This window comes from Drosophila sulfurigaster, chromosome X (assembly GCF_023558435.1).
Source record: "Drosophila sulfurigaster albostrigata strain 15112-1811.04 chromosome X, ASM2355843v2, whole genome shotgun sequence".
Lineage (NCBI taxonomy): Eukaryota > Metazoa > Arthropoda > Insecta > Diptera > Drosophilidae > Drosophila > Drosophila sulfurigaster.
The window spans coordinates 4,626,555-4,770,733 of record NC_084885.1 but is presented as its reverse complement, the minus strand read 5'-3'; the positions used below and the strand labels follow the sequence as shown (position 1 = coordinate 4,770,733).

At 36.9% G+C, this 144,179-nt stretch overlaps 1 protein-coding gene across 3 annotated transcripts; it reads left to right on the top strand.

Moving 5' to 3' along the window:
• Positions 1–33,729: 33,729 nt before the first annotated feature.
• Positions 33,730–105,065, top strand: LOC133849271 (LIM/homeobox protein Lhx5). Of its 3 annotated transcripts, XM_062285219.1 has the most exons (7): positions 33,772–35,373; positions 57,325–57,520; positions 58,999–59,225; positions 86,650–86,840; positions 87,130–87,348; positions 101,747–102,008; positions 103,132–105,065. In XM_062285219.1, the coding sequence occupies exons 1-7, from the start codon at positions 35,331–35,333 to the stop codon at positions 103,506–103,508; spliced, it is 1,515 nt and encodes a 504-aa protein (XP_062141203.1). In that variant the 5' UTR covers positions 33,772–35,330; the 3' UTR covers positions 103,509–105,065. The 3 variants fall into 3 exon arrangements, with proteins under 3 accessions (XP_062141205.1, XP_062141204.1, XP_062141203.1); XM_062285220.1 differs by lacking the exons at positions 101,747–102,008; positions 103,132–105,065 and adding an exon at positions 100,313–101,289 and having other exon boundaries at positions 33,764–35,373; XM_062285221.1 differs by lacking the exons at positions 86,650–86,840; positions 87,130–87,348; positions 101,747–102,008; positions 103,132–105,065 and adding an exon at positions 64,476–64,783 and having other exon boundaries at positions 33,730–35,373.
• Positions 105,066–144,179: the final 39,114 nt, after the last annotated feature.

Sequence of the window (144,179 nt, the reverse complement as noted above, 5' to 3'; positions counted from 1 at the left end):
CAGCCTAGTATTAATTCATATAATTATTCAATTAATTCATATTTAATTCGATTTATTTTAGCATAATCAGATTTAGTTTAATTATTGTTAAACTTCTAATTTACTGCAAATAATCCACACTTAGTGCATTCTTCATTCTTCATTGATAAAAGCTTTAAACAATATTTTAATTACTCGCCAGCTAAAATTCTTCAAAATTCTTTCCGATTCTCAAATATAATATTTGTAATATATCTTGTAAAGATTTATGTTATTAATGAAGGTCAAAGGACATTAAAACTTTGTGCCTGCTGGAAATGTATGAAACAGGCCAAAAAAAAGCCATCTTCGACTCCATAGAGTATATATATTCTTGATATAGCTTGTTTATCTTATATAGCTATGTATGTTGGTCTGTCCATCTATCTGTCTGTTGTAGAAGGTTTTTAAAAAATACTTTTGTATTGGAAAAAGTGATTTTTATTACGAGTCTTAGTTGCTTTGGTTGACAATCTGATATATTTTTCACTCTATGGTATATTTTTAGTATAGTACTATATTAATATACCAAATATAGCCTTCTGTATATTTTGGTATTTTTGTGGTATTTTCATTAGGTATGTTTTAATTTATTTTAGTCGAGCAAACTCGATATGAACTTTCTAACTTTTCTTATATTTATTGTATCTTTTACTGCTATTGATAGCAAGCCCGCATTTTTCCATTGGCACGAATCATTCGCATTATTTTATTGTATGTTATTGTGTGTTTGATGTTTGACATTTTGTAAGTTGTGGCAACCTGAAAAAGATGTGTGTTCTGTGTTCCCTCTCGCACTCAGCTGCGCAGCTGAATTACGCTGATCTCGACGATTGGCGTTGCGTAATTTGAGACGTCGCCGTTTGCCGTCGCTTGCTGTTTTGCCTTATTTCACATTTCGTATCGTCGCTTTGTTGTGTGTATGTGTGTGTGTGCTGGCTGGCCATGTGACTTAATTACAGGGTGCCGCAGCAGAGGCAGAGACGGAGGCACAGACGGAGACGAAGGCAGTGGCAGTGGCCTTGCTGCTGGCAGTAGCGCAATTGTAGCCTGAACACTGGTGTTGAGTGCATATGAGGGCATCTGGACGGGCATCTGAACGGTCATCGTCATCGGTATCGCAATTGGTATCGAAACTGGCACCGGTAGCCGTTGTACTTGTAGCCACCTCAGTTGGCAACACCCTCCTCCTGTAAGCAGCCCCTCGATCCACAGTTTCGGTGCCATTTGTTGTTGTCCTCATCGTCGTCATCGTCGTCGTCGTGCGCCTGCGATTAGATTGTGGTCGTAAGATAGGCGCACGTTTATTAGATTCCATTAACTGATTGTGGCATGTATATATACTATATATATGTGTATATGTGTGTGTAGCTACGCTTCGCCACGCCCCTTTGCAATGGCGCATGAAAAGTCAAGGCACATGAAACCGGACTATCGAAATCTATTCAATTAAAATGCAAAGCTCATAAATCTCGTAAAATATTGCATTTTAATTTCTTCACTTTGTTTTTTCATTTTAATTTATTTAATTAGTTATATCTATTTATATATAGTAGTATATAGCGGCTTGTCAGTTGTCTAATTTGTCGCACTTAGCGCTAGATTGCAATCAAAATAGTCTATCGCTTGGCTGTCATCCAATTATCGAGCTTTTTCGAGTTACTTTTCTGAAGTATGCGCATAATTTAAATATTGCACGCAATTTAATAATTTATTTATGTGCTTTGCAGTAAAAATCAAATGGGAATTCCAGTAAAAAAGAGTGAATCAAACACACACAGAATAAAAAAATTGCTTAATAACTTCAGCGGCATGAATGGTTTTGTTATTAAGTAATAAAGTAATTACAATTTAATCCCATGCAAGCCTACACACACACACATACACACATTTGCATTATGTATATAGATATGACACATACACATATGTATTCGGCTGCTTTATATGCCACATAAAAGAAAACTGTATCTGTGCGTAAACACAACATGCCACATTTACATGCCATATGTAATGCGAGCACATGAAGCATACTCGAATTGCTCGAATGCCGCAACTGATGGATGCAATGGGCTAATAATACCCTGTAATTTTTAGTCAAAGATGACAACAAGGCAACAGCATCTTCAGTTAATTGTGATGTTAATACTAACCTTATTTTTTTGTATAATTTTTCGTGATTAACAATCAATAAAGTTCGTTTGATGAAATAGATTAAAGCTTAAAAAATAAATTATAATTCATTTTGATTGTTTATATATATTTGTTGTATAATGTTTAGCCCATTTTCGTAGGAGCATAAATTATCAATTGTCAAAGAGAACTTTGCACAAACCTAATTGGAACTGTTTTCTGTGTTCTAACTTTTATCTCCAATTAATAAAAGGTTCTTTTCGAAATTAATGATGCTTGTAGTAAATTAGAATAAATAAATAATAATAATAATAATAAATTAGAAATGAATATATTTTTGTATACTGTTTTGCTCATTTCCTTTGGAAAATTAATTAATTATCTTATATAAAAATTAACGAAAACTTGTAGTAAATTATTTTACACATTTTCTTTGCAACATCAAGTGTTATTTATATTTATTTTTTTTTATTAAACGAAAACTCGTAGTACGCTTTTGCTATTTGTAAGAAATTTTACTTTTATTTTTTTTTACTATTTTATTACAATAATTTTGTAAATAAAACTTGTTCTAGATTAATATGAATATCTTTGAATATTTCACATTTCCATAGATGCATGAGGGAGTAAAATTATTAAAAAATCACGAAACTTTCTATTTTTTTTATATTATTTTATCAAAATTATATTAAGAATAATATGAACATATTTTTTCTCATTTGCTTAGCTTCTTAGATGAGTAAAATTATTAGAAAAATAACAAAAACTTGTGGTAAATTAAATCAATTTTAATTGTGGGAAATCCATTTATTTTGATTACAACAATTTTTATATATTATTATATTATATTATTATTATATTATATAAAATATATTATATTATATTATTTATATTATTATTTAATATTAAAAATAATTAAGTATTTTTCGCCAATTTCCGGAGCTTTAAAAATATATAATAATAATAATAATAATAATAATAATAATAATAATAATAATAATAATAATAATAATAATAATAATAATAATAATAATAATAATAATAATAATAATAATAATAATAATAATAATAATAATAATAATAATAATAATAATAATAATAATAATAATAATAATAATAATAATAATAATAATAATAATAATAATAATAATAATAATAATAACAACAACTATTGTGCGCAAGAAATGCAAAATTAGCTTATCCAACCTGGAAATAATTCTTATAATATATAATAATTTTGAGTGATGTATTTACAATGTCAATAGTTTAATAACTTTATCAATTCTGTTGCGATTGGATTTTAAAAAGAATATTTTAAGTTTGTTGTTGTTTTAGATTTAACATGAAAAAAATAAATTGTTGTGATTACTTTCCTTAAAAAAACGATGATTAATCCCTTCGTTAGACAGTGTAAAAATGCAGACAAAATGTATAGCTTTAGTGGAATGCATGGCCCAGGTGATAAACGCAACTGACTGAACATTAATAACAATATCAACAGGACAACAGCATTTAAACAATAATGAAAGACGGCAAATGCATCGATTCTCTATGTAAGCATAAAACAAGTACGACAACAGCGATGATGATGATGGTGGTGATGATGATGATGACGATGAATAAAGTAAGCAATTTAAAAATAAATAATATTGACTGACTGTTTACATTGAGTGCAGTACAATGGCAAAGCAAACAAATGCGCCCCGAACTCGGAATGCGGCAAAAACACGCAAAAATGAAAAACACAAAACGACGAGCAAAAAAAAAAAAGTAAAATAAGCGAAATAAAACCCAATGAAGTTGATGCGCATATGCTTAAAAATTCAAATATTTACCGAGCCAGCAGGGGCGTAAAATTATTATTATTATTATTATTGTAAAATGGACCAGCGACAGCAATAAAAAACAAAATTGCAACAAGACAAAAAAAAAGGAGGAAACAAAAATAATTGCGACAACAACACAAAAAAAAAAAAAAAAAAATGGGAGACAAAAACCATGTTGCATAAATATGTGTATACACATATGCGTTGTGTGTGTGTATGTGTGTTTGATTGGGTATGTATTGCATGTATTCCCATAGTTGTTGGCTTTGTTATTATTAAATTTGTTGTTGTTGTTGCTGCTGTTATTGTCATCAGCATCAACGAGTTGCCATTGTCGCCAGTTCTCGTTAATTCAAATATTTATTTATGGCAATAATGACAAAATACATTTTGCCCATCAACACGCTGCAATAAAAAACAATTGAATTGTCCACAGTTGAGCGTGATAAACTAATGAACACTCTGCATCAATTTCTAAATATGCAGAGAATTATTTTAAATAGATATCTATATACTTTTAGACTTTCTTATGAAGTATCTATTCTTCTGTCGAATTGGAAGATTTCATATAAAAATATAGATATTATTGGATCGATTCTTAAATATAACTGAGATCGATTCATTACCTGAGTACTTTATTTTTGTTTATTTTAATTAGATTCACATCTATCTAACTTTTAACATTTATATTAAAGTGTTGAGTCTGCTGTCTAATTTTGGAATTTCATATGATAATTTTAATATTAAGAAGTAAGAAACCAACTGTGTGATACCAGCACCCTATTTTTTAAAAAAAGCATATTCTACTGATCTACCAAAAATGTACCGCAAAAATACTAAAACATACCGAATGTTATATTTGGTATACATATATTGCTTAAAATGTAAGCTTTTTTCCCATACAAAAGTATTTCTGAAATAGCTTTTACATTTTGTATCTGAAATTTTCAGGAATCTTAAATACTATAGTTTTTATTGTATGTATATCGGCTCTAGCTTTAACATTTCACTTGCTATTCAAATTTCATCATGACAAATTTCATGTGACAAAAAATTGAAAACAACCTTAACAAGTGCTTACGAACAATTGTAGCCGTAATCTTATAGTCTCTGCGATCCAGTGTTTCATACGGACAGATATGGCTATATCGTCTCAGCTGTTGATGCTGATCAAGAATATATATATTATACTTTATGAAGTCGGAGATGACTCCTTCTGTCTGTTGCCCTTCTACCTTATGAGTAGCGGATTTAAAAATACATTTTATAAAAATATTATTGCTACTGCCGTCGCTAAGAAGTGTCGTGCTTTAGACTTAACATTAAAACTAAAATGTTTATACCCGCTACCCGTAGGGTAGAAGGGTATTATAACTTTGTGCCGGCAGGAAATGTATGTAAAAGGTAGAAGGATTCATCTCCGACCCTATAAAGTATATATATTCTTGATCAGCGTCAACAGCCGAGACGATACAGCCATGTCCGTCTGTTCGTCTGTCCGTCTGTCCGTATGAAACACTGGATCTCAGAGACTATAAGAGATAGAGCTCTAATGTTTTTTCGACAGCATTTGTTATGTTTGCACGCAGATCAAGTTTGTTTCAAATTTTTGCCACGCCCACTTCCGCCCCTACAAATCAAAAAAATCGAATAACAAGCGTAATTTTAAAGCTAAAGCTACGAATTTTGGTATATACAATAATTATAGTACTGTAGTAGTTGACAATTGGTTGCGATCAGATAAAAATTGTGGAAGTTATTAAAGAAATACTTTTGTATGGGCAAAACGCCTACTTACTAGGGCTTTTAGTTGCGTTGACTGACAGTCTGGTATATTGTACAGTCTATGGTATATTTTGAATGCGGTACTATATCGATATACCAAATATATTATTTGGTATATTCGGTATTTTTCTCAAAAAATACCGCAAAATACATTTCTTTTATTCAAAATGGGTAGCGGGTATCTCACAGTAGAGTACACTCGACTGTAGCTTTCTTACGTGTTTAAATTCTTATCTTAATGTCTGCTAACAATATCAATAACTGAATTTTATCAGCATTATAGACTTGTCTGATAATGTATGATAATTTATTGATTTCAAATAAGTCGAATGCCTGATCTGTTAGTTATTAAAAATAAATGTATTCATATTTAATATATTTAATTTAATATAGGAAATCCAAATAATGTTCCTTAAAATGAAGTTAAAAGTATAGTTGATATCTATGTAAAAGTAAATTCTAAAACGATGACAATAAATGGAGTTTGTAGTGAATTATAAATCCTTAATTTATTAAATCCTTATATTCTATTATTATCTTATAAGAAATTAATATATTTTTGTATAATGTTTTGCTCATTTTCATAGGAACATCATGTGATATTTATATTTGAAAATTAACGAAAGCTTGTAGTAAATTATTTTACTCATTTTTTAAATTAAAATTATATAATAATAATAATAATAACAACAAATATTGTGCACAAGAAATGCAAAATTAGCTTATCCGACTTAGAAGTAATTCTTATAATATAATATATAATAATTTTGAATGATGTATTTACAATGTCAATAATTTAAAAAATTTATCAATTCTATTGTGATTGGACTTTCAAAATGATATGGAATATATTTAATTTAATATAGAAATTACAAATAATATTTCTTAAGATGAAGTTAAAAGTATAGTTGGTATCTATGTAAAAGTAAGTTCTAAAACGATGATAATAAAACAGAGAATTTTGCAGCGGAAGTATGGCCTGACCTGGCCATTGTCTGTTGAGGTCTGTCGAGGTCTGCTTTGAGGTCTTGCGATGGTCTGAAGACCAGTGGCCAAAATGTGCGACACGCTCGTCGCGCAGTTCAATGGACGAAAACGGAACGAAACCGAAGCGAACTGAGACAAAAGCTGCGACTATTACAGACAATGCAAGAAGATAAGAGGAAGGAGCAGGAGGAGGAGGAGGAGAGAGGGAGCAGAGGAGAGCAGAGCATAATGCATATTAGTGCAAGTTGTATGAATGAGTCGAGTTAAACGTTGAGATTGCCAGCTGAAGGAGTTGCAGCAATGGTTGTTGTTGTTGTTGTTACCTGGTTGCTGCTGCTGCTGTTGATGCTGCTGTTGTTGCAAGCAACATCAAAGAGGAGGCAACACACGACTGACATAATCGAGACAACAACATTGCTGGCCAACTGAGCTGCTGTTGCTGCTGCACCAATGCAATTTCATTTTAAAAGAAAAATTAACGCGAATTATAAAAAATAACCAGAAAGTGCGCAGAGAGCAAAAGGAAAGAGAGATGTGGCCGCAGCAAGTGAAAGACAACGGAGTGATGCAGAGAAGGAAGGAAGCGAAGGGAGTGAGGAAGGGAAGGCGAAACAGGAGTGCGCATAGTGCAAGCAGCAAGCAGCAACAACAAATAATTGGTAATCTTGCAGATATAATGATAATCACAACAACAGCAACAGCAACAACTTCAGAAGCAACCCAAAAGCCATAGCCAAAGAGACTCGCAAGTCAGAGTCAGAGTCAGAGTCCGACTTCCACTTCCACTTCGAAAGAGCCACAGTCAGTTCGAAAAGTTAACGTGCGCTGAATGTCCTCATTGGAAGTGAAGGTAAAAATGGCAACAGCAGCCGCCAAAGTCGCGACGTGCTCGCCCGGCTTCAGCTTCAGCTTCAACGTTCAGCATCAGCTTCGACTCGACCGTTGTGGATTGCGGATTGGGCATTCGACGATTGCCTCATTGGAGGATTGCACAGTATTTGAGGGATAACTGAGGGGTGGAGGAGGGTGAGGAGGGTGAGGCAGCACTCGACCTGCTACGTGAGCAGCACGCGGCGTGATTACGGGCGGTTGCGGTTGCCAGTTCGAGCTGCTCTTCGACTTCGACTCGCAACAACGCAAGCAATTTTCAATGCGCCAGCGACAACACACAACAACAACAACAACAACGCAGCAACAGCAACAACAACAGCAACAACAACAGCAACAGCAACAAGAATTACTTCTGGATACCCTTTGTAGACACACAATTTTTTCTAAATACAAAAAATATTATGCTACTCAAATGTTTTCATTACACATTTTGATTTGTTTTTGTAAATATTCTCTACTAACTTAAAACTTATTTCGTAGTATTCGTTTCTCTTCAGATGTAACAAACTTTTGTATTATACACAGTAATTTTAATCATATATAATATTTATCTGTAAATTAACCATATACTAATAATTTATCTATGCTTTATTTAAAGCAATCAAACTCTTGACTTTTGAGTAGTATTCTTTTCTGCTCCTAACTACGGACTTGTTTCACGCCCACTTCCGCTACCAAAAATCGAAAAAAAATCGAAATCGCACTTAAGTTTTTAGTGCATGCAATAATAACAACAATATTTAGGATTCTCGAAAGTTATTAAAGAAATTCTTTTGTATGACAAAAAACGCAAACTCCAATTGGGTCTTAGTTGCGTAACAATATGGTATATTATGTAATCTATGGTATATTTTGAATTTAGTACTATTTCAATACACCAAATATAGCATTTGTTATTTTTGTTGAAAATGGTTTCATTGAGAATGAATAGCAGGCATATTTCTAACTTTCTTTTTTCTTACATTATTCATTTTTAATGTTCTATTCCTTTCAAGTTTTTTATGCTACGACACAAACTAAATAATGCAAAATGTAACTGACAAACTTCTTACACTTCATATTTTTAAATATTTTCTATGTTATTTGTTTAACATATTATTAACATAAATTATAAAAATATATAAATTGTTAAATAAACTCATTTATTGTGCAAACATTTATTTATATAACTTAATTTATAATTTATATAACTCGATTTACTAATTTCTTCTCGCTATAAAACTTTATACTAACTCTTTTATATGCGAATCTGTTGCTTTAATATTAAAAAAAAAAATGCGAATAGCTTTTTGTAAGCTATACAAGTAATAATACGTATATGATATGATACAATTGTAATTGCAATTGTAAAGAAATGTTTGAATTATTTAAAATATATAAACACAACAGAACACAGAATACAGAAATAGAATTCATAGACTAACGGAAATAAAATTTATGTATTACACAAAAATACTTAAGACCCGAACTTCAAATATTCAGACTGTCAATTTTTGTATATAATTTTTAAAGTATAATATTAAATTGAGTTCTTTTTATCTATAGCTGTTGTACTTATATAAAAGTAATTTAAAAACTAATTTAAGCCGTAGACCTTTGCAGCCAAGGCTTTTGAATTACATTAATGTTAATTGCAATTATATCAAACTTTTTAAATAAATAAATAAAAACTGATTTTGTTTAATTTGTTGTATACCATGTAAATTTCTTATTTCTTATTTGTATTGCAATTATTGAGTAATGCAGTTAAGCAAAAGCAACGAATGCAACAGTCGAGCATACCCCAATCAAACTCTGCTGCAGGGTACAACAAACTGCAATGGCAAAAGCAGCAGCAGCAGTACTTGCAACTTGTGGATAGAAGAAGTGCAATTCAAATGGAGAGAGAGAGAGAGAGAGAGAGAGGGAGAGAGAGAGAGAGAGAAAGAGAGGCAGAGAGGTGAAGCATGCAGCGAGACTTTGTGCAACTGCGTGTGGACTGCGGTTCGGTTGCGGCAGCCATAAACATAATTTCATATCTGAAAACGCAGCAGAATATAAACTATACTCTACACACACACAAACACACACATTTGCCATGAGAAGAGATGGCGAAGAAGAGGCAGCTGGTGGGGTTGGGTGCGAAATCAAAATAAAACGATGGGCGTTTATCGTTATGCGAACTGAATAACTTCTGGAAGTTTGTTTTCTCTGCTGCTGCTGCTGCTGCTGCTGGCTGGATGGCTGCGATGCAATGCGATGGGACCTCAACCTAAACCTGAACCTGGTTGGCCCTTTGCATTGAGGATAACCGATTCAGTAACTGCCACAAACTGTTGCCCGCCCCTCTCCAACCCGCCTCCATCGATGCGCATTGCAGTTTGCAATTCAAACGTGCCACCGAAACGTAAAGTTTCCACAATGCTTCTTTGGCTTTAGCTTTTTCCTTTTTCCTTTTTGCTTTTTTTTTTGTCTGCTTGGTCTTAGCTTTGGTTTAGTTTTGGTTTTGGTTTTTTGGTTTTTGGTTTGGCTTCGTTTGTCTTCATCTTTTCCTGTGCCGTCCTTTCCTTTCTTCTCGTTTGCTTTACTTGGCTGGCTGCGCTTCAAAATTATTTCCTGTGTGCTGTGTGTTTGCCTCATCGTCTTTGCCTCAATTCCCTCCCTCAAGTTTTTCTCCCGAAACAAAAACGTTTTTTATGTTAAATCTGATTTTTTTTTGCCATAATACTCTGTTCGATGCTTATCGATACATATCGCTTTAGTTCGCGATTTGTGTTCTCCGTCGCTCTTTGTCAACTTTACACACATAAAAAAAACGCAGCTGATTAGTTTGGCGAGATTTCTCATTAGGCGTAGATCCGTGTTTCCGATTTGCCAGCTAAATAGGCAAATGCAGGCGAAAGCTGTTTTTGTACTCGCCGTAAAATATTAACGGCTATTTTCGTAGAGTCATTAAAGGCCAAGTGCATAACGAGGTTCCGGGTTCAGCTGTTTAGCTGCTGTTTTGACTTTAACTTCAGCATCGACTTCGAATACACAGAAAAAAAAACAAACGTGGTAAAATCAAGAAAAACATCATGAATCAAGATTCTACGAATCAACATTGTTTGTATGTCAAAATTCAACCAAGAAGGTTTGTTCTTAAATCTAAATCAGAATTCTTTAAAAGTGTTAGATTGCCCAATCTTGAAAACCAAGATTATTATCTTGTGTCAGGAATAAAACAATTTCAAAACAAACATGAAAAAATTTTAAAAACACAAAAATCGGTTGTGTGTTTCTTTTATATATTTTTTGGCACATTTATTATTATTTTGTTTCAAGCATGAAAAAAGTATTCAAATTGAACGAAGAAGGAAAAATCTTAAATCAATATCAAACGTTCTAAAATTTAGATTGTTTAAAATAAAACAAAAATATGCATAGATTCATTTACGAATATGTGTGTGTTTTTTATATATAAATTGTTGTGTCTAATTTTTGTAATATTGATTGCAATTGTAAGACTTTTATTTTTGAACCATCTACAGTTTGAAGGCATCTCTACTGAGCTAACATCAACAACACAAGAAATAAGGTTTCAATTTTGAAGAACAAAAACATCATTCTTGAATTTTCGATATTTTGGATCTTAAATGAAGATTTTTAATTCCAAAATGATGATTGAAGAACAACATCTTGTTTTAATATTTGTTTTGAAGATCGATTTTAAAAGATTTGCATTCTTTTTTTTCTCTCCGTGTATTCATCTGCTATTTTGTAGACTTAAGTCGCAAGGCGTTGTGCACAGTAGTAAGTAGTTGTAGCTACTTAATAATCGGGCGTGCTCAGCTGGCGGACACCCTGTAGAGAGAGAGAGAGAGAGCAAGAAAGAAGAGAATGAAAAGATATGAGACAAATGTTAGTTCAAAGTGCGTGGCAATAAATAAGAAACTATTAGACAAAGTTGGCTATTTAAAATCCACTTAAATTTGATAGCTTCGAACAACAAGCTATGCTTAGGAATTTATTAAAAAGTAGGTGCAACTGTCTGTGTTGCATGTGTGGCACTCTGTTCACTATACAATGTGTGTGCTGAGAGTGTTATTAAGTTTTGTGAAGGGGAGGGAGAGGGGGAACTTTTATGCAGCCAGGTCATTAGCTGGAACCTTTTCATAGCTCTTTCGTCAGCCGTTAACGTTTTGGCTAATTAGCTTTTGGTCTTTTTGTGCGTGCACTGTTCCAAAGTATTTATGGTTTTTTTTTTGTTGTTGCTATTTGGCTGTTCTTGTTATTGTCGATTCCCGTTTTGCCAGCTTTTGCCAGTTGGCAGTTGGCAGTTGCTTTGCCGTTTGTCGTTTGTCGTCGCCTCTAATGAATTTTCAATTGTTAGTGCCGTTTTATGAGGTGTCCCGCCGCGCACTTTGTTGCGCAACAACATCGGGAATGCTTTTGCTTTGGCGTTGGCTTTTGCTATCGCTTCTGGTTCCCACTTTATGTCGACTGCAAATCTAATTACAAATCACAAATGGTCAAAACGCCCAGAATGGCCCATAAAAACGGAGGCCAGTCGAGCGCATTACGCAAAACGTTGTTTCAAATGCGACATGCAATATCAAATGCCACACACAAACCCACACTCACACACACTCACACACACACACACACACACTCACACACACACTCTCAGTGTGCGTTACATTGGCGGAAAATTGAAAACCCACGGGCGATTGACGGTCTCATAAACTTAATCTAAAAGAAAACTTTGTACATTTGTAAACCGATTTTACACTCACGCTACTTTTTAATTGTTGCCACTCTTCGTTACTTTAAGAAAAACAATATTTCAAATTTTGTTTTTGATAAGAAAATGTAAAGGAATGTTTGTAAACGAAAGTGTTGAGGTACAGAACAATTAATCAGATTAAATTATTGGAAAAAGGAAAAAACATAATTATCATAACAATTTTCAATCGCAAAAAATATTTACGATATCGACTTAAAAGAATATATTTCAAATGTAATACAAAACAAGTGCAATTAATGTTCAAAAAATGCTAAAAATGAACATATGAAAGTTGAATTAACATTCAAATAATCGTACTATTTATTCATTCTTAAACTAAGCTCAACAACTAAAAAATGTAGAAATTTAAAACATAGCAAATGTGTTTTCTAAAATGTGTAAAATATATTAAGCATACACAAAATGAAATTTTTGTTTAAAAAAAATCTTTTAAAATAAGCGTACAAAATATGTTAATGAAATGTTATTTCGCACATTTTATTTTATTTGATTTAACACTTTTTTACAAAATAAATGTGAGATTTATATTACTTTCCCATATAGATATTATTACTTCAACAAATTATAAAAAAACAATCTTATTTTAAGTATAAAAAATCTTACTAAACCTAAAAAAAATATATTCGACTTTTATTGTTTGATTTAATAACTTTTTATAACACATTTTAATAAAAACATAATATATATATAATTTTCATTAGGGTTTCTGGTAAATTGTTCTTAAATTTTGCGTATATTTATATTATGCAAATATCAACTAAAATCATTAGTTATTTATTAATATTTTCTCTATTAAAATGTTAGATTTATTTTAATTAATATTTTCGCTTAATATTTGTTATTTAATTGTTCAAATTTTATTGCTTGCTTTGATGAACTATTGAAGCACTTTTTAGTTAAAATGTTAGTCAGGGTTTCTAGAAAATTGTTTGATAAATTTTGCAACTTTTAATTTGCTTTTTTTGTTATGGAAATGTCATGCTAATTATTAGTCATTTCATTTCTTAAATTTTGTATTTATTTTTACTTGTATTTTTCTTTAAAATTTGTTATTTAATTAAGTTAAGTGAATTGCTGTTTTATTTAGATAACGAATTTCGATTTGATTTGCTTTGCTGGCTGCCTCATCAAGTCAATATTCCCCCATTTTGGTGGCAGCGATGCGATGCGGCTGCTTGCTGCGGTTTATTAAGCATACGCCGCGTTTTCCGCTCGATGGCAGCAAATCAGCAAATGGCGCCAGTCGCCGAGAGTCTGGAACGTGACCGTCGCGACAGGTCGCTCACTGACTACACAGATCTGGTCAAGTTGCAAATGCAAATTGCAACTTCCGTTAAATTGATGCAGTTGCAGTTGCTGTTGCTGTTGCAGCTGCAGCAACTAGAAATGTTGCTGCCGCTGGCCGATTTCTCATGACGAGTAGCAACGGCGATGGGCAATCGGCAATCAACATGTGCAGATCACTCTTTTGCTGAAATGTCTACAACGGATATTGATGGTTGCTCTTGCTGCTGGTGTCGATGTTGCAGCTCTGTGTGTCTGTGTGATGCATCTTCAACCTTTGGCATTTGTGGCCGCTGCTCTGTCAGTCGCTCAGTCAGTCAATCACACGTAGCCAGACGTTGCAGCTTCCAGTTGCAGCAAACGTTGCCAACGGCTGATGAATTATGAGCTCGTCTCTGTCTCCGTCTCTTCGACAAATGACCTGAAACCGAAACCGAAACCCAAACCGAAACCGATGAGAGAACTCAGGTTGAGGTTGAAGCTAAGGCCGGACTTACTTCGTGTGATGTTTTTGGGGTTTCCAAATTGATTTATGTGTTGGCTGAGATTCTTTTTTTTTGTACGCTTTTAATGCCTTTTAATGTTAGTTTTTTTTCTCTGCTCTTATTTCCCTCTTTTTTTTTGTGAGTGGTTCTTTTTTCTAAAGTTGAACAACTTTTTGCATGCGCGTTGTTCACTTGATTTATGAAAAAAGTTGCAGCTAATAAATGTCACATAAATGTGTGTGTGTGTGATGCAACCAAAAACCAAAAGTGGCCTCGATCTCTGCTCCCCCCTCACTTCTCTTGGCTTGGCTATCGTTTTAGTTGTCGTCTCACATGCTGGCAGCTCCTTATCACATTCGCTAGCTGGTTAGAAAATTTTCTAATTACAAAACTAACATTTACAATGTAACTTAGAGACAAGCACAGTAACAACAACGACGACGACGACGAGACAACTGTGTGTGTGTGTGTGTGTGTGTGCATGCAAACAAAGCAGTTGATGGCTGTGCTGGGAATGAAAATGGACTGCAGTCTGCTACCGAGAGAAAGACAGAGAGAGAGAGAGAGAGAGCGTCAAAAACAGAAGCAGCACAACGATGCAACAAGTTGCATACACAATTAGCACACACACACACACACACACATACACGTACTCATTCACATTTTGCTTCTCATGCTCGTCCTTGTGCTCGTCCTTCGTCCTTCGCTCGCTGAGGCTGCGATTGTGGTCGTCGCCGCCACACAGGAAGCGTCTGTTTAACTTTCAAGTGCTGCTCTACGATACTCATAAAATTTCCTCCAGGTAATTTAAGTGTGTACGCACACACACACACATGCCCTCTCTCTCTCTGTCTATATGCACACACACACATGTATATATGCATATGTGTATATATATTGTTATTGTGGCACTGGACCTCAAACTGAGCCTGGGCATGCATAACAGCATGAAGTTGTGTCCTCCCGTTGTCGTCGTCGTCGTCGATGCTGTTGTTGTCCTCGTCCCTCTCTTGCCCCCGCATCGTGTTGCACTTTTGGCCACTTAAAAGACCTGCTCTTACCTTCATTTGGGGCATATGCAAAATAGCAAAGCAGTTAATCGTTTCACTTTGAGAATAGTTTATTAAAGCTGCAAGTTATAAGCTTAACAAATAAATCAGTCAAGAGTTTATATTATTTATATGTAAAGATTATATACAATTAAAATTAACTTTAACCTATTTTTAATGCTCTGAGTGCACAGGTTTTCGTTTTGATACTATTTCTAATGCAATAAAACCTTGTAAATCGATTATCAACTAAATAAGTTGGTAATTTTAAAAAGTATTTCGAATTTTCTTATATTTCATAATAGGCAACGGAATCAAATAGTTTACAAATAATAATCTTTATTAAATTAATAAGACAGCAAGGAACACAAACCAAAAGTTGTTATTAAGAATATATTGTGTTATTAAAATATAAATACAACAAAATCGGAATGAAGACAATGCAAGCAATGTTACTTAAGATCAACTTATTTAATATTTAATATCTCAACAAAGTTTTATTAAAATAATGCCTGTATTCCTTAGTCGCTCTGTCTCATCTCATTACAATAAGGAATTGTATTCTTTATTAAAATAAAAATAATAACAATAATTAAAGTTAGGTTAATATTAAATTTCCAATTAGTTGAACCCAAAATTAGTAAAAAACCGAGAGTGTGCTCGACTGTGACTTACCTACTACCCATTTTGAATAAAAGTAAAACAGTGGAATATTATTCTTAAAATATACCGCACGTTATACCGAAATTAAAAACTAAAATATACCAAGGGCCATAGTTGGTATCTTTATGAGGTCAAAATATAGAAATGGCTAAATTGAAATATAGTAAGTAAGTACAATTGAAATTTAATAAACTTAAAAACTATATATTTGATTTACATTTATTTTTAAATGTAATAGAACTACCTAAGTAAATTTCTATTTATTAGAACATAATATGTACAAAAAAGTAAACGTTTTAAAAAAAGAACTGATTTCATAGGTGAATATTAAAATAAGTACAAGTTAGTACAATTAAATAGCATAAGATCAAATAACATAAATAAGTATACGCAATGTTACTTTAGTTTTTGATTTATTTAAAAATGTGATAAATTCCAGTTAATCAATGGAACATAGAAAACTATTGCAAAATATAAATAATTTAATAGATAATTGTTAAATATAGCTTCGAGTAAATAAAATGTGCATTTAGAATCCAAAATGTATTATGTATACGCAATGTGAGCACATTTGCCATTCGGTGTGGCAGAGACGAGGCGATTGTTTTTAGTGCTCTGGCAGCCGTAGAGAACATTGTTGTCATGCTCATTGTTGTTTCTGTTGCTGATGTTGTGGCTGCTCTTGTTGTAGCTCTAGTTGATGTTGTTGTTGTTGGCGTTGTCGTTAACGTTGACGTTGCTTTGATTTGCTGCATTTAATGAGCGTTGCCGTTGCGCCTGCAAGTATGCAGCTAAATTTTGTCAAACGCATTAAAACGTTATTAAGCGCTGCCCCAGAGCAACAACACACACATGTAGATGTGTGCGCATGTGTGTGTGTGTGTGTGTGTGTTTTAAATATTTAATTATATTTAGCTGCCTTAAGTACTTACAGTTTTGCGCTCTTAGTGACAGTGCCACAGACACCATCACTTGAGCAAATACAAATGTGTGCGTGTGTTCGTGTCTAGCTGTGGACAACGTTGCGTATGATTAACATTTGCGCTTGGACAGTTCGAAACTGGCCGACGGCAAATGCTTTGCCGCAATGTGTTCGAGCTCTTCTCCTTCCATTTTCTTTATCCGCTTGTGGTTGCTTTTCTTCTCCGCCTTCGCCTTCGTCTTCGTCTTCTTCATCTTCGTATCTTATCTAATCTCTTACGCAAGACTACTTTTAATATGCCCAGACGAATTGCAAATTAACTAAACCCATCGAACCATCATCATCAACCACACTCGATACTCGTACATAAGAAAGAACGAGGAGAGACTTCGCGGCGCATTTCCATAAATAATTTTCATAAAAACTTGTTAAAGTTCAAGACAACCGAGTAAATAAATAAATGCCAGCAATAACGAAAAGAAATCTGCATGTGTGTGTGTGTTTGTGTGTGTGTTGCAACTACATGTGGTAAGGCGAGGATACGAGTATGCGTCCATGGCCAAGCAGGCTTTTATGCCCCGCAGCACACAAAGTAAACACACTGCGTTGGTTTCTTTTTTTTTTTCCTTTTGCTTTAGTATTTTCATTATTTTGCATCTTCATCGCGCTCAGTCAGCTACAAAAGCAAAGGTCGGCATATCGATAAGGTCAACTGAAATGGATGCAAAAAAGCAATTCAGCTGGCGACTTGAGCGTGTCAAAATGTCTGGACATTGAGTTGCTAGTTATGCGATGGCACTTTGAATAAACTAAATACATAAAAACAAGAAACATTTAATGCAAAAATCATTCGCAGAAATGCGAAAATTATAATTAAATGCCTGTCAAAAGTATAAAGTTTGTGCTTAAACAATTCACCAAGAAATCAACGATATTTGTGTACTATAAGAATCATTTCAAAAATTAAACAAGACTAAAAGTTGATTGCATACGCTCAATAAAAATAGTTATGTTAAATAGTAACCACCTCAGACTTGACTTATTCGATATAAATGGTCGAAATCACTTTTTAATATTCAAAAATATTTTATAAAGTGTTCGAAATGTAAATACCAATAAATTATTAGAAGTATTGTAATTACAGTAGTATTTTAATTAAGCTATGTTTTATTTATTTGCAGTTAAATTATAGATAAAACTACGAAATCTTAGTTACTTTTTACAATCAGGTATATTTTCTACTCTATGATGGTATATTTTGAATGTATTCATATATCAATATACCAAATATAGCATTCAGTATATTTTAGTATAATACCACACTATTATGCTTTTATTAAAAGTGGGTATTTCACAGTCGAACACACTTGACTGTAGCTTTTAGCTTTCGTTTATTTTAGCAGTATATTTTTATCTTTTTATTTGCCTTTTGACATATATTTTGTAACTTGTTCCAAAGTAATGATTATTTCAATAAAGAACCTATTTGATGCTTAATATTTAAAGATTATTCTCTTATTTTATCTCAACTATAATTTTGTTTAAAAGTTCTTTTTTATAAATTCTAATATAATTTTGTAATATGAAATGTTTTGCTATCAACTAAGGGACAAACTAAGTAAACAACTTAAATATTATTTTTTTTTTTTAATTATGTAAATTATAAAATTATAAAATATTCTTAAAATAAGATGCTTTTAATCGTAAAAAGCCAATTAGCAAAAAAATCTTGACTTAAAATTTTTCAAACTAAAACTTTTTTTTATGATCAATAAAATCTTCAATTAAAATGTGCAACTTGCTATTCAATCTAAATCGTTTTCTCTTTTTTCTCTCGTTGAATTTAGGCATTCGAGCATCTATAAGAATGCATTATCCAAGACAATATGATATGATATTCATTTATTTATTGAGTGAAGCAAGGTATGATAAGATATTCTTAATGTTCGATCAGTTTCTTATATGTGTTCGTTATTTTCATTTGTAAGATTATCTTGTCGTATTCTTCTTCACTTAATAAATACATTATTAACTTTTCAGATTAATATCATTATGTATTTCCATATGTTAGATTATCTTATTATGGTTATGTCATATCATTCAATATATATTCTGTAAGCTGAGTTATTTTTGCATGCATTTCGCATGCAGTTGTGAGCAATTGTAAGTGGTTATTTTAAAGGGTTCTTCGGCATTTTATTGGAATGACAGCGCATTGTCGCTTCGAGCTGCTTGTTTGCTTCCCTTTTTGGGCGCTGTGTTTTCCTTCATTCTCGACCTGCTCATTTGCGGACTGCTGCTGCTGCATCCCGTCGTCTGAGACTGAGTCTGAGTCTGAGTGCCCGTATTCACACACTCGCTTATACTATATGGAGTGGAGTGGAGTATTCACATTCGCATTCACAATCGCATTCGCAGTCGCATTTCGACTTCCTTTCGCATTCCGTTTGGTTTGTTTGCAACGCTGCGCACATTTTTCTTCTGATTTCAGTATTTTGTTGTTGTTGTTGTTGTTGCAGTTGCTTGTGTCGTTTTGTTCGGCAACTTTTCGTGGCCATAAACACGTACGCGTTGCCATCCAGTACGGGCAGCTGCTTTTATCTCTTCGACTCCCCAAAAAAAAAAAAAATTTCTGCCTCGCCTCGACTCGCCTGCCATTTGAGATCGTTGTTGTTGGAAAAACTCAATTTAGCTTTTTGCAACCTTACCAAAAGAAAGAGAGAAACGAGACAGTGGGCAGCACACACAGAGCGAAAGAGAGAGATAGAGCAACAGAGTGAGAGGGAAGGAAAGGAAAGAAGAAAAAATGAAGCGAAAAGCTGAAATGTTTTTTGCGTCTTTTTGCTCGTGTCATTTTTCTGAGTTGCTCTGCGCAACGAAAAATCCACTTGCCACACACAGACATGTACACACACACACACACACACGCATACGTACATGAGCAGCACAGTAACAACAGCTACAAAATGGCTGTCAACGTTGGCAACGTAACCAAAAAAGAAGAAAAAAAAATGAAAAGGCACCAAAAAAAAAAAAATAAAGTGCCGAGTAACCGAGCAATGTTGAAATGGCTCTTTGCTCTGGCTGCTGCTGCTGCTGCTGCTGCTGTGGCTGCTGTTAGATGCTGGACGTGCCTCGCTTGCCGCTTATTAGAAATCAAATCCCATAAAAGCCACACTGAGTCCACGAGCAAACCAACAGCAACAGCAAAAGCAACAGCAACAGCAACGGCAACGGGAAAGGCAACGGCAGCCATGGAACGTTTAATGGGACAGAAAAACTAACCCAACCAAAAACTGAGGCCCAGTCCACACACAAACAGACACACACACACACACACACACACACACACAGTGTCAGTTTGTCAGTCTGTGCATCTGTCAGTTAGTCAGTTGTCTGTGGGCTTTCACAGCGCACCCAAAACACACACCTCGCATTTTCCCTTCGTTCTCTCTCTCTCTCACTCTCTCTCTCTTAATGCTTATTTTGTTTGTTTCTGCGTTGGCTTTTTGCAGGTGCAAAAAAAGCAAAAAATCATAACGAAAAAAACTAATAAACTCTATATCCTCTCCCCTTGCTTCGCCTCCTTTCTACCATTTATTAACAAGGCCAACGAAAGTTCGAGTATTGTTAGCAGCGCGCCCAAAAGTAGGCAACGTTTTTGGCCCTTCTAATTGCTCGCGTTAAAATCAAAACTCATTCGAATATCCCTTGCATATGTATGTGTGTGTGTATGTGTATGTGTATGTGCTTGTGTATATGGATGTGTACGTAATCTGCACACTGCAGTTTCAAGGACATGTCTGGCACATCACGGCCAAAGTGCTTTTGTGTTATTGTCTCGAAGTGTGAAAAGGCCTTCGCCGTGGCATTTGAAGAGCGAAGGACACAATTGTCTCGCTTCTATAAACATGTGTGTATAATATATTCATGACAAACTTGACGATTGACGCTGCTTTGCGATACTTGCACTTAACGGTCACTTTGTGTTTACCTCCACAATAGTCTCACCTTAAAGTCAAACCCTCTCGTAAACCCATAATAAAACTAAAAATAAAAAGTTGGTTTGCTTAATTCAATGTGTTTGCAGTTAAGGACAATGTTCTATATTTTATATTCTATATTTATGCTTACTAATTTTTTAGTTTAATTACTTCCAACTAACCAATAAAACGTAGAAATCATAGACAACAACTTAGTTTAATTTAGCTCAATAATGAATTTTCATTGGTAACGGTAACATTGCATTTACTAAAACTTGCACTTAACGGTCACTTTGTGTTTAGCAGCTGAACTTGTTTGTCAAACAATTCTCTCACTTAAATAAACCTTAAATAAAAGCATAAAAAAACCTACAAAATTTAGCTTAATTTAATGTGTTTGCCGTTAACAGTAACGTTCTGTATAGAAGCAACTTTCACTTAACGAATTACTTTTCTTACTTACTTACTTTTTAACTTAGTTCAAAATAACTCACAAACTAAGCCAATCAAACGAAGAATGCCTAGAAAACAATTTAGCTTCATTGAATGAATTGTAAGTTTTATAATTAACTTAACATCAATCCCAGAAACAAATAAGGAAAACATAATGCAAGTTATGCTCCCATTAATGTGATTGCACTTTCCGGCCACTTTCTACTTAATAAAAAAGTTATATAAACAAAATAATTTTGACACCTAATACGAACTCGAAAATGAAGTTCTAGACAAAATGTTGCTATCTTTAATGTGTTTGCACTTAACAGTCAAATTGTACTTAGTAGCACAACTCACTTAGTGGCATAGCGATTGAACTTAATGCGCCATAAAACAAAGCACAAAAACATAGCAAAAAATATGGCTTTATAAAATATTTTTGCACTTAACAGCCTGTTTTTGTTTGGCCGCTAAGCGTGATAATAGATGTTTGTTGATATTGCGGCAAATCTTAGTAGACAAGAGACACAAGTATTGGTGGCAGAAGTGGCAAGCTGGCAACCGTCACCGTCGAGCATTTGAAAAGTGCTTACTGTAATTTGTTGATTCGCATTTTTGCTTTAGGGGCATATTTAATATAGCTGCAATTGCAATTGCTTCGCGCCAATGCGAAAGCTTGTAAATCTGAAATATTGTCTTTGACAGCGTGCCACGAATCACTGAGCAAAATGTCCTGGCTCGATAGATGCTTGGGTGGCTTCTGCTCGCATGGAGCTTGAGTGGACAATGAGCTGACACTGCACACAGTTGCCACATAAAACCGAAGCGGACACAAGCAGCAAACAGACAGACGAACGCGGAGGAAGAGGAGGTGGAGGAGATAGGCTGAAAGTTGCCTGTGCTGTGTGGGTCGCAAATCTGCCCCCGGGGCGGCATTCAAGCAGAGCAACAACAGCAGCAGCAGCAAGCACTGTTTCCATAGCCACAGCCGAAGCCATGGACAGACACACACACTTACATAGGAGGCAGGACATGCAGGACTTGCAGGACATGCAGGACGACTTCAGCTGATATTTTGTCATTTGTGTCACGTTCGCCATTCATGATGATTTCGTTCATGTTGCTCTCGTTCCCGTTCCCGTTCCCGTTCTCGTTCTCGTTCTCCTCTTCATTTGTTGTCTGTCGCAGTTGTGCGCACAGCTTCACAGCTGACGCCATCTCGCTCGGCTTTTGTGTAACTCTCTGCTGTATCTGTCTGTCGCTGTGTGTGGCATGTGCCATGTGCCATGTGGCATGTGGCATTTGTGCGCCATTTTGCCATTTTTATTTATGGAATGCAGCTACTCGACGCCTCTGTCTCTGACTCCAACTTCAGCAACAGCAACAGCAACAGCTCCAATTCAAGTCGTGTCTCCTGACTGCTGTCTGTCTCTCAGCTCGCTGGACAGCTTCAGTTACGAGTGTTATCCTTTGCTCGCCTTTACATTCCTTTTACCCATTCCGAATGCCACAATAATTCTCACGTAGCTAAAGCTCCAACTACCATCTCTCCATCGCCATCGCCATCGCCATCACCATCTTCATTTCTGTTTGCCATTCCCAATGTATCCACTTTCAGCATTTTTCTTTCGTTTCGTTTTTTTTTTGTTCTTTGTGCAAGCATAAATTTCTAGCATTTTTCCTTGTTGCCGAAAGAGATACCCACACAGAAAAAAACGACAAAAAAAAAAAAAAAAAAGAAAAAAATACAGAAAAAACTGTACGAAATACAGAAAGAATAATAACAAAATCCATAGAACAAAACTTACCAACATAGATGCGATGAGATGGGAAGCGATGTGAAGCGATGAGGGGGGATAAGCACAGCTATAGCGTACAGCAATTTTCTGTGGCATGGCTAGTCAGCGAGGGTCAATCGAACAGTTTACCAAACCATAATCTACCAAAATGATTATCTTTATTTTAATAAAAAGAAGTACATAGGAAAACTTCAGTTGAGTAAGAAATCCGCTACATCTTCTCAATAAAACCATATTCTAGAAATATACCGAAATATACCGAAATATACCGTCAAAATACTTAAATATATATATATCTATATAGTACTACATTCAAATTATACTATAGAAAAAATATAGTACAAAAATACTAAAAATATACCAAAGACTATATTCGGTATATCGATATAGTACTATATTCAAATTATACTATAGCAAACATTCTAAAAATATACCAAAGTCTATATTCGATATTTTGATTCAAATAAAATACTAAAAATATACCAAAGATTTTATTGGTTCTATCTAATTAGTAATATATTCAAATTATACTATAGTGGAAATATACCGCAAAAATATGAAAATATACCAAATGCTTTTCTTGGTATATTGATTACATTTCATATATACTATAGAGTGCAAAATATACTAGATTGTCAGCCAAAGGAAATAAGATGCAATTGCAGGAGGCGTCTTTGCCCATACAAAAGTATTTCTTTAATAACTTCGAGAATTTTTATTTCAGCGCAAGCTAATTTTCAGGAATAATAAATTCTTTAGGTATTATTATGCATACCAAATATGATTTTTATTTAATGATAACAAAAATTGTAAAGGAATGATGCATCCAATACTTTTAATGACACTGTATAGAATTTTTATAACTATAACAAAACAAATATGAAAAATAATTAACTAGAATGTATAATTTTATATAGAACTGTGAATCTTTGTCAATCTATTCTTTCCATTAGAAGAAGAAATTTAATAGAATTTATTTTGATTAGCATACAAAATTAATTGGAATTGTTAGAATTGTTCTGTTAGTTAGGAATCAAAACTGAATTTTTATATGGCTGTTAGAATCTATTTGATTTTATCAATCATCTATAGATCATCTTAATTACTTATACAAGTATAAATGGAACAATATTTAGAATATATGTTAATTCATCATTTCTGTTAATAATTGCATTTAAAGTATTAACAATTTTATTCTGGCCACCTGAACTTTTGAAAGTATTATGTCGAGCCTCGTCGTTGGTTAGTTTTTGCGGTTTTCAGGCATCGTTTGATTGTGCCCCAGCACAGCATAGCATACTCGGATAGGTAAGCTCAGTTTTTAACTGGCAACGTTGTCAAGTCTGTGAGGGATTTCCATTTTATTTGCACACCAAAACTCATGAAACAAGCAAAGGACGACAACGACAGGAGCAGTTCACTACCTCTTCCTGCCTCCTCCTCCTGCCTCCTCCTCCTCATCGTCCTGCAAAACTCCTGCTATAATCCTTTTGGTTGGCAACCAAATGCAGTGCAGCACGGGAAATGTATTTGACAAAATATTTCAGTTATTTACTTTTGTTCAACATAACGGGAGGCAACTTTTAGGCTAACAAGCAGACAGCCGGAAAACCAAACATAAATCTTGTCACATTTATGTGGCTGTAACACCTTTTTTGCCTTCTCTCTATAGATTCTGCCTCTCTCTTTCTCTCTCACTGTTTCGCTCTCTCTCTCTCTCTCTCTCTCTCTCTGTTGTCTCGTTTTTTATATTCTAGTAATCGCTACTGTTTTAGTTGCTTTTTGTTGTTGTCGTTGTCGTTGTTGGCTCAGAGTTTTCGACAAAAGTGAAAAACACGGCGACGGAGGCAACTCAGTTTTGAGTTCGAGTTCGAGTTCCAGCTACAGCTACAGCTCGAGTTGGAGTCCGACGGGGCTTGCGGCGCTGCCAAAAACCAAATGAAACTTTATGCATATTCAACTTTTTACATTATTCTTTGTGGCCAGTGAAAAGTTACAGCAATAACAATAACAACAACAACAGCAACGGCATCAGCGGCAAAAAACAACGTCAACAACAGCGTAACTGGCCACAAGAACAAAGCACAAAACGAGATACGCCACTGAAAGGATATATATACATGTATACTTATATATACAGATATATATCTTACTTATGTTATGTATGTAGGTAGCGAATAAATAAAGATACCTTTAGCAGCTGCTTTGGCTTTCCATGCATTTTTGAAAAGTCTTAATGCAAATGCTAATGATGATGTTGCGGAAAAGAATGCTCAGAATTATGTTAGGAAGTGTGTCAATTTTTGAGCTTACATAAATGAAACAATAAGAATTGAAACAGATAGTTATAATACATTTAATTAAACACTTTGCTTTTTTAGTTTTATACGTTTTCTTTATTGATCACAACACTAACTATTTTTAGAGAGAAGCGACTCTTTTAACCTTAAAGTCCATTGTAACAATAGTAAAATAAAAGCAATTATATTGCAATTCTTTTAAATACTACATACATACAATATAATGCAGATAAGTGCACACACATTTGACACACTAAAGGTGTTGCAGTTATCTGTGATTTGCATTTAAATAAAAATTAGACCTTTCGTTTATAGTAATTTAAAATCATTGCAAAAATATAAGCAGAATATAATATAATGATACAATTCACATTTTCTACGCTTAAAATTGTATCATTTTTTATTCGAAATGATGTTGCATTTATCTGTGATTTGAATTTAAATGAAAAACCTTTCGTTTATAATAATTTGAAATTATTGCAAAATATAATGATGTAATTTACATTCTCTACAATCAAAAGTGTATCACTTATCATTCCCCTAAAAGTTAAGCAATTGTCTCCAATTGGAGTAAACCATATTTTTACTATTTGTACATTATAACGATAATAAATATGTGTTAATAATATACAAATATAAAATCCTTGGTTTTACACTTCAAAATTAAGAAATTCACATTTTTTAAACAAATTATTATGCAACTATCGCAATGTTCAATTAAAATAAAAAGTATTTTTTTAGCTAATTTTTATTTTTGTATTAGATACACATTAAAAAAAAAAACAGATTTTCTTTGATCTTTGTTGAGGGAATAAGCGATACAACTTAACAGCAATTGTGCACTTAACTGCAACTTTTTTGTAAAATATAAACATTTTAATTAAACCATATATGAATCTATTTAACAGTTGTTATGGAAACACTTTTCATAAAATATAAAATTAATGCGACTTAGCAGCACTTTTGCACTTAACTGCATATATGCACTTAACAGCCACTTTTTCTTAAAACATAAAAACAAAATAAAAATATTAACATATGTCATTATATTTAACAGCTGAAATGTTAACATTTTTTACAAAATATAAAATAAATATAAACAAAATATATATACAAATATAAATCATTGGAAATTTGCAATTATGTGCACTGCAGTTAAGTTTAAAGATTTATATAAAATAAACTGCTTTTGTGACTAAGAAAACAAGTTATGAAATTAGTTTGGTTGAGTAATTTTTTGACGTTGTTATTGTTGTACTTACATTTAGAAGATTAAAATATTATAATAATTTTTGGTGCTTAAAAGAAATAAAAATACATACAACAATATATTAAAGTAAATGAATAACAGTAGCAAAAGCTGCATTCGTTAATCTGTTTGACCACCTCGTAGACACTTTGTTGTAAATGCAATCAGGTGTGCACGTATTTAGACAGCACTGTGAAGTGATAGATAAGCGAGGATCAAAAGGAGTAAAGCACAGCACAAAATGCAATGGAAGAAACGCATGTTGCAAGACATCGCAAAGTTGTTGCATGGACAATTGCGAACATGGTCGCAATTTATGCGCAATATGTTTATGGTTTAATTTAAGAGAGATGCACAGATAGAAGTGCACTTTACAGATGCACGGATACAAAAAGCTGCAGATACAGATAGAAATGCAGATACAGATACGGAAAGCGACACACAACTTGCTGTAAACTGCAGAAATTGCAAAATTGCAGACGCGATAAGAAGCTAAAACTGAAGACGAAACTCAAAACAGAAACACTTGAATCAAAACCCAAAAACTGGACCATAAATAACACACACACACACACATACAGCATGTGTGTATATGTGAGGCAAGGACATGACTGCAAGCTAGGAAATTTAAATTTGAATTGTTGACGCAACTAAATAAATGCGAGGTTGCCATGATTCACAAATGTCACACTGACACACACACACACACATACAAGCTTTGTCTGTGAAACAATGAGACGAAGGGAGAGGAGGAATGGGGAAGGGAGAAGAAAGCAACTCAAATCAAAAATCTGAAGCTAAAAACTCTCAAAATCAAAATCCAAATACGAAATCTAAACTGGGAATAAGCCTAGCCTAGAATACTAAGGATGACATAAGGATGGAGCTGGGAGGGGAACTGGCAAGGGTAGGGGAATAAATGATGTAGGGGAAGGGAGGGGGAGAGGTGGGGAGGTGGGGAGGGAGGCCATGCATGTCAGAAAACTTGGAATGAATGACGTTACGTGAAGTTGACAACATGTCAAAATGGAGAAAAGATACCGTAAATGGACAGACAGGATGAGGCCAAGCGGGAGGTGGGGGAGAGACGCAGGGGGTGGTGCAAAAGTTAGCTTATGTCGAGGAGGAGCAAGTTGCAAACAAGTGACATTTATGTTGCCAAAACAAATAACAAAGCGTTGCGACAGGCAACGTCAAGAGAGTGTGTGTCAGTGTGTGTGTGTGTGTGGGGGTGTGGTGTGTGCATGAGGGGAAAGGAAGAGGGAGAGGGAGAGGGAGAGCGCACTCTGCTCTGGCTAAATCAGAAATCGCAAATATTAGAATAAAGACTGTGGCATGTGCAAGCGAGACGCAAACAGAGACAAGACACATGTGCAGCTGTTGCAGCCATAGAAATGCAATGCACACACACACTCGCACACACACACACACACACACAGAGAAGTGAGCTGAGCTGAACTCAACTCAGGAAAAAGTATTTTTCCGCAACAAACAAGCAAAAGTGACACACAACAGCAGCTTATGTTGCTGCTTCTTGCTTGCTTGCTTGCAACTCTGCAACTCTTCTCTCTATATGTGTGTGTGTGTGTGTGTGTGGCGCCAAGCATTCAACGCTCAACAAGGCGTGGCACTTGCGCACCGCCCACACACACACAGCGACAACAACAACAACAACAACTACAACTACAACATCGAGCGCACTCGCAAATTTTTGCTTGGCTTTGATTTGGACTCAATACCCTCACAGCAAATGCATCAAATGGGGTAGTTTGGTTACTGAGTACAGAGTACAAACTTTCACTGCATTCATTTATCTATCATGCATTATTATTGGAGCTTACAACTTCTTCTATATTATCATATTCATGTATTTTTATAATATGTGTATAATGCCAGTAAAAAATTAAGTTAATTTAAAGTTGCGAATATTCAAATATATTTTTTCTTTTTAGAGAATTATCGTTTTATTGTCCATAAGTTATTAAAAGCTGAAGACCACGACTTTAATTTAAATCAATTAACTTTAATTAAAACTAAAATTTCATTTAAAAATCTTAATAATTAAGTCTAATACATTATAATATATGTTTAAAGTGTACCAAAAGTTGTATATGTAAATATAAGGAAAATAAAGGAAAAAAAGTATATAGTAAACTATTAATTAGAATTTCATCGTAAGCCTTAAGACCTCAGTCATATCATTGCAATAGGGAATTGTATTCTTTATTTCATAAAAATAATAATTACAACTTTATTCATAGCCCAATTGATGAATTTCTCTCACATTTCTGAGCATCTAACTTTGATAAGAACAGATTAAATGCAATTGAACAATTTATAAATCGTATTGTCATATTGAAATTTAAGTAAATAATAAGCTTGTAAGTCTGAAATTTTTGGTTGTTATCACTTTAGTTGTAAAAATGCATAAGATGCTTAAAAACAATATAAATAAATTCTCCATAGAATTATTTTGAAAATTTTTATTATTATATACATATAATACATTTTACTTTTTTATTGGATTGCTATTAAGAGATTTGGTAGAAAAAGTGCAAATATATCTTATGTTTTCCTAGTGAAATTTAATTATTTAAAAATGCATGTAGCTAAAAGTGAATAACTTAAATTTTTTCAGTTTCTTTTTTATAAAAACAAGGGAGATTTGCTATGGAAATGTTATGCAAATTTTGACATTTCTTTATGAAATTATTCATTCATTATTCATTAGGTTATTTGAAGTTTTTGGTTTTTAGTACTTAAGTTCTTTAAGTGCATAATATGTTTAAATGCATCAAAATCAAATTTTATATAAAATTTTCTAGCGCATTTTTATTACTATATGTATGTGCTATATACAAAAAAAAGGCTATATTTTAATAATTATGTTATAAGTTTTAGAATTGTGTAACTTCGAAACTAACGCAAAACTTGTCATCTTAAAAGAAAAGATTATTTCAAATTATAGCAAATTTGTTCATTTAAGTTCTCTGATTATTTTATGAATTATTTAAATTATTGAGTTTATATTTGTTTCTTAAGTCTTTTCTCTTCTTGTTGTCAATATTTGAGTTGCATTAAGTACAGGGTATTTTCACGTCGCATATTTGTTGCACTTATTTTCTCGTTTTCGCATTGTTGTTGCTCGTTTCGCGTCGCATCGTTCGCTGTTTGTCGTTTCCGCCTCAATGCAGAGCAACGTTGTAGGGTAAGGTAAAAGGGGAAGTGAGAGGGGATAGGGGATAGGGGGCTGAACGTGGAGCTGAGCGAGCGCGTGTGTTTGCATATCTGAGCACTGCGGTCGCCAAGTGTCCTCGTCGTTGTTGTTGTCGTTGTCCTGACTCCTGTCCCGAGACTGCCACCGGGGCTGACATGGCGCGTCCGTTGGCTGTTTTGTGCTGTTTGCTCGCGTTGCGCGTTGCACGTTGCGAGTTGTTCGCTGTTCGTTGTCCGCTGTTCGTGACTGGAGGGCGGCGCCAGGCACTTGACTCCTGGTCGCCAGCCAGGACACGCCGGCTACACGGCTTTGGCTCTGGCTCTGACTCTGACTCTGGCTCTGGCTCAACATGGCCATAAGGCAATGTGGCAACGTGGCAAACGTGCCACATGCCACATGGCAGTGCCACACGGCCACATTCACATCCTTTGTGTGTGTGTGTGTTTTTGTGTTGTTTTTGCCTCGTTTCGTTTCGCGTTTCACGTTTCGCGTTTCGCGTAGCGTCGCCAAAGCCAAAAGTTTATGGCGCGTCGCGTCTTTTGCTGTTGCCCCATCGAATGTCAAGCCAGCGAACCTCCGCCCCCCACCCGCTTCTCCGTGGGCGTGGTGTGCTGGCCTTATCATGCATTTTGGCCAACATTTTCTTGGCTACTTGTTTGTTTGCTTTTGCGATTTTTGATAACTGACATTTCGCCTCAGCTATAACAAATGGAGCTGAAACACTGAACACACAGGAGTTGGTGGCGAGGGGGGAGGTGGAAGTTCAGGGAAGCTACAAGGGGCCAAAGGTAATTTCCCTCTGGCCAAAATGATATGAATGTGCGGCACACACAGATTAACACAGTTGATATGAGCAATTGGAGCACAGTTGGAAGACGAATACGAAAAGAAAGCAAAATAGAGAAAATACTTTTGCACAGATTGGAGCTCAGGGCATAACAATTTGACTATGTCCGATTGCAAAGTTCACTTCAGAGCAAATAAAACCAAAGCGAAAAATTCACGGTTAAAGTTCATCCATAGCAAACTACTTAAAAGTTGCTTTTCATAGTAAGTTACAAACTTACAATTACTGAAAATATATTATAATAAAAAAAATATAAAAAAATCGAAGCGAACTGTTCTTAAGATCACATTATAACATTATTCTAGGGAAAAACAATGTCAACAAAATATGTTAAAATACATGTTGACAAATAAATGAAATAAAAGAATATTTAAACATTATTCAAGTGTTTATAATAAGAAAAATATTTAAGAAACTTATTTTAATACTTTGATAACATTTGCAGATCTCAAAACCAAACTAAATATATAATATAATAAGTAAAACCTACTTTAAGATTCTCAAAACACAACTAATTAATTCATAAGATGATATTCATTTGTAAACAAGCAAAAAAAAATAAAATACAAGCCAAAAGATTGAAAATGTTTTATTATAGCGTTATTTTAGATTCCAAGAAATTTAAGTGGTAAATAAAAATAAAATATTTTGTTGATTGCTAAACCAAATTTAAAATGATTACTTAAAAATAATCTTACTTATTGAACTTTGAAGCAGTGAATACGATCTTACAGCGATAACATATTCGATAACAGTGAAATGTTGATAAACAACAAAGTTATCGCGATGCTCGTGAGTTGATGGGTCAAGAATCGTGACACGTGTCACACGAGTCGTGAGTCGTGAGTTGTGAAGGGCCAAAGACATTGACAAGTGAAACATCAGACAAATGAGCGCACACAGCCCAAAGCGCCAATGCCCATGGCCACACACAAACACACACACACACAAACACACACATACGCATAGCCAGTGAGGCAGACAGACGTGCTCAATGTAGCGCAGGACGAACGCAGGACCAAGACAGGCGGAGGCAGTCAAGCACTTCACAGCTTAACACCCTAATGTGCAATATTTTTGACTCCCACACACACACACACATACAGACACACGCACAAACGAATTGTATAAAAAGGAAATTCAGAAGGCTGCTGCCTTCTCCCTCTCCCCCACCCACGCAGCGAAGTCGAAGGCGCGACTGCGTTGCTACCAGCAGCAGCATCAGCAGCAGCATCAGCATTCAGCATTGGCATCAGCATCAGCATCAGTCGCAGCCGCCAAGCGCCATTCACTCAGAAAGCATCGCCACCCAAATATTCCTACTCTCCACCCTCCACTCTCCACCCCCTCCATTCTTTGCTCTCTCTACTCACTCACTCTCACCGAAACGACAGCAGCAGCAACAGCGACAGCGGCAAACGACAATGGCGCTCACGCAACGCACACAAAGACAACAGCAACAACAACAACAACAACAACAAAAACACAACGACAGCTGCGGGCGCCACCCACTGCCCCAACAACAAAACTTACTCACACTCGCTCTCACGCTATTGCGCTCTCGTTCTCGCCCACAGTTGCTGTAAGCTCAGGGTGTAGCGCTTGCTCGCTCACACACTCACTCTCGCTCTCAGAGTGTCAAAGCAGCTGCTGTTGCTGTTGCTGCTTCTTCTTCCCTATTTGAAGTTTGGCATTTTTTGCAGCTTTTCGTGTTGTTCTCTCTGCACGTGTGTGTGTGTGTGTGTGTTTGAGTATTTTTTTGGTGTTTTTTTTTACTCATTTTTATTGCGCTTGATCTTTGGCTTATTACCATGTCACGTTGAATGCGAAATGCGAACGCTGCCGGAATACAAAATGTACACACACACATATACACTCTCTCACACACACAAATACACGTTAGAAGCTGTCTTGTTTTTTTTTTTTTTTTTTTTTTTGTTGCCTCTTCACTTCTTATTTTTTTTTTCTTTGCTCGAATGCGTTAAAACGCCAAAGGGGCGTTGAATTTTTTTGCCGTTGCTACTGCTGCCTTTGACAACGCTAACGACAAGACGCTGGCAGCGGCAGCAATTGTTATTGTAATAGTTGTTGTTCTTGTCGTTGTAGTTGTTGTCATGCTTTGCTTAAACTTGCGCTTTAAAAAGCTTCGAACACAAAAGGAAAAAAAAAACAGTACCAAAATACAACAACAACAACAACGACAACGACAAGAGGCTGAGAAAACAAAAAGAAAAGTTGCGACCAACAGTTGACAGTGCAAAAGCATTTGACATTTTACCTTGGCAAGGCAACGCACACACACAAACACACACACACACACAGAGAGACGCACACATGCTACACACATACAGGCAGACAGAGAGACAGGGCTGTGAACGTGACTGTAACAACAAGAGCAAAAGCGCCAAATGTCACTTTGAAAAATGCCATTGGTTCGACAAACTTTCTGCCCCAACCAGCAGCGACAGCGACAGCAACGGCGGCAGCAATAACAACAACAACAACAGCAGCAACAACAACAAGAACAGTATAAAACTACAGCTGCTGCTGCGCATCCTCTCTGCAGCAGCAACAGCAGCAATATGCGAACGCCTCTGCCATGAAACCGAAACCGAAACCAGTTGCTTAGCAACGCCCCCTTCTAACCGCAAACGACGACGACTACGACGACGTCGACGCCAGCAGCGGCAATAGCAACAACAATAGCAACAGCAACACCAACAACGACAGCAACACCAACAACGACAACGGCAACTGTCGCCGCAACCGATGACTGCGACAAATGTCAGCAACAGACTCCATTGCTATTTTTGCAGCACAACACACAAAACAACGGCCGTCAGCTAGTTGTCTCGCTCTGACGCACGCCATGTGCATGCGAAGGGGAAATTTTTGTGTTTGCCATTGAGCAGCGCAACGCTGCGACGCTGTATGGATGTGAGTGCGAGTGTGTGAGTGAGCGCGCATGCGATTCGTACAATGCTAAGGGGTAGGCCAGACGCCAGCAGCAACCTCAGCAGCAGCAGCAGCCGTAGCAGCAGCAGCAGTGAGCGAGGCGACAGCAGGCAGCATCAGGTATCGGGAACTCGTGTCTCTCGTATTTCGTGTGTACCGGTTCAGTTTGTGCTTGGCTGTGTGTTTCGCCTTTGCCTTGCCATTCGTTCGCGCTCGCTCTGCCCGTCGCAGTCGCTGTCGTCGCAGTCGCTGTCGCCGTCGTCGCTGTCGTCGTCGTCGTCGTGTGTGTGCCTGGTCGCTTCGTTGATATTGCTGCTGCCGTCGCCGTTTTCAGTTTTTGTTTGACGTTCGCGTGGTGCGCTCGCATGTTGCGGCCCGTTATCGTTATCAACAACACAGACATCGATACGATATTTTGCCGTTCACGTTCACGTTGACGTTACCGTTACCGTTACTGTTACTCTGTTACACTGTTTCATCGTCGTCATTCCGAAAGACGTTGTCAATAACAAAAATCCGTAAGCGTTAGCGTAACGAAACCAAAATAAAGCGCTTAATAAAACGCATTAACAAAACGTTTCCTTTGAGAACACGAACCGAACAGCTGATAAAACCGCTAACCCGTTGCTACCCGTTGCCACCCGCTAACCCGTTCACCCGTTTCACCGATCGACCGCCGTCGCGTTGCGCGTCCTCCGCCATCTTCCTCCATTCTCTATTGCAAATTTGGAGTGTGTGTGGGGAATAATTCCTGAATTTGTTTGTCGCGTTTCGCGTTTCGAATTTTTTTGGGAGCACACAACGAATTTGTTGCCAAAGTTTTTTTCAAGTGAGTTTTGCTCTAGCCGAGGAATACGACATGCAATACTAAAAAAATAAAAGAAAAGAAAGCAAAGTAAATCAATGCAAAAGCCAAAGCAAAAGAAAAGCAATGAAATAAAGCTCTCTTCGAGTGGATTAAACGCAAACGAAGTATAGTAGTTGAAGTAGAAGAAGAAGCAGTACAAGTTAACAACAAATGCACAAAAAAGTTCACACACCTGTCAAACAAATAATAACAACAACAACAACAACAAACGACAAATTCAAATCAAATACAAAGTAAAGTTGAAGCAGACAAAGCAGTTGAAGAACCAGAAGGAGAAGGAGAAGCAGAAACAGAAACAGAAACAGAAGCGAAAGCACAAGCACAAGCAAAAGAAGAAGACGAAGCTGTCGCGTGTTTTGCCGCCGGCAAACGACACAGCAACAACAACAACAACACACGTGCTCCACATCTCTTCATATCCATCTCATTCTCTGCCCTTCTTTCCCCCACCCCGTTGCACCCAAAAAAAAAAACGAAACACATCTCTTTAGCTCCTGCTGCCTCTGTCTCGCTCACACTGTTTTACTTGCCTGTGCTTTGCGTGTGTGAGTGTGTGTTTGTGTGTGAGAGCACGTGAGTGCGTAAGTGTGCGTGTGTGTGTGTGCGAATTATCATCGCCATCGCCATCGTCATCGTTATCGATATCGCCATCATAATCATCGTCATCGCCAAGGCAGGACAACAACGTCATCAGCAGCTGCGTTATCATCATCGCCGCGACGATTATCATCTCGCCCCCCAGCTACGAAATATTCGACAACAAAATTCTCACCGAGGCATCCAAAGCGCCCCTCAGGGCTGTCGCGCTGGCGTCATTTCTGGGCGACGGTTTTGCCGCCCTCGGTAGCCGAGCACCTCCCGTCAAGGATCTAATGGCATTCGGCGCTGTCCTGCACACAAATCAGCACAATATAGGTGAGTCCCTCCCTCTTCTTCCCCCTTTTAAGCTGCGATCAGCAATCACAGTTCACAAATCTACTCTGAACTTGTCAAGTATTTTTGATGAGCGGATTTATCCAGATCGGTGTCGATCTTTTTTAAGAAAATGCTTTTTTTATCAAGCTGAATTTGCAAAGTCTAAAAGAAATTATCTTAGTCGATCCTCTCAAATCTAGAAAGAAGTTTTCGTTGTCAGATATTGAAGTCAAATTCTAAAAACAAAACTCTTTAGTTACATATGTTACTTGTAAAGAATTTCTGATGAGCGGATTTCTCCAGATCTGTGTCGATCTTTTTTATGAAAATGCTTTTTTTATCAAGCTGAATTTTCAAACACTCTAAGGAGAAATTATCTTAGTCGATCCTTTCAAATCTAGAAAGAAGTTTTCGTTGTCAGATATTGAATTCAAATACTAAAAAAAATCTCTTTTTTTTGCTGTTTTTAGCAAGCTGAATTTTTAAATTATACAAAAGAAATTATCTTAGTCGATCCTCTCAAATCAAGAAAGAAGTTTTCGTTATCAGATATTGAATTCAAATTCTAAAATAAAACTCTTTAGTTACATATGTTGCTAAAATAATCAATTATTTTACGGTTTTTTTATAAAGCTGAATTTTCAAATTCCAAAAAGAATTTCTCGTTGTCGATCCTCTCAAATCAACAAAAAGAAATGAAAGTTTCTGCAGATCCTAAAAAATCTTCTTAGGTATGCTGCTAAAATGATAAAATTGAATATATTGTTTTTTGTCAAGCTACGTTTTTAAATTTGAAAAGAAATTTTCTTTGACGCTCGTCTCAAATCTAAAAAGAAACTTTTGTCTTGAATTCAAATCCTAAAAAAAACTTCTTAGCTATGTGGCTAAAATGTTGAATTCATTTTGTTGTGTACAGAAAATTATTATTTTAAAAAATAATATGTATTAGCTACTTAACATTGGTGGCAATCATTTTAAATGAAAGGAATAAGGTTAACGTAATTTATAATAGCAAATTTATGATATAAATACTTCCATCTCTTCTGTATCCTTTAATAAAGTGGAAGAGCTTAATGTTTTCTTTATTTCATTTTATTGAATACAGTTGAAGACTTAAGATATTAAAGTATTTAACATGTTAAACCAAATGTTCTACAGTGAACAATAAAAAAATAAACCTAACTAGGAATGAGATCTTTTTCCAAAATTAATTTTGTTTTATAGTGACATGTCACTATTCATTTTATTTTATCTAAGCGATAGATGTATTTGTGGTATACATTTTTCCATTAAATTTGTAAACTTCAAAAATTACTAAATATCTGTTCAATTTTTGTATAATACAAAATTAATTAAAAGTAGACATTTCATGGACAAAATAATAATAATAATCATAATATTCCATGTAGTTACTTATTGCTTTAAATCAAAGATCTGTTTCGAATAGTTTTCCCATAAAGATATCCATCAAAAACTTGTGATTTAAATTCACGCTTAAAGTTTTCTGTATCGCTCTGAAGAGAAATATATTTTAAATACTTTTTTCAGTTGACTTTAGGCCTAGTCCAGTAGAATATGCGTTGAACTGCATTTGTGCAAATGCTTGCAAATTGTTGCTTCAGTCGAACAGCAGATGGAATAGAATGAGGAGAAGGAGGAGACGGGAGGAATGGGGGAGGCATGGGTTAAGTCCAGAGCGGACAAAATTTTGCGCAAAGTTTGTCTACTTTGGGCTAAAGCATGAAGTAAAGTTTTGCACTTTTGAACTTGCTGCAGGGTCGCAGCAGTCACCCTGCCACGCCCCCTCATCCTCCTTTTTACCTCCCACCAACCCTAACAGAGTTCACTCTACTCTACTCTCTCTCTCTCTCTCTCTCTCTCTCTTTCTCTCTCTGTCTCTCATTCTTCTGCTGGCTTTCTGTCTTTTTCCTTTTGCGCCCATTTTGTGCGCTTTGCAAGTTTTTGTGTTCGCCTGGCAAAAAGTTTGCTTCGACTTGTCAAAACTTTTCTTGTTGTTCTCTGTTGTTGTTGTTGTTGTTGCTGTTGTTGTTGCAGTTTGTTTGACTGCTTTGCTTTTGTTTTATTTCATTTGCTCTCATGTCAAATTTTCACTTTTGCTGACTGTTTAATGTCAGCCAAAAAAACAAAACACAACAACAGCAAAAAAAACGCAGCCAAAAACTTTTGATTTTGTTGCCCAGTTGACGGCAGCTCCCTTTTCTCTCCCCTCTCTCTCTCTCTCTCTCTACCCTTCTCTCTCACGCTCTGCTCCAATTTCTACAACCCTTTTGGCTGCGTCTCCTTGACGGGATCTGCTTTTGGCCAAATGGCCAACAAATTGCGTCAACAAATTTGTTAACCTGCTGATTTGTGCATGCACTTCAGCAAATGGGACTCAAAGCGGCCCATAAAACTGCCGACTTGCAACTTGCAACTTGCCAGTTGCCAGTTGCCAGTTGCCCGTTGCACGCTGTCCGTTGCAAGTTGCAGCAGCAAGAGCAGCAGCAGCCTGGACAGCTTGCAACTGCCGACTTGCAAGTTGGCAACTTGGCAGCTGACGACTCATAAATTTCGAGCTCAGCTCGGACAGGCGTTGCAGCAATGTGTAGGCTGTTGAAGGGGGCGTGCCACCGGGGTCCCAGAAGTCAAAAGTCAAAGCTGTCAACGGCATGGGCTCGCCCAGCACTGTGCGGGGCATGTGGCATGCAAGGGGCATCAGGAGGTGGCACATAGAACAAAGCGCAGCCAAAAGTCATAAAACATTTGCAGCCTGTATTTCTCGTCAATTTTTGTATAGTACTTTTTGTTGTTGTATCTTGCGGTTGCATCTTTTCAATTTTGTTGTTGCCGTTGCACAGCAGCAGCAGCAACAGCAGCAGCAACAGCAGCAGCAGCAACAAAAGCGCAGCAACGCCTTTAACAAAGTTCGCCTGCTGTTCATCAACATTTATGACTGTCCTGAGCTCTGCTCAAAGTGCTGATGATGATCACGACAACGATGATGATGACCATGATGATGATGATGATGATGAGAGTGGCGAGTGTGCAACTGCAACTGCAACTGCCTGGAAGCTTCAAAAGCTGCCACAAGGCACATGCAACAATATTTGCGGCCTCAAGTCAATGCGCTTCCAAGTACGTCAACATTTTTTATGCGCCATTTTCTTCATCATTTTTACGGTCAACAGTTGCTCAAGTCGCTTTACGAGCAACATCAGCAACAGCAACAGCAGCAGCAACATGAACAGCAGCAACTATTGCTTGTAGAATAGACAAAAAGCGAATGCTGAAAGTCAGTTCTATGGCTTTTTTTTTTTTTGTTTTGCTTTTTTGCGCTCAGCTCCATTGATTTATTGAGCAAAAAGCGTAGCCGGCAGCCGCTGCCGCGTTTAGCCTGAAGAATTACTAAATACGCCCGAGGGTCCAACGTTTGTTAGATGGCCACAATGGGCGTGGCTCCAACTATAAATTAGCCAGCATAATGAGCCGTTGAGATGCAAAACTCCAACATTACAGCAGCAAAACAAAAGATCTCCTCTTTTCTCTCCCTTTTGACCCCTCCCCCACCCTCAAACTGCAATTCCCAACAAACCAAAAACTCTTACCTCTGGGTGGCCAAATAAAAAATTACAACTGAACAATAGAGGAATTACAGCTGTGGGAAAGATTTAGAAAGTTTCCAACGAGGATCGCAATTTAAAGTGTAATTAAGCAAATCCTTAGCATTAGTGAGAAAAGTAATTGGCAATAAAAAAGTATCTACAACTATGAATTCTTAATGTTGGTTTCCTTGATGGAAGACAAATAGTTCTTATAGTTCAGTATATCTACAAAATTTGGAAATTTACAATTTTACAACTTTTGCGCACAAATTCTTATGAAAAATAGTTTTTATTTTATTTATTCGTGTTATAAAAAAATATCAAGTAAGAAATCTAAGATACCTGCTACACATTTTCAATAAAAACGCATTCTAAAAATATGCCAAATATACTAACAATATACCAACATCTACATTTGATATATTGATATAGTATTGCGTACCAAGTAAGAAATCTAAGATTCCTGCTTCTCATTTTCTATAAAAACACACTCTAAAAATATACCAAAAATACTAAAAATATACCATTATCTATATTTGATATATTGGTATAGTATTGCGTTCAAAATATACCATGGGCTGCAAAATATACATAAATATACCATAAATTTCTTATGATTAATTATTATTTAATTTACTCATGTTATAAAAAATACCAAGTAAGAAATCTAAGAAATCTACCTTTCAATAAAAACACATTCTAAAAATATACCAAAATTGTGTGAAAAATACTAAAAATATACCATTATTTATATTTGGTATATTGGTATAGTATTACGTTAAAAACATACTATACAGTGCAAAATATACAAAAAAATATATCACAAAGTTCTTATGAAAAATAATTATTCATTTTTTGTATAAATTTTTTAAATATGTTTATAATAAAGCTAATAACTCAATATGATATCGAACAGAGATTTGCAGTAAAAATAATAACAACTTAATTCATACAGAATTCAAAATCCATTTTGAGAACAATCTTGCACTTTACTTTCTAAATACATTTGAAATTCGAAACAAAATTTCGATGAAATTCCCAAAAATGTTTGTTTACTATTTGCTTGCCATATTCTTTATGCAAACAAATACGAGCTCTTTGAACCAAATGCAAAAAATTGAAATCGATTTGTTTTACAAATATTTTGTCACTAAACAAAATCTTTATGATGATTGATTCAGTTCGATTTGTGTTTTTTTGTCTCGTAACTTGATTCGATTCGATTCGAAAACTGTTTATTTTATGAAACTTGTTTGATTGATCAACGCTCTCGGTGGAGTAAGTAAATAAGTGAATAAATCATTGACGAGTTATTATTGGGTAGCCAAAAGCTACCGATCTGTGTCTTTGAGTGAAAACTATTGAGAAGCTTCAAGCTTTTGGGCCACGAAATGTTATTTGTGGCCCGTTTGTCAGGAATTGAATATATCTTTTGACCTGTCTCGCTGTCTCGCAGCCCTGATATGCAAGTTATGGGGCCCCCAACTGTTGGGAACTTTTCCAACTTTGTGCAGGCGGCATTCAGAGTTGATGAGTAGCGAGGGGGCATAGGGGGGACCCTTAGTTGGCCTGGCCTATGCCACGACTTTGGCCACATAGGACGACGCTTTGGGGCCGACGTCGTCGCCTGTCTTTTTTTTCGCTTTTTTTTAGTTTTAGTTTTGTGTTGCTTTTTGCTTAGCAGTTTAGCTTGAAGCTGAAATAGTAATTCACATTGAATGGCTGTTGTTGGTGTTGTTGTTGTTGTTGTTGTGTTCTGGTTTCAGTGCTCTGTTGGCTCTTTTATGATTTCTTTGCCGTTTTACGATTATTTTAAAGCTGTCAATAGTCAACGTGTGAGATAATTTATACGCCATAAATTTCAGTGCAAGCAACTCGAGCTCTCGAGCTCTCGACTTTGACTTCGACAGCGACTTTTGCAGCAAAGCAAAGCAACGCAAAAAAAAAAAAAACTACTCTAAACTGAAACTGAAACAGAAACAGAAATGAAATAAAAGCGCAGACAGTTTTCAGCGGAAAGTCCACGAAATGGATTCACTAGGCAACAATTCTCACTCGCTCCGCGGGGTTTATTTTACTTTTTTTTTTTTTTTATTTTGTTTTTAGGCGGGGGCTTTCAACATCATCAACAGGTTCTATTGCGCTTTTTTTGTTGTTGCTTTTATTTTAGTTTTATTTTTACTTTTGTTGTTGTTGTTGTTGTCTGTGACCATTTCGGTTTGGCCCACAATTCATTTGTGTAGCTTATCGCCTTTTTGGCTTGATTTACTGCCCCGGCAGCAACAACAATAACAACAACAACAACAGGCAACAGGTTGTTGTACACTTGTCCAATGAAAAACTAAAAAATAGTATAGAAATTAGTTGAGCTGAAATAAAAATAATTGTTTAATTAGAACTTACTAGTGAGCATTTATTTCCAGCATTATTTATTTTTATTTGTATTTATTTACAATTGTTGTTGCTGCTGTTGCTGTTGCTGCTGGTTGTGAAACTCTTCCGCCTCAAAACGGTAGCTGAAGCCTCAGGAATTGATTTATAACCAAAAGAGATTCGCAAAGCAGAGAACAACAGACAACAACAAGTCATAAAACACAAAAAAACACAACACAACGAAACAGAAACAGAAAAAAAACACAACCAATAAAAACGAGCAACAATTTGTAGCGAGTTTCCAATTGAGCCACTTGACGTGCTCTCACGCAGCAGCTTAGCTCAGCTCAGTCGAGAGGAGTTTTGGGGTCTGAGGGTTGGGGAGTTGTGGTAATGACCTTTAACCCAATGTCCAAGTCGAAGTCAGGACCGCGCTCAAAAAAAAAAAAAACAGGCAAAGAGATGTCTTTTCGGGCTCTGCTCGTTCGGCTGGAACCAACGCGGCGCAAGAAAAACGATCGCGCCGCAGATGACCGCAGCTAAATGCGATTAGTTCCGAGTGCTCCGACTGCTCTGACAGCAGCCACAACCACAGATACATTTACAGATACAGATACAGTCACACACACACACACACACACACATACAAACTCGCAGTCGCAGTCACAGCAATAACAGCAACCATCAACAGCAGCAGCCACCTCACAAATTTGTCGATTGCCACATATGCAATCTATAATCGTTGACCAAAGATAATTACAGTTCTCTTTCCCATAAATTGAAATTCTTATCTTGTAATATCGAATGTTAATTACATTTTTATTTGTGCTTTAATTGTTCTACATTCAAGTAGAAGGATCTTCATTCAATCTTCTGTGTGTATCCCAAAAAAAAATCTTTTCAAAATATATTTCTTCTTTAGAATCAGATTTCTTTCCTATACAAAAATCCAAAATTGAAATTCTTATCTTGCAATGATTCTCTTTTATAAAAAAATGAATGTAAAATGTTTTTTTTTTTTCTTTGATTGCTCTACATTCAAGTAGAAGGATCTTCATTCAATCTTCTGTGTGTCTTTCTATAAAATTGTATAAAAATATATTAATCTGCAGACGAAATTCTTCTATAAGAATTAGCTGCAATTTGAAAATTGAAGTTTTTATAATTTTTAAATTGAATCATTATGTTTTTTTACTATTCAATAAAGTAAAATTAAAAAGAGGACTTCAACCAATTCAAACTGATTTTTATGTACTACGGGGTCTTAGTTGCTTTGGCTGACAATCTAGTATATTTTGCACTTTATGGTATATTTTGAATACAGTAACTATCCAAATATACCAAATATAAATGTTGGCGTATATTTAGTATTTTTCTGGTATGTTATTTTGGTATATTTTAAAATTAATACTGCTACCCATTTTAAATAAAAGCAAAACAGTTTTATTTAAAATGGGTAGCGAGTATCTTTCAGTCGAGCACACTCAACTGTAGAGTTAGAAAACTTGTTTATTTTGCTGTTCTTCTAAAATTGTTAAATCGCTTTAATGCTCTATGCGTTAATTACTTTTTTAAAGCAAATGCTCAGTACCCAGTAAGGTTTCATATTTAAAATTTGAAATTGATAATTTGTATTACATTTCAAAGAAATTGATATTTCTAGTTTGCTCAATTTCAAAAATGAAACACAAATTATAGCGTAACTTTATAATATAATAAAAATAATATAATAATGAAGTTTCATATTTAAAATTTGACATTTCATAAAATGATATATCTAGTTTGCTCACTTTAAAAAAATGAAACATAAATTATTGCGTAACTTTTTGTCGCCTGCACCGAGTTCAATACGAATGTCTTTCTTTCTCCTTTGCTCCCACACACGCATCAACTGAGTGTATGTGTGTGTGTGTGTGTGCGTGTGTTTGGGCAATCCGCTGTTGCAAGTGAAGCGTTGCAGACGGTGCGGGCGTCTCTGTGAACCGCGGGCTCATGGCTCATATCATCAATAACCGAAAAACGCTCAACATAATGATGCGTGTAATGTTGCTGCTGTCGCTGCGATCGCTGTTGCTGTTGTTGTTGTTGTCGATCGCAACGTGCAGCGGCAACACCTTCACCCTAGTTCGCTCTCTCTCTCTCGCTCTTACTCTGTCTGCATCTCTTTTTGTTGCCGTGAAGAGAAGTTGCCTTTTGTTTGCCGCTTCGATCTCAATGAGCGGCAATTTGTTATGCGTTTTTATTGTGCGTTTATTAATTTGATTATGGCTGCATTATAAACTCACCGGCAAATGGTATTTATAGCTATTGCCCTCTGTTCGCCCAAACGACAACGACAGCGACAACGAGAACAACGACGACAACAAACGACAACGACAACGACAACATGTTGCCGGCGTGTCAGCAGCAACATGTTGCCTGGCCGGCGCCTTCACATCATCAGCACCATCAGCAGCAAACAACTTAAGGCACGTTTTTACTTTTTAATGCTCATATGCAAATTAATTAATCAAAATCGCGCGCATACACGTGTCTTGCTGTTGTTGTTGCTGTTGTTGTTGTTGGCAAACCATTTGCGGCAAAACATCAAAACGCAGCGCAAACAACAACAAAATACATGAATGTAGATGTATATGAAAATAAAGAAGAAGCAGCGGGCGGCAATCGCCGCCGCCGTCACTTTAAGAGGAGCGAATATGTGAAATTTGTTTGGCAACGAACCGAATCGAATTGCAGCGCAACGAATCGTTACTATCGCTCTCTCTCTCTCTCTCTCTCTCTCGCTCTCGCTCTGTCTCTTTCTTTGCGAACCAATCGGAACGGAATGGAACGAAACGAAACGGAACCGATCCAATCCGAACCGCACTCAAAGCTAAATGCCAAGGTAGCAAAGCTTTACCGCAACCGAACCGAACCAAACGACAGTGAAAGCTTTTGGTTAGAGCTTTTTGCTTCAAGGCGATCATAATTGGGCAAGCTATTCAGAACTGTTCCGAGTTGGGTTCCAAAATCAATTTTTCAATATATATGTATATAATAATTGTTCAAAATATTATAAAATTTGGTTAAATTTGAAAATATTTCAAAATTTTTAATTAACATTAATTATATCATTGAGTTCCATAGTGAATTTTATAATGTTGTGTTTCTATGGAATATGAAATATTCATTAAGAAAATAGTTATTATAAAAAAAGATATGTAAAATCTTCATTCAATGCTATTATTCTAAATATATCGAAATACATGTGAATGTTGTACAAAATAATAATAATAGTAAGTGTAGTTTAAAAATAATTTCTAGAACAACATAATATTATGGTTAGAAGCAACTTAAGTTTTTAGACAATTGATATTACAAAATCGAGAATCGCTTTTCGAATATTTCCAGCTTCAATTTAAAATACCTCACAGTTTCCTTTGGAATTATTTCGTAAACCATAATTCAAATTAAAAAGAAAATACTTCAGATCTTAGATACATAAATTTTAATTTTTTGTAAATAAAATTTTTAATATTATATTCAACAATTCGAGTACACTCGACTAAGTGAGATACTCGCTTCCCATTTTGAATAAAACTAAATCACTGCGGTATTAATTTTCAATTATGCCAAATACCAACGGCTATATTTGGTATATTGATAAGTACTATATCAAAACATACCAAATTTTTTAGGTTATTTCATTACCTATATAAATTTGAATTATTCTAAACAATATTTGTTATATTATAGTCAACAATTCAGAAGAGAATAAACTGTAAAATTTGTTTGCTACATCTGACATTTGTAATAAGGGCGACTTCACAAGTTCGTAGTCTATATTCAAAGCATTTGATAAGAATAGATTCTGCCTCGGAAAAGCAGTAAACGAGCAAAGGGCAGAAAAGAGAAAGAGAGTCAACAACAATAAACCTCGAACAGTTTTGCAGCATAATGAAGAGTGCTTATGCAACATAGACTGTATATAGAGGGATAGAGGGGGGCGCAAATGTTTCGAATAGATTGGCTAATCGGAAATCTGCAAATCGGTAAATCTGTAAATCAGAATTGTGAAATCCGAGACCTCTCGCCTGGGACCAGTTAACGGATGCACAACATTTTGCGGGCTTTATCGCTGCCAGGGGAAGATTTACAGAGCGAGTTGCTGTCGCTGATGTTGCTATTGCTGTTGCTGCTGTTGCTGTTGCTGTTGCTGATGCTGATGCTGTTGTCGCGATAAGCGTGCGCTTCAGTTGACTTTGCCACCCCAAAAAAGAATGTGCCCCTGTTTGGGTTCAGTTCGGGTTTTCTTTTTTGAGCTACGTGCAGTCGCATTCAAGGTTAATGCTTTGTCACAAAATCGCTCGACTGAACCCAGGCGATGGGCGATAAGAAATTTGGTGCTCTTTTACAGTATTTCCCCAACATTTCCACAACATTCTTTTTCCTGTTTAACTTTGGGCGAAAGTCAGCAAAGCGAATGCTGAAATCGGAGCAGCGCATAAATTGCGCTTATCACTGACTATGCGGCAGCTTATGAAGCTAATGGTCCGCCTCCTTCTGCTTCTGCTTCTGCTTGTGATAAAACTTGGCCAAAGTTTTGAGGTCAACCAGAGGGGAGAAATACTTGGTATATGTGTACATATATATATCTCATATATGTATATTTGTAGAGTGAAGTGGAGAGCATTTTCATTTGAAATATCATTTGCTGTCAAAATCACATAACAAATTTCCACATGTTGTTTATTATTAATTGCATTGCAAACGGTGCAACACACACAGCTCTGTGGTGCAATGATTGTGCGAGTGGTAGGGGGAGGGTTTAAGGGCAGCAGGACACACGGACAGATGGTCTGAAGGGGGGTAGGGGGTAGGTTAAAGCAATAAATTTGCAAAATTAATGTGAAAACCAATTAAAAGACATTGATAGTCAAAGCGCAGATGACAAAGACAAACCAAGAGAACGATAGAGAGAGACGGAGAGAGAGAGAGAGAGAGAGAGAGGAAGAGGAGGAAGTGAAAACTTTGCATAATAATTAGAATATATGCATAATATTATGTTACCAAGAAAATCAACTGCAAACAGTTAACAAATCAAAGTAAATTACAAGCACATGTGGCAAGTGCGGCAGCATGTGTGTGTGTGTGCGTGTGTGTGTGTGTGTGTGGCATTTGTGGCATGTTGCAATTGCAGTTGCCATCCCCCTCCATCCCCCTCGAACCAAACGAAAAATAACTGCTCTCGAGCATACGCTTTATTTGGCACACAACTTTAAACCTTTAATCGCATTAAACGCTGCCAAAGTCACTGAGCAAAGCAGCGCGCGACGTGCGTGGAAAGCGGGGTGGTGAAGTGGGGAGGTGGTGTAGGGAGGGGGTGTGTGGGTGGGCATCTGCAGTGTCTGCCACATTAAATATTGAAAAATGCAAATTTACAAATACATAAATTTTAAATGAATCGCCAACACCAAAAGCATTTAAAATCAATCAATGAAGCTGCCACAGCAACAGCACAATACAAAGGCCTAGCCATATATAGTATATATATATATATATATATATATATATATGTTATATATATATATCTGCACATCAATACACACATAAATGTACATATATAGATTGAGCCGCTGGGCAATGTCAAAGCGACCACATCAAATGTTGGCCTCAGTTAACTGCTGCACAGCAGCCTCAGAGTTGAGAGAGTGTGCGAGTGTGTACACGTGTGTGTGTGTGTGCGTGTGTGTGTGTGTGTATTTTCTGATAAAAGGGTATAGGCTGTTCTCCATTGATATTAACAAAATAAACAAGCAACGTCAGCGAACGTCAGTCGCACCACAAAAATACCCTGCAACAGGCAGCTGGCAAAAGGGGATGACAGACATCTCTCTCTCTCTCTCTCTCTCTCTGTGTGCGTGTGTGTTGAGGAGGGTATGGGGGACAGGTGGGGAGACACGGTCATGTTGTGCGCGCGTTTCACATGTTTCACACGTCAGCCGTCGGTTGGCGTCTGCGGCTGTGGCTTTTCTCCTCTGCTCTGCTCTGCTCTGCTTTTTATTCTGCGTATTTTCATTTTTTTGTTTGGCACAGACATTGCACAAATATTGCGAATTGTTTCAACTGGATTTTGAGTGCGAATCAACTGCCAAATCATTGGCAATGGCTCAAGAAAAACGCGACACACGCAATTGCCTATGAAGAACATTAAGTATACGTAATTGTTGAATGCTAAATTTACGCCAATGATTATTAACTTACTTAATATATTTCTAAAATTACTTTTGCAAGAATTTAAACTTAGAAAAATACTTAGAATTGTTTAGTCACTAAAATAATTCCCTTCAAATTATTCAACAAATTTACACTAAAGCAAAGAATTTAGGATTAACGAATTTAAATCTAGTCTAAGCAAGTTTTTTGGTGATTTCACAACAAATTTTGGTAATTTTCTAAAATGACTTTTGCATTAATTTGCCTACTTTAAGGTTAAAATATTTTCTTTAAAATTATTAAAGTAATCAACATTATTTTACTAATGTTTAGGTTTTAATAATTCGTTAATCAAGTTAAGTAAATTTAAGCAAGTTTTTATTTTATTCCTTTAAAATTTTGCCTAATTTTCTAAAATGACTTTCGCATTAATTTGCGTTTAGAAAAATGTCAAGTTTGTGGGTCAAATATAACCCTTATTAAATTTAAAGTTTTTTTCTATATTTTTACTTAATCTAAAATCTAGTTTAAGCAGGATTTGTTTTACAAATTTCTTTAAATTTTTTTCCAATTTTAAAAATTACTTTTATGGGAATTTGTTATGCAAATATTAAACTTTTCGTAGATCAAACAATTCTCGAATAAATTATCAAATTTCTTAATAAAAGTTGTGTAAAATTGAGGCTTTGGTTAATGAATTCAAGTTTAGTCTAAGCTAGTTTTATTTTATACACTTTTTTTTTTAAATTTGTGTAATATTCTGAAATTACTTTGATGAATAGTGAATGGATTAAATAGTTCTTTTTTATAGTAAACAAGTGCTTCGAATATTTTAACACAGTTCCTAGGTTAAATATTTTCCGAATAGTTCTTGAATGAAACAAGATTTTCTACAGAATTTATTTAACAACTTTGTAAGAAATTCATTACTTAGAATATCACAACAATTATATGGAAATTTCTAAAAGAAATCTTGCTTCATTAGGCTACGCTTTACTTAAGTAAATCTTGCTTCGACTTGCACTAAATGCTGAAAATAAACTTTACTTTCGTCAGTGGCATGTGAGAGGTCGCTTGGTCTCAGCTCTGTGGCTATTTGGGCATATCTTGAGCAGCAGCCATAAAAAGAATACACACATACAATACAATATATCAAACTTTTGCTGCAAAGAATGAAAGAAACAATGAAAGCTTGAGTTTGAGTGGGCGTTTGCTTTTGGGGGTGGTTGACATAAAAACAGGGTGGATGGTGGCAAACACACACAGTTCAGAGTGGAGTGGAGTTCAGTTCAGTTCAGTTCAGTTGAGTTCAGTTCGGTTTGGTTCGGTTGACTACAGGATAGGACAGGAGCACATCACTCATACGCTAAGGCTTATCATTGGCTATCTGTCTGCTGACAAACACAACACAGAGAAGGAGGAGGAGAAGGAGGAGGAATGTGACACGAACTGTGGCGAGACACGAGTATTGTCAGCCGAGTATTGTGCACCACCCAAAACAACAACAGCAAAAAAAACAGTAGAGAAAAAAGCCAGGAGTTGGAGGTCGAATGTTCGCGCTCGCTCGCACTTTGTCAGTGGCTGTGTGTTTGATATGGAAAAACCTCTGGAGCCTATAAAAAGAAAAGACAGAAAGAAAAATAAAAATCTGTGCGTCCTGACGACAATGTTGATGACGATGGCTGCCAGACTGATGACTATGAAGATGAGAATGAGAATGAGGAATCAGCATGTGAATGCGAATGCGAATGCGAATGAGAAACTCGACTGTGGATGGCAATGGAAATGAAAATGGAAATGTTAATGACCATGTTGACTGGCTGATCAGGCAGCACACAAGCAATAAGCAGCTTTTGACGCAACATTTTCGCAAAAAAGGAAAACTTGCAACCTGCTGAGCTGAGCCTCTCTAGAGAGAAAATGATATCCAGCAGGCAGGCAGGCAGGCAGGCAGGCAAAAAGAAAAGCGAAAGAAAAACGACAGAAAAACAAAAGCGTCTTCAATGCCAAATAAAGAATTTGCAACTGTGTGAGAGAGAGAGAGTGAGCGAGACTCCTTCTCCCCTCTCTTGGTGTCTCTTTCTATCTCCTTGTGTTCCCATCTCGCTTGCTCTTCTGCTTGCTATCTCTCCGTCTCCATGCGCTTCTCTTTCTCTGTCGCTTTTGTTAGCCGGCCTTTCCCTTGTGCTGTCTCACATTCGCATTTTGCAACGCAACATGAATTTTAATACAAAGCAACAACAACAGCAACGATGGGAGGAAGAAAACAAACTTGTTCGTGCATTGAGCTGCCCACAAGGGGGGTGTGGCAAGCGGCAAGTGGCAAGTGGCAGTGGCAAGACGGTTGGATGGGCATGGCCAGATATAAGGCAACTGATAGGCAAACAGCGATAGCTGCAGATACTTTTATTTTATTTCATTTTACTTTACTTTACTTTTTTTCTCTCTCTCGTTTATTTTTTTTTTTTTGGTTTTGCTGTGCTTGGCACAGGACTCAATGTGGTATAAGGAGTGGCAGCAGGGTGAAGGGAGAGGTAAGGGAGGGGGAAGTGGGGTAGCCGCCTCTGGTTTTGGTTTTGGAAATATAATGGCAAAGTAAACAGTTTCGCGATGGGGACGACGATGGCGATGGCTTCTGTGTATCCAGCCTGGCACACACACACACACACACACACATACACACTGCAGTCCACCTACCCCTCCTGCTGCTCCCCCTCCACTCGGCTGCCTTCACACATCAACAAAGCAGAGCCACTTTCATGTCGTTCTGTGCGCTTGTGTATCTAGCAGATACTTTATATGCATGAGTTACAGAAAAAGAGGCGTATTTTGTATCTTGTGTGCGCATAAAATAAAAGCACCAACAGCAACACCAGCAACAACAACAAGCAGATTGTGTGTGTTGCAAAATATAAATATAAAATTTACATGGCCAAAATGGCTGAAGCGCATTTAAAGTTGCGCCAACGACAACGACAACGACCAAAGGGGGAGACGATCAAAAAATGCTGCCAACGAATTTGCAGAGGAAATCTGTCAGAGCAATTCATTAAATGGCCCAAAATATTGACGAACTATTAGCCAACGAAATACTTACGAAAAACTTTATTGATTTTACCATTTATTCGGAGCAGACGAAGTAAAAAATAAAGAAATATTTAAATTCAAGAATAAGAGCAAAACATTTTATTTGATTTTTTTAAATATACTAAACATACCGCAAAATACTAAAAATATACTAAATGTTATATTTGGTAATACTGCTTATTTTTAATGAAAGTAAAACTGTGCGGTATTGATTTCAAAATATACCAAATTAATATACCGATAAAATACTAAAAATATACCGAATGTTATATTTAATGTACTACTATACTACTACATTAAAAATATACCAAATTTTGTATATTGATATAGTAATACATTAAAAATATACCATAGAACGCAAAATATACCAGATTGTCAGCCAAATAAGTTTCACATCTTTAATCCGATCGCAACCAACATTTCGGCTGGTAACACTGATAAAGAATATATACATATACCTTATAGGCTCTGTGATGCTATAATTTCATAATATTTAGAACTACATAAAATTATATTAAATTACTCAAAGTAAAAATATTATCATTAGGCAATCGATTGATGTAAAAGTGACTTGGCAAAAAGATGTCTGGTAATCAGCTGGTAATTAAATAAATTGCAAAACATATTCAAAAATGTAGCCCCGTATATGCGACTCAAACTGGCAAAAAGAAAATGAAAGTCCAGTGTTGAGTGTTGAGTGTCGAGAGTTTAATGCCAAATATTGTGGCAACGCTGTGAAGCGTTGACAGTTCATTAATATTCCATATTTTGCGCTAATATCGCAACTAATTATGTAATTAAAATGTTAACAAGTTCGAGAGCGAGCAAAACTGATGAACTGAACTGATGAAGAAAAAGCACAGAGCGAGAATGACTAGAGCAAGGGTGTTAAGTTCATACCGTATTGTGTATTAATATTTCAAGCGTATTAAATTCCAAAAAAAAAAAACTTGTCGACAATGACGAACTTTGGCCTCAGCCTGCGCCTGAGCACGTAACGCAACATTTAATATATTTTATGGATTTTTCTACTACATTTATGTGTGTTCCGATTTACATATTTAGCTCCCTTTTGCTTTAGCGGTTGAAAGTCAGCCTGGTGAATGTAATCAAAATGTCAAATCAGGCGCAGCGAATCGCAATAAAAATAGCTGCAAACTGTGGGCCGATTATTAACGTATTGTAGTATATAAAATTGGGAAAGTCGCTGCTGCTGACAGGCAGAAAAGAATTGTTGTGCAAGAGGTGTCAGCAGCCCGTGAAATGCACAAAAAAAGTGAAAGAAAAGTGTTGAGAGCTGCTCGGCAATCCTTTCGCCTCTGTTTGCTGCTCTTCTTTTCGCTTCTCAAAACTGAAGGTTTTGATCTCTTGGCCCCATTTTCATGCAAATCGAAAAAAGTATTGCGGCTTCAGCTAATCCTTCTTCTTCTTCGCATTGAGTCTCATTAGCATTCCGTAAAAACAAGAAACGAAAAAGGAAAAAACAAAACGAAATATGTGCGGCTGGGAAATGACATTACGCATACGCCGCATCTAACCGTAGATTTGTTTTTCGCTTTTTGTTCTTCGTGCTGGTGTTTTGCTTTCATTTTGTCCGCATTTCCATTTGGATTTTTGCATAAGATTTTGCTGTCGAGTTTTGCTTAAGAGGCAAAATGAGAAACCGAGTGAAAAAATGATTTCGATTGAGCGACGGCTGCTGCTTTAGCTTTAGCTTTGGCTTTGGCTTTGGCTTCAGCTGCTGCTGTTGGTTTGGATTTTCTTTCTCGGCTGTGGCTTTAACATTTTAGTCACGTTTCATAGACACAACTGATTGGCAGGGGGCGGCTAAGGGGGGGCGAATTTCTATATGTACTATAGGCGTAACCAACATGGCGCAGCGAGAGAAAGAGGAGAGCAGGGGAAGAGAGGGTGAAGAGGGAAGCTGGCAGCTGGCAGCACAAGTGCTTTTTGGCCAACTTGCAGCAACACACAGAAAAAAAAAACGTTGAAGCTGATTTTTTTGCGATGATGTCGAATGAATTTTTCACAGTCCGCAGCGAGAGGCAACTGAGCAAAAAGTTGTTGTTGTTGTTGTTGCTATTGTATATTTATATTGTTTTGGCCAGGCAGCTGCTGCTGCTGTTGCTGCTTCTGCTGTTGCTGTGGTTGTGGCTGTGGCTGTGGCTGCTATCGTCCATCCATGGTTGCCCCTTGCTCGTTGTTGTTGTTGTTGTTTGCCTCCTCTTTGTTTTCGTATTGTTTTTTTGTTGCTGTTTTGGGCTGGCCTTTTGGGTGTTGCCCAGCCCAGCCCAGCGAGCCATGAAGAAGCTGCTGTTGCCGTTGCCGTTGCCGTTGCTGTTGCTGTTGCATTATAAATGCAGTTAGGTCTGGGAGTCAGAGTCAGAGTCAGAGTCAAAGGCAGAACCAGACTCTGACTTGGCTGCTGCTGCTGTTGCTGTTGCTGTTGCCTGGACACACAATTATTGGCCTTTGTTGAGCGCGGAAAATGTTGTGCAAAATGCTTTCTACGTGCTTCGTTCTCCTTGCCAGCGGTCAATGGCTGCGCACAGTGGCCAAAACAGATCCATGAACCTGCGATTGCGATTGCGATTGCAGCCAACAGAGACAGAGCGAGAGAAAGAGCAAGCACAAAATAAAAAAAAAATATGGCAAGCGAGACTGTGCTCATTTGTTGTTGCTGCTGTTGCTGCTGATGTTGTTGCTGTGTTGACAGTAAAGTTGCCTAGAGCTGTTGCCCTCCGAGTCGCAATCTTCGCCCTCCACATTTCCTTCATCTCAGTCTCCGTCACCGTCTCCGTCTCAGTTTGCAGTAGCGGCAATTTTTCCACATCGTTACATAAATTTCAGCGCAAAATAAATGGCCAACGGTAGCCAAAAGTGCACTCAACAATATTTAAATTGCGACACTTAAGCGGCAACAACAACTTGCAACGACGGCGGCGGCGGCGGCGTCTGCAAACAACAATTTGTCGCGTTTTAAAAACGCGCCAGAAGCAACGAAGGCAGCGACAAAGGCGACAACCGACAACCAACAACCAACAAGCAAGCCAACACTGGACATCAGCAGCAACAACTGAGAGACAGCGATGCAAATAGAAGAAGCGCAACGAATATTAAATACTCTAGCGGAAAGAGAGAGATACACAATAAGAATTGCAAAACTTAAAGCTAATTAAAGCTGGCTGAAAATGCTTTTATATAAACTCTTTGAATTTAATTTAAGATATTTACAAAAATATTATTCAGTACTGTCCATACAAGTTCTGTTATGATTGAGCCAAAAGCTTTATGTAAATACTTGCTTAAAGTTGACATAAAAGTTGCAAATTGAACTTAAAATATAAAAAAGCTCGAAGCTTTCCATCATGTGCTTTAACTAAGTACACAAGCTCTACACTTATTACTCGATACAAGCTCTGATATGATTAAGCTAAAAGCTGCATTTAAACTAAACTTAATGTAAATAGTTTATAAAAGCCAACATAAAAGTTTGCAAATTTAACTTACAATAATTGAAAAAGCTTTAGCCTTTCAAGCATGTGCTTTAACAATGCACTTAAAGTGTTATTAAGCTCTGCTACGATTAAGTGAAAAGCTGCCTGCAAACGAATTGAAAGCTGTTTAAAACTAGTTAAAGCTGCGCATTTAAATTTGCTGGGAAGCTGCTTAAATTTTTGTTGTGGCTCTTAAAATGTTTATCGAAGCTTAAGCTTTACGTTTTTTTTTGTTTGTCTTAAGGTAGCAGCTGCCGTTTAGTACAACTTTGCCCAGCGAAGACGCCCCAAAATAAAACATATATATAATAAACAACAATAAGAATAAGAATAATTTGCAGGAAGAGATGGAAGAAGCAGAGGCAGAGGTAGAGAGAGAGAGAGACAGAGACAGAGAGAAGAGACAGCCGTTTAACCTGAACTGCAAAAGCCTGATGCCCGGTCTGAGACTTTAGTGTCCGGGGCTGCGGCTGCGGCTGCTGTCGGTCTGTCTATAAACGTCTATAACCTTCATTAAAAATTGTCTGCAGCGGCACAAAATGATTGATAACATCCGTCAATTTTGACATATGCGAGGTCTGAGCGAGCGAGTCTCAGCCTCAGCCTCAGTCTTTGCCTCGTCTCGCTTCGGTTTCGGCTTCAGTTTCGGTTTTGGTTGTGCAAAAATGAGTCAATTCGTCAATCAATCAGTGTGTCAGTTGCTCATTTATAATTGAGAGAAGGCGACTTGGGGCTGGCTGTCAGTTTGTCAGCTTGTTCATTCCATCATTTGTCCATTCATTCATTTATTCGTCAGTTGGTTCACATTTTGCGACTACTGTCACTCGGGGCGTATGCGCAACGCGAAACTTGTCTTTAATAGCATTATTAATGCGCTTGCCGTTCTGCTCTGAACTTAGCCAAAGCTCGCCCTTTTTTTTTGCTGCTTTCTTTGGTCAGCATATGAGAGAAGAAGCTTCCCTCTTCCCCCCTCCCATTGACCGCAGACTCAACTCGAGACTCGACTCGACTCGACTCATTCCGGCTGCTTGAGCATATAAAGTGCAAAACTTTTTGAATGAAAATAAATTTCACACAGAGACAGACAGATGGACAGAGGTCTTTACCTGAATTGCAAAGCTAAAGCTAAAGCTAAAGCTGAGACTCAGGCTGAGGCTGAGGCTGAGACTGAGGCTGGACCACGCCCCCGCCTATACATACAATATATATGTATGTACTATATATGTTATATTGGCTTCGGTCACAGCCTTAAATATGCCCCGTGGGCGCAACAACTTCTCTGCTTTGCCTCTTCTCTTTTATTCTGAGTGTGTGTGTGTGTGTCTGTTTTTTTCTCATTTTATATTTTGGCCAAAGCAACGAGCGCTTCCTTTAGCCCATTGACTGATTGACTAAAGTAGGGAGTGGAATGCGAACGAACGAACGAAAGAGAGTGAGAAAGAGAGGGCAAGAGAGAGGGAGAGAGAGAGAGGAGCTGGCAGACTGAGTGACTGTGAACTATGGTCGGGCGAGTGGTAGCAAACCCTCGGGCCAAGCTTGGCGTCTATCATTATACGGTTGCAGTTTATCGGGGTGTGCGCCACGCCCACAACACACACACACACACACACACACACACAGCCCCAACTAGCCGCAGGGTGGATTGAAGAAGCAGCAGCAACAACAACAAGAGCTTCAACATTAACTTCAACTTCAAAACTTGATTCATTCACAATTCAAAGTTATTCACTTGTGCGCAAATATGCCACTCAGTCGGACACTCAATTTGAAAAAGGTGCAAATGAGTGTGAGGGGGCAGCCACCCCCTCTCTCTCTCTCTCTCTCTCTCTGTGTGTGTTTGGCAAATTTATTCAAGTTCTGCAGAGGTGTAAATTCCCAACGCACACATGCAAAATTTCAGTGTGACTCTTTGTGCATTTGTAAATTTTGTGCATTTCTAAATTGAGGTGTGTGTGTGTGTGCGTACAGTGCACGTCAAATGTTTGCGCCCAGACAAGAATTGCTCATTTGCTCAGCTTGTGTGTGTGTGTGTATGTGTGTGTGTGTGTGTGTGTGTGTGTGTGTGTGTGTGTGTGTGCAAGCTTAATGAGCGCCGAAATGCTCGCCCTCTTCCGTCCGCCTCTTAAATCCCTCTTGCCACATCACACCACCTTGAGGGCCATGGCAAGGTGCTAATTTGCGCCTCAAAGGATTTTGGCGCTACACTGAAAGAGAGACAGAGCGAGAGCAAGAGAGAGAGAGAGAGAGAAAGTCCACAGTCCACTTAATAACAAAGGCCAACAAAACAGCAATTCTCATTGCATCGCAACAAATTTAAAGTGCTGCCAATGCAGACCAAAATCAATTACTGAATTAAATGCCATTAAATCGAGCGATGTCAAAAACTATGATCAGTATTTCAATTTCTTTAGCAAGCGATTCTAAAACTAGTAAAAATTAAATATTTTTTTTGACTTTAGTTAAGCTTCTCACAATTCTAGTTTTACTAAGTTTATTTGCTGTTAATTCACAGGCATTTCATTTAATAATAACAAACAGCTGCAGTAAAAACAAAAGTAAGAAGAATAATACAAAAAAATAAAAGAAATGTTCTTATGAAAAATTCCATTAACATACGAAAATTCTTCTAGTTAAAAATTCAATGTTATTATAATCACAACTAAACCATAAGAATCAATAAATACCAAATATGGCCTTCGGTATTTCTTAGTAATTTTGCAGTATATTAATTTAGTATATTTCCGCTCCGCTCAAATTTTAAAAGCTTCTACAATAACTACAGTATTTATTATTACTCACTTAAGGCAAAAAATGACTTCTGCCATTGGGTTTTACTTGCTTCGGCTGACAGTCTGGCATATTCTGTGTAATCTGTGGTATATTTTAAATGTACCACAATATCGATGTACCAAATATATAGCCTTCGATATTGTTTAGTATTTTGTGGTTTATTTTCTACAAAAATGTTCTTTTACTTATTTTGATAACCATTCTAAATGCTTTCATATTTATGAATACAACTTAGTTTGTTTGTCAAGCAAATGCAAAGCAACAAAGCAGGCAGCAACAATTAATTAAGCATCGCTTTAAAGCAGTTGCTTCAATTTAAATTCAAGTTAATATACAAATTCGTATCTCGCAATTAAATATTAAATATTTATTTTCTCTCTCACTCTCTCCCTCTCGTTGCTTTGCAGGTCGCAGCGAGCCGCCGGTCGGCGTCGGCGATCCTTGTGCTGGCTGCAATAAGCCCATATTGGACAAATTTCTGCTGAATGTCCTGGAGCGAGCCTGGCACGCGTCCTGCGTGAGATGCTGCGAATGCCTGCAGCCACTGACAGACAAATGCTTCAGCCGCGAATCGAAACTTTATTGCCGCAACGATTTCTTCAGGTGAGTACAATTAAAAAAAAAAAAGAAAATAAATCTGGCCGTTCGAATCAATGATGCTTGAACAAATCAATCAGCAAAGCAAAGGCAGTGTGCAATTAAGCCAAGAATAAAAGCCAAGTGCCAAGTGCAGGATGTTTTGTCCCTTTGTTGCTGCTGCCATAGAAAATCTTCTAATTGAAAAATACAAAAAAATAAACGTAGTGAAGAAAAAACACAGCGAAATCAATTAACATGCAAAACACCTGCACAAATCAAATGAATTCAAATGCAGCTGCCAACTGCCAACTGAAATGATGCTGACAATGGCCACCAAATGGATCTCTCTCACTCTCACTCACACTCACACTCTTTCTCGTATCTCGACTCTCTTCTGTCTGCTGCCAATCAACAACAACAATAGCCTCAAGTGGCAGTCAACAGTCGAGATTCTGATTCTGATTTGTCTGCCCTTTTGAGTATTCAATTCCCTACATTGCATTGCATTCACATATGAGTTCAGATCTCGACATCGAAAGGCTTCACCTCATCATTCATTCAATTTGGCACAGCGGCTTTTATTCTATCTCGAAGCACAGCAAAGATTTTATACAAATAGAATTTTAGTTAAATAAGTTTGAGAAGTTGCTGAGCCAAGTTACAAGTTTTGCGCTTAGAAAGTGCTTTATTTATATATGATTTTTGTTTTTTAGCGTAAGTCAAAAGTTTAAAGTTTTCTTGCCAATATTTCACAAATTTTGTTTTATAAAATATTCAAAAAGATAATAACAATTAACGCTTAAGAAACTTAAGTCTTTGATGCGTTAACTGCCATTATTTTTAAGTATTGTTTAAGAATATTTTTAAATATGTAATTTCTTCACTTCTTGGATTTAAATTTGAATGCTTTTCTGCAAATTTATCATTATGTAAATGAACATCTTTTTGATAATTACCACAGTTGACTAGAATACAAAATAAATTAAATTTTATAAGCAGAGAATCTTTTTCAAACTTTTTACTAACAATTTCTTCCCCTTAAATATATTTTTAAATGTATAATCATTTCTCTTTATATATATATATAAATAAGAAATGCAAATGACATTTTCTCTGAAGTATATTGACTTGCATTTTGTTTTTGATGTAGTTTGATTATTACGCAGTTTTTTTATGAAGGTATTAAAACCGTTTAAGGATGTTGCATTCAGATAACTGTTGCTTCTTGAACAGAACTTAAGAAGAGACTCTGACTCTAAAAAGGATTGTATCGATCTATCGATAGTTATTGACAGCGTGCTCCGATAAAAAATATTAGGGTCATATTTATATTTTTCTTTATATAGTTTTGCCTTATATTTTTTTCATTCTTTTACAATTATCTCTTTATGAATGTAGTTCTTTTCATTTCTGGCTTTGACTGCATTTTATAATTCTTATATTCCTATATTCTTTATATGCTATTTCTATAACTACTCCAATAAAATTCTTGATCTTTACAGACGTTATGGCACCAAATGCAGCGGCTGTGGTCAGGGCATCGCACCCTCGGATCTGGTGCGGAAGCCAAGGGATAAGGTGTTCCATTTGAACTGCTTCACATGCTGCATTTGCCGCAAGCAGCTGAGCACCGGCGAGCAGCTGTACGTGCTGGATGACAATAAGTTTATCTGCAAGGACGACTATCTGCTGGGCAAGGCGCCATCCTGCGGCCACAATTCGCTGAGCGGTAAGTGCGAATGTTGGGTTCATAAATCTCATTCAATCTCTTTTTGGGCTAATAGATGGGGGAACAGCAACAACAGCAATTGTCTTTTGTTTTTTGGTTGGCAGTGCTCTCTAATGCTATCAGCAATAAATACAAAATTGCGTATACGACGCGTTGCACACGCAACAACAACAACAACAACCAGATAGATAAATGGAGGATGGCGTTGACGCTTTGGGTATATTTAGGCGCAATTTGCCAGCGCATTTTGTTGTTGGCAAATATTTTAATTTTTGGTGGCTACACGCGTTCGTTGTTCGTTGTTCGCTGTTCGCGTTTGTTTGTTTGCACTAATTGTTTATAGTTTAATATAGAAATATTTGCCATTCAAATTATCGTGGGAATAACTTTGTCGCCTGTTGTTCTAATTCTTGATATTAGTGCAGATTGTTGTCGCCGTTGCTGTTGTTGTTGTTGCTGTTGCATTGATGATTTTGTTGTATCATCAGGGCACTTTTTGCTATTCTTCTTCCTATTTTTTTGTTACTCTTTGCTGTCGTAATCTGGCAACCCTGGCAAACATTTCAAAGCTAAATGCTTGGCAAATATTTACATAAAACGCAAAGCGGCGCATAAATAAAGCAAAGTCATGCATAAGATAACAACATCCAACACTCGCACACACATACAAACACACACTTGAAATCAAAGTACAGCCAGCGGCTAAGCGCATAAATTTGCTTTAATGCATTGCTCGTATTTATGATTAATGCGCTGCGATAACAAACCGACATTTTACAACATTGCCAGCTAATTAAAGCAAAGCTAACATCAATTTATCATTACTATGCAACACTTGAGAGAACTTATGTTTTAATTCTTTTTTATGTTCAGTTAAAGTTTTAACAAAGAGTTAATGTAAATTGTAATTCTTTTTTTAAGTCAAGTAGTTCGCATATTTTACAACACTGTCAGATATTATTTCCCAATAATTTCTATGCAACACTTAAATAACTTTAATTTTGTTAGGTTCAAGATACAATAAAGAATTAACTTAAGTTCAGTATTTTCTTTTTATTTTATTTTAAAGTCAAGTATTTAGATTGTTTTACAATACTGCCAGACATAATTCCTCTCATAAAACACTTTAAGAACTTTAGTTTTAATTCTTTTTTCAAAGCAAAGATCAATTTTCAATATAGAATTCAGTACTTCAGATATTTTACAACCTTGTCACATATTATTTCTCAATCATTACTTAAAGAACTTTCATTTTGTATACTTTTTCACTGAGTTACGTTATTTCGACAACGAATTAGCGTAAATTCAGTATTTCAAGTCAAGTACTTTGCATATTTTACAACACTGACAGTCACCATTGCACTAATGCAACTCTTTAATCCGTAATTAACGCATTCGAAAGCAGCTGCCAACTGCATTTAAAGCCTCAACCTAAAGTAAGTTGGCAGTCCCATGCAGCAGCTTAAAGACTTTGCCTTTAAAGTTTGCAGTGCTGAGCAGAGCAGCCACATAATTATGGGGGCCAATTAAAGCTTTAAGTACTCCACACACACAGAGAGAGAGAGAGAGAGAGAGAGAGTGTGAGAGAGAAAGAGGGCGAAGGGAGGATGCTGCTGTTGCTGTCACACGCAGCAACGCCTCGAATTTACTTCGTGGCTGGCAGCGCAAATAATATTTTCATTTTCATCAACTTTGTTTTTGCGTTCTGCAATAATTTTAAATTTTACACCATAACGTGTCGTGTTCTTGTTCTTGTTGTTTTTGTTGTTGTTGGTCGTCTCTGCTTCTTGTTCTCGTTCTTGTTGTGGTTGTTGTTCATGTTGTGTGGTTGCTGTTGTGGTTGCTGTTGTTCTTGTTTGCGAAATATTTTCGTAGCATACTTAGCGGCGTTAAATATTTCAACGCTGCCATTTTTGTGTTGTGTCGCTGCCTCGCATAAGAGGGGAAAGCAGCGCTGAGAGCGAACGCCGAGCGGCGAGCAGCGAGCCGAAGGAGTTGCTGTTGTTGTTGCTGCTGCTGCTGCTGCTGCTGCTGGAGAGCGACAAAGTCAAAAAGCAGCGTGCTCCACGCAGCTGCGCAATTCAGTTTGGGCTGCTCACACACACACACACGCACACTCTGCTGGCGTCTGCGCAGCGACGTCGCTGCCATCGTCGACGTCGACGTACAACAAAAAGGACGAAAAAAAAACACATTCGCCTTTTGCTTCAGCCACAAAATGGCTGCGTTTGGCATGCTTCATTTTTCTGCCCCAAAATGTAGGCAAGCATTTTTTGTACTCAATTTTACACACACACACACACAGCAATTAAACAACATTAAGCAGCTGTGACTTGGTTTTATTTTTTGGTGCAAATTCTTCATGAAATCTCACTTTTTTGGCGTTGTTGTATTGTACTTTCGGGCAGCGACGGCGACTTCGCAGCTGCTTCGCTGCGCTGCGCTGCGCTGCTATTGCAACGCGAGCAGCGACACTGGCAGCGACGTCGACGGCGACGCCGGCGTCGTGGGAGCCGAGGCGCAGGTCATTAATGTTTTGATTTTAATTGCGTTAATTACGTGCAACGGATTTTTCACTTAGCGCGCCTCAGCGGCAAAAATTCGCCACCAACAACAACGACAACAAAAAAAGAAACGTGCAACGTGCGTGTGCGATGCGTGTGAAGGCCGTCGGGAAAACTTGTAGAAAATTGCGTATACGCCAAGAAAGCCGCCGGCAAACAAGAAGAAAAAAAAACGAAAATCGCGTGGGCAAACAGCAAAAATAAAACGTACAGAAAAATAGAATATGAATAATCGAAACACTGGCATAACAAATATGATGAAATGAAAAACAGACGCCGCATTGCACGCGTTAATTTATGGCTTGTCATATAAATTAAACTGTTTGCGGGGTGATAAACAACAATAATAACAACAACAACAATAATAACAACAAAGCGAACATGAAGAATGACAATAAATATGGCAACAATAAAAATAAATGAATGCCACGCAAAAGAGACAGCGACACAAATAGAGCGTAAGTCAATGAGGGAAAGAGAGTGAGAGCGAACAAGACAAAGAGTGTGAGAGAGAGAGGGAGAGAGATAGTGAGTGAGAGACATAATAAATCATGCAACAAGATAAAGACAATAAACCAAATGTAAAACTTGAGGAATACAATCAAGAAATAGGTTCAAGAGCTGTTTTGTTACATAAACTGAGAGAGACAGCAAAAGAGAGTGTGGAGGACAGAGTAAAAGAGTTAGAGAGAGAGAGAGAGCGAAAGAGAGAGATAGAGAGAGAATGGATAGGTGTCAAGACTGATGAGCAACTGTCTCGATAGTTCACAAAGTTTTGCGCGCTGCAACATTTATGACAATCAATGTGCGAAAAGCTGCCAAAAGCGCATTAAAGCTCACAGTGCAAGCATAGAAAAGGAATGAAAAAGAGTTTAAGAAAGAGAGTGAAAGTGTGAGAAAGAGAGAGAAAGAGAAAGAGAGTGAGTGTCATAAGAAAAGAAAATATCTACAACTATTATAAGTAAATTTTTAGTCAGAACATTAAAGCTCATGGAATTAATTTAGTACACAAATAATACATTTTAGTTCTCAACAAACTGAAATTAAAGCTAAAGGCTCACAGGATTATTTTACAAAAAAGAAGAATCTGTCTTAATTATTTTAATCCATATTTGAAGAAAGCTAAATCTAATGCCAAAATCACACAGAGTTAATTTCCCATCAAAATCATTTTTATTGATAGTCAGTCAATGATATAAAGAGCAATTAATAACATTTGCAAGTTCAAAAGATTTAAAAATTGTAAATTTAATTTACATATTAAATTTCTTAAAGCACTTTTATGCCATTTTAATAACGATTGAGTTGTCACATTTGCATGCTTAGCTTATTGACAAAATGCACATTAAGTGTCTTTATTGCTTTAATCGCTTAAACATAAAGTCAACAGATTGTTCTTAAAGCAGTTTGCAGCCACTTAATTGCCCCATACACACACACACACTCACACACACACACACATACTTCGACAGGCGCAATTTGAAGTGTTGCTAATATTTTTTGGCCAGTAAACTTAGCTGTAAGCACTTTTATTTTGCTGCTTTGTTTGACTTTGGCTGCAACATTAAAATGCCAAAATGGCACACACTTAGACACACACACACACACACACACACATTCACACTCATACTAACACTCATACAAAGTTATAGCAAATTGTAATGACCCTTAAATGAACTCGACTCCAAAGCCACTTTCAAGCGCAACAAATAAATATAAAACTGAAGTAAAGCGAGAACAAAATACAAAAAATTGCAAACAAAATCAGAAAATGTTGTTCACATATTATTGCTGTTGTTGTTGTTGTGGCTGCTGTTGTAGATGTTATGGCTGTTCTTACGCCTACTTGGACAAAGGGTCAACAACGCATGTGAGCGAATTGCAAGAAAAGAATTGCAAAGCCAAAGCATCTTCAGTCTGCACAGATAAAACACAATTGTTGTTGTTGTTGTTGTTGTGACTTTGGGCTGCTTAAAGCCAAGTTTTGCCCACATTAAAGCGAGCCCAAAATAATGCCAAAGTTCAGGCTGCCCTTTCAGTTGGCCAGCTTACAGTTTACAGCTTTCAGCTTCCAGCTTACCAACTGGCCAAAAGCCTATCGTTGTTGCTGTTGCTGTTGTGGCTGCTGCTGCTGCTGTTGGTTGCTGTTGGTTGCTTGCCTCATGGCCACATGAAAAATACCGCAGATTTACGGTTGTCGTTTGGCGGTGCACATAATATATAGTATGTGGCTTATGTGTGGTTCTCTGTCTCTCTCTCTTTGACTCGCTCTCTCTCTCTCTCTCTCTCTCTCTTTCTCTGCTGTAATGGTTGCTGCTGCTGCTGCTGCTGTTGACCGTTGGGGGACTATTTTTATTTGCAGTTTCAGTTCAGTTTCAGTTTTTTGCAACTGTTTTGTTGTTGTTGCCTCGTCTCGGTCAGTTTGTTGTATTTTATGTGGCGGTTTTTTTGGTTGTCGCTTCACAAAAACAGAGAGAAAAAAAACTTTATGGCCACCTTGCGTGTGCTGACCCCCTCCCCACACCACACACACACACACTTCTCCCTTCGACAAACAACAAGAAAAATAAGAAAAACCGTTAAAGTTTATTTGACATTTACTTGGGCTATTTTTTATTTTTATGGCTCTTTGGGTTACTTTATATATGCGATGCGATGCGATGCGATGCGATGCCCAACCCCACAGCCTCAGCCTCAGCGTCAGCTCCAAGTCCAAGTCCAACTCCAACTTCATATCCAGAGATCCCAGACCGAACCCAACTCAGCAGCCGGACAGCTGTAACCTCTTTTCTCGCATATTTTTACTTTACTTTTATTTTTATTATGATTTCTGCTTCGCTTTATTTTCTTTCCTTTTTTTTCGACAATAAATTTGCGGCTATTTTTCGCCGCACCAAAAAGTTGAAAAAAAATATTTGTTTTTTTCTTTTTTGTGTTGATGCTGTTATGGCGATAAGAGCCACCCTACGTAACATATGAGTGCCCCCAACCCAGAGGCGCAGAGTCGCATCTAATGCCAGCGACAGACAGAGATAGAGTGAGAGAGAGAGAGAGAGAGAGAGCGAGAGACGCATTCGTAAATCATTTGGTTAACTGCGTTGCCAACTATTTTACATAAAACGGCGCTGTGATTTGTGAGCAGCGACCGAAAACCGAAAACCGGAAGTGTTGTCGCCATCTTCCTTATTTTTCACACAAATTTTTGGTAATCATAAATCTAGCGAGAACTCATCGTCGAATAAATGCAAAGAGTTATGAGTCTCTCAAAAGTGAATAAGCGAGTATCGAATATTCACTCAAAATGCGTCACATTTAAAGTCTATGTTTACACCAGCTGCCCACAGGGAAGACCACATTAAGTATAATAGATTTTCGATCAACGTCAATAGTCGAAAATTTGTAGTTACGATCGGATAAAAATTGTAAAAGTTATTTGACTTCTACGGCATATGTCAAGAATAGAACTTCATCGACATACCGAATATAACCTTTGGTAAAATATTTGGTATATTTTAAGAATATTGCATACATCGATTGTAATACTTTATCGATAAACTAAATATAATATATAATTTTCGGTATATTATAGTATTTGTGCAGTATATTATTATGTATATTTGAAAATTGCTTTGAGTGTACTACTTAAACAATATACCAACTATAGTTTTCGGTATATTTTCACAATTTTTGTGGTTTATTAATTTGGTAGATTTTATTTTAATATGAATTTAGTCATATATAAATATACCAAATATATCCTCTGGTATATTTTATGTATTTTGCGGTACAATATTCGGTATATTTGAAGAATATTACATACTTCGATTGCAATACTGTATCGATAAACTTAATAAAATGTTCGGTATACTTTAGTATTTCTTCAGTATATCATTATGTATATTTTAAAATTGCTTGGAATTTAATACTTAATCAATATACCAACTATTGCTTTCGGTATAGTTTCACCATTTTTGTGGTATATTAATTTGGTATATTTTAAAATGAATGTAGTCATATATGAATATACCAAATATATCCCTTCGGTATATTTCAAGTATTTTGCGGTATATTATTCGGTATATTTTAAGATAAATATCGCACTGTTTTGCTTTCAAAATAAGTTGCGGGTATCTCACAGTCGAGCACACTCGCTTGCTTTCCTGTTATTCATATATTTATGTATAGTTAAGGAATATTATATGATTCCTGGCTTTACTAAGTTTGTCAATTTTGCAATCAATGCACATTCTTTGCTAGCACTCAAAGTGCGAGTGTTTTTGTAAATATTCATGAATACTTTGAATGTTTTTTCACACTTCATTCACCTGCAGCATTTAACATGTTTTGTGTGCTCAAATTAACTTAATTATTCAGCGATGTTTTTGTGTGTCATTCATTGTGTGTTTTGAGCTATTCACAATCCTTTTGGGCATCGTCGTCTTGAGTTACCACTTTGAATATTCATTGTTCTTTTTAGTTGTCTATTAAACTGCATCAATGTTCGATTCACTGCGCCAGCAATTTGACACCTGTCTGTCCTCAAGTTACGGGTACTCACAGTTTATACGACTCGTTGCGACCCGTGGGTTCAATGAATGTGTGGATGTGAATGTGAGTGTGGATGTGAGTTGGGTTTTAGTTTAATGTTTTGTTATTGTTTATGGGAGTTTGGCAACGACTTGCGCTTAATGACAACTCGTAAGCACATTCAAAGGGTCGCCACACAACAGCAACAGAAAGAGCAAAAGTAAGAGCAACAGCGACAGCGACAGCGACAATAACAGTAACAAGTTTTAGTGCCTAAACATTGCCCATCAAAAACAGTGTTTGTTGTGATGATGTGCCACAGGGCGAATTAAGAGAGGCCGCTCGCTGTTGAGGCGTTAAAACTAGAGCGACTTCTCGACCCACTAAACAAAACCAAATGAGACTCGGAGATGGGGATGGAGATGGAGATGGACTTGGGTGAACTTTAGTGCCCAGTTTTGGTACGACGTCATCAACAGCATCTTAAGATCTCATCAATGTTTTTGTTTTGGCTTTTTTTTCTGGTGTTTCTGGTATGTGTTTTCACTCGTCGCTCATTGGCATTCGCCTTGTTGTCTCGCATAAATCTTCAATCAAAAATTGAGTGGCTGTTAAGCAGCTGGCAGTTGGTATGAGATGTGTTTAATCTGTTTTGGTGCCATAAAAGAGCGGCGCAAGTTGAACTTTAAGTTTTTTTCATTTCATTTCATTTCGTTTTTTGTTTTTCGCTTTTTAAGTGCGTGCCACAAAAACATTTTTCTCACTTTAAGCCCGAGATTTACAGCCACAGTTTTTCCTGTGATTTTCTCTGTGTGGCAAACCTGCGCTGCCTTCTCCTTCCTTCTGCTCCTCTGCGCTGTGGCAACGTGTAATCATGTCATATTTCAAGCATGGGCAACCATTTTGAAAAGCAGCAACAGCAAGAGCAGAAAAAAAAGGCGAAAAGAAAAACGAGAAATGAGAAAAAATGGCACGAGACGCCAGAGGGCGCCACTGGTGCGTGGTGGGCTTTGCTTGGACTGTCGCTAAAAACATGGCGCTTCAACCCCACTGGCATGGCCCCCCGCTCCCCCGCTCCACCTCTCCACATCTCCACACTCCACATGAACCCCATCGCTGCCTGGGGCAGCAGCGCGACAACAACAATGGGGCACAACCCTGAGGCTCTATTGCAGAGAGATAAACGCAATGCTGAAGCTGTAGCTGGAGCTGTAGCTGAGGCTGACGTTGACTGAGACAGCGACTGCGACAACAACAGCAACAGCAACACGAAGAAGAAGAAGACAAAAAGGCGGGCCGGCGGCTAAAAGCAGAGAGCGAGACAGCGAGTCAACAACAAGCGCGAGAAATCCACTGAAAAAAGAGTGTGTGCTGGAGAGAAAGACAGCCAGCGAGCAAGAGAGAGAGAGAGAGAGAGAATGGGAGAAAGAGTGAGTGAGAGAGAGAGAGCAAGTGTTGGGGTTGCTGCCACTGTGTGTGGCAGTCTGACGGGGGGAGGTGGGAGACAGCGACAGCGAGACCGAGGTGTGCTGGCTAAAGCCCCACAGGGTGGTTTGGCGGATTTGGCGTTGGCGGCTGACTAAGAAAACAACAAGGCAACAGCAGCAACAGCAACAACAGCAGCAGCAACAGCAACCAAAACTACAACAACAACAGCAGCAGCAGCAGCAGCAAAAAATAGAAATTCAACCAAACGAAACAAAAGAATGCTGCGGCCATGGATGCTGCTGTGGTTGCTGGGGCTTAAAGAGGAGGCAGAGAAGGCGGGGTACGAGTGTACGAGTGTACGAGTGTGTGTGTGTGTGTGTGTGTGTGTGTGTGTGTGTGTGGATTGGGGGTTGCTCTGAGGTCGCAGCACAAATCCAACTGTCGAAACCAAAAGCACGCAAAGCGCCAGAGCTGCAGGTGGCGTTTGTAAGGCAACTAGATGGGAGCCAAGAGACGAGAGTGAAGAGTGGAGTGAGTGGTGAGAGGGGAGAGAGAGAAGAGGGGGAGGGATTGTGGGTTGGCTTGACAGAGTTCGAATCGAGAGCAGAGAGTGTGAGCTGAAGACGTGCTTGCTGTGCCAAAATGCTGAATTGAGGTTATGTATACAAAACGGAAACGGAAATGTGCAGAGCTTTGTGCACAAAATGTCTGCGGGAGAACGCTATGCGATGAGGTGGACAGCACACACACACACACACACAGCACAGCACAGCATGGTTGGATGGTTGGCTGGCTGGTTGGATGGTTGGATGACTGGATGGCAGTAGGATTGTAGCATGAAGCTGGCTTAAGGCCGCACAAAGCTGGCTAAAAGCTTAGAATTGCGAAAAATACGAAATCGATTTTGAAAATTCTTCTCGTTTTTCTTGCTTTCTTTTTTTTTCTCTCTGTTGCTGTGAAGTTGCTGCTGCTGTTGCTGCTGGGTTGCCATAAATAAAATACAACAATGGACATTTCGAGGATGTGGCTGATGGGTGAGAGCAAGCGAGAAATAAAGATGAAGAAGATGCAGGGGGAGGTGGGGGAGGAGGGGAGTTGGTAGCGCGGAGGGCGTGCAAAATTCTTGTGCTTAAGCCTTAAAGCTTTAAAGCTAAAGACCAAATGCAGAGTTGAGAACAAAATTCAGGGAGTTCAATGAAATGGCATAAAATTAACTACAAGAGATGTCAGTATTAAATACTAAATTATAAACAGCTTCTGAATATTGTTCTATATGTTATTCAAAGAAAAAAGTGCAATTAAGCGGAACCAGGTACGACATAATTGGGATATATTACATCAATATTCAACTTCATTATAGTTGTATTGCTAAATGCAAGATATAAAAAAGAATTCGAGTGAAATTATTTTTTAATAAATTATGTTAATGTTAGTTACACAGGTTTTATTGAAGAAAAAATTGTCGATACAAACTGTGAGATACCCGCTACTCATATCCAAAGAAAACATATTTTACAAATATACCAAAAATATACCACAAATATACTGAAAGTCATTTGGTGTTTGGTATATTAATATACTTGCGCATTTGAAATATACCATAGATTACGAAAAATATCATATTACGAAAATACCAAAATATACCGTGTTCTATATTTGGTACATTGATATAGTTACACGATCAAAATGGACCATAGAGAAAAATACTAAAATATACCGATGGCTATAATTAGTATATTGATATAGTACTACATTCAAAATATTTCTAATTTTCTTTTAATTTTCTTTCAAATTAGTTCTGCGCAACTTATATATTTATTTCAAGAATTTTAATTGATAAACAAAGCAGTGCACAATTCTGATATGCAACCACTGTGCAGCACTGACTGACTGACAAAGAGAATGTATCTATGTGCAGGTGTTTTTGTTATTTCTCTACTTTCCCAACTCAATGCACTCAAACTGCGTCGTTGTCATTTGTGGATATTCGCATGCTTTGTTTGCCAATATCTATTTTTTTTTGTTGCCCGCTTTTGACCGCTTTGCTGTCATCCTTGTTGCTAGCTTTTGTTTTTTGTTAACTGTCATGTCTAAGCCTGGCATGGCATTTGCTTTTGGCCACACTTTGTTGTCCCTGTTCGAAGTTGTGCTTTGTATTTTTTGCCAGCGAGATTTCTATGACAAACAGCGCTTAGAAAAATAGAATGACAGTGAGAATTAGTTGGCAAAATAATAGTTCGAGAGAGAAATTGCAAATATCAGAAAAGTATTTTGAAATATAGAAAAAAAGTGTTATCTTTTTCTTTTTTTGCATGTTATCGAGCTGTTCCCCATGGAGAGTCTCGGTCTGTGTTTAAGTCTATATGTAATTGCTTCTTATTTGTGAAGCGTTCACCTGTCCTCAGTTGAGTGTAGAATTGTTTCGGTTTGCGCTTCGGCTTGAAGCCCGCACTTGGTGCGCATTTTATGTTTATTTTATTTGTAGTTTTGCCTTTATTTTTACAGCCACTTTAAAGCTATTTTTAATGGGCTTTTACTACGGAGCACAGTAAGTAACAGAGGGAGAAAAACAGAGAGAGACAGAGAGAGAGAGAGGAAGAGAGAAAACCTTTATTTTATTTTCGGTTGTGTTAGGTTAACTTTTCAGTCTTGACTTCGACTTTGAGGCACTCTCGTAATGCGCGTGAAAATAAAGTTTTTCGCTTGAAAAAACGTTAAATAGCGGCTATAAATGAACACACACACACATATATATAGCAATAACAACTACTTACGATTACGAACAGTAACAACTGGGGATAACTCCTCTTAACTCATTCTATTTGGCATGCATGACTCAGTTGCCTAAATGAAAATCTAGCTAACAACTTGCAGCCGATCCCCTAAAAAAACAGAGAAAAAATCTGTGACTCAGTTTTGTGGGTGACTCTTGCCAGCGATCCCATCGATCCGCCCATCGATCTCCAGTGACTCTGAGTCAACACAAAATACAGAAAAACAGAGAACTAAATAACGTTATCAGCAGCAACAACAGCGACTGTCAACAGGCTGGGGAGTCAGTGAGGCATTTGAGTGGGTCGCAAACTGGGTCAAATGAAATGCATTTTCATGGCTCTTTGCTGTTGGCGCCCGAGCCTGACAAAACATTCGACTGCAACTCGAAACTTGAAACTTGAGATCTTAACGTAAATAATTATGATTATGCCCGAATATGGTTGATTTCCATTCGCAGTTTCAGTTGCAGTTAGCCAAAACTGGGACAGCTCGAATAACGCATTGGAAATCGAAACCGCAACCGCAACTGAAAAGCAGCAAACTATAAAAATCTTCATAGAACAATGGCTTTTTTATACCGTTTTATTTTTGGAAGTGTTTCAGCTATTTAGGAATAGAAAATTGAAGTCGCAACTAAAAACCAACAAAGTAAAAAATGCTGACTTATTCATTTTAAACAATGCTTCAAATGACATTTGTTTTGTTTATTATATTTTATATTTAAATGAGTCTCAAACTTGAAGTTCGCTTAACAGTTTTAGATTTTTAAAGAACAAAGAAATATTATACATTATCGTAAGTGAAAACACTCAGCACAGATATTAAGTATTATCTTATTACGCTGCTCTAAAAAGTAAATTCCCTTTGGTTTTATTTTACAACTATTGCATAAACTTGTTATCCAACTAAAATTCACATTTAAAATCGTATTTATTATATTTTATTTTGCAAAAATTACGTAAATTGCAGTAAACTGAAAATTCCCCCCGAAATTTTAATATGTTTTTTTTAAGCTTGTATTATATAATAATATTACAGAAAGTTATAACACCCTACTATAACTTTGTGTCTGAGGCATCTTTGACCCTATAAAGTATAAATATTGTTAATCAACAGTCGAAACAATATTTGGTATGTTTAGTACACTATGGTATATTTTGAATGTAGTACTATATCAATATACCAAATATAGCGTTTGGTATATTTTGGTATTTTTCCGGTATGTCAATTTGGTATATTATAGTTAAACCTTATTAATAGACCTTCAGTATATTTTAGTATTTTGCTCTATGATACATTTCGAATGCGTAGCTCTATTAATATACCATATATAGACTTTGGTATATTTTAGTATTTTTCTCAATGGTATATTTTGAATGTATAAATATATCAATATACCAAGTATAGACTTCAGTATATTTTAGCATTGTCGTAATATATTTTTAGTGCTCTATGGTATATTATGAATGTAGTACTATATCAATATACCAAATATAGTGTTTGGTATATTTAGGTATTTTTGCGGCATATCAATTTGGTATATTATAGATAGACCTTATTAATAGATCTTTAGTATATTTTAGTATTTTTGTGGTATATTTATTTGGTATATTTTAAAATGAATACTTGCTTTAGTTATAAGCAATTTACCTTAAAGCCATAACGTTTGCTTTGCAGTCAAGTTTAGCCAACAAATGAGCCATTTTATGTTGTTGAGAGCTAAACATTTTGGTTAAGTCTAAGCTGAAGACGTAAGTGTTCTTATTGCCATTTGAAATTTGAATTTTCTACCGTTTTCACCTGCCTTGCGTACGTGTATTTTAATGGCAACTGTCTGGCTTCCAGTTGAGCGTCAGTTACCAAGTGCCTTCCCAACCACTTCACCTCCCTTCTGCTATTTTATGTTGCCAGAAGCAGGCAGCAGCTTTGCATCAGCAGCTGCCATCAAATGCACAATTCATTTGCGCATAAATTTGCGCAGATTTTTACAGTCACATAAAGCTCGAGACGCTGCAGTTCTTAAACTGGGCAACTGCCAACTGGGGAGCCTCTCAGCTGTTGAGAGAGAGAGAGAGAGGTGGAGAGAGGGAGAAGGGGAGATGGGGGAAAAAAAGCAATAAAAATCAGCAAGCTGTGACAATTTCACGGGCGTTTCTCTGCGCGTTCCGGGAGCGGCCCACGCGTCGCCGGCGCTATGCAAATGTCACAAATGATAAACGCAATGAGCATAAATAAATAAACAGCAACAACAGCAACAACAGCAACAACAACAACAACTATTCGCATTCAATATTCAACACAACAAGAAAAGAGAGAAAAATACCTAAATCTCGCGCTCGTGCTCGTGAAAAGAGTAAAAAGAGCAACTGAAGAATTATGGCTTGCGAATCGGGCGACTTATTTATTAGTGTCACAAATCGTTTAAAATTATATTCGCACAAAAATCTTTATTACGCGCAAATATCAAAAACGAAGCAGGGTATGCGAGAGGTCCGAAAAGAAAGATGCAAAATATATGGAAAAGTGCATACATATTATAGCCAAGAAATATCAATTAAAAGTGGTAAAAATGTAACATAAATTTTAATTAAAAAGCTGCCGTTTCTTTAAATTCATATATACACAGAGAGAAAATAATCTATATTGAAAAGTGGATTTTCGATCTTAAAAAAATCTTGAATAAATCTTAAAATCAGAGTGTTTTCTTCAACTTTCGTTTTGAGATTAAAAAATTTTCTTTTAAGATACATACATATGTCAAATTCAATTCTTGTTTTTTGTTGCTTAAAATGTTTAAATTTCCTTCCTTTAAAATTATAAGCTAGTTAATGGTGTTGTTGCTGTTAGCTCAGTTAATTTAAAAATATAATTCACAATTTTTCATTCTTAAGATGCACTTTTTATAGGGTATTTTGCAGTCAGCACAATCGTTGCATTTAATGCGCTTCTTTTCTCGCGTTTATGTGTTAATCGATTTAAGATTGTTGCTGTTGTTGTTGCTGTTGTTGTTGTGGCTGCTGCCATTTACTTTGCTTATAGCACACATAAATTTGCGAAACAAAACGAGCAGCCGCCTGTCCAACAAATTTGACTGTGATTTATATTTTAAAGCTACGTTTTTTTTTATTATTATTTTGTATTTGCGCTTGCGATTGTTTTTGCTTGGTTTAGTTTGGGGGCGCGCTTGTTGGGGCAAGACAAAGGGAGGGGAAGGGGTAGGTAGAGTGTTGCAATCCATCACAGAAATATGTCAAAAATCTATGTAGGCAAAAAAACGCTGACAGACAATTTATGTATAAACAACAACAAAAAAAAAAACAAAAGGAAAAGCAAAATGCGAAACGCAAAAAATAGAAAACAAAGAGTAGAAAAACGAGGAAAAACGAGAACGAATAGCAGTGAATAAGTGTGAGTGTGTGTGAGTGTGAGTGCAACACAACAAAATTATTTATTTTACTATATTGTTTTTTTTGTTACTTTGAAATTGATATGTTTGACAGGCAGCGACGTCGAAAACGGGGCAAGAGAAAAACGCAATGGGAAAGCATTGACTGAAGGCCGTTGCGAAAATTGAAAAGAATACATGCAGAATATACTCGTATTATAAATATATATTGATATATGGCATAAAAATTAGGTATATATTGAAAAATATCCATGGAAAAATTAGGCATAATTACAAAAGAAAGTTGCCTGGATTCTTTCTCTTTTTTGTTTGTTTTGTTTTTGTGTTTGGCCTCACGTAGTTAAATCTATAATTAAAGTAATTCGCCGCCTTGCTTGCGGTTGGTTTATTGAAATCGCAAACAACATTTATTAAACATAATGCAGCGCGGCATTCTGCGGCATTGTCACGCCCACAAATAATGGAAAAACTTGATTGAGCAGCGAGTAAAGTTGCATGTTGCATGCAGTTTGCTCTGCACCACGCCCAGCTCTCGATATATGTTATGTTATTGCTATGTGTGTGTGTTGCCCACATGACAAATTGTTGACAACGCGAGCAGCAGGACCACACACAAACACACACACACACACACATGGCTGACAGGAAACAAGGCCAGCAACAGCAACAACAACAAGAACAACAATGAGAGCAACAACCTATATCCGTCTCCATCTGCATGAATTGCAAATGAATTGATGCGCTTTGTTGACTTTTGTCAATTGGGATTATGGCCATGCCCCTAAAACCGCCGTCGCCGCTGCCGTTGTCGCTGTTGTTGTTGTTGTTTCTGCTGCTGCTGCCGTGCAACCAGATTAACAATTGGCTTAAACCGTGCCAAACAAAGTGTCGAAAAGCGAGCCTAAGCCACAAACGGATCGCTATCGCTATCGGAATTGGGAACGAGAACCAAAAACACACACAGACTCACAGCAATTGTTGTTGTTGTTGTTGTTGTCGTTGTTATTGTTGTTGTTGCTGGTCTACCTGCCCACGCGATCGTATAGATCAGAGATCAGCGCGCCTAGATTATGAGACAGCAACTCAGCTCAGTTCAGCTCAACTCAACTCAACTCGCCGAGGGATTTGTGAAAACAGATCTTTTTACGGATTAAAATAAACGAAACTCGAACTGCGTTCGCTTGCTCCATTCTCTTCTCAGACTGCGAGACTGACAGAATGCCAGACTGACTGACTGACAGATCAACTGAACAACGCGTCTCCCTCTCTCTCCCTCTCCCTCTCTATCTCTGTCTCTGTTCTCAGTTGTTGTTCAATTTTAAGCCTCATGACAACAAATTTCCAACACACACACACACAAACACGCCGCTAAATCTCTGGGCTAGAATAACAATATTTTTTGCATAAAACCGGAGAATTCACTGAACAAATACATTTCCAAAACTTGTGGAGAGAATTAGTAAATAAATAAATATGGGAAAAGTGTAGGAAAGTGTGAACTCAAGAACAACAATTATATCATAGTTAAACTGCAAAAGGAATTAAGTTAGTTTTTTTATATATTATAGCAATTTAAAGTGGCAGAAGACTTTCTATTCAACCATAAAATTGTATAATTACCGAAAGACAGCGAAATTTACATCAACATGCATTCATTTCATTTGCTCTCATTTAAATTTCAAATTTTATTAAATCGCACTTGAAAAAAATGGAAAAATGAGTTTAAAAAAAGGAAAACAGTGCGATATTATTCTTAAAATATACCAAATTGATGTATAGTTAATACTAAAATATACTGAATAATATATTTGGTATATTAATATACCACAACATTCAAATTATATCATAGAGTACAAATGGCATTCCTAAAATATACCAAATTATACATAAATATACCAATGGTTATATGCATTTGGTATATTTATAAAGTACTACATTCAAAATATACCACATATTTCCAAATTTCAACTAAAAGTATAATTTATATAGTTTTATAATATTTATAAAATTAATAATCTTTTTATAAAATTAAATTTAATAGCATTAAATTGTCAACTTCAATTGATATGTTATCTCAAGCCATTTTCACTAAGAAATATTTACGCTACTGAATTCATTGACAACTCTTTAATTAAGTTGCCTTTACTTCAATGTATGAATGTATGAAACATTCTTTAACTCCATTTGCTGCTGTCCCACTGGAGTCCGTTCCATTTCCGTCCATTCCATTTCCGCTTGTTCCTCTTTGCATTCGTCGCAAAACAGTTTCAGTTACGCACTTTGGCATTTTTCTTTTTTGCAATGGCGGCCAAGGCAAAAGATCAGCCTACAAAAAAGAGAGAAAAAAAACACAGTTAAACAAACTTTATTCTTGGTAAACAAAAGACGCCATTTTGTGTACGTTTCATTTTTTTTAGTGTCGTCTGTTGTTATTTGTTCACTTATATAATTTTTTGCATGTCTTTTGAGACACCTTTAGGGACCCTTTTGCGGGCGCGTTGAAATGAAAGAATAACAGAAAACACAGCAACAGCAATGGCAACAGCAACAGCAACAACAATAAAAACAAAGGCAAAACAACAAGCAGAGGGAGTGGGGCAGGAAACAGGAGACTGAGGTAGAGGAAGGGGCAGTTGGGAAAAGGCGCAACTTGGTATCAATTTCAGCAAAAGCAACAGCAACAACAACAGCAATAATAATAAAAACAAAAATGAGAGCAGAGCGCATTTAAAATATTTTACAATACACACACACACACACACACACACACTGATACACTCGCTATGTAAATCCTTTTTGGCACAGCTCAACGCGTTTGGCAGGCACCAAAGCAGGGCGCGCGTTGCCTTCAAATCCTGTTGCTTTAGGCAACGGTGACGTCGACGTCGACGTCGACAGCGACAGCAACAACAATAACATAAGAGAAAAAGGTTGTGCCCTTAAAACCAACATGGCAAAAAGGATCACTTTACAAATGCCCACAAATGCGGCCGGTTTTCGATGCGACTTGCGGAGCAATTGTTGTTTGCTCGCCCGTTTATTGTTGCTGTTATTCCAAGCGGCATTTGCCACAAGCGACAAGCAGCAACAACAACAACAAAGCGAAAAGGTAAACGTACGCGTTGAGGCCAAAAAAACAAAAGCAAAGCCGAAACAAACCGAAGCAAACTCTCGCACCCCAAAACAACACAAACTCTAACTCAACTCAAACTCAACTCAATCCCAAGACCGTCGTCGTAGTCAAAAGTCCAATCCCAAGCCTAGAGTTTACCCCGTTAGACGTTTACCTTTATCATCGTGCGTTTTGAGGCGCCTCTTGCTGCCTCTCCGTAATGCCAATCAAAACATTGTCTTGGTCTTCGACTGGGTCTTGAGCTTAGAGTGCTGCGACCTTTAGTGGTTGCGCAATCGAGTAGGTTGCACTCTTCTTGATACGACTTTTTTAGGGATGTGGCAAGCAGGAGGCAACTTGAGCCCAATTCTAATTGGTCATAAATACGAAACGAGCTTTTAGTTTTATATATGGTACTCTCTGCGTACGGAGTTCAACTGTTTATTTGACCCGATCGAAGCTAATGCCAGCAAAAAAATAATTTAAACAAATGTCAGCAAAAGTCACTTAACTTAGGTATTAGACTTTTCTTTCAAATTTTAAATAATCAACTTAAAAATTTGGCATAGATGTAAAGTTGAATATCTGAATCAATTTGCCAACATTACAAGTATATTGTTCTTCAAAATATATTTTAAAACACATTTTCCCTTTTACATTCTACACTTCAATTTTATAGAAAGAAATTTCCATTAAGAATTAATTTAAAATTTCATTTATCTATTTGCTAATATTGTATTTTAATATACAATTTTACCCTTTTAATATTTGCTTACTTTATATCATATAATCAATCATATCATACAATCAAACTCCTAGCTGTATCTGGTATTGAATATACAGACTTAGAACGGTTAATCGAAAAAACTTAAACTTCTATAGTACAGCCGAATTTGTTTTAAGAATTATTTCAAAATTTCATTCAATATTGAATTGCTCTTTAAGACGCATTTTCAAATACAATTTTGTTTGCCAGATGAAATCAAGAAATGTCTTCTAAATGTTTCTTCTATTTAATATTTCGTGAGTTAGGAACGCTTAAGTAATACAAATTTGTATTAAAAATGAAACCAAATTGTATTCGTTCAATAATTAGCTAAATAATTTTGCTTGTTTTGCTGTGAGTTTCAACAGAATTCATCGACTATAGGTCGCAGACGAAGTTCAATTAAAGTTTTCGTAGGGCTGTGTTAATTCTAAGCAATCTCTGTCTCACTTTCTCTCTCTGTCTCTCTCTAGCGTTGCCTCAAATGTCAGCAGCAGGCAGACAGGCGAATGGTCAGCGGTGGCGTCTCTCACTCTCTCTCTCTCTCTCTCGAGTAACAAATGTCTGGTGGCATTTAGTGCCAGTTGAGCGACAATTGGCGAGGCGAGGCGAGGCGAGCGTCGTCACGTCAAGGTCAGCCATCGTTAGGCCTGGGGTCAGTTTTGTAATGAGTGTCCGGCACAAAGTGGGGGAAAGAACGTGGCATGTGGCATGTGGCATGCGGCGGTTGCATTGAGTGACAGTTTTGTGCTCCCAATTTCGAATGCGCCTCAGTTTTTGGGGGAAAAGTCTTTTGTGTGTCTTTTGTGTAAGTTTTGCACTTAATTTCGATTTGTGTTGCGTGCAACATTTAAAATTTATAGACAAATACTCAACTGCCCTTTATCCTGTACCTGCCACGATGTGTCCCCCGTGCCCTGGTCCCCGTCCCCCTCTAAGTCAGCTAGCCACTTGGCATGCTCAACGGAGTGTAAAGTGTAGCATGCCCCATGCCCAGCCAAAGACGGGGTTGTGCTCAGCCAAATGAAGTTGCCACTCACACTTGCCACACACACACACCCCACACTTACATATATATTTACCACACTTCCCCCAATTCGTTTGGCATTTTCGTGCTTCCCTTTTTCCCCCATTTTCAGTGCTGTTTGCTTGCTGGTTGCTCTGCGCGCGCGTTTTTCATGCTTTGATGCGGCGTCACAAATTGTTGTGGTATTTGTTGTCGTCTATTGTTGTTGTTGTTGCTGCACCCTCGCAAATAATTGTACAACAACAGGAGAAATTCGTTTGTTTAATTCATTTGCTGTTTGCCGCGTGGCGTTGCCTTGGCTTTAACTTTGCCCGCCGCGGTATCTGTCGCCGGCATTTCCTTGGCCGTCAAACAAAGTCCATGGCAAAGTGTCAAAAACAGTTTTCAGCTCTACAACAAAAGGGGAAGAGGGAAGAGAGGGAAGAGACGGAAAGGGGTCTGCCATCCCACTTGGCGCAGCAAAACAATTGAAGAACTTGACGCTGCACTTTGCACACAATTTCTACAGCAACAACAACAAGAACAGCTTGTGGTGCAACAACAAGAACAACAATGTGTTGCAGGCGTTGAAGCATAAATTGCATGACAAATAAAGCTGCCAGCTCCTCCTTGACGCAGGACAATGACGAGCACACTGACAATGCCACCGAAACGGGGCATCAACATCAACAACATCAAAGGCCAAAAACCCAAAATTGTTTGCCCAAAATGCGTGGCCCTCAAAACGTTGCTGTCGTTGCTTTTGCTTTTGCTGTTGCTGCAACTTGCAGCTACCAGATTTGTTTGTCTGCCACTTGGGGCAGCTATTAAGTGGATATACACAGAGCGAAAGAGCCAAAATTGGGGACAGCATAGAGAAAACTGAACAGAACTTTCTTATTCAAAGCAAGCAATTTGTAAGATGATTTTAGAACACGAAATTAGCTAAGCAATTTTTATACTAGCTACCCATAAGGTTAAAGAGTATTATAACTTTATGTAACAGGCAAAAGGAGTCAGCTTCGAGACCTTTAAGTATATGTTATATATTCCTGATCAGCATCAACATTGAAAACAACTGACAATATGGTATATTTTGTACTCTTTGGTATATTTTGACTGTGGTATACTAATATACCGAATATAGCCTTTGGTATATTTCAGAATTTGTGCAGTATGTTTTTGGTATTTTGGTAGAACACGGTTTTATTGAAAATAGGTAGTACTATATATACCAAATACAGTCGTCGGTATATTTTAGTATTTTCGGTATATTTTTGGTATTTTTTATATAATATTCAATGGTTTTATTTAAGTAGCGGGTATCTCGCTGAAAAAGTGATTGTATTAAATATTTGATAGTTCTCTTTTAGTATTTTAATAATATGCTCATTAAATTTTATATAATTTATTTAGTATCTTACAGAAAAGTAAATTTATCAAAGTAATTTGAAATCAGCATTTTCATTTCATTTCATTTCATTTTTCGATTATAAATAGCTGGCAGGCGACTGTGTGTTGGCTAGTTATGAGGCATGCAACTCGTTGATGGAAGTTGCAACCGAAGTTGGCAATACAAAGTTGGCAGAGAAGGAGTAGTTTAGTGATAATTTTTGGCTATTTTTAGCTGGTTTCAGACGCAGTTTGCAAGGCATTAAGGCGGTTGCATAACATTGCCAAAGCTTGCGTAACTCTCGCATGCCGAATGCTTTGAAGCATGCAACAACGACAGCAAGAGGTGGAGAAGGGGGGGAAGGGGTGAAACGATAACAACAACAAGACATGCAAAGCACACATATCACATCTCAGTTGGGGATTAGAGTCGCCGCACTAAGCTGCCACAAAGCAGAGGACGGACAGCGGGACGGGGTTGAGTTCAAGGTACTAAGAACAGCAGCAGCAGGCGTCAGGGGAGTGAAGGGGGGAAGGTGTAGAGTGTAGTTTGTGGAGTGTCGAGTGTAGATGCGAAGACGCGACTTGAAAGTCTGCTAACAACAACAAAAAAGCAGTGTCAATGTGAAGCTGGCAAAAAGTAAATCCCAAGCTCAAGATGTGAGTAGCACCTGGCTCTGTGTGTGTGTGTGTGTGTGTATGTGTGTGTTTGCGAGTGTGTGTGAGTGTATGCAAGTGTGTGCGTGTGTGTGTGTGACAATTCAAATCAGCAACGCACTGACAGGAATTAACCTAATTTTACAGCCAACAAACTTGAGCCGCAGTCACACTCGCTCTCTCGCTCTTTCTCTCTTACTCTTCTCTCTATCTCTGTCTCACTTCATCTCTTGCCTCTTCTATGCCTTGCATGAATGAAGATGACGACGACGACGACGACGTCGACGACTCATGGATACTTTCAGTATGCGCTCATGTAGAAAATCCAGCGATCTGTTCCACGTCCATGCCGCATTTTTCATGCCGCGTACGTTGCGTTGCGCTCTGTCTGTTTGTGTGTGTGTGTGTGTGTGTGTGCACTTAATAGTTGCCCATAAACACACGGTCGCAAAAGCACCAAGAGGACCAACATCCAACAGTACAAGTTAAAGTCGCAGTCACAGTTTCAGTTTCAGTTTCTCAGTTCCCCTTTTTGCAGTTCAGTTCAGTTCTCAGTTCTCTCAGTTCTCGCAGCTGAGCCAAAGACCAAATTCATTGCCTCCTGTTGTGGGGAGCATCGCCTTGCCTCTGGCGTGGAGGGTTGCCAACCCATACCAATTTTACCATTCCATGCTATCGTCAGCAGCAGAGTCGATTTTTCTGCATCGTGAACCACATGATGCAAAACTAATTCGAAATTAATGTGTGTGCGCTTTGTCTATGCCCTTTTTCCCTGTTCTTTTTTTTTGAGAGAGAGTAGGGGTTGAGACAAGGGGCGGATGCTGCCTGCCTGCCCGGGTTTGCCGGGTGCTTAAGCCGACTACCCCGAGACCCAAAAGCTGAGCTCAGCTGCCACCCACAACACAACACAACAAAAACAAATACAAAAACACTGACGAACCACTTGCGCACTTGTCACAAAAAAATAAAGTAGGTAAACAACCGAACTGAACTGAACTGAACTGCAAAGCGATACAGTGTTAAAGTCTCCCCCTGTCACAATATTGTGCGCTATGCTGGCAACCCTGGGGACTATTGTTATTAGATTAGAATATATTTCAAAGACGCAAACCGTTTACGTTCGGCGATTATATTTAGTTTAGATTGAAAGAAAATGGTTGAACATAAAGTGAGACATATAAATAGTTTAACAAATTTTTATAGATTGAAAGAAAATGGTTAAACATAAAGCGAGAAATATATGTAAATAGTTTAACAAATTTATTTAGACTGAAGGAAAATAGTTAAACATAAAGTGGGAAACATAATTAGTTTAACAAATTTATTTAGATTGAAAGAAAATAGTTAAACATGAAGTGAGAAATATAAATATTTTAACAAATTTATTTATTTTGGTAACTTACAGTTTCGTTAACTTAAGTTTCATCTTAATTTGAAATTTTTGGCAGAAGAAAATGGTAAAACCTAAAGTAGAAACTTGGAAAACCCTTTTAAAGAAATAGTTTAGCAAATTCATATATTTTTTATCTTTACTACAAGTTTAGTTTTTCAAATATGAGCTCAAAATCATTTGAATAAGATTAGATTTAAATTGCTGCTAATTAGTTTATAAATCTTTGCATTAAATGGGAACTCTGTAAAATTAAGCAAAGTAAATAACATAATATTGTGGCACATTCATCAACCTATATATTTTGCTTATATTTATTTGTATTGGTGACAACCCTAGATCTATATAGTTTCATAGAACGTAAGTTTAGTGCTACAGTTTGATTTTATTTTCTAAGTAATTTACTTTATGAACTTTTGCTCTTCAAATAGAAAGAAAGTGAGGCAGAAAGAAGCGGAGTGAGGCAACGTTTGCTGTAGTTAAAGGCTCGTAGTGTTTTTCCATAGTTAATGGCATTAATCCGCCGATCGGATCGGATGCAAATATATGCCTTCAAATTGAAAGCACAACAAGCAACGCGAAGGGCGCTTTTTGTGTGCCTGTGTGTGGCAGGTGCGAGGACACTTTAAGGACTTACGAGATGAGAATGGGAGGAAGGGAGGAAGGTCGTGGAGAGAGAGAGGGAGGAAATTGTTGCGACTGTTGCAAGATGCGTTGCCAAACATCGCACTTGACTATGCAAACAAGCAAGTGGGCGTTGAATTGCACGAGGGCGTGGCATGGCGTGCCATGGCCTTTGTTTATTTATTTGCCAGTCGCTGTCCTTGTTTCCCTGCCTCCATTCTACCTCCTCCTCCTTCTCGTGGCATTCGCGCTATTTGTCACCATGCCCCCAGCCCTCGTGTCTCGTCTATCTGTTTGTCTGCCTGTTTGCTTGGCTGTCAGTCAAAACGATTGAGCTCAAGGCTCAAGGATGCTGCTGCCGTTGCACTTGTGCGTCTTCCTGCCACGAGGACGCCAACTGCCGTGGCAGCCGTTGCTGTTTGTCTTGCACAAACAGAGGCGTCAACATTACAAGTGTGGAGCCAGCAGAGGGAGGAGGAGGGAAGAGAGAAGGGGGCAGCAACCTACCCACAAAAAATAGCAAGAAAAAGAAAAATAAGAAAAGGAATTTATTTTTCCTAAGCGAAAAATGAGTGTTTGAACTTTTATGGCTGCCAGGGGGCAACAGCAGCGGAGGAAGAGGAGAAGGAGGAGGGTGGCTGTGGCAGAGGGTTGCTCTCAATGGCATAATTGCTATTGCTACAACAACAATTACAAACAACAGCAGCAGCAGCAGCAGCAGCAGAAGACGAAGAGGCAGCGGCAACGGTTGTATAGGTTTTTGTGGCAATCAAATGAAGTGTTCCTGAATGGTTTTCAAAGTTAATTTGAGTGATGCTTGAAGCGAGTTGTTGTTGCCGTTGCTGTTGCTGTTGCTGTTGCTGCTGCTGCTGCTGTTGTTGTTGCTGGTACTGACAACCCTCCGTTTGGCTGTGCTGCGCCCTTCTGTGTCCGCCGTCTGTCTTCAATCGCCCAACGCCCATCGCCCATCGGTCGCGTGTTTATTAACATGTGTTAACAACAAACTTAAAGCGCCCATATGGAAGCAACTCACTATATTGAGATTCGACTCTGGTTCCGTTTGAACCGTGTGTATGCTCCAAGGGTTTCTTTCCATTCCCATTCTCAGAGTTCTTTTGTCATAGGAAACTGGGCGACATGTAAGCGATGCTGGTAAACACTTCAAGTTTCCGTTTCGTTTCATTTTTAGCTCTTGTTGTGTTTAGCTGGTTTTTTTCTTTTCATTTTTTTGGTGGTTGAGTGGTTGCTTGGATGGCTGAGTTCATTTCTGGGTGGTTGGGTGATGATGTTGCTGCTGCGGCGGGTCAATTGAGTGACGCTTAAGCGGCACAATTTGAAGCACCTGACGCAATTTGGCAGCAGACCTTTCGAGACGATATGCTGCCACTAAAGAAATCGATCATGAAAACACTTGAAAGCTGAGAGCGGCTCAAGGGAGGACTTGGAAAATGTTAAACCAAGACATCAGCCAAAACGATCTTTCCTATTGATAAGACTTTTTAACAAGCAATGAGATCTTTAAGGCTTGAGACAAAGCTAATAAACTTGTAAAAAGGGATACAAAATAAAAAGTGAAAGAGCACTTAAGAAATTGCAATAACTAATGTTCAACTAGATGGGTTTTAATACAATTTAGAATTGTTTTTAAACTTGAAGAATTGTTGTTATTTTTTAAGAGTCGAGAAGAAGATGAGTTTATAAGACGAAGTAATTTATAAATTTACTAAAATTAAACATTCAATTTATTTAGAATAAGTAAGAAAGCAACAGTCGAATGTGCTCGACTCGGATAAGACAAAACAGTGCGGTATTTTTCTTTAAATATACTTAATTAATATACCGCAAAAATACTATTATATACCGAAGGCTATATTTGGATAAGAGCACAATAATGTGATATTATTCTTCAAAAATACCAAATTAATATACTGCAAAAATACTAAAAATTTGCCAAAGGCTATATTTGGAAAAGAACAAATAATGCATTTCTTCAAATATACCAAATTAATATACCGCAAAAATACTTAAAATTCACCAAAGGCTATATTTGGAAAAGAACAAACAATGCGGTATTTTTCTTCAAATATACCGCAAAAATACTAAAATGTAGCGTAGGCTTTAATTGGTATAGTACCAAATTCCACTTTATGGGTAGCGGGTATAATAAAACGGTCATTCTTAGATATTTTTTTCATACCGCAAAAATACTACAATATACCAAAGGCTATACTTAGTATTATATATTAGTAAAGAACTACATTTGACCCTATGGATAGCCGATATAATAAATCTTTAAAAAAGTCATTTCTTTTAGATAACTTTTCAAAACAACTTTTGCTTGCCCAACTTTTAAATATTTGTTTCGTCACAAAATCTTGCAAAGAACTTCTTTCACTCTCTGTGGTTTTCTTAAGCCTCGTCTAACAAGACTGCAGCTGGCAGGCAGCAGCGATTTGAGCGGAGTCTTGCAGACAAGTTTGGCATTTCCGACTTTGGCAATTGCAACAATTATTTCCGCTGTCTGAAACGTTCAGCAGTTCTAGCCAATGAATGCAATTAAAGTGCGCTCTCCACACTCAAGCTAAATACATGACTGCATACTCGCATTCATATTCATATTCAGATTCGCATTCATATTCACATTCACAAGTTATATTCTCTTCCTGCTGCTCGTCACTTGCGATTTGGTTGCAAAGCGATACGCAGCTGCATCAGCATCAGCATCAGGCATCAGCATCATCATCATCATCGTGAATATCATCGTGATGTGGCACTGTGGGATTTGCATGCTCTGTTGCAAGAGGCAGCGGCTCGTAATGCGTTAAGCTCTCAGCTTCTCTCCCTGTCTGACAGGTGAACAACAACTCGGACAGAGAGTGAAACGGCATCCAAAGTGCAAGTCGAGGCTAATGACTCTTCTGCTGCGGCGCCAAATTCAAGGCATATTGTGAAATCAAAGCCAACAAAAGCATGTAACTGCTTTCCTCCCTTAGCTGGTTAGCTGGTTGTGGGCACGCATCTGGTGCGGATTAGATTATGCATAATAAAGTGTAATTTATTTTCGGCAAGTTGCCACAATTCTGTTGCTGTTGCTGTCAGGTGGATGTGTCCCCAGAGATAGAGCGAGAGCAATGCACAGATTTTGAAAAAGAGCCAAGGGGTGGCTCTTCATCTCCCAGTGAAGACAATCGAATCGAGGCTGGTTTTAATTTTTTGTTTCGAGTGAGTGACACGTTTCAACGCGACTCTTTGTGTGCCGCGCTCGTGTGCCGCGCTTATCTGGAGCGGCACAGGATGACGACGTCGACGTCGTCGTCGACGATGACGATGACGACGCGTGTCAGCATTTTACATGGCAGACAACTTAGCGATAACAGCGAATGAGAGGAGGGAATGAGTTGAGGTTGAGGTATTGCACTGTCAGCCATTCACCATTCAGACTTAATCAACTTATTTGGGCATCAGAGAAAGCAAAGCGGCAGAAACTGCATTTGACACGTGACTCCAGGGCTAAGGGCTACTTAGACCATGAAATGGCGACACGTGACCACCCCCAGGGGTAGTCACGAGAGGGTGGTGGGGGAAGGGGAGTCGTGCTTTTTGGCTTAGCCCAGCACAAATATTATTTATTGCAATTGTATTTTAAGTGGCTGAATTGCGTCGTCCCCTCTCACATTGTTAAGCAATTTGTTAAGAGATTTTCATACAATTTGCATTAAGAAAATATATGTATAACTTAGTATTTATATTTGTGTTGTATTGTTCTTGTTACTTCAGATTCATTAATGGGCTCCGCGAGCGAAGACGAAGACGACGATGATCCGCCACATTTGCGCGGACCGGCGCTGGGATTGGGCGTGCTTGGACCGAATGGTCCAGACTCAGCGGGTGGACCGCTGGGCACATCGGATATATCAGTACAAAGCATGAGCACCGATAGTAAAAATACGCATGACGATTCCGATCAGGTGAGTTCTCTCGCTCTCTCTCTCTCTCTCTCGCTCTTCTTGTTGCATCATTAACAGGTTTCCGCTGTATAAAAGTAATGAATGGAATTGAATGAACTGTGTAGTGAAGTGAAGCGGAGTTTAAAACTGAGACCAAGGGCAAGACGCTGCTCACTTTTGTTATAGACCCGACGTCAGCAGCCCCCATTTTGATTAATGATTGGCAAATGATTATGAGCTCGCCATCTCAACAGCTACACACAATATCATTGTCTCTTTCTCTCTCTCTCTCGTTCTATGTGTTCTCCAGGGCTCCTTGGATGGCGATCCCGATGGACGCGGCGATTCACAGGCGGAGAACAAAAGTCCCGACGATGCCAATGGCTCAAAGAGACGCGGACCCCGAACCACCATCAAGGCCAAACAGCTGGAGGTACTGAAAACGGCATTCAATCAGACACCGAAACCGACACGCCACATTAGGGAGCAACTGGCCAAGGAAACGGGGTTGCCAATGCGCGTGATACAGGTGAGTTTCGATACCTCCCTCCCCCCCCATTCCCCCACCAAACAACCAATCATCTATCAAGAACCGAATCGGACAACAAATGCATCTATCAGCTGCAGTTCGTAAACAATTTGTTCTAGCAGCGCAAAAAATTCAAATTAACAATCGAAAACAGCTTCTAGAGATTTTCGAAATTAAGAAATCATAAATTTTAACTAAAAGAAATATTCCTGTGAAAGCAAGAACACCATCACAGCGATTTAGTACGTTTTTCAGAGGCGTAAAGTATTATTTTTACTTTCTTACTTAGCTCAAATCATTAATGATTCGCTTCGCAATTAATGCAAATTTATGAATACTAAACTGATGACTCTCAATATAACTATTGCTATATTTTGTTTTGCCAAAAATGTTATAGATAACAGCTGACTATTCTTCTTTGTTTTACTTATTGAAAAATTAAAAATACTGTGTTCTTCAGCATCAAATTTAGAAGCAAAGAAAAATATAGTAAAAACTTTAATTTCAGAATAATTTCTCTGTAAACTTTTTATATTTCCAATTCAATAAGTTTAATGTATTTTTAATATACATATATTTTTGTTGGTTGACTCTGCATATGAATAGCTATTTTCTTAAAAAAGAAAATGATAGTAAGAACTTGAAATTCATATTGATTTGATAATAATTATAATTACAATTTGCATTTCTAGTTCAAATTTGCACATTTCTAATTCACCAAGTTCCGTGTTTCTTTTCCTGTATTTTGGGTTTGATTTCTTTGTCAACTTTTGACATTTCTATTTCGCAAAATTCAGTGTTTTAAATATATATTTTCGCTGGTTGTCGTCACATTTTCATAGCTATTTTCTAAACCCTCACTCTAGACGCATTGCTGCACTTATCTTTACATTTTTTGTTGGTTGGAAGTGGGTCGAAATTGTAGCGTTTTAACGATTCGATTTTTGCGGCTGGTGACTTTAAGTTTTGTAGGCTCGACTTCACTCCATTTGAAGCGACTCGAGGTCGAATTTTACAGCGTCGCTTGGTATTGGATGTGCGAGAGTTGGCCCCCAAAAAAAAAAAATGACCAAGTGCTTGTTATTGTCGAGTTGGGTTTGGCCAAAGTCAGACTCAGACCGAGACCCTCTTCTACTAACTTGTGTGTGTCTCCGTCTCTCGCTCTCTCTTCCCTCTCTCTCCCTCACTGGGACTGTCTTGAGCTGTCTGCGTTTCATCAGCATAAAAAACGCATAAATTAAGCTCGCTTCGAGTGGCAAATGTTTAAACTAAAGCAAAGCAAAACAGAGTCAAAGTCTCGGTTACTTTTAGGGTCAGTTATTGTTATTGTGTTTGTATTTTTTTTTTTTTTTTTTAACCAAATCATAAAAATAGTTGGACTCGATATTTCAACGTCGTTGTTGCCGCCTTGCAACGCTTCATTGCGTTTGGGCACTTCGAGGAGAACCAAAAAAAAAAAGAAAGAAAAATGTCTGTAAAAACAACAAACCAAATACAATAAAAAAAAAAACAAAGGTAAAAATAAAAATAAAATTAATGTGGAACCGCAGAATGCAAACTAAGGCGGGGGCGCGCATAAAAAACGGAAGTTCATTGCGCCAAAAAAAAATTGTGCCTACCTGTACAGTGAAGCGTCGCCTTGTAAAACTGCCAAAGAGATGAAAAATAACGTAAATTATGTATTAGCCACGCCCATTTTGGGGGGGCAAAACGATTAAGCACAGTTTTTGCTTTGTAGTTTAACGAGCTGTGCTAACAGTGAGAATCGCTGAGAACGGCGCGGCGCTGTTAAATGCAAATGTTAACTAACATGCAATGCTAATTAAGCTGGAACATCATGTGAAAATCACTTTTGTCAGCATTTGCTGGCTTAACGTCTTGGAAAATTGCCCCCCGAAAGTTATTACGCGACTTTTAAGCCTAATCCCTTCGTTAGCAGCTCAATTTAACACAAAAAAGAGTTAATCATATTCTTTGTAGATTATATTATATTATAATTATTATGGGTTGTTATTAGATGTAGTCTAGTTTAGTCTTCTAGTTTTTAAGTGTAATCTTCCCGCATATCATAATTATGGCATCGACTCTTGTCGACTCCATCTGCTGTCAAGGATATCCGCAGCATCTGTTAGCGACTCAATTAGTGGCAACTTTGATAGGCAACATGCAACTGTCTGGTCTCTGTCGATTTTCAACAGGTTTGACTTACAAATTTGACATGCCGCGCCCCCGCACTTCAAATGCCAGCTGTTTAACGAGCCCAATTCTCAAATTTTTGAAAGAACCCAAAAACACAAAGTACTCGGCATTTTTCCCACAACCAAACAAAAGACAGAGAGAGAAAGAGAAATGGAAAAACGTTGAAAAACGAAACATTTAACGGGGATTACGCATGCGCAGCCACAAGTGTGTGTGTGTGTGAGTGTGTGTGTATTAAGATGCGTATGCGTGTGTGTGTGTGTGTGTGAACGTTGCCGCCTTTGATGTGTCATTGGTTACAGTTAAAGGATATTTTGGGCGGCATGTCGCGACTTTTTAGTTGAGTCTTTAAACGCGACAAGTGTGACACAATCAACACCTCTTTACGTACCAGCTGCTCCCTCTCTCTCTCCCGCTCCCCTCTTTTCCCCTCTATTCCCACCATTTGCTTCGCCTCTCTGGCTGCTGCTGTTGTTGCCCTCTTCAAATCTAAACGAAAGTGACAAATGCCAACAAGTTGAAGAGGAGGCGAAGATGACGCTGACGTTGACTTAATCGCCTCGCTGGAGCAGCTTACACACGCACACACACACACACACACATACATACATACAATCATATATACACACACACACACAGCTGTGTGCTGTCAACTTTTGCATCTTCATTAATGTTGCATTTTTCGATACGTCTTCTTTTTTTTTTTGCCTTTTTCGCGCGGCTTTAAAACTTTTGCGGCTGACAAGCGACTGACAGTTGCAAGCACTTGTTGTTGCTGTTGCTGTTGTCATTGTGGCAATCAACAATATCCAATAACAAGTTGTCTGTCATCAGCTGCATCTACCAGGAAAATGCAACAGTTGCTCCCAAAACCAAAAAGAATGAAAAAAGGGAAAACAAAAGAAACACAGAGATTACAGATACAGATAGAAGAGGGACACGGGCTGGCTGCTGTTGCCCTTTGTGTAACTCGATCTGCGAGTGTGGCATCAAAGAGTTTGCCACAAGTTGATGCTGCTGTTGTTGCTGTTGCTGCTGCTCGTCAACTTCTAACAAAAATGTCAACGGCAAAAGCGATCTAAACTAAACGCAAGTTGAGCCCAAAAGGCAGCAGCAGCAGCAACTCGCTCAGCATGCTCGCCAGTTTTATAATAAATTTTACAACAATAGCAGCAACAAGAGCAACAACAAGAGCAACAGCAACAACAGCAGCAGACACAGACAGAAGCAGCGTGACACAAAAACTTCTTAAGAACTTTGCCGACAGCTCACAGCGGGGCAAGTCTCCAGCCCTGCCACAAAAGGAGGCATATTTAACAACAAATTGCTGGCAAAGTTCGGTTTGGGGGAAAACTTGTTGCGGTTGCCTCAGTTGGAGTAGGAGGGCAATTTGCATAGCCTGTGGCGCTGTCTGCCGCTACTTTTGCTGTTGTTGCTGCTGCTGCTGCTGCTTCTGCTGCGATTGGCAGCCTGAACTCTGACCTGACAGCGCCTGACCCGAACCCAAAACGTTGTAAATGCGGCCCAGCTCATGAGCAGACGAAACCAAAGCATCGACTTCTTTTTTAAATGGTCAGCAATCTAAACAGCCAAAAAAATAGACGAAGAAACCACAAGCAAATAAATCATCGACATGTTTTCAACATTAAAAAATAAAGCCAAAAGAGCGCAATAACAATATAACCATAACAACGCCAATAACAATAACAATTCCCATCTGCAACTCGCCACTCGCAACTCAATCTCCGTCTCCATCTCCATCTCAATCACAATCACTATAACAATCATAACAGAGGCGCTTTTTATAGGCCCACAATTTGTAAGGCAACTGAAAACTATTTAAGCCGAGACTCAAATCCGAGTGTGAGCGTATAATGGGTGTTTCAAACTATTCGAAGTGGTTGCCAAACTTACTGTGGGAATGTCTATTATCCTATACGGCATTAATAGATCTATTAACGATGAGTTTATGCATGTTGATAGCGCAGTTTCAGCCATAAAACTCAAGTGTCTTTTAACGGAGTTAGTCTAGAAATAATTCCCAGCTCAAGGTTAAAGTGCAACTACGCTTTAAAAAATGCCATCTACAGAAAGTAGAATATAAAATAATTTTGTTGAAAACATTCGTTGATATGATAAAAATAGTAAAAATCATAAAATCGAAAAATAATATTGCGTGAAGAATAGTAAAAGAAACAAAATCAAAGTTCAAATAAAAATAAATAAATTAAGTTATTGTTTTTAATTTTTATGCCCGCTACCCATAAGGTAAATAAGTAAACGTAATTTTGAAGCTAGAATTTTGGTATAATGATCGCAGAGAATTTGATTGCGATCGATCTATGATCTCTATAGTATATTTCAAATGTAGTACTTCATCGATGTACTGAATATGACTTTTGGAATATTTTAGTATTTGTGTGGTATATTAAATTGGTATATTTTTAAATTGTTTTGAATGCAATACTATATCAATATACCAAATATATAATTCAGTATATTTTAGTATTTTTTGGTATATTAATTCTGCATATTTCCCAATTGTTTTGAATGTAATTCTACATTAATATACCAAATATGTCATTTTGTACATTTTAGTATTTTTTCGGTATATTATTTGGCATATTTTAAGAATAATACTGTACTGTTTTGACTTTTATTTAAAATGGGTATCTAACACTTGATCACAATGTTGTTTTTTTTTAGATATAATCATGCAATGTTCAAATAAGCATAAAAATCTTTAAAGATTTGTACATATATATATTTATTGAATAATCATTTTACAAAGTTAAATGCTGCTTATAATATTTTAAATATTAAATATCGAAGCACAACAATATTAATTTGATTTCATTAATGCTTGCTTTGTTGAAAAGTAGTAAAACTAATACTTAATTGATTGTGGCATTTTCCCAAGCCATCAATTCCAATGTTTAGCTCATAAAATGCTAATTTTGGTAGTCGAAAATATTGAAATATTTATTGAACTCAAACAGATTGTGGTGAAAGTAAAAAATGAGCGATTGTTAAACGATAAACATGAAACTATAACAATAAATAATAATGATAGTCGATAGTAAATAACTATCGATAACAGCGCTTGAGAAATCGATTTAGACAAAGCGGAGTCGAATGAGCTGTGTAGTAGAGTGAAGTGAAGTGAAGTCGAGTGGAGTGGAGTGCTTATCAACCTGTCGCAAGGCTGATCACTCATCTGTGATGGTTCCAACTCGCCCCGACTGGATTACCCATTAGGCATTATAGCATCTCTACACACACACACACACACACACACACACACACATACACATACAAATGGGGAAGCTTTATAGCCGATGCTCGTGTGACTTTCAGAGATTTCAGTGGGGGATTTCGAATTTCGTTGGCCTTTTGTTTTTTAATGCGTGCGCTCCATTTACGCCAACGTTTAAAGCGGCGGCGAACAAACTAAGCTTTGAAAAATTATAAACAAATAAAGCGGACAGTTTTGGGATCTAGGCGGGGAGAGACGAAGACGAGGCAGAGGGAGGGAGGCAAATCACACGGACGGTCGCCGTTTCGGTCGAGTTGGAGCCCAGCAAGTTTAATGTGGCGTGCGTTCAGCTGGCGCCACTTGGCGACTCGGCGACTTGGCGATCGCCAGATACAAGATACAAGATGCGGATGTGAGAGAGACACAGAGTCGAGACATTTGTCAAGTGTCTCTCAGCCCGCTAAAGCTAAAGCCCGCTGCTATCCCGCAGCTCATCTCCAAACTCCAACTTGGCATATGCAGAGGCGTTTATTTGTCAACATACAAATTTCGAGAGCATTTCAAGTTGATTTACATTTTGTTTTATCTGTGCGACGATTTATAATAATTTTTTATTTGACTACAGCTCTGTTTTTTTTTTTTTTTTGTTTTTTGTTTTTTTTTGTGTGTCGCTGTTGAGGCGGCACAATTTGCATTTTGGGCCACGGAAGTTGACAAATTTTTCAATCTTAAATCAGAGAGTCGTAGAACGTGTGTTTCATTTCCATTTCTTGGATAAAGATAGCTGGCTATGGAGCGGAGAATTAAACATTCTTCTTTTCTTCTCATTTTGGCTGTTGTTGTTGTTGCTTTAAAAGTGGCGTTAAAATTGCTGCACTAATTAGTCAACGATTTTTTCGTTGTTGTTGCTGTTGTTAAGAGAGCTTTATTAATTGAGCGGAAATTGTTTGATTGCATTTGACGTTTATGGCCAAAATAAAAATAAAAAGCAAACCTGACGATCGAGGCTAATTATGTTATCCATGCCGATGCCGAAAAGCCACACACAAACCGCAAATTGTATCGCATTCGACTATTTTGAAAGCAAACAATTACAACAACAACAACAACAATAACAACAGCGGACCATTGAGAAACTCGCCACAAAAGCGGCTAATTTAACGCATTTACTTCAGTGTTCGAGATGAGAAGAGTTTGCCGCTTAGTTTGAGGATAACTGAACATGAAGCTTGCATTCAGTTTTTCTCTTTCTGTGTTATTTTTTTTTTTTTTTTTTGGAGGCTGTGTGTACTACAGTGAACACTCGTCTACAAGGGCGGCGCCTGCGCAAACATGACACGGCAAAAATTGAAGGCAAAAGGGGAAGGGAAGAGAGGTCGGTCAAGTGTATTATAATTTCAACAACTCATCAGTTTGCTATTAATTCTGGTAGGGAAGGCGCCACAGCTGAAATTACTCGGTTCGTATAACTGAACTGAACTGAACTGAAATCGAAACCAGCATTAAGACGCATTTCATCGACTCAAGCGAAGCCAAAAGTTGCATTGTCATGCGGCTCAAGGAGCCGTCGCTTCTCTTCTTTCAGTAACACCTACTAAACTATGGGAAAAACAAAAAAGTAATAGCACTGAAAGGCAGTAGTCAAAGTCGGCAGTCGAAGTTAATTATCTGTTAACTCTCTTTGGCCCAGGCACAATTCACGCCTTACCGCCAAAGCCAGATGTATCTCTGTATCTCAAGCTGTAGTAGTTGCTAGTTGGTTTTACTCGATAGTTTGTTTTGTTTTGCTTTGCTTTGCTTTGCTTTTGTTGGTAGCCGAGTCATCAGGGCTCAATATAGCCACGATATAGGGGCGTGACAGGCAATTCGATAAAGTCGCCGAGTCATTGCCAAAAAAAAAACAGAAGAAAAATACATTCGACTACTTCTCGCCACTCGGCCAACTGAATAAGAAATTTATAAATGTGATACAGCTAATGAAACACACAAGTGCACAGATCTCAATTTCAATGATTAGCTGTCTAAAGCTGACCCTCAAAATTGGGCTGCATAAAATAAAAGCGATCTGCTATAGATTTAACTATGTACATAGTATGTCAAAGAGTTGGGTTAATTTTATATAAATTTATGAGTACTACTTATTTGTTTGAATACTATTCGGTATTATTCTTGAAATATATCAAACTAATATACCGAAAAATAATGAAATAAAATAAAATATATTCAAACTGTACTACATGCATTCAAAATATGCCACATAGTACTAAATATACCAAATGTATTATATTAAAAATATACCAGATTGTCAGCAAAAGCAACTAAAACCCAATTACAGTATTATTATTATTATTATTCCTAAAATGTACCAATATTCCAATGCGGTATTATTCTTGAAATATACCAAACTAATATACCAAAAAAATACTAAAAACAAGTTAAAATGTATTCGTTTTGAATGTAGTCAAAATATACCACATATTACTAAATATACCAAGTATAAACTATAATATAGCAAACTAAATATACCAGATTGACAACAAAAGCAGTTAAAACCTTATTACATTCAAATTATACTACATAGTACTAAATATACCAAGTATAAACTACAATATACCAAACTAAATATACCGGATTGTTAACAAAAGCGGTTAAGCCCTATTGTAATATTAAAATATACCAATATTCCAATGCGGTATTATTCTTCAAAATATACCAAACAAATACTGAATATTGAAGGCTATATTTGGTATATTGATATAGTAATACATTCAAAATCTACCATAGGGTGCTAAATACACCAGATTAACGGCTAATAAGGCTAAGAGCCTATTTCTTTAGGAGTTATTTGCCATACCAAAGTATTTCTTATACAATTCTTATCCGATCACAACTAAATTATATACCTTATGTGGTGGGGTATAAAAATCTCACAGCTATTATTTTATTTTTATTCATATATAATAACGATTAGAGAAAAGTACTGTTTGAAAAAATACATTTGCTATAATTCTGTATATAGAAAACAATTGGAGAACAATTAAATCAATTGTTTTAGCCATATAAAACAACATCATTAGAAAAGTATCTCTTACTTTTATTGGAAGAGTCCTTCAAATAAAGATATTCTCCAAGTCAAATTGCACTGGGTTAAACTTATTGAACCCCTTGAGTTTTTGCTGTCTCGCAACAATTAGTTCGCTTAAGACAAGCAACATAATGAAAGGATCAAGAAAAATATTGCTGCATCATAGGAAACTAATTTAGAGAGCAAGCTGCAAAGTGATGATGATGCTGATGAGGGCAGCAAGGGGTTAATGCTGAATGGTTAGCTTAAGCCAAATGTTGAATGTGGCGAATGCTGAATCGAGCCACATCAAATCATGTCAATCAGGACGCGAGTACGTGACACACATTTGCAGCATGCCCCCGAAAATACAAAACTCGAAGCACACACACACACCTACTCACACACAAATGTGATGATAGAAGGCAGAAATCCAGAAATCGAGAAACTGAAACTGAAACAGAAATCAAAGCCAAGCTTGGGTCGAAACTTTGACTTTGACTGTGACTTTTGACTGGCGGTTCCACAAATTATATGTTAAGCTCTTTAATGGGGGGGCCACAAAACGAACAAAAACAAAAAAAATAGTGGGGAGGCCTAAAAAGTAGGCGGCCTAAGGGGGAGTAAACGGTGTGCGTTTTGGAGTCCCCACCCCCGCCATGGAGCGCTGCTGCCGTTTAACATAATTTGCTATAATTTTCAACACAACGCCGAGTCGAGGAGCTGCCAAGTGGCAGTGGCCATGCCCCCCTCTCAAAAGCGCAATAATCATTTTGTTATGTTTCGCTAGTCGAAGTGCAGAGAGAGAGAGAGAGAGAAAGGGGGAACACAGAGGGGGGGGGGAAAGGCTGGAATACACTTGGACCTGGGCTGATTGCTACCACGGCCATTATGTTACGTTGTTTGCCCTTTTATGTCAGGGCCTAACCTATAATTTAACTAAATGTTCAAATGTTTTGCGAGCGGCAACGACGCCGCCGCCGCCTGCCGCCTGCGCCACAGCAAAGGCAACAGCAAAGGCAACAGCAGGGGCAACGGCAACAAGGAGAGCAACAAATTTGTTGAAAGCCACACGAAATTGGAAACAAATTTCTCATTCTTGTTGCAACCTTAAACCTTCAGCTGCTGTTGCTGTTGCTCTGGCTGTTGCTGTTGCTGTTGCTGTTCAAGTGCGGAAATAAAATATTATACGCTGCCCCAAATTACACCATCAGCAACAATTTTCGGGAACAACATAATATATCATGTCATATTATATCGTATTATCTTTCATCACACGGCGCAAACTTGCAACTTGTGCAACACGCATCCAAAATAAACACACACACACACACACACACACACACACTACGATACAAATTAAAACACACACAAATATAAATACGAGAGCAATTTCAAATTGTTTTCTAGCTGGCAAAAAACAAAAATAATGTTCTCGTTTTTTACTGAGCCTCAGGCAATTGGAAAACAATTGCAAAACTCACACATCAAATTGGCAGCTTCTATATTAAAAAGTTGTAGCTGCAGTTTAAGTTTCACTAGGAACTGTTAACTAGGAAAGATTGTGAAAGGCACTCAAAATAATGTTTGATGTGACAACATATTTATATTCTTAATTTATGTTGATTTTATAATAATAATGACAACATTTTTTCAATTGTTTCAACATTTTTATATATCCAACTATTATAAAAAAATGTGTAATAGAATTTGTTTCCCAACATCAATGGATTTTAGTTCTCCCAAGTTCAGCAAAAGATTTGGTGAAAAGTTGTGCATTAAATATTATCAAATCTTAATATGTTATTAAAAATAAATTCATATATAAATACTATACATTATTCTTTGAAATATGTTTCAATTACTTCTACATTTATATATTTGCTACTTTTATAAAATTAAATAAATTTGTCTCACAAAATTAAAAGATTTTAGTTATCTTAAGTTCAGCATAGATTTTGAGTTTAGATAGATTTGATTTATGGTTGAGCACAAAATAAAATTAAATCCAAAAATATATTTAACACAATTAAAAATAAATTCATAAATAAGTACTTTGGGTCTTATGTTGATAATTTGCATTTTTTAGTTTGTTAATTTTTATGGATTTCACTACATAATCAATGAAAGTAATGCGATAGACTGGGAGCAAAAAGTTAGATTAATTTTTTTGTAAAATGAAAAGTCTTTATTTAGTCTTCCAAATCAAGTTCAGTTACAAAATATTGTTGCTTAGTATAGTAATAAGTTTAAGTTTCGTACTCTTCTTATGGCATAAGAGTTTAGATAGAGCATTTATAGGAGTATTTTGTGTAGCGTGTTTTTCTTTTGTGGTATAATGGATTTTGGAGGGGCGCAGTTCATAACAAAGACTCTTGGGCAAGGAAATTGCGATATGAGCCGCGACACTCACACTCACACACATACAAACACACACACTCCCACACACAAATACAAATAGAAACACACACAACACACACTCTACCTGTGCCTCGACTCTCTTTTGCAATTGCCATTTTGTTCATTTTTCTTGTTCCTCTTATTTTTCTCAATATTTTTTTTTTTGTTTTGCTGTTTTTCATTTTCTTTTCAATCGCCATTTGTTGCTGTTTTTCTTTGTGGAAACAAAACAATGGCACAAAATGGGGGGCAACAAAAAATGGAAAATAAACGAGATGAAATGAAAAATACTGAAACTTGAACTGAGTGCAAAAAAAGAAAAATGAAAAAGTGTGAGGGAAAGGCAACTAGAACAAAAAAATACAAAAAACAACAGAGGCAACAATAATTGAGCTAACCACAACACACAAAGAGAAAATAAATGCAACAAACTGCAAAACTATTGTAAATTCAACTTTTATTTCTATTTGTTATTTTTTTTTTTTTTTGTTTTTTTTGCAAAGTAGTTGAACTTGTTCTTCTCCGCTTTACTATTTTGTGTGTTCCCATTTTTTCGCTTTTTTTCATTTAGTTTGATGTCTTGTTGTTGTTTTGCTGCCGCATATGAAAATGAAAAATTGTGTAACCGCAGGGCAAACGGAGCAAATAACGTAAAACACACACACACACACACACTCGCATACAACAACATGAACTATGTATTTGCATGCATTGCTATTGGCAATTGATTGCATTTGGAATGGAAAAGTGGTAGTAGAAGGGGAGGGGAATGGGGGGAAAGTGATGCAGCGACTGCGGTTTTATTTATTACGTTGCGGCGTTACGTATAATTGAATGTGGCGACAGCTGACCGAGAGCGAGGCAAATGCATTGCATCGAGTTTGGTTTGTCGTCTCTTCAATATATTTCCCGTCTTCTACCTACGACGTAATATTCTCGATTCACTTACGTAACAACTTACGGAAAAGCTTACGTAAGAATAGCTGGCTAATTGCTGTGGCTAGACAGCTAATTTTCTCTTACCCTTCTTTCGTTCCCTTGCTTTTTGTATCTTCAATATATTTTCCATCCTCTAACTATGACGTAATATTCCCAATTCACTTACGTAAGAGTTTACGTAAGAATACGCTAAACAGTTGAAGACATTTATGCTTTGTTGGCCTTTCTCTTTCATGTTGTATCTTCAATACAATTTCAAATTCACTTACGTAAGAGTTTACGGAGCAGCTTACGTAAGAACAGCTGACTAATTGATGTGCCTAGACAACTAATATTCTTTTACCCTTATTTCATTTCCTTGCTTATCGTCTCTTTAATATATTTCCCGTCTTCTACCTACGACGTAATAATCTCCATTCACTTACGTAACAACTTACGGATCAGCTTACGTAAGAATAGCTGGCTAATTGATGTGGCTAGACACCTAATTTTCTTTTAGCCTTCTTTCATTCCCTTTCCCTTCAATATATTTTACATCTTCTAACTATGACGTAATATTCCCAATTCACTTATGTAAGAGTTTACGTAAGAATACGCTAAACAGTTGAAGACATTTATGCTTTGTTGGCTTATTTTCTAATTCCCCTCGTTCTTTCTTTTTCATGTTGTATCTTCAATGCAATTTCAAATCAACTTACGTAAGAGCTTACGGAGCAGCTTACGTAAGAATATACAAATTGATGTGGCTAGACAGCTAAGGGAATTTTTCGCATTGTTGGCTAATTTTCTTTTACGCTCTTATTTGTAATATTTCTTGTTCACATTCATAACGTGAAGATAATCGTGGAATTCTATATTGCTAGACAGCTGAAGCAATTTGCATTTCTTCTACTAACTGCTGTTGGAAGTGATTGTGTAATCCTTGTCTGCTTAAGTTAGGTAACGACTTACTTGAAACGTTTGCGAATTCTCTAGTGGAACTGAAAGTTATCATTAAAACATTTCAAAAGTCAAATCGACATGAAGTATTTCGTAAAATGGAAAACAGTTTACAATGTATACAATTTTAATTTAATTAACTTCTATTAACAACACCTCATACATAGCTTACGTTGTGCAGCATCAAGTTCATATTCAAACTCAAAATTCAAGTGGAAGTCAAATTCGAATTCAAATTCAAATTCGCTGTCAAAAGTCATGCGCTTGACTAACGTTTCACGCAAACTGCTCGACACGGACTTGGACTTAACGTCAAAAAGTTTTGCGTTTTAGCCAAAAAAATAAAAAGAAGTTGAAGAAGTTGAAGAAGTTTTGCTAGCGCTCAGCATGTTGGCAACCTTTTTGGTTGTTGTTGTCGTTACTGTTGTTCTGTTCTGTTCTGTTCATCCTGTCGACGATCTAAGTTCTCACAGCTTGGCGATTTTCTAGCGAAATTCGTTGTGCCAACAATATGTCAGTTTTCGAAAAGTGAGCATTCAACTCATATGCATGTCTAGGCCGATGATCGCCAAGCAGAGAGTGAGAGAGTTGAGTTCATAAAAATGATCACAAATTCAAATGAACTGCAGAAAACGACGACGACGACGACGACGACGACGGCGCTCATCATTAAAATTCACGCTTAAATTGCCTCTAAGAACGAGCTTGGAGTGTGGAAGTATTGGGCATGGGATTGGGCAAATGCGATTCGCATTGGGAGATTGGCAACAGCTGCTGCTGTTGCTGTTGCTGTTGCTGCTGTTGCTGCTGCTGCTGATGGGCAGCCAAGGAACAACAAACAACAGCAAGAGCAACATCTAAGCCAAATTCATTGGAAACTATTTGCCATGCAAAGACGTAAAGGACACCAAAATAAAACGACCCCAAAAAAAAAAAAAAGAAAGACATAAATCAAAAAATTTCATTGAGAAAAGTTTGGCAAGGAACTGCAGCACACAAAAATCAGTTCAAGTCCAAGTCGAAGTCGAAGTTGAGAAAACAGTTTCGTTGACCGGCGACCGCCAGCAAAAGATCATTAAAAAACGCGTCCAAGATATGAATATTAAAATGCCAAAAAAAAAGCCAAAAACTGAAAAAAAAACAAGAAATGATGAACCAAAAACGAAAAATGAAACAAAAGCACAACAAAGAGGGGAAGACGAACAGGAAGAGGGCCAAAGCGAAAAGGTGCCACTAAAAATTTTGAAATATGTTTTTATTTTATTACTTTGCATGCTGTGCACGGTGCTTCTGGAGCACCCGAAACGATGCAGAACATCGTAAAAATTGTGCCCGGCTCCGCATACGCGATCCCGGAGCTGGGATTGGGAATGGGAATGGGATTCAGACTGAGACTCAGACTCAGACTGAGACTGGGGCTAATTTTGCAACGCGGCCGCCCGGTGCGGCGGCGGTAGCATCAATGCAGCGAACAGCAACAACAATTAGACATGCGCCTCTGCCTTGAATATACGAGATGAAGATGGAGATGAAGACAGTCGATTTTTACTTTACTTACTTACTCTCTTCTTTCTTTTTCTTGTTGTTTTGTCTTGTTGCAGGTCTGGTTCCAGAACAAGCGATCCAAGGAGCGTCGCATGAAGCAAATCACCAGCATGGGCCGTCCGCCGTTCTTTGGCGGTGCGCGCAAAATGCGCGGCTTTCCCATGAATCTCTCGCCGGGCGGCCTAGACGATGGTCCCGGCTTTCCCTATTTCGCTGCAGACGCTAAATTCGAGTTCGGCTACGGTGGACCCTTCCATCCGCACGACGGACCCTTCTTTCCCGGCCATCCCGGCGGACCGATGCCCTTCAATGCACCAGGTACTTAGCCGCTTCCCTAAATCACCTCCACAACAATGTGTTTAAGAAATCCTTTAAATAAAATTCAAAACTAAATATAAACAGCAAAAAGAATAAAGTCTGCAAATGCTCACTTCGTAACGAATTCCAATTGATTAAACAAATGTCTATGATAAAGTCAGAGTAGTAAGTGTTAGCGATTGACATTCTAGGATCTTAAGGACCATCTGAAAGTTTACTTTTTATACTGTTAAGAGATCAATTAACAAATGTGGCCCAGACTTATCTATTTATCCAAAAAGGATGTTCGTTTTGAAGCCATACCTCGACTAGATCATAAAGGATCTGGTAAGAATATTCTAGTTCTTTTAAACAGGGTAGTCAAGACTATTGATTATCATTCAAGAATTTAATTGATATTCCTAAATTGCATAAAAATATAAGCAGAAAAAGAGCAAAACGTTCAAAAATTCATTACATCTCAGTCATTAGAAAGATTAGCGTGATGTCCTTTAACAATAACAACAAAGTGATTGGCATTTTCAAAAGAACGAATGTCCTGCAAGCAGACAAGGTTTAAGGACTATTTTTGATACAGAAAATTGCGTATATCATGGCCGTATCCTCTGTGATCCTTGCGGGTTTTGTGTCAAATGAAGTCTTTGAGAAAAGCTAACATCCTGCCAAACTGGCATTGAAATCTTTCTTTTAGTTTCCATGATATCCTGTAATTTGTAATTTCAACCTTTCCCTCTTACGTTGTGAGCCATAAAATTATAAGTGCTGAATTCTTTTTAGATGCCAATCGATCGAGTTGGTTCTTGAGAGCCTAGCAAAAGCATTTCTATTGAAATGGTGGCAGGATTTGGTCGAGATATAACTTGTTTTCGAATATCTCGGTCCAATTCTTAAAGATCTTGCAAAGAATTACCTCTCTGTAATCAGAGTGACCAGGACTATCGATTGCCATTTAGGAAGTTTAAAGATATTTAAGTGTTTTCGTATAAAGTTAGCCTCTTATTGGCAAAGAGTAGAACTTGAACGCTTTGTCCTAACTTTCATTTACAAATTAAGCACAAACAACCATTAAAGTGTCAAACTAATTCTCTCTCTCTTTCTCTCTCGTTCTTTGGTGGCGCAACAGGTGGACCAATGGATCACAGCGGTCCCATACCGATGGTAAATGAATTTGGCCTGACGCCCGAGTCAACATTTCTGAGTCAGGCGGGCGCACCGCCGATGCAGCTGCAGACGGCTGTGGGGCCACCGCCGCCGCCACCGCCAAATGCCGCTGAGCATTTGCTGCAACAGGCGGCCGCGCAGCAGCAGGCGGCGCAGAATGCGCAACAAGCAAGCCAAACGCAGCAGCAGCAGCAACAACAACAGCAGCAACAGCAGCAGCAACAACAACAGCAACAGCAGCAACAACAAAATGGCCCGCGTACCGCATCGCCCGAGTTCATGAGCTCGGCGAACTTTAGCGAACCGCAGAATATGCAAAATGAAGGGCTTGTTTGGTAATATACGAAACAATTGGCAACGCGCCTGCTGTTTCTCAAAACCTACACGCAGCGGCAGCAGCAGCAACAGCAGCAGCAACAACGTGAGGACGAGTAACAGCATTCGCAGCAGCAGCCAAAAACATCAGAAAACAACAGCAAAACAGCAGAGAACAACAACAACTAAAACAGCAGCAGTAAAAGCAGTGACAAAGCTTCGTCGTCGTCGTCGTCGTCGTCGTCATCGCAGTCGTCGTCGCTGCCGCCGCCCACTGCGCGCACACACGTGTCGTCTCACTCTCACCAACAGCGAGTCGCATACTTTGTGCGTCAATTGAGAGCCAGAGCCAGAGCGAAGGCAAGAGCACGAACACCGTAACGAGCAAGAGCAAGAGTAAGAGCGAGAGCGAGTGAGCAGGCGAATGCATTTGCGCGCTCGCTTGCTCACAATTCAAATGAGGAGAAATTCGTGTTGACTGGCTTGCCTTGCCAACACACTCTCGTTCATGGTGCTGCCCCTCTCTCTCTCGCTCTCTCACGCGCGCACACACACACACACACCACACACACACTGGCCCAACCAAAAGCGCTGCCTGTGGCCAAAAAACAGCTGCTCGGCTTGGTTTTGTTGTTTTTATTATTATTGTGTTTATTGTTTTAGTACGGTTTATTATTATTTTTTTTTTTTTTTTTATGACTGCGCCAAAATATTTGTAAATTATTTTTAAAACAAATCATAGAAAAACAGAAAATGAAAAGAAAAACAAAAATATCTAAATGTACATTGAAATGGGCGCTGCACATAAAAAAAAAACTATATAAAATATAAATATAAATATATCTATACAAAAATTACTATTTTTTTTTTTAATTTAAAACTAACTAAAAACGAAGTAGGAGAAGTGAGAAAGGCGAAGAAGATAAAACAATGCTAAAAACATAAAGAAAATCAAATACATTAAACTAAACGTCTTGTCTGTAATAAACTATTTATGTGTATGTGTGTAAAAACAAAAGCAAAACAACAACAAAACACAAATACGTAGCCTAAAAATCGTGTTAGCAAACAAATAACAAAAACAAAACAAAAAATCAAGCAAAACTAAAAAAAAAAAAATAAAAAATAATATTATTATTTTTTTGTAAATTAGCACATTTTTTATAATTCAAACAAATAAAGTAAAACAGTTTGTTTGCCTCATTTTTTTTGTCATTGAATTTTTTTTCGAAAACTAAACATAAAAAAGTAAAACATATTTTATAATCGTTGTCTAACAACATAAACGTAACTAGGTATTGTACTTGTGTAGTTTTTTAGTCTCTAAGTTTATATAAATAATATAAATATAAATACAAATAAAGAAAGGCGTATGCATATATAAATATATATATATATATATATTTATATTATATAAAGCTATATCTAACAGCACACATAGCTAACTATTTTTTTTTTTTTTGGTCCTAGTTAGTAAGCAACATAATTTATTATAAACAAATCTATGAAAAAAAATTAAAATACAAAAGCAACAAAAAAAAAAAAATAAAACAAAACAAAACAAAACAAAATATTTACAAATGCTAATTAAATGTAATATCAAAAATGTAAAACTAGCAAAGAACGTAATAATAAAAAGGAAAAAAAAAGATGCGAGAATAAAAAATAAATGAAAATTAAATGAAAAGTAAAGAAAAGGAAAACCAACAGCTATAAAACAAATATAAATTTCTATATATAACTAAAAGATATAACTAAAAGCTAACAATTTGAGTTCTCAATTGATATTATTGCGATTGGCCCTTGGATTTGCGGCCGCATCACCCTATTACACCTATTATTATTATTACAATTATTATTATTATTGTAAAAAGTATTTAGTGTTAGCTTAATGCGTAAGTTTATTAACAACAACAAAAACAACAACAACAACAACATGAACATCAACAGCAAGAACAACATTTACATCTACAACAAGAACATATTCGAATATTTATCATGCGATTTCTTATAGGCTGATAAATGGGAGAGCAAAGCAAATCAATAATAAACAACAACAAACTATAAACAAAGACAGCAACAACAACAACAACAACAACAAAAACAAAATAAATTACACAAATTGTTAACAAACAGATGAAGGCAAATACAAAATTGCGACAAACGATAAAAGGACAACAAAAAAAAAACTTTGATGAGAAAAAATATAAAAAATATAAAAATAAAAAAAAATATATCAAAACGTGTTCATTCTTTTTTCTAACGAAAATGGTTGAATATGAATGGGAAATATTGTTTTCATTACCATTTCAGCAACTTTCTCAAGTTTTGTGGGGAAGCAATTGTCAATTAAAGAGGAAAACAACATTTTAAAAAATCTAATTTCTATTTCAGGTTTAATGAATATTTATCTAAATTCATAATCAGCACTTCTTTGTTTTATTTTACATGCGACATTTTTATGTGGATTACATGGGAAGTTTCAGGATAATTCAAAGCAATATTTATTCATCTGAAATTAAAAGGAAATAAAACAACTATTTAAATTTGTACACCAAGTTTTGCATGTGTTAAATGTTTATGAAAGAAATCTATTCTTAGAACTTGTCGATTTCTATTTATTAGATAAAAACAGCAAAAATTTAAAAAAAATTTAAAATTTAAAATTTAAAAATTTAATTTTGGGAACCATAATAGAAAAAAAATCAGTCAGAAAGCTCCAGTCAAGTAAGAATTTTTAATGCAAAGCAAATTAATGCGAAATTTTTCTTAAAATATTATTAATTTGGTATATTTTAGGAATGATAATATCTCAAAAAAAAAAATACCAAAAATATGCCAACGACTATATTTGATATATGCAAAATATTCCAAATTGTCCGCCAAACAAAAGTTTCACTTAAATTACTTCTAAAATTTTTATCTGATCTCAACCAAATATTCAGAGATGACTTTCCTCTGCCTGTTTCATACAATTCCAGCAAATTTATAATACCCTTCTACCCTATTTGTTTTCAATGTAAGGGTTAATGCTATGCAACAAAAAACACTTCGCAATGAATAAAATATATTTAATAATCTTAATTTGTAGGTAAAGAATAAGTTTAACCTATGAACAACAATTTTTTTCGTGAAAATATCTCTCGCTTATATTCTAATGATGTTAATGCAAAGTTCGCACTCAAAGTGCTTCTTATGAATGTAGATTTCGACAACTAATAATGTGTGTGCAACTAATGGATACTTTTGTATCTTTAGAAAGCAGTTATTAGAAGCAGTCAGCAGGCAACTTGGATGCTTGTGTTGAACATTCAACACTGTATTGTTGGCATCTTAAATTGTTGCACACACACTTGCACTTTAAGCAAGCTGAGTGTGTATGTGTGTGTGTGTGTGTGTGTGTGTGTGTGTGCGTGTGTGTTGTAAGAAGAACAGCACTAATAACAAGAGCAACAACAATGGCAAAGTTAATATGCGTGGCTAATATCGGAGCAACATTACTATATTAATGCTGTGGACATGCACATGCGTGTCTGTTATTGTGGCTTGAACTCTACGTCTCTCTCTCTCTCTCTCTCTCTCCACTCGTGTATCTTAAGCGTTTACACACTTGAAATGCTTGATTGTGATGGCGTGTCCATGGGCCATAGTGGGTGGAGGAGAAGGAGGAGGAGCAGGGGAAGGGGAAGGGGCAACACACGCAGCGAATGCGAATGTGAGGAGCTGGGCCTTTTGTTCGACACATGTGCGCGCATTCACACCTACGAGTTGCCGTCAAGAAACGAGCAACGAGCAACGAACGAAGGAGGGAGGCGGAGGCGGAGGCGGGGGAACAATGCGAGGCATGTATGCTGCTGCCACATTGGATGTGGCCTAGACACGGCAGCAGTATGATAGCATTTAATACAGAACAATGCCCAGTTGTTGTCGTTGTCGTTGTTGCAGTTGCTGTTGCTGTTGCTGTTGCTGTTGATGTTGTTGCTGCTGCTGACCAACATCTCTCTGGCCATGACGAATTTGGTGCTCGCCAGTTGCCCAAATACATTTGCAGGCGTTGCAAAACGAGCCATGCAGCAAGCGGTGAAGTGAGGATGGCTGCTATATCCTTGTCTAAAACGCATATTAAACGTCCATCAGCGGCAACGCTAGAGGGGGGGAGGAGGAGGAGGCGGCCAAACAAACGTGCAATGTTCAATCTGTCCAGCCATCAATCCACAATCCACAAAGGCAAAAAGGACTCGCACTCAGAGTCGGAGTCGGAGTCGAACTCGACTGCCCCGGGGCAGCGGAACGGAGAGAACGGAGAGAGAGAGAGCTGTGAGCTGACGTGTGACGTGCGTTTATCAGTGGCAGCAGGGTAGACAGGACACAGCCACAGCTACAGCAGTGTGTGTGTGTGTGTGTGTGTGTGTGAGGCACAGTCACAGTTGCGTCGACGTCGAGTGTGTGCAGTCAACAGCAGGCAGAAGGATTGCCTACGTTTGACTGATGGACATACGAGAACACATCGACAACACAAGCAGAATGGGCGATGGGAGTGACGTGCCTCTAACTGTGGCAGTTGCCGCCCTTGCAACACGCTGCAAGTTATGTCTCTTTCCCTTTCCGTTTCCGCTTCCGTTTGTCGCCAAAAATGAATTTGTTAACATTAAATGGCATTCGAAGCAGAGCAAACTCAACTTTAGTCTCTGATTCAGCTGCCCCAAACAGTTCATTAAAAAAAGGAGTGAGAAAGAGAGAGAAGGCAAAATAAACGCAGTGCTAACTGCGAACTTTTGATAAATGCTTCCGAACTTGCAGCCAAGTTAGTCACGCATGCTTTACAGTTCTTCACCACAATGCTGCTAAGCCTGGTTGATCATTGGAGATCCTTAATACAGTGAAACATACTTAAAATGAACAATGGAAATATCTATAAACAACAACGAAATGAAGTGTTCCTTTTACAAATTACTAATAAGAATTTCAATACAAAATTGTTGCATTCATTTTCTGTATTGGTTTCTTTTAATTATGATGCAATTAATTGTAGTAGGGATTGTATATAAAAAATATATTTGCATTGACTGCCAATGAAGGGTTAATCCTTTCCTTAACAAGCAACCATAAAACGAATAGTTCCATTTAATTTAAATTATAACTTTGCTTGCTTCGACAATTACTTTTGTGGTAATATATTCGATAAATTCTAATACCAATTGTATGTATATAAAATTTATTTATGTGCATTGACTGCCAATGAAGGATTAATCCTTTCCTTAACATAGCAAATATCTACAAGCAACAATGAAATGAATAGTTCCATTTAATTTTTAATTTAAATCATACTTTTCTACCTTTGACAATTACTTATATTAAGAAGAATATTAATACAAAATTATTGTGATAATATTTTGTATAAATTCCAATACCTTTAGTATGTATATTAAATTTATTTATGTGCATTGACTGTTAATGAAGGATTAAGCCTTTCAAGACCGAAAATTATTGGGTTGACTTAAGAAATAGTTGATGTCGCATTACAAAGAATAGGAAATTAAATATAATACCAATAAATATTACTATGCATCACCTTGTTAATGCCGAAATGCAGAACACCGACTAAACTATACAAAAAATAATAAAAAATCAAAAGATCCATATTTATTTTTTTTGTTTTTCTATTTTTATTTTTATTTTAAGCGACTGTTTGTTCAGCATTGTGAAAATGATATACGACACTTTAATTTAATTTAGAATTAATTAGTTATAAATTGATTTTCATATTATAAGACTTGGGTTTCTTTTTATTTTAATAACATTGTTGAATTAATAAATTGTATAATGCCACGTTATAAATAATTTTACAATTTATAATCCTCAATGCATCTGCTAAAAATGAAATAAGCTTGATACTAACGAATTTGATAATATTCTAAATAAAACAATAAGCACATTATTTATGGTACAATGCAATGAAATAAATTAATTAAGAAAAGGAAATTCCCAGCTCATTTTAAGCACATTAAGCAAAACCCAGTTATCACAGTTATTTTGTTTGGGCTTTCGTAATATTAAAATAAAACTTGTTACATCTTTCGAAAGTAAACTCAAATTGAAACCACAATAATGAACTGTAGTTATTCTTTCCAAGCTCTACTGTAGCAGCTTAATGGCTTGATGCAGTAGTGTTTACTGTAACCACAAAATTGGCCTATAGCTTTTGGCTCTTAAAGATGCTTTGATCGCTTAATGGGAACTCTGCTGCTGCTGTTGCTGCTGATGTTTATTTGTTTGTTTGTTTGACTGTGTGTTGCTGTTGCTTGTTGGTTGTTTGCTTGATTGCTGATTGCCTCCCTGACCGCTACGCCTAATGACTCAATTTTTTCAAGCCAAGTCAATTATACGGCAGCAACAACAACAACAACAACACTTGCCTCTTCCATTCACAATTATGAACATGTGACTCACTGAAAACAAACGGCACGAGGAACTCACAACTGGCAACTGGCAACTGGCAATGGGGCACCTGGCCATGGGGCAACATTCGCACTGCAGTTGAGTTGTTGCGGCGTGCGTGGCACGCAACAACAACAACAGCTAACCATGTTTGATTTAAACTTGTCGAAAGGCAGCTCAAGCAACCAAGCAATCACAATAAATACAAGAGTGTGTAAGAAATACAAAATAAATACCCGAATAGTTCCGAAACTGTATAATAAATACAAGAATAATTAGATGATTAACACAGCAATAGATACGCAACTGAATAACAAAAATGACATAATGATAGCTGGAGCAAATTTAAAATAAATACGAAATAAAAATAGGTACGCGAATATCCAAGAAAGAAAAGAGGGTCTCAAATTAAGTAATAAATAAAATAAAACTTAGACGAACATATGTATGATTAATCCAAGTATAGCCGGCATAATGATATAATTATATAAAATGAATATAAAAAGTAAGAAAGTTACAGTCGAGTGTGCTCAACTAACAGATACAAACTACTCATTTTGAAAAAGAGCAAAACCGAGCCTTATTCTTTTTGAAATATACCAAATTAATACTTACCGAAAAAGTACTTTAAAAATACCAAGTGTAGTATTTGGTATATTGATATAGTTTCATTATATTTAAGTAGTATTATTATATGAATATTTATAACATATAATTTCAAATTGAATTGATATTACGAAAGTAGAAATTACATTGTACAATGTATGAAGTTAAATAGTTTTATTGAATGAATAATTCTTTTCAGTGAAACTTACTTAGAAAGAATCAGTACACATTTTAAATAAAATCAAAACAGTGCGGTTTTATTCTTAATATATACCAAATTTATATACCACAAAATACTAAAACATACCAAAAGTCACATTTGGTATATTGATTTAGTAATACATTTAAAATATACTATAGAGCTAAATGAATTTATTCACTTTGGGGCGGAAATGGGCGTGGCAAATATATTAAACTAAGTTGATCTGTGTAAGAACAAAAGAAATGCTGTCGAAAGAACATTATATTTCTATCCCATAGCTTTTGAGATCTAGGTTTTCATACGGACAGACAGACAGTCGGATATGCCTATATATGTTATACCAATGAGTAGTGGGTATAAAAACGTATTTAGAAATGTGTAAGTAGATAAGTCATTTAGAATTTAGTTTAATCTTTAAATCAATAGATAGTTACATATTCGATTACCAAGAACTTCTGCCACCCATCGAATCAATTGTTACCCTCTATCGATAGATAGTTGCATATACAATTTGATTGGAAACTATTGAAAATGTGGCATTGCTGCAATAGACAGGCAGTCACAAATCAAAAGGGAACTAACATAGTTGGCGAACCGAATCAAAAGAACTGAACCAAGAACATGACAACATGCTGCTGCTGCAGTTGTTGTTGTTGTTGTTGTTGTTGTTGTCTTTGTTGTTGTTGCTGCTGCTGACACGCAAACCTACTCCAATTTCCAGGGCGTCGTCCCGTGTCTGCCAAGTGTCAGGCAAAGCAAAAAGATTTCACAACGTCCAACGCGCTGACACTTTGCCGGCAGTCGGCAGTCGGCAGGACAGCCAGACAGATGGATGAGTGTTTGGGCTACACAGAACTACACAGAACTACAGAGAGTGCACTCCATGGACAACTATGAGGTACCCTAACACATATGTAGTGCAGAAGGAGGAGGAGGTGAAGGCAAACGTTGCACGATTGAGCTTAGGTTGCCGCCTCGTGTTTTGTCATTAAAACGATACAACTCTGCAAATGCCAAACAAAAGCAGCAGCAGCAGCAGCAACAGCAATTGTTATGGGGCTTATTAGTTCGGTTATGTGGTCGATTGCTCAAGTGGTTCGCCACAAGAGTTTCCGCTCAACACACACACACACACACTTTCACAAAAATAGATATCTGCTTATTATTCTAGTATTTTCGATACAATATTTATATTACATTCATAAATAGATGTTACGCCAATAAATATTCATATGCAGCACAAGTAAAAGAACTCTTTCTAAATTCACAATTTCCAATTTAGGAACTACTCTAAATAGCTGTATAGAATGTGTATTTTTTTTTTTTTGAGAAAAATGTCAAGTAACTACGACTTAATTAAAAAAAATAAGATTTAAACAACAAATAATACTTCGCGTGGCTCAATTTTAAGAATATATTCTTAATTTCATCAAAGTAAAATCATATTGCCAAATCCTTCATATTGTAGCAAATATTAATTTTGTTCAACAAAAATGTGCGCCTTGAAAGCGTGCAAATTTATGTGGAATGTCTACGATATTCTATGTGATTATTAACTTTCTGGTGCCCAAGACTATAGAGTTTAAAACACCGCTATTCGCTGTCTTTATTGCTTTTTGTCATCGTACTTCATTTTTTGAATTAATGGAAGTCCAAAAATTATGTTCTTTGGGTTTGCAATAGATGTCAGAGCTTTTATCAGTCCGGCTGAAAAATTTATTTTAAATACTTGTAAATAAACTTGTTGTTTCAATATTCTAATAAGTTTTTTGCTCGAAACCCTTTTCCGCCCACTCTAATACCTTAGACCGTTGCCTGTTTCAGCACATACCAACACATTTGGAACACATTCAAGCTAATTTTGGCAAGCGATTTTTTCACACATAATCACTTACCAAGCGAATACCTGCAATGCCTTGAAGTGCTGCACAACTGTTGACTAACAATTCACCAAAACAAGCTGGACCATCTTCATGAACCTTTCCTATTTGACCATGCCTACTAAGCAGATATGTTTCTATTAAAATCTCTGTCAATGACAAACTAATTTTAAACACATTGAAAAAAAAGGTTTAAAATCAAGATTTTGCTCTTAGTACTAAGAATTTTTGTCACAAAAGTGTGCCAAGAATATGAATCTTGATTTCAAGAACATTTGATTTAAGACCAAGTTTCTTTTTATAAGAGGAAAAAATCTTATAGTTTTAGGACCCAAAAACTTACAAGATCAAATGTTATATTATATTATACTTTCTTATTATTTGAAGACTCATTAATTTTTTAACTTTTTATTATTTAATTAGCGGATTCATTCATTCAATTGTATGTTAATCACTACTACTATCATCAATAAACGCAGCATTTAAGAATCCAGGACCTCCTCTCTAAGATTAAAATAAAGAAAGGATCGCGACAACTCGACTAAATGAGCTATGAACGAAAACACTAAAACCTAGATAAAAACGTTATTGGAATTTCGATGAATTACAGAATTTTAAAACCTAATGTTGGGAACTTGGCATTTTTCAGACTAATATTCTTAGTTTTAATAATATGTTCTTAAAGTGTTCATATTTTAAGTGTAAATTTTTAAGACGAATATTCTTGATTTTTTAAATTGATCTTTTTTTCAGTCTTTGCACACAAATTTTTGGCAATCATTTTTTCTCACTTTTACACCAATCAGTTACAAATTGAATATCTGCATGCCTTTCATCTACCATGAATTATAAATTACTTATTTATTTATTATTAATTATAATTATTATTATGGCAGCCTAGTTGAAATTAACAAGTCTCTATTTTCCTACGTTTATATTATATGTAAAACTATTTAAATAATTTCCTATTTTAATAGATTACTTAACAAATTTTCTAATCAATTAAATCTCTAACTATTTGCTAAAACTTATAGACAGAAGTATATAACATACTTTAAAAAGATTTAACCACCGGAAAATATATATTCAATTTATCAAACTATTCTATAAAGAACACACATAGATTAGTTACATCAATGTCCCACCTCGTAGTCTAGCCCCAGGAGCTCTTTTTACGGGTCAGGCCCTCAGGATGATATATGAGGCAATGCGAGGCTATTTCCTCCCTTTCCCCCGCACATGATTTGAGCTGTCCTCTCCTCGTCGAAGACAGGCAGCCACACATGCAAGCTGGCTACTGTTTTGCCTTAGTGTGTCGAGTGTATTGCGAGTTCAGTGTTCAGTGCTCAGTGTTCGGTATTCGGTTTTTGGCCGCGTTTGCATTGTGAGCACGCAATGTCATTTCACGCTAAGCTCACGACATGGACATGGACATGGACATGGATGTGGACATGGACTTGGACATGGGCATGTCCGAGTGTGGCTAGGCAGCGACTGAGACTGAGACAGAGACAGCGACAGAGAGACAGGAACTGTGACAGGGTTATGAACTGAGGGGGGCAGCTTATTGTGGCACGTAACGTAACAACGGAAGCCGACGACGACGCGGCGCATGCGTAGCATAGCAGGGGGGGAGAGGGGAGAGGGGTGGAGATGGGACCCGCATTTGTCAGCGCTCGAAAATGTGTTAATATTTGATAAGCTCAATATGTGGTCGAGTTGTGCCACCTGCGGGGAGGGGGGGCATGTTCTTCTCCTGCCTGCCTGCCTGCCTGCCTGCCTGCCTGCCACTGACAACAATAACTGGTAGCGGGACTTGCGTGCCGCATGCACAGCACAACATGCGAATGCCTCATCGCTCCAGTTGTGAGTTTGGAGCTGCAACAACAACAACAACAACAGAAGCAGCAACAGCAGCAGCAGCAGGAGTTGCAATAGCAGCTCCTGTTTGCGGCCAGCGAACCGAAATGACACCCAAAACAAAAACAAAACGAAAAAAAAACAAGTAAGAAAGCTACAGTTTAGTGTGTTCGACTTTGAAATACCCGCTACCCATTTTTAATAAAACCATATTCCACAAATATACCAGAAATATACTACAAAATACTAAAATATACTAAAATACTAAATATACATTTCAAGTATACCATAGAGCACAAAATATACCAGATTGTTAGCCAAAGCAACTAAGACCCGATTGCATTAGGCCTTTTTTGTTTGCCTTGCAAAAGTATTTCTTAAAAAAAATCTATAGTTCCTATCTGATTGCAACCGAATTTCAGGATTCTTAAATACGGTAGTTATTATTGTATGTACCAAAAATCGATTTTAGCTTAAAAACTATGCTTGTTATTTAATTGTTATCGAATGGAACGGAAATTATAGTTTTATCTTTTATATTCTCTGACATCTAGGTGTTTCTATGGATGGACAGACAGACAGACATGTTCATATCGACTGTTGAAGAATATATATACTTTATGGTATCGTAGATGTCCCTAAAGACACAAACCTTTAATACCCTTCTACCCTATGGGTAACGGGTATAAAAACCGTATCGTTTGGAAAATTGTTACGAAAAAGTATTAAGGCCTGTCACTTTGACACCTTGCAACGCTTTCGCCCGCACTGCCACCGAATGCTTAACAATTGGACATGCGACGATTCAGCACCAGCTCCAGCTGGCCCAAAAATACTTCTTCTGTACTCGTATAGCATAAAAACTGCATCGAGGGTTGCTCTTCATGTGGCACGTTGAACGCAGACAGCACAAAGTGAAGAGCCATAAAACTAACTAATGGTAACATATGAAGTTACATTTATGCGAGTGCTCAAACTAAACACTAACGAGCACAACTTTAATGTATCTTTAAGATACAGTTTTGCTCTATAAGGTTGCTATAAGAACAACATATTTGAAAATATATTCGAAATGGATACTGATTTTTAAAAGATTGCATTTTTTATATAGATAAAACTATAAAAATGAGAAAATTTGCTATCGACATAATTTTATGTCAATTATATTTTTGTTATATTGATTTTTTCTTAAGTTGAGTATCAGTTTGGTAGCTCTATTATAAATCAAACAATTTTATGCACTTTTAATTTTAATGCATTCTCATGACGATCTGATTTTCATATAAGAATGTTTAATAAACGCAAGTAAATTTTTTAGTTTAAAAAACTCAGATAGCTGTCATAAGTATAATATAGTCCAGAAAATCAAGAATAAATAACATGAAAATAAAAAACAAAATAATGCACACTTATAATAGCTTAACAAGTAAGAAAGTTACAGTCGAGTGTGCTCGACTGTGAGATATCCGCTACCCATTTTTAATAAAGGCAAAATATTGCGGTATCATTTTCAAAATATACCGAAAATACTAAAAAATACTAAAAAAATATCAAATGGTATGTTTGGTATATCGATATAGTACCGCATTGAAAATATACCATAGACAGCACAATATACCAGATTGTCAGCCTAAGCAACTCAGACCCTAGTAAGAGGGCGTTTATGCCCATACAAAAGTATTTCTTTAATAACTTCCACAATTTTTATCTGATCGTAACCAAATTTTCAGGAATCATAACTACTATAGTATTTATTGTATATACAACACTAGCTTTTAAATTAGGCTTGTTATTCGATTTTTTTGATTGAAAAATTTTAAACAAAATTGATCTGCGTGCAAACATAACAAATGCTGTCAACAAAAATTATAGCTCTATCTCTTATAGTCTCTGAGATCCAGTGTTTCATACGGACGGACGGACGGACGGACAGACGGACAGACGGACATGGCTATATCGTCTCGGCTGTTGACGCTGATCAAGAATATATATACTTTATAGTGTCGGAATGCCTCCTTCTACCTGTTACATACATTTCCTGCCGGCACAAAGTTATAATACCCTTCTACCCTTCTACCCGCTACCCAGGGTATAAAAAGTGTCAAAGTATAAAATTCATAAAAGAAAAATATTTCTATATTATATTTCTGAGGTTTTTGAGGTTTTTGTGAAGACGTTTTTTGATGTTTCTTGCGTGGCTTTTCTCAAATTCAATTTACTATACTTAAGGAAAAAATATCTCTCTTGTAAAATTGTTCTTTCTTTCATTATGGGAGTGTTTTAATTGATAAAATCAATGATCTAAACTACTTATGTTATATAGAAACACAAAGAATTTGGTAAAAATATAAGGAAATAATTGATTATGAAATTTTTGACTATAAGAATTAATATAAAACTTAAATATTTCATCTTGTTAAATTGTAAAAGTTGAAAGCACGATTGAAATTTTGCTATTACTGTATTTTTCTTTAGAAACATATAAAAGAAACATCATTTATACTCAATTCAAAGTCTTTTTGTTATGCAGGTCAAGAATCAAAAGGTGATTTTAGCAATCGTAGAATTCGCTTACGGAATTGTTTGACCTTTAGTTGCGTTTAGCTTTGTTGGCATTTTTTGGTATTGGAAATGGAGCGCAATGGCGCCAACAGGGACAACATCAATTTACACTAATCTTTCGACTCGCCGCACTTGAGAGAGAAACGAAACGAGAAACGAGAAACGCAAATGGCAAACGGCAAATGGCATATGGCAAATGGAAGCGCCCCAATCTCGTTCCGGCTTTCAGTTTGTGTCGTTTCCCAGTAAGATGGAGCACAGCGAGCGCTTAGCTCCATGGTTAATTAAACGATAATTTCACATGATTTTAGTGAGGCTTTTTGCCAAGTGCACAAGTGTGGTGGAAGTAGTTCCAGGGAAATGCGAATCGCAGGACGCATTTTGATGATGGCTCGTCGTCGTCGTCGTCTGACCACAGAGCATAAAGCGTTTAAATGGAGCGTGCCGCTGCTGAATTTCAGCTTATTTAATGCAAATGAAGCGGCCATCGCTCCAGAGAAGAAGAGAACCAGTTCTCCACTCCTTTGCCTTCGACTCCGTTTCCTCCTTCGACCCAGACCTCAATCGTATGTAATCTGAACATTGTCCCAACTCTCTTTCTCTCTCTCTCTCTCTCTCTCTCTGTCTCTTTCTCTGTGGCAAGTCAGACCATTTCACAGTCAAGACAAACATGTGTACACGCATTCGCCGTTGCAGTGTGTGCACATACTATTGACAGCCAGTGTGTTGTCCTCTCTCTCTCTCTCTTTCTGTCTGTCTGTCTCCTTTGCCTTTGTCTTTGTCCCTCTGCTGTCTGTGGCAATCTAGTGCAATCTATCTAGACATCTAGGTGGTGCCCAGTGCCGTACTTGATTTTTACGTGGGCAACTCGACTCGTTGATGCTCCTCATTCCCCCCCTTCCGCTTCCCCATCCCTACATCATCTACATCTACATGCTGTGTCGATATGTGTCGCTGACACGTGTTCGTTTCGGGCGACAACAGACAGCTTTATTACACGAGTTATGAACACACACGCACACTCAAATTTACATGCAGCCAAGAGAAGTGTGTGTGTGTGTGTGTGTGTGTGTGTGTGTGTGTGTGTGTGTGTGTGTGTAGCTTGCCATTGCAGTTGTTGTTGATGAAATGTTGCACATCAATATTGAAATTAATGCAAATTACAAATATCTAATTGATGACCAACTTGCCGTGTCAAGATAGCACAAAAGCAGAGTCCAACAAACAGCAGCGATTTGGTAAGACACAAATGGATACGAATCTGCCTGCAATTCGATTTGATTATTTAGCACTGAGCACTCAAAGAGGTGCTCAAAAACAATATCAACAGTAATCCTATTTAGCTTAATATATACTTTATTCATTAGGCAAATGCACAGTGCCATCGCTTTCGCTTTTTCTCCTCAAATTTGGGAATTTATGTGGTAGTTGGATTACTAAAGAAAATTTAGAAACAGAAATTCTTCCCTTTGCTGTTCAATATTTTGGCAACACTCCAGCTTCAAATCATTTGTATTCAGAGAATTGAAATTAGAAGAATTACATTTGTTGAAATAACAAATTATTACGTGAGATGAGCCAGAGCAACTAAGAACTTCAGGATAAAGTAGACGATTGACCTATGTTTCATATATACTTAAGTAATATTGTTGATTTAATATTTCAAATAAATAAAATAAGCTTAACAAATAAGTTTATATTTATATTTACAATAGTAAAAGTTTTGCATACTCAAATCTGGATACTGTAGAAAAATTATAAAATTGATAGATATCGTCACTGCAAAATAAATAAAATATGTATATACCAAAAGCACTATACAGTATATTATTCAAAATATACCACAGAGTATAAATTATACGATTTTGTGTATACCAAAGTATTTCCTAATCAACTTCAACAATTTTCATCGGATTGCAAACAAATTTTCAGCGATCATGAAAACTTTAGTTATTATTGTATGTATAACTTATGCATATTCAAAAAAATGTATATAAAAATGTTCTGATTAAGACAATTACAAATCAAAAAGTTCTTCATTGTTATCAATGTTACAAAGTGTAAAATTATAAAAATTCTTTTTTAAGCGTAAGCAAGAAAAGAGTTTTCATAAAAACAACGGAAACATTTCGATTCTGTTCGGTTTGATCAAAGTTCGAATGCGAAAAATTAATAAATTACTAAATAAATAATCAATATTAGATCTCAATTCCATAGTTTTTATATTTCACACACTTAAACGGTTATAGCAATTGACCTGAACTTTTGCTGATGTCCTTTGCTTCATCATATCAAGGTAATATTGCTAAAGTATTTTTGTATTTTTGTTTGCACTTTCAATACTTTGCTGTAAGCAATCGAATGGAATTCATTTTGAATGCCTTAAATTTGCTGAAGCAACTCTCTGGCAGAGGCATTAAAACTAATTTGCGAGTTGTTGGACACCAATAAAAACTCTTTTTTATGATCTTCCCAAAAGAGGAATACAACGAATACACTTATACATATAACTAAAATGCGAGTGTGTATTATGAATTTTTATTGCTTCTCGTTGTGTGTTTTGTTTTTGAGGCAAACCAAACCAAAAAAAAAAAATAATAATAATAATAAAAGTGGGAGGAGTTCGTTCTTACTTGAATTTAATGCCTCTTGTGTCTGGAGAGTATCTTTCGGCTGTTTAGTCTTATATTTCTGTTGATCTAAGCGCATTTTGTGCGGTTTTGTGATTTTTGCTGAATTTGTGCAAAACGAACAGCAACAACAATCATAATAATAACAACAACAAAGTATTCACATTGAATTGCAATAAAAGCAAAATCAACACAAAAATCGTAATAAAATCAAAGCAAACAATGCGAAAAAACGACAGACACAAAAACCAAAAGCAAACACTGACGAATACGAAATGCAGAGAAGAGTGCTGTGGGGAGGGAGGGGCAGGGATGACAAGTTGTGGGAGAGGGAAGGGGAGTACCATATTGTGGCAATCGTATGTGTGTGTGTGTGTGTCGAGTATTTGTGGCCATATCTTTTTCTCCATATCTCTATATACTATATGCATTAATTTATGAATATTTCTATATCCATGTGTGTGTAAGTGTGTGTGTGTGTGTGCGTGTGTGTGTGTGTGCGTGTGTTTGCACAACCGACGCCATATTTAATAACATATCAATGACTATTTCATTTTGTTGTGTGTATTTGGGCTGGCAATTTAGATGACACAATCCAACAAACTATGCTGCTAACTTCCCTTTCCCTCTCGCCCCCTTTCCCCTTCCTCCTGTCCCTCTTCATGCCAAAGTTCATGGCATTTGCCACGCATATAGAAAAATAGTGCAATAACAATTTGCATTTGTCATTTTAGTCGCTCTGCCTACAATCTCTCTTTCGGTCATTTCAACTTTTACGATTTCATGAATTGTCATTTTTTAATTATTCAAATTCATTTCCCTTCTCCCTTCCCCCCTCTCCCACTCCACCACACAAACCATATGGCAACGCTGCCAGCGACAAATTATTTTCCACCGATAACCTAAGCACTAAGCATCTTTTTTGAAATTGTTTATAAATATTGCGAACAGAATTATCAGAAATCAGAAATCACAAAACATTTGCAATTAACTCGAATGATCAATCCGCAAAGTAATTGCAAATTGATTAAAACTGTGCATTTTTAGATACGAACTTTTTTATGTGAATGCAACAAATAAATAAAGAATATTTCATATACTAATTAAGGTTTAAGGTTGAAACACTTGTCAATAAAATTCCCTTTTTTAAATCCAAAGCAAATGCAGAGATTGCAAAAATTAAAATAACAACCCGAAGATCGGAAAGGAAAAGTTAAATAAAAAAAAAATTGAAGAAGCAACATTACTTTTAAATTTTTTTTGATAAATACTTTTTTACCACACATAATACCAAAACAAAGTACTTAAAACATATTAGATATGTTAAGTACTGTGTTTTTTTTTTCCTTGCAAGTGTAACAAATATATAAAGTAAACTTAATACGCAACTTAAGGAACTGAAAACATTTGTCATTTATTGTAAATTTCAAATTTGATTGGCCAACAAATCTTGCATATATATTTTCAATTCTACAAAAATGCAAAGCGAATGCAGTAAATGCAAAAATTTAAATATCACATTCAAGACAAAAACACAAAATTTAATTATGAAAAGAGAAATACAGAATTGAATGGAAATTCAAGAAAATCGTAGCTCAAGTTGTGAAATTGTGCGAATTTAATAAATATGAAGAGAGAAAATAAAGTTATTTATGAAATTCCGCATGAGATGTTCGCTATATTGACAGAGAAAACATCAGACAAAACTTCAGGCAATGCGACTTCCCATTTTCTACTCCCCGACCCCCCTTTTAAAGGGGGGGGGGGGTCTTGGCGGTAGCTGAAGCTATATAGAGCTATGTATATGGATATAGAGCCGCAGCGCGGCTTTGGCTTCGGTTCGAGATTTGTGGGCGCTTTGTGTTTGTTTTGTGTTTAGCAGACAAACAGCAAAAATGAAAATCAACAACAGATTTGCAAAAGCGCTGAAGCCTCGTTTAACCATCACAGTCTGCCCCAGCTCACCCCCCTTCCCCCGTGTGTCGCCTTCTCTACTCTTCTAAGAGGAGGCAGGCAAACATTTTTGCCGTCATTTTTTTTGTCTCTAAAAATATCATAAATTCTTATTACAATTTTTCATTTATTTATTTTTGCAGTGCTTTATTATTTGTTTTACCATTTGCCCCACACACACATACACACACACCACCAACACACTTGCAGTGAGAGGACAAAATTTCAACTGTGGCAATATGCAAAAAGGAAACGGAAAGCAAAAATTTATGTGTGTGAAGCATTTAAAAGCTTTACAAACATTAAAATGTCTGTCTAACTGCGGCTGTGTGTGTGCGACTGTGTGTGTGTGTATGTGTATGTGTGTGTGTGTGTGCTTATCGGCATCAAAAATTGTGCATATGTGTATGTGAGTGTGTCTCATGTTTGCGCAAATCGTTAGAGCGAAGAGTTGTGTAAATATTTGTGTGAAAAATTTTTCCGAACGTGGATTAAAAACTTTTGCCATGTTGCTTGGTTACAGTTTTCCTCTGTGACAGACACACTGCGGAAGTGCGACAGAGACGCAAGCGTAGAGTGAAAGAGAGAGAGAGAGAGGGGGGAGAGAGAGAGGCAAAGGGAAGCAAGCTAGAGCAAACTGCATTTAGTTGACGCTGGTTATTTTGTAGCTCTATCTGTTCTATCTATTACAGATTTATTTTGAAAAATTTATTAGCATATTTATTTACTTTTTGCAGAGCTCTACGTATATATATGTGTGTGTGTGTGTGCTACAGTTTTTGAGGTTTTGTGTCGCTCTGTTTGGGTTTTGTGTGTTTTGGTTATTTTTGGCATTACGCATACGCCGTGTGTGTTGTCTGAAACGATTTTGCGGATGGCTGCAGCGCGGCCAGGGCAAGCAAATGCTGTTGTTGTTGTTGTTGTTATTATATGCATATATATTGCATATACATGTGTGTGTGTGTGTGTGTGTGTGTGCAGCAGGTGCTAGAATATTTGCTTTCGTTGCACATGAAATCAAGTTTAAATTTGCATTAGATTTACTGCAAATAACGTAGCCCCGGAAAAATCCGTAATATTCCAAGTATTTTTGGCAAATCAACAATCAAATGTAGCAAAAGCATATTCTGAATCGGGGAGGGGGGAGGGGCAGTATTCCGTTCCGTTCAAAATATTATTTGCACTTATTACACGTCCCATTTGCAACATCGAATAACTTATAATTTGAGCATCGTATAACCAGAAACTTTTGGCCCAATCAAAGTTAGCCTATTTCATATCTACGAAGAGCTCAACTTTAAATTGAGGCAACAACTTTTTCACTTTAAACGAAACGAGAAACTACAAAAACGGGAGAAGCAAAGCAAAGCAGAACGTAGCAAAAAAAAAAGTGTGAAATTATAAGTACTTGAAGTGCCGCTGGCGCATCACACAGAATGTGGCATGAGATTGGGCACCTGGCTATATACAAATATACGTATATACGTATATAAAGTGTACAAGTGTGTGTGTGTGTATAAACAAGCAATACGTATTCATAACGCGTATACGCCATGTTGTTGTTGACAGCCATTTTGTAGATGTTGCTGCGCGCCGTCGCCCCACTTAACAACCACTCGAGCTTACCCCCAAAAATTGTGTAGCTGCTGTTGCTGTTGTTGTTGCTCCTTGCTATTGCGCTGCCCTGACTCCAATTGAAGCTCCATCTACTCGACTCTTGTCTCTCGAGCTACAGCAAAATTCAACGAGGCGTTTCGTTTTATTTGAGCAACGGCACCTTTGCGTGGCAAAAGCTCGTTTGAGGGCCGCAGCCCGCCTCACTCCCGCCTCTCTCCTCCTGCTCCTCCTCCTCCTCCTCTTTTAGTGGCATAGCACGTAAATAAACACAGCTCAAGCGAAATATATTGACGATGTTGAAGCGGAAGAGCATCATCATAGCGGTAATCATGTTACCTCAATTCGAAATGAATTCATAACTGAATTTTCGCATTTTCCACCCCAGCAACAGCAACAGCAGCGGCAGCAGCAACCAAACCAGGACAAGGACCAGCTCTCTATCTATCCAACCAACCAACCAACCAACCAACCAACCAAGCAAGCAAGCATCCATCTATGCAGTCAGTCAGTCAGGCAGCCCATCAAGCTTGTCAGGACCCTTAAGCGTTGGCAACGTCAACGGCTAACCCTGTGTCTGTCTCTGTCTCTGTGTCGCCATTGCCCCTCTCCAAAATAAAAAAGTTGGAGGATAGAGGAAGAGTTGGAGGATAGAAGTAACAGCAACAACAGCAACTGGCAGACAGCAGGATATGTATGTAGGACGTGATGCTGATGGGTTCTCGTTGTGCCTGTCCTGGCTGGCGTTTATCAAACCAAACGAAATGCTGTTTTAAAGTGTTCCTCGCGCAGATGCAACAACAACAACAACAACAGCAACAGCATCAGAAATAAACAACACAAACAGCAAAGCAAAGTTATCTGCTCAATGAAGCTCACATACTCTCGCCACGCTGCTGCTCTTAAAGTGTTTGTCATTTGCTTTGCTTTGTTGTCCATTAGCTGCAACAGCAACCTAAATTAATGATCGCTTTCAATCTAATATTGTAATTGAAAAATCAAAAATTATGATTTAAAATTATGATATTAAACCTTCAAATAAACATTTTACCACGGGTTTTAAGCAAACATTCTCCTTCATATTTTCTATAATTATCACTTATTTATTTTTGAAATTTGCTTAAAATATATTTGTATTTAAAACTTTGTTAATTTATCATAATTTATTAAAAAAAAAGCAGTCTAAAACAACGATCGCTGCTTGAATTGTACTTAATTACTTCTATTGTAATTGAAATATCTATAATTTTACGATATTGATATTCAACTTTCAAATAAACATTTTACCACGGTTCTTAAGCAAACTTTCGCACTCATATTTACCATAATTAAAGCGAATTTATTTTTAAAATTGGCTTGAAAATATATTTTATATATTTCTAAACTATATTTGCATATTTATCAGAATTTATTATTTTCAAAAGTTGCCTTATAAAAAAAAACAACTTAAAACAATGATCGCTTTCTACTTAAATATTGTTATTGAAATATCTAAAATGTATTCTTTAAAAATGATTCTTTCAAATGAACATTTTGACACGTTTCCTAATATTCTCGTTTATATTTACTATAATTATCTGTAAATTATTTTCGAAATTTACATCGAACTGTACAAATGAATCAATTTGTTTCAGAAAGTTGCTTTATTTAAAAAACCATAAAAATATATTATGTTTCAAACGAAATTAAATTTGCCAATTGCACATAATTTAGTTTAGAATTATGTTTTATATAGAATGAAATAATATTAATATATTTAAGGCTGATTAAATTTCCTTATATTTTATAATGTAAAAAATGAAGCCTTGGCCACAAACAGTTAATTTTTTAACTGCGACAAAATTTATATTAATGAAAAATAACTTATTTAGCTAAGAGGCAAATAGTTTTTTACTCTTGAATTAAAAACTGCCAAAAAAATACAGATTTGAATAAATAAAAATTTGAAACTTGTAGTCTGAGTCTTTATTGGAAAAGGTTAACTATATTTGTTAGCTGAGTTTTGTGATGTGATAAAATATATGTATGCTTATTTAAAATTTAAAAAACTATCCGTGGCTAGATTTAAATTTTAAAAGAAACTTACAAAGCAAATAACATGAAATGAAGACCTTGTTGAAAACTTAAATAAATATATGTATTTTCGTAGTAAAGAAAAAGAAAATGCAATGCTTTTTTATGATTTATTATTTATCTCATTTATTTTTGTTTTCTTCTAAAATATAATAGTTTAAATTAGCTAAAAAAATTTAATATAATCTATAAGTTTTATAAGTTTCTTTATTATTATTGAAAACTTAAATTGTAATTATAACATTGAGCTTATTAATAACCTGCCTTAAAAATATGTCAGCACTGAAACTAATATATTTTTGAAGTAAAGAATAGATAAATAAAGTAAATCATAAAGCAAAAATGCATTGCATTACATTGAAAACTTAAATTGTACAATAATTGCACTGACCTTATTAAAATCCTGCCTTAAAAATATCTCAATACTTACGTCATGTGAATGACGAGTGTTTACTACAAAATTGTAGCTGATTGCAGCTATCAGGCAAGTGAGCTGACAAAGTTACTGTAGCCAAAGCGAGGGTATTAAAAAATTGCAAAACTCGTTAACTGGGATTCCATTGCGCTGAATTGGCAGCCTGGCAGCCTAGGCAGCCAGATCCTGGCCTCGTCACCGTCATCGTCATCATCATCGTCGCCGTCGTCGTTGCCATTTGGATTTGCAACTGGCTGCATGTGTTGCTCGCAACGGGAAGATTGGAGAGTGGGTGTCCTGATGTCCTGATGTCCTTCTACTATTTGCTACCGTTTCATGCTGGCCTGCCTGCTGTCCGTCTGTCCGTCTGTCCGTCCGTCTGGGCAGCTTGTCCTTGTCGCCAGCGACAACGGCAACGACAACGACAACGACAACGTATAATGTATTTTGTCGTCGTGGAACCAGTTCTAGGCATGCATTTTATCTTGTTGTCGTCATCCTTGTTGCTGTTGCCTGATGCCCCATGCACAGGATGTTGCTCGTTAAATTTTCTTTATGAAGTTAACTGTAAATGCTGCGACGTTGCCTACCATTTGCCTCCTTTTGCCCATATCCATCCACTACACAAGATGAACCGCGCAACAGCCACTTCAATTTCATTGCGAAGACGAGAAGAGCGAGGCGAGCGCACAAAATAAAATGTAAGAAACGAACCGGCTGAGGGAAAGCGTAAAGGAAAGGCGAAGGAAAAAGAATTACCATGTAATGCAATTTCGCAGCTGGGCAGAGAACGAGAGAGCAAGAGAGATAGAGAGTGGGAAAGAGAGCTCGTTTAAAGCTTTAAGGCAACGCCTTCGAAAATGTTGCAACACTTTCGCCCCAGCAAAAATCACAAACGAAAAACACAACGAACGACGACGCATTACACGTGCCATGAATTTCCATTTTGAAAACAAATGCAAATATTTAAATTGCATTCGCGACAGTCACTGCCAACCTCTCAACCTGCTTCCCCTCGCTGCCCTTCGACCCCAATCGCAACTGTGAATCGACCCTGCTGCTTTAACCTCTCTCCTCACGTGTGTGTGTGTGTGTGTGTGTGTGTTTTCTGTGTCCCCCACTTTGCTTAGCATGCACCTTAAATCATTCGTTCTACAAACAGATAAATTATGTTCTACAAGAAAATTCACAAAATACAACAACAAAAAGAAATGTAACAAAAAAAAATGTACACAAGAAAAAAAAATAATAATAATAGACGCCGTGGCAAAAGAAAAGATAGCAAAGGACCAAAGAAGGATGTTGAAGGGAAAGCTGCACAAAGAAAGTCAAAGACACGACACAATCGGCCATAACGATTAGAGCAAAGCTCTGCAAAAACCAAATACCAGCAACTTTTACATCATGTGGAACCTACTAAAATTGGGAATTATTAAAAAATAAATGTAAAGCTATGGCTACATTTGTTATTATATTGAAATAGCAACCAAATAAGTATAAAAGATGTGAGTACGAACAAAACTGAAAATATATAATAATAATAATAAAAATGAAATTTAATTTTAATAATAACAAATGAAATTTGTATAAAATTATGTCACGTAATTTTGTCTCAATTTTTACAATTCCTAAAACGTAACATATTAGATATAACAATTTATAGTCGTAAATAACTTCAAAAGACAATATCTTTCGAAAATCTTAAAATTTGTTTTTTTTTTATCGATTTTTCTCTCTCAATTTACATATTTTTTTTTAGATATATAAATTTGTCATAGTTAGTAATGAATTCGTAGTTTTAATTTCATATCACATCCTCTGTTTCTGCATCGGCATTCGTTACATCATTTTGCTACTCGTTGCTTTTGTTCATTCATTGAATAAATAATTGAGAAATACAATATAATAATTTTCTGTTATATACTTATTAGTTTTATATATTGCTTTATACTTATTATTATTTTCGCCATATACTCATTATTATGGCAAATAATAAATCCTAGTTTCTAAAGAATTTCTAATGCTCTTTTTCTGCAACGTCTCTCGTCTTATCATTTCGCTACTCGCTACTTTTGTTAGTCAACATTGCTGACTCGCTATTTTTACTCGTTGTTTGGTTCTAAGCTGCAGTTTCCCCCTCTGGTTTTTTATATCACTTTGTAAGCGCCTCAGCTTATGCTACAGAGGCTTTAACATCTATGTGAAATCCCTCTCTATATGCGCAAGTATTATGCATTTCTATCAATTCCCATATAGGGGCTTTGACTTTTTTCGTAAACCAATAAGCTCTATCGAAGCGTATTTAAGCTCCCAACGAAAGTAGCCAAATAAAACGCAGACAAGAATTTGCTTGTATATACACAAGTATAAATATACATAAGTACGAAGACTTTGTATGTGTGTCTGTGTGTGTGTATGCACAAGAAAAATCATGAAAAATTTCCCAAGTAGTCGAAGTACAACAACAACAACAACAACAACGAAACCAACAACATCCACTGAAGTAGCAGCAACAACAACAACTGCAAGCACAGTGGCACAAGAATAATGTGCACAAGTTGGTAGTGGGGAGAGGGTGGACGGGGAGGGGGGGGAGTGCTGAGTGTGGGTGGACAACTTCGGGGGCAACGAGGCGGCCAGTAAGTAAACAGAGCAAAAGAGTGAACGAGGCAGCCAGGCAAAGCGAAAGATGTTAAGTGGCAAGACGAAGGAGACGAACACGAGCAAAGGACAAGCTGGAGTTGAAGTGGAAGCCGAAGAACTACCAAGCACAAGGATCTTGGATACAGCACACAGTGGTACGACATCACAGTTAAGGAAGCCATATATACATAGTTGCAACCACAAATAAATAGTATTAGAAATATGGGTAATTCTCTGACTATTTGAACTATCTGACTATCTGAAACTATTTAAAGAATAAATAAAAGTTTTTCTATATTTAGAGCTAAAATAATTTTTATTTTTTTCTGTTTTACAATAAAATATATAAATTCGTTCATTCTATTCGCTCATTTTGCAACTTACCTTAAAACAGAAAAATAATTCCAAAATCATTCTTATCTCTAATTCATGTTCTAAATTTTAGTTCAAGAGCAATAAGATTAAACTTTACTTAAAAAAAAATATGTTTTATTATACATATTCAACATATTCGTTAGAAAATTGTTGCAAATAATACAATCTTTTGTAAAATAGCTTCATTAAATTTTCATTTTTTTAAAGGGACTACCTAAGGGACTACTCTTCAAGCTTAGTAAGCGTGCAACTAAAAATACATTTAGAACTCTTCTTGGCTGCTTTTGAGTATTAGAGGTAAGCCACGATTTTTCAACAAACTTTAAAGTGTTTCTTATTGCCAGAAATAATTATGGTTTTTACATTTTCTGCATCAAAAAAGTGACATAAAATTTGAATAGAACAGAATAGTTATGGAGTTTTTTTATATATCAAATTCAAATGAAGTTATCGATGTAATAAAAAAACTGACACAAAAAATTAAAAAAAAGAACTTCAATAAAATAGTGTTTAACATTGGTTAAAATTTTAAAAACTGATAAAGTTATATTTTTAATATAAAACTAAGATAAAATATTACGACAGTTTTTTTATAGCTTCAATAATTTTAAAATGTATGCTGTTTTTAATGTAACATTTTCATGGTAGAACCATAAGCTTATGTGCCACTGTGCGACGAAGCATTCTCAATTCAGACGCCAAAAGAGGCGAAAAGAAAAAACGAAACGAAACGAAACGAAACGAAAATGGCAAAGGAAATGAACCAAGAAAAATTACAATTCTCGACTTTTTCTCGTTCTTCTTTTTTGTGTGTTGTTGGGGCTTCGACGTTGACTGCGACGTTGACTGCGACGTCGACTGGGGTTGGAATTGAGTTTTGGTGCGCGACGACGCCATTTTGTATGCAGGTGATTTGGCAAGCAACGCAGCTGTGTGCGTGAGTGAGTACGATTGCGATTGTGTGTGTCTCTATGTATGTGTGTGTAATTTTTATCTGCCAACTTTTATCATTTTTTATTTTTATACACATTTCGTTTGCCAGCAGCGGCAATCTCATAAAGCGCGTCAAGGTAAACTGCACAGGGAAGTCCACACACACACACACACACTCCCCCACACCCACACACACGCACACACACTGACAGATGCGTGTGTATGTTGAAAGAAAAATTGCGTTCAACTTTGAATGAGTTTTCACACACACACACACACAAAGCAAGCAGCAGCCAAAGACGCGGCATATAACAAAACGAGTCTCCCAAGGCTGTCGCCCCTCTAGCTTCACTTCTCTCTTCCCCCCCTCCACAGCAGTGGCAACCACAAGCGGCAACTCTACCCAGGCAACAACAAACAAAGCAAACAGCAACAAAAACTGCTATTGTCATCGTTGTAACAACAAACGCTTGAAGGTGATATATAAATTCGAGTATTCTCATATATGTATCGCTATCCAAGTGCGTGTGTGTGTGAGTGTGTGTGTGAGTGCGAGTGTGTATGTGTGGGTGTGCTAATTTATAACAGTTCTTAGAGCTTATAGCTGTAATTACCAGATATGTGTTTCACGATATAGATCGTAAATCTCGCTTACCTCCAAATCCTCTTCCCCCCATTCAAATGTATCAAATATTTGCAAGCACCTAAATTGAAGTTCTAACAAAACAAACGCATAATCAATTAAAGGAATAATATTTTCAAAGGGGAGAAATTGGCGCAAACAAAGTACCAATAACATTAAAACAGCTGTAAAGATCAAGGATTTGTGAAAATATAAATATTAGGAAACTATTTGCTGCTACCTTTTAAAATCAATAATAAGAGAAAATCTGGCTCAAATCATTAAATTAATATATAGTTTTGTATAATATATTACTATTATAGTAATTCATTCAACATGTAATTATTTAATATATTACATTTTAAAAAGTTTTAACATCTTGAGCTATTACTAATAAAATAACATATGTACTGTTAAACTATTTGATACTCTGAATCTTCTTTTACAAGCAGTCAAAATTAAACCATGATTAGTATTTATATTAATTTTATAATTAAGATAAAATATCACAACCTATACATAGAAATAAAAAAGTGCTAAAATCAAGAATAAATCATTGAATGAAGATTGCATGATATCAATATTAAACCAAGAAAGTTTATTCTTGGCAATCTTTTCAATCTACAATAAATTATACTTGAAGCAAGATTTTAATCTTAAAATAAGATGTTTTTTTTTATCTTAAATGCACATTTTTATTCTAGAAATTCCTAATTTAAAATTGTTAAGGCCAAGAATCTTATTTCCAGATTGTTTCTTAAAATCGAAAAAAATTCGAAGTCAAGATTTGCAATCTACTTTTCAATCTAGATTTTTTCTTTCTTTGTGCACATTTAAAGCAATCATTCAATATATTAAATTCCACTTCTATAAAAAGCCTCAACCTTAAGTCTGTCTTCGTTTTAAGCATAACCTTTGACATTACGAAGTCATTTTTCTGCACATTATGCTTAACGCAAATATTATTGTAAGTACTATGATTTTGATCGAAAATGTTGTCACAATATTTTTTGTGTGACTAGCAGCAATTGGCTTCTCGGGTTCCTTGGCCTTGTATAAATTTGCGTCGAACGACGTTTGTGACTTTAATGCCCCAAAGACAATACGATACAATACAATACAAGATGGCAGGCAGACAGGGCTGTAAAGAAGCTAAGAACCTTTGACATATCGCTACCCTCGACCTTTGAAAGCAATAGGACCTGTAACTGGTTTTATCCTTAGCTTTCTCTTTTGCCTTTCCTTACAGCAGCTCCTTCGAAGCACACAAAGAAAGAGAGAGAGAAGGGAAAAAGCACTTCGGTGTAGCGTTTGGACTGTCAGCCCAAGGCAGTAGAAGGTGTATTTGTGGAGAGTGAAAGAGAGAGACAGCTACAGAAGAGAGAAGGAGAGTGGGCCTATCAAGTGGCAGCAGGACATGCTGAAAGCAGTCAAAGAACATTTTAGCTGTGTTGCCAATAGCCATGCTTGGACTCCAACTCCGACCCGCACAAGCCCCTATTCCTTTCCGTTCTGAAGTTCCTTTTTGCCTTTCCATCGCTCTGCTTCACTCATTTTTTAACTTGGCTTGAAATTGTCATTGAGCTTTTGGTTCAGGTAGCTGCCACAGCAACACGCAGCAGCAGCAGTAGCAGCCATGGTCCCCATCAAACATCTTCAAAGACTTTTACTTCATTGGGGCGCAAGTAGTACAACAATGACAACAGCAACAACAACAACAACAACAAGAGCTTAGCCTGGCAGCCATTTTGAGTGACTGTCTTGACTCGTGCTCTACTCGTCTCCTGCTGCTGTCTGTCCGTCCGTCCGTCTGTCTGTCCGTCTGTCTGTTTATGCCTGAATCACTTTTGTAACTTTCGCAGAGGGAAAACTCATTCCGAAATCATTTTTGGAAAATCGCCTGCGGCTGTGTTTTGTTAAAAACTGAAAAACGGAAATACAACAAAAATGTTACCCCCTCTCCCTCAACCCACAAACTGCGTTGTTACAGCATGGCAACTGGGCCAAAGCAAGGAATAAGGAGGGAGGGGAGAGGTGGAGGCGCAAAAGGATGTGGGCGGTGCTGGAGACAACGTGGTTGGCAGCAGCTTCCTTTTTCGACTTGTTTAACTTTTACTCAAGTGGATTTTTGGTTGTGCTACAAGAAACTCAAGAAACTCAGTAAAACACGCCAACGCAATTGTCGCATTCGCAATGCTCTTTCAATTGCAGCAAAGAGACAGTTGTTAGCCAGTTGACAGAGCCAAAAGTGTACCAAGTTGGCAGCACTAGCGATCTAAACGGTAACCTTTTTAATAAAGAGTTTTCCTTAGTGCAACTAAATTAATATTGCAACAGATTGGCAGCGCCATTTAGTTAAACAGATTAAATAAATAATACCATTTACACCTTCAAATAAATGTCGAACTATTATTAAATTCGATTTTGAACTTGATTTTTGACTACTAAAATCTGTTGTACATTTTCATTAAACATACTCTTTAAACTATTCGCAGCACAACATTTCATACAGATTGGCAGCTCCTTTTGGGTAAATAAAAAACTGTCGCTTAACTTTGATAAGAGCTGCAGTCAAATATACCGAAACGTATGAGAAAAGTGCTATCTTTTGAGTAGATTGACAGCTGCTAACTGCAGTGCAAACAAGTTGGCAGCGCTGTTCAATATTTGCCAAGTATTTGAGTCACACATTTGAGTGTAGAGTAGCACTAAGAATAACATGAAAAAACATAGAAAATTTTCAACATTTTGCCACGGTATCCCACTCTCCCTCTCTGTCCCTCTCTTATGGGAAAGAAAGTTTTGACTGCCGTTTCACTTTATATATATACATTTTTTTTGCCAAATCTACCTCCCACCCCTCGTCGAAGAACTGACTTGGTAAAATTTGCATGAATATAATGATGAAACCGATGATGTTCATAAAGTTGCGAAGCCAGTGAAACATGTTCATGAATTTGGTTAAAACAATCCTCCGACAAAAAAAAAAACAGAACAGAGCAGAAGGGAGATGGAAATCGAGAGCTAATCGAAAACGATACAGATGCATTTGCGAGGCCACATATGGCCAAATTCATGGCTGAAAGCAATTGGGAATGAAATCAAAGTAATGTGATATATGGACGATTGTCTCTGTAATTAGATGATCCCCAAATCAGCCGCTAATTTTTCCGCAATTTGCTTAGTAATGCAATCTAAATACAAACAAAATAGTCCGAGGGTCGAGGGTTGTTGTAAAACCCTCACCTCACCTCATGGGGTGGAGGAGGAGGAGGAGGAGGAGGGGGTGGGTTCGGTGAGATCGACGGGCCGTGAAATACACACTCGAAACTCGGAATGGCATATGTACACATATATGCCCCGGAGTGTTGCACATGTCCCTGTGCGGCAAAACAAACACGAGGCCATGTCAAAGCCAACCAAGCGATGTCAGCGGCGGCGCATCTCTTTCTCTCACTCTCTTCCTCTCTGTGATCCCAGCGGGAATTCCAAGCCCGAAAATCACAGCATGTACCCCACGAGGAATGAGGGGGAAGGGAATGGAAGGAAAGCGCAAAGTCGAAGGGATGCAACTATCGACGATGTCGTTGTCGTTGTCGTTGTCGTTGACGTTGTCGTGTTTTTGGTGTTTTGCCGGCGAAACTGCGGCTTTAGATTTGGCATTTTGCTATTGGGGTTGAGCCTTGAACCTCGTCCTCATCCTCGTCCTCGCCTCGTCCTCGTTCCCTTCCTGGCTTCCTTGCTTAGCGAGAGAATGGCCCACATGCCGTGCCGTTGAGTTCTTGTCTTTAATTTCAGCGCATTTGGCTTTTGTAACGTGATTATCAGACGATTTGATTTGGCGCTAAATGCAATTGCCAAAACGCCAAAGTCAACCACACAGCCACAGCATCACAGCACTGAGTGCAGACTTGAAAGACGCAAGGGCCAAAGGGCATGGCAAAAGGAGGAGAAGAAGATGCGAGAACAGACAGATGGACGGACAAGTGCCAAAGGGGTCGGAAATATGACCGAAGGTGATGATGTTGCTTCAGTCAATATTTTGACGTATTTTGATGCGTCGTCCCCTCAAGGCCAGCTGCGAAAATCGAGAACTCAACTAACATATACATGCATAATTAAAATATGCTGAAAAGGAAAAATATTTGCTAGATGTTTATAATTTATGTTCGAATTTTGTCGAGCTGCATTTTTTTAACAAACATTTGTAGCAAACTTTGCTTAGAAATGAATACGAATAAATTATGGAATTTGCGGACTAGAAATAATATTTAAATAAAGATGCACAAAACAAATTCTTTGTAAAGCAAAATGTATGAAAATTGTAATAAGTTAGAAATAATGTATGCGAATTCTTTACTAGCATCCAAATTTAAATAAAATTGTGTAATGGAAAACGTAAGATTTTCTTCATGCAATTTATTTAGGCTGGTGAAGTTTTCCTTTGTATATGAACTCTTTATACCCCGATCTTAGTGGATTTGGCTGACAATCTGGTATATTTTGCACTCTAATTTAAAATATGCCAATATAATATATATATGCTTTAAGATAACCAAAGACTATATTTGGTATATTGATAAAGTATTCAACATTCAACATTCAACCAGAATGTTGAATACTATATCAATATACAAAATATAGCCTTTGGTATATTTGTAATGTTTTTATGGTATTCTAGTTTGGTATATTTTAAAATGAATACCATACAGTTTTGCTTTCATTAAACATGAGTAACGGGTAAATCAAAGTCGAGCTTGCATGTTGCTTGTTCTTTGTATACAATTTGTATATTTATCTGTTGGCATAGTCAAGATTGCAAATGAAGTGCAAAAGAATTGCATTGCAAATATGAAAATAAAATAAAAACTGCAACAATTTAGTTTCATGCAACTTTGTACTGTAATTTTAAACAGTTTTTTTTTTCTTGCATTCAAAATAAACAAGCAAGCAGAAGAGAAACACATGTCGATAGAGCAATTTGAGTGTTGCAAGTTTCCAACAGCCTGTTGCCAATAGGACGACACACTTCTTCCCCTCTCCGCTCTCTCTCTCTCACACCCCTTTGGATGCCCCCCTTCGGCGACACCATTAACACAGCTGCTGAGCCAACATGCGACAAGCACTTCAGAAGCAAGTCCAGGCTCAGGGTCCTTATGCCATCCTCTCTGGTGTGCTCTGCTGTTCAACTGTTGTTGTGTTCCCACTCCAAACACGGGCGAGCGAATCTGCAAATAAACGCACAGTGAGCACAGTGCGAAATGCAGATGTGAATGGCTGTGTGAGGGGTGGGGGGGAGAGAGGGAAGAGGGCACAAGAGCGACACAAAAGGGGGAAGTTTGCGAATTGCGAATACGAATGCGAATGCGTCAAGACCTTCGGGTCACTTGTTTAGTGGCTGCTGCCGTCGCTGCTGCTGCTGCAGCCAAACAAGTGGGCTCGACGGGATTTATGTGCCAAGCGATAGAGACAGCAGCAAAAGAGCGAGAAAGAGAGAGAGAGAGAGAGAGAGAGTCTGTGAAAGGCGGACACATGTTGCAATCTGTTTGGTAGCAATTGTGGCGAGTGGATCAGCCTAGACACGGTCAAACAACCAAACACACATACACACAGACTCACACATTATGATGTTGTTTGTGGCGCGGCTCAATCAAAAACTCATCATTGCCATTGTTGGCGCTGAAAGGCAATTTGATTGATCTTTTCAGCACAAGACACGGCCCGAAAAGAGCCCGACAAGACTGACTGAAGACCCCGTGTCGCGCCATTGATCGAGAGCGCCGCATGGGGGCGAACCACAGCAACTACAACGGCAACAGCAACAGCAACTACAACTGCAGCAACAACAACAACAACATCCTCATCGTCATCGTCATCATCGTCGGGGCAAACTAATAATGTAGCTCATTCGTTGTTTCCATCTTTCATACGCTTTGCGTAACGATTTTCATAACAGATGCTAACTGCTCTTCAGCGATGTCTGACTTGGCAGCAGACTCAGACTCAGACTCAGCCTTAGACTGAGCCGCAGGTCTTTTGGGTTCGGCTCCCGGGGGAGTTGTAACAACAGTTGCAGTAGCCACAACAACAACAACGACAACAGCGAGCACCTTAATGCCACACAGGTCATCTATATGTATCTATGTATCTGTAGTCGGCAGTCGTATCTGTATCTGCAGCTCTCAATCTTCAACGCCAGCGAAGCGCACATAAATATGTAAAGACGACAGCAGATAGAGTGAGAGAGAGAGAGAGAGAGAGAGGCAAAAAATGCAAATCACTGAAGCTCAAAAGCCCAACGAGACACCAAAAAAGCGAGCCAACTGAATGGGGGGGAATATGGGCAGGGAAAGGGGGAGGGAGGTGGCATACAACTCGATTGGGATTGGGCTGCTGCTGCTGTTGCTGTTGCTGGCGCGACGCTTTGCCGGGTGGTTGGCAGCAAAGTCAAGCCAGGCAAAAGTATTACAATAATTATGATAATCTATGCCATAAAAAAAGGCGAAGCCTCTCCTCCTCCTCCTCCTCCTCCTCCTCCTCCTCCTCCTCCTCCTGCTCTTCTCCTGAACTGAACTGAACTGAAACTCAAATCGACACCAAGAACAACAACAGCTGAAAGCCAAAAGCCCATTTGTGGCTCGCCCACACTGCATAACAGAACTTGTGAGTCAAATCAGGATGAGCAAGGAAACAACCAAATGGAATGGGAGCGAGTGGAGACAGAGAGATGTGCGATAGGAATTACCATACTTTAAGCTACCGCAAGGCAAACATAAACGTGCAACCACAAACCATAGCCAAAGAGAAAGAGAGAGAGAGAAAGATAGAGAGTTGCCAACTCTGGGATACATATTTCGATTTTATGCTAAATACTTACACCAGCAAAATACTTACATATAGCACACAACACACAGCGCACAGAACAGAACAAAACGAAAATGAAAATGAAATCGAGAACAAAACACAACAGAACAGAATACTTTAGAACAAACAAGCAAAGACTCTACACAGCAATTGATTTGACTTCATAAATGCCCTTTAATATGTGGTTTATAGGGTATGAAAGCAAAGATATTTCTACAGAAAAACAACTTTTTGTTAACTAATACAACGAGAGTGGAAAAAGCTTATGTCGAGGAATAGATTTCAAATGCATAATACATTATAAATTGTATTTCATTTAGTTAAAATTGTTGCTAAAAACAGAAGAACAGATCGATTTTTAAAACACGCTCGTTATGAATAGTTTAACTTAAATCCTTTTCTGCTCAAAAAAGTCAGAAAGTTAAAGTCAAGTGTCAAGTCGAGGAGTGTGATGTGAGATACCCGCAACAGTGCGATATTAATTTTAAAATATACCAAAGGTTATATTTGGTATATTAGTATAGTACCACATTTAATATATACAAAGATTGTAAATTAACGTTTTTCCCCCTAACAAAAGTATTTCTTAAATAGCTCCTAAAATTTTTGATTGATCGCTACCAAATTTTCAGGAATCACAAAAACGACAGATCGTATTATATGCACCAAAAATCTTGTATTAAACTTACGCTTGCTATTTGATTTTTATAGATTTGCGGATGCATATTGTCTCTGAGATCTAAATGTTCATATGGACAAACGAACAGACAGACAGATGAACAGATGGACATGGCTATATCGTCTCGGTTGTTGACGCTGATCAAGAATATATACATATTTTATAGGGTTAGAGATGCCTCCTTCTTTATTAAAATTTAAGCAAATGCAGCTCTGATATTGAAAGCTTTAAATTAAAAAAACAATATATATTTTTATATACCAATTCAAAGTTATGTCGATGTTGGCAAACATTTTTAAGTCATTGACTTGTCTAAATATTTATGGTGTGATATTTGAATGTCTTAGACTTAAATATAAATTGCGCATCGGAAGTGCATAACGAAAATGAAAATCTTTTCTAATGAAATTAAAGGAATTCAAGATATTTAAATGTCTTAGAATTTTGATATGAAAACTTTATATTTCGTATATAAAATTGCATATGTGTAATATAAAGTTTTCATATCAAAATTCTAAGACATTTAAATATCTTGAATACCTTTAATTTCATTAGAAAAAGATTTTCATTTTCGTTATACTACATTTCCGATGCACAATTTATATTTAAATCTATTTATTATATATAATATTTGACTTTAAGTGTGATAACAAAAGTAGTCTTAAAAATTTTTCTACAAAAACATAGTAATGCTGTAATGTTGTAAATTAACAAAATTTGAACGGAACTATGTAATTTCTATTAGTTTTTAAACATGATATAATGGTTTTACTTTTATTCCTAAATTCGAGGTATCTTACAACTTTTTGAGGTGACAAAGTATTATAGTTATTAATTTAGCTAATCGCCAACTACATTTTACATGAATCGATTACAAAATGATTACCTTCAGTTCACTCTGTATGCCAAATATTTGAAATTCTTTAGAAGACGCACCTGAAAAACTCTCAAGTGCAGTGAGAACGTAAAAGCAGATTTAAGCTCATTAAAGCAAAGATATAATTCGAGTTAAGAGGGAAATGCATGACAACGAAAGCGTAAGCCTAATTATAATGCAGCAGTTTAAAACTTGGACGAGCTTAAGTTCCGAAGGAGTCGAAACGCATTCAGAAAGTAAATGAAGGAGCCAAAGAGCATCCTTGTCCTCGTCCTCGTCCTCGTCCTTGTCGCAGTTGCTGTTGTCGTTGTTGTTGTTGTTGTCGTTGCTGTTGCTGTTACTTTTACTGCTGCTGACTGACGACTATTGACTGCACGTTGACCGTGGAACGTGGCACCTCCCTCTCAGCCCCTTCCCCTCCCGCTCCCCATCATTTCCTCTCACTTTCCATCTCAGTGTAGCCATCTCTCTACCTCCCCGCCACACTCCCCGCTCTCTCTTTCTCTGTCGTTTTGTCGTTATGTCGGATCTGTAGTTTCAGCTGCAGTTTTTGGACATTGTGTGCTTGATTTTTATCTGTGTACGTGGCGTGGCATGGCGTGGCCATTCCGTAACGTCGACCAGTAGGCAACCTGCCTGCCTCTTTGCTCCCCTATTTGTAATCTGCCCCACAACACAACACAACACAACACAAGCAGCCAAAAGGGAGCAGTAGCAACCACGACCCTGGCCCGGTGCTGATGCTGATGCCGATGCTGATGCTGGTGCCTGCTACGCTCCACTGATCCAACTGGCCACATCGACATATCGACAACAACATTGTCCCCAGAGTGCGAATCCGAATGTGAATGTGCCACACTGAGTGGCACAGCCAGTTTTCAGTGCGATGACGCCTACATATCCTTGTGGCCTGCCAATGTTGTTGTCAATGCTGCTGCTGCTGCTGCTGCTGCCAATGTTGTTGCTGTTGCTGCTGATGCTGATGCTGTTGTTGTCGACAGCCCATCAAAATCAGGCAACTGCGCTGCCAATGTCGACGATGAGGCTGCTGCTCCCTCAACGCTCGTATTTCGTTTACAATTTGACCCTTGAAAGGCACACACAGACAACAACAACAACAAATACAACAACAGCAACTACAATAACAACCTGCTCACCGACCCCGACACACACACCCACACACATTATGCGAGGGCTTTTCAAGAAGTTGAAGCCTGGCAATATTTTATGAATTTGTCTATTTTTCAAATATTTTCAAGTTTCAAGAAAAATATCAGAAACTCAATATTTATATAAATATTTATGTATATATTGAATATAATTATTTTTAATGATTTTATTCATCATTTTTGTTAAATTGCATTTGAGAATATTGTAAAGACAAAGGTAAATAAATTTTATTGATAACTTTGCAATGTTCTTACGAACAAAATAATAGTATTGTGCATCATTATTTTTTAGCTCTCACCAAATATTTGATCGTTAACATGTGCTGCCTTTTCTTATTAATTTTGAGAATAATTCAAATAAATTGTGGCATGCCTTTTAGACAATTAAACTTTTTTATAACCCGCTACCCATGGGGTAGAAATGTATTATAACTTTGTGCCTCCAGGAAATGAATGTAGCAGACAAAAGAAGGCATCTCCGATCCTGTAAAGTATATATACATATTTAACTTATTTATGAAATTATTTTGTATGGCAAAATCGCCTTCTTACTACGGGTCTTAGTAACTTTGACTGACCATCTAAAATATTTTGTACAGTATGGTATATTTTGAATATACTACTATATCAGTATTCCAATTCTAATCTTTTGTATATTTTTGTTTTTTTTCTGTATAATTTAAGAATAATACCGCACTGTTTTGCTTCTATTTAAAATGGGTATCTCACAGTCGAGTACATTTGTCTATAGCTTTCTTACTTGTTCGTATTCATTTTCAAATCTCATTGTTAATGCACTTCTTATTAGTTTTTCTATCTAACTTGCAGTTATTGAATTCTATATTGAAGATTATTCACTTTTGCATTCTATAAACCTATAAATTTTCTACATTTCTTGAATTTGTGTAATACATAATGAAATTATTTATTATTATCTATTAGAAAAAATAATTGAATAAAACATAAAGAAATAAAATATTTAAAATAAACATCTCGATATATACTAATTAAAATGGGAAATGAAAAAATAATATATTTTCAATATAGATACATAAATACAATTCCCCAAAAATTCTAATTCGAATTCATAAAGTTTAACTTAAAAGTTACAGTATTTGAAACTAAGTTATTACCTAAATTTTATAACAAGTAAGCTTTGAATAAAAAACTAACCCAAATACAAAATCAAAAATAAAGAAAGTAAGTATAGAAATAAATAAAAATGAGATAAACATAAAAATAAATAAATAAATATGTAGTATTAGAAAAATAAATACAACAACTTAATAAATAAATGTAAATGTCAAACTGTTGTTACACAACTCGCTTACAACGTCTGGCACTTGGCAATCGTGAGAGCGTGGGCGGGGCAGTGCGATGCGGTGCGGTGCGGTGTGGTGGGGGCAGGAATGAGGATGAGGTTGAGGTTGAGGAGGGGTGAATGGCAAGTGTGAGTCGGACGACAGGTTGTTTCTGTATGGGTTTTGGCAGCAAAGCCATAGCTATCCAATGGCTCCAGCTCCAGCTCCAGCCCCAGCTCTCAATACGAACGAACGACTCTGGCTTCATCTACGACTCTAGCTATAGCTATAGCTGTAGCTGTAGCTGGCTATATAGCCATGGCTGTGATGCCATGCCATGCCATGCCATGCCAATGTCGAGCCATGCGATGCCGTGTTGTGCCGTGCGGTGCCGTGGGTAGTTTTGATAAAACGTTTCAATGGCTGAGCACATAACAGTTGACTGGCTGCCATGGCCGTGTCTCTCACTCATTGTGTGTGTGGGTGTGTGTGTGTCTGTATGTGAGTGTGTGTGTGTGTGTGTGACAAAGACCATAAACTCCAAAAAAGCTCGACATACAACCAGGACAAACGTTATTCCTGCTGTTGCTGGCCCCGCTCTTAGCCTGGCTTTCTGCTGTTGCTGTTGTTGCTGCTGCTGCTGCTGCTGTTGACGATGCGACGCTGACTGGCATTTTGAGGGTGGCAGCGGTGATAAAAAGTTGTGCTTGTTGTAATAACAACAGCTCTCGATGCTCTGGCAACGCCAGCAATAACAACAACAGCATCGAGCAGCAGCAATGCCAACTCCCAGGCCGCATATACAAACATGCTCAAGTTTTGTGTGTGTGTGTGTGTGTGTGCGTGGGGGGCGGGGGCGTGGCATTGATAGAGCAAAAAGGGAATTGAAGAGCTGCAAGAGGAGCCCGGCTCAATGAGGCTATTTGGAACACAACGATTTCGCGTCGTTGTCGTCGTTGTTGCTGATGTTGATGACGATGACGATGATGATTACACGTTGACGATGAGAAGAGGACTACGTATATGTGTGTGTGTGTGCCTGTGTAGTTGTAGTTGTGCTGCAGATATTCATCGAAAGCAAAATGACAGCCTAGAGACACATTCAAACAGCAACAGCTCTAGAGCCAAAGATAAGAAATGAATGACAGGCAAAGCAGAAGCAAAAGCAAAAGCAAAAGAAGCAGCTCAAGCTAAAGAGGAAAACCAAATGGGAAGAGGCAAACGAGAAGCAGTTGAAGGTGAAGAAGAAAAGTCGCCTGCAGAAAACCAGGAGCCACAAATTGGAGATGGAAATGGAGACAGAGAAACGTTGATGTTGCTGTTGTTGCTGCTGCTGTGGCAAGCACTTCTTTGCACGTGGAGGTGGCATATCAGTCAGTGTCAGTGTGAATGCGAAATTGCTTTGCTTTTACGATGGCTCCTCGAGTGTACCCATTGTTGTTCCCCCAACCCCCCCTCGCAACTCTCAATCTCCACTCGTTGCTGTTGCTGTTGCTGTTGTCATCAGCAAAGGTACATAAAAATAATGGCTAATGGATATTATGTACCCGGGAACATAACGTTCTCTAAGGTAACCAAAATTCAACTGCCCCCATCTTCTTCTTGTTCTTCCTCGCACAAAGTCATATAACTAAATCACACACACACACACACACACACACAGTCGTATAATTCAAGAGCCCATTGGGGGCGTGTGATGATAAAAATCTCACCGAAAATACGTATATATCGTGTGTGTATGTTGTCAAATAGTTACAACAACTGAGCATAAAGAACTCATCACACACAACTAATAAAATATAATAAAAACAAAAGAGACAGCAAGAGAGACAATCGCCTTGAGTTCCATTTTCAAATTTGATGGGCAACATCGCAAAATGCCTGCGAGCATTTATGAATAATAATCAAATTTTGTAGTTTCTTTTTTGGTTGCAAAAAAGGAAATTTTGATGTATTTTGCTAGGCAAGTGTTTGACAGCAATAATAATTTCTATGCAACAAATAAGTCAAATATATGTCAAGTTTATGGCATGTCTTCACCTCAAATAAACTAGAATAAAAAACAAGTAAAAAATCTGGAGTCGAATTTAATGAAAGCAAAACAGTGCGGTATTAATTTTAAAATATACCAAATTAATATACCGCAAAATACTTAAAATATACTAAAATATATATTTGGTATATTTAAAATATACCATACATTTAAAATATACCATAGAGTAAAAAAATATACCAGCTTGTCAGCCAAAGCTGTTAAGACGAATTTTAATGAAAGCAAAACATTGCGGTATTAATTTTAAAATATACCAAATTGTTATATCCCAAAATACTAAAAATGCACTAAATGGTACATTTGGTATATTGATATCACATTTCAAATATATCATAGAGTAAAAAATATACCAGATTGTCAGCCAAAGCCATTAAGAACTATAGTAAGTGGGCTTTTTTTCAGTACAAAAGAATTTCTTAAATTCAATTTCTATATTTATCTCATTACAATCAAATTTTCAGGAATCATAAATACTGTAGTTATCATTGTAAGTACCCAATATCATTAGGTTTGCAGTTACAGTTGTTATTCGAGTGGGCGGTCAAAAAAATTATATCTCTTCCTAATAATTGTGTGAAATATACTATAAGGTAAATAACAGATAACAGATAAAAACAGTTTTTAAGCTGCTGCAAACAATAATTTCTAAATTGAAATTCTGTATACTTTTCCAATATTTGTTACACGAAAGATTCTAATATCTAAACCAAATTGTAATAATATTTTAATGCGCCTTTTAGTTGTCTATAAATTTAAATATTTAAATCAAATTGAAATTCTTTTTAATTTTCTAATGAATTTCATAGTTGACACACTTTTAATTTCTATTTTGTGTACTTAATCAAATCAAAGTTAAGTGTAATTTTCTAATTGATACACTACAAATTTATCAAACCAATTAAATTTGAAATTGAATATAATTTTTTAAATTATAAATATAAATGTA

Coding starts and splice junctions, on each gene's coding strand:
- LOC133849271 (XM_062285219.1), top strand. CDS start 35,331: ATGGCATTCGGCGCTGTCCTGCACACAAATCAGCACAATATAG. Junction 86,841..87,129: donor CGCATGACGATTCCGATCAG/GTGAGTTCTCTC, acceptor TGTGTTCTCCAG/GGCTCCTTGGATGGCGATCC. Junction 102,009..103,131: donor GATGCCCTTCAATGCACCAG/GTACTTAGCCGC, acceptor GTGGCGCAACAG/GTGGACCAATGGATCACAGC.